Source organism: Macrotis lagotis, chromosome 4 (genome assembly GCF_037893015.1).
Source record: "Macrotis lagotis isolate mMagLag1 chromosome 4, bilby.v1.9.chrom.fasta, whole genome shotgun sequence".
NCBI classification, from domain to species: Eukaryota; Metazoa; Chordata; class Mammalia; order Peramelemorphia; family Peramelidae; genus Macrotis; species Macrotis lagotis.
Window position 1 is genome coordinate 41,474,179 of NC_133661.1, and position 144,179 is coordinate 41,618,357.

The following is a 144,179-nucleotide window of genomic DNA, read 5'->3' on the forward strand; positions in this document are numbered from 1 at the left end:
TGGAATTATTACTATTATATTATTATTACTATAACAATAATTATTTCAATAACAGGAATTATTATTACTACTCTTCATGTAATTATTATTACTACTAGAATTATAAATATTATTATCATTACTCCTACAACTATTACTGGAATTCGTGTTATTACTACTACTCCTACTACTATTATTACTGGATTTATTATTACTATTATCATTCTTGAATTATTATCAATATTATCATTACTACTCCTACTATTATTACTGGAATTTTTGTTATTATTATTACTGGATTTATTACTATTACTATTATAATTATTAGTGATATTATGATTACTGGAAGTATTATCCTCCTCATTTTACAGATAAGGAAGCCGAAAAAGGGAAAGTGACTTTCCCCTAGACCACAGAACTAGAAGTATCTGAGGGAGGATTCAAACATGGGGCTCTTTTCCACCACCCCACCTCACCCGACCAGTCTTTATTGGATCCATGTGTGGGAGGCTAAGTTGAGATGAGTATGTTAATGCATATTTCAGGTTCCTCCAGGCATAACTCCAGACATATCTTTGAGACAGAGGAGAAAAAAAAAAAAAGGTTTGGCCCTTAGAAAAAGCACATGTTATGTATGGAGATTGCTCCCAATTTATTTAATTTATTAAAATTGTACCCATTACCTACGGGCCTCCGTGGCGGGGTGGGGGGGGAAGCATAAACAGAATGATGAAATTAAATGAAGTCCAGAAGCTAAGAGCTTGAAATTTCCCCATGCTGGTGAAAAAAAGCCCTTAAATCCCTATCAGAGCCTAGCAAACATTAAATACAAATGAGATTAAGGGATCATGGAACTGAAGAAGTAAGAGGCAAAGAGAGCCTGCCTGCTTGGGCAGCAGTCATCCAAAGGCCATCTGGACTCCACTGTCTCAGGGACACTGGCAAGAAGACAGAAGAGATGAGATAAACACTGTTGACCAGAGAGGCATGGGGGCAATTTTGGAGCCTGTCAGTGAACTTCCCCAAAGTGAATCTTGAAGTGTGGAAACTCATACTTTGATCTAACTTCTAGTCTAACCCCCTTTTATACAAGAGAAAAAACTGAGGCTGAGAGGTTAAATAGCCTGCCCAAGTCATAAACTAATTAGCCATAGAGCTGGGACTTTAATCTCTGATATCTCATTCTTAAATCATACTACATTGAAGAGAGGCAGTAGTATAGTTAGGAAGTGCTGACTAGAATCAGGAAGATGGGAATTCAAATCTGGTCTCAAACACCTTCTAGCTTGGTGACCCTGGGCAAGTCTCTTAACTCTGTTGGTCTCAGTTTCCTCCTCTGTAAAATGAGTTGGAGAAGGAAATGACAATCACTTCAGTCTCTTTATCAAGAAAATCCCAAATGGGGTAGATACAACTGAAAAGTGACAAAAATGTGGAGAGGACTTGGAATCAGTAAGTCCCAGACAAGTCATTTAACCTCTCTGAGGCTCAGTTTCCTCGTCTGTTAAAAAAAGATGGGGCTGGACAGGTCCTCTAAATTCTCTTCCAGCTCTAAATCCTTCACTAGACGAAGGCCCCATTCTCCTGTAGACACTGGTAGAGGTTGGTTTGGTGGAGATGACATTTTGAAAGACCATAGAGTTTTTATTTTTGAGGAGGGGGTTGGCATGGGAAGAATTAACCTTTATAGAGTATCTACAATGTACCAGACAGTTTGAGAGATATGAAGATGAATGACTCAGTTTCTTCCCTGGGGGAAAGGCCAAATATGGGTTTTTTTTTTTTTTTGCAAGGCAAATGGGGTTAAGTGGCTTGCCCAAGGCCACACAGCTAGGTAATTATTATTAAGTGTCTGAGATCAGATTTGAACTCAGGTACTCCTGATTCCAGGGCTGGTGCTTTATCCACTGTGCCAACCTAGCCACCCCAGAAAGGCCAAATATGTAGATAACAAGGGTTCAAATTGTAATTCAGGCTCATCTAATCTAAATGAATTTAATCTAATCCAATAAGCATTTATGAAATTGCTAACATCTACTCAGCACTAGTCTGGGAATATAGAAGACTAAAGTAATAGTTATCCCGGTGACTCAGTTGCTTGAGTTTGCTGAGGGGAGAGACTCCATCTGACTGGAGGATCAACAAAGTTTTCCTGGATGAGTTGGGTTTTGATCTTTGCCTTAAAAGAGAGGCAGGAAATGGTGAGTTCCCAGGCAAGGGAGATGGCATTCTAAAAAGAAAGCATAGCACAAGAGAAGATGAAAATGCAGGCAAGAATAGAGAAAAGAGAGAGGATCAGTGATTCCTAAGTATTTTATGTCATTGACCCCATGGACAGCCCAGGGAGATATATGGACCCTTTGGCAGAATAAAGAAAGCTAATTGTAATGAAATAGCACTAATAGTGCTTTTAAATAATATCATCAATAAATTTAAATAGCAACTATTAAATAGCACTATTAAAAATAAACAAACCAAAACCCAAACCCAACCAATCTTTGGACTCTAAGTTAGGAAATTTTGGGATAAGAGTATTGCAGAGTACTTTGAGTTCTGGGGATTCTGTATTTTTTTGTTTTTGTATCCCTAGAGTCTAGACACTGCTTTAGACACTGTAGAAGCTTAATAAGTGCTAAATGGACTTGAAGTGAGTAGGAACCAGATTGGATAGGCAATGGAAGCCACTGAAAGGTTTTGAGCAACAGAGAGATAATTACATTGAAGAAGTGTCAATCTGGCAATAGTGAGTAGGTTGACTTGGAACTGGCAAAGGGTAACTAATGGAATAAAAAAAAATCATATTAAGCACTGACTATGTTCTGAATACTATAGATACACAAATGAAAATGGAACAATCCCTGATGTCAAGGAATATATTTACTTATAGGTAGAGTAAGCTTCATATCAATGTTAGGGAAGGGAAGACTGAGGGCAAGAAGACTTCCTTCTAGAAGGATTTTTGAGAGTTTAGGTAAAGATTCTGGGCACTCTCTCTCTCAGTCCATCTTTGTCTCTGTCTCTGTCCATCTCTGTCTCTGTCTCTGTCTCTCTGTCTCTCTCTTTCTCTGTATCTCTCCCCATCTGACTCTCTGACTCTGTCTCCCTTTCTCTCTCTCTCTCTCTCTCTCTCTCTGTCTCTCTCTGTCTTTCTCTCTCCTCTTGTACATATGTGTACATACACATACATGTATATAAACACATATACACACATACATTTACATATATATATATATAAAATGAGAAAAAATGATTACTATGATAGGGAGGATAAAGGTAAACCTACATACACATACAAACACATACACACAATCAGTTGTGCACTATGATTCAAATCTTGTCTTTGTCATTAACTAGTTGTATGATGGTCAGTACCTAACCTACCCTCTTTGGGTCTCATTTTCTTCTTCTACAAATGAGGAGGCTAGATTCAATGCCTTTTTAGATCCTTTTTAGGGAAAAGAAAAAGGGAGGGTGAAAGAAAGAATAATGTAGAATTCACTTGTAAATCTGTCTGGTTTTTAAGGGAGATCATTTATGGCCCTTTTGATTTCTTCTTTTCTAAAATAGGCTTTTTTATATATTTTATTTCCTCTTCTTCTGATCTAGGCAATTCATATTTTTGTAAATATTCTTCCACTTTACTTGTGTTACTAAAATGATTGACATATAATTGGGCAAAACGACTCCTTATAATTGCTTCAATTTCATCATTGTTCGTGGTATATTTTCCCTTTTCATTTTTGAGACTTGGTTTCTCTTTCTTTTTTAAAATCAATGTAGCTAATTGTTTGCCTGTTTTATTACCTATTTTGTTTACCTATTTTTTTCATAAGAAACCAACTACTAGTTTATTAATACAGTGGATTTTTACACTGAATTTTTATTCATCTCACCAAAATTGCATACCTAATTCATTAGTCTGCTAAGGAATTTGTGAAAAGTATTGTGGCATTTTGGCTAGGAAGGGCTAAGCAGGGAATCCTTGCCTGAAAGCCCTGGCTAGATGACCCTAGGTAAATCATTTAACATCCTTGACTTTATTTTTTTCATCTTTTAAATGAAAGAGTTGGACTAGTTGACCCCTAAGATTCCTTCTAGCTCTGACTCTATACTCCCATGAAGTTCCATTACCCTCAGCTTCTTCCTTTCTAAAATGGGGATAATAAGGTGATCCGCCTTCACAGGGCTGTTGTGAGAGTCAAATTGGTTAATGCACGTAAAGTGGCGTACCTCGTAATGCTCCATGAATGTGAGCTTTTCTCACGATGGAACAGGAGAGGACTTCTGGTGCCAAGATGGGGGAGGGAGGAAGGAATGAGAAGCTTTCCTAAAACCCCCTCCAAACAATTAGAAAACCACCTCAGAAGAGATCTGAGAACAAGGATGAGCAGGAGCAGCGGGAACAGGAGCTGCAGGTGCAAGAGCATTAGCAGCCAGTCTCACAGCAAGAGGTCTGCAACAAGGCTCCAGGTCTGGGGCAGTGGGCCAGTGTGCCCCTGCCCTCCTGTGAACCAGGCCAAGAAGCAGTCTGTGCAGCTCAGCAAGACCCCACCCCAGCGACTTCACTGCTAGCACAAGCCACCAGCGAGACCTTGGCCACATGGCTGACCAGTAGTCAAACCCTGTCCTGGGGCCTAGCAGCAGAAAGGCTGTTTCCATAGCAACTCATCAGCAAAGTCCCACCTCTGGAGTATGCCAACAGCTGAACCTCACATCCAGGGGAAACCAACAAGTAGGCTCCTCCTTGTACGAGCCAGGAGGGAAGCATTCCCTCCAAAGAAAGCAATTAGCTAAGCCCTGAAGCCTGTTGAAGGTCAGTAGTAAGACCCAGAATCCCAGCACAAAAATCTTGGGACAGTATAGGACCAGCATCCAATTCTTGCATAAAATTACCAAGTCACAAAAATAAAGACAGAAAAAAATGAGAAAAAACATCAAAAAATCCAACTTGAAAATTACTATGATGATAGGGAAGATCAAGGCACAAGCATAGAAGACAATGGTATCAAAACGGCTACATTTGAAGCCTTGAAGAAAAATGAAACTTGGTCTCAGGACCAAAAAGAATTCCAGGAAGAACTTATTGGAATTGGAAAAAGTAGAAGAAAATTGGGAAAAGAAATGAGAATAATGCAAGAGAATTATGAAAAAAGGAGTCGATAGCAATGGAAAAAGATACAGAAAAATTTACCAAGGAAAATAACTCCCCCCACCCCAATAGAATTGACCAAATGGAAAAGGAAGTACAAAAACTCACTGAAGAAAACAGTTCCTTGAACAAGTGAAAACTAATGACTATGTGAGAAAGCAAGACACGATAAAACAAAATAAAAAAAAGTTTAATAAAGGAGAAAATGTGAAATTTCTCATTGGAAGAGGAACTGACCTAGAAAATAGGTCCAGGAGAGATAATATAAGAATCATTGGATCACCTGAAAGTCAGGATTTAAAAAAAAAAAGGCCTGGACGATATCTTTCAAGACATCATCAAAGAAAACTGATCTGAGATATTAGCGTCAGAGTGTAAAATAGAAAAGGAAAGAATCTTAAAGAAATCCTAAAAATGAAAACTCCCAGGAACATCAGAGCCAAATTTTAGAACATCCAGTTCAAAGATAAAGTATTTCAAACAGCCAAAAAAGAAACATTTCAAATATCATGGAGCTACAGTCAGGATTACACAGAATTTGGCAACTTGTCTACATTAAAGAATTGGATGGCTTGGAATATGATATAAATTAAAGCAAAAGAGTTAGAATTGTCTGTTTACTGTCACCTACCCAGAAAAGTTGAATACAATCTTTCAGAGCAGACATCTAACAAAACAGAGGACTTTCAAGAATTTTTAATTAAAGAACCAGAGCTGAATAAAAAATTTGACCTCCAAATGTAAGATTCAAGGGATTCATAAAAAGGTAAAAAATAAACAAGAAAGATAACTTAAAAAATTCAATAAAACTATATGGCAAGATAATATTTGTAACTCTTAATAACTATATTACTATAAGAACAATTAGAAGAAGAATATATATGGGTACAATATTTGGATATAAGGTAACTTTGCTGGGATGATACTCCAAAAAATAGAATGAAGAGAAAGAAAATTGCATTGAAAGAAGACAAGGAGGAGATAAATAAGGGTAAATTATTCCACATAAAGGAGGAATGAGAAAAACTATTATAATGGAGGAGAAGATGGGAGTGGATGGGCAAAATTTAAACCTTCACTCTCATCAAAATTTTCAGAGTCATAAATACTCAGTCGATAAAGAAAGTATTAAAAAACTAAAAAGGAATGGGGATAATAGAAAGGGGAGGGTGGATTGATAAAAGGGAAGGTAGATTGGAGAAGGCAGTGATCAGAAGTAAAACACTTATGAGGTGAAAAAGAGTAGGGGTAAGGGGTGGGGAATAAACAAGCAAAAAATAGCATAGAAGGAAATACAGAGTTAGTTATCTTAACTACAAATGAGAATGGGGTGAATTCAGCCATAAAATAGTAGCAGAGAGCACAATGAATTAAAAAACAGAATCCTACAATATGTTGTTTATGAGAAACACATTTGAATCAGAGTTGCCCACAGGCTAAAAGGTAAGGGACAGGAGCAGACTCCACTTTAACTGAAGCAAAGAAAGCAGGGGTAGTAATCACAATTTCAGACAAAGAAAAATCAAAAATAGAGCTAATTAAAAGAGTTAAAGAAGGAAACCATATCTTGCTGAAAGGTACCATAGACATTGTAGTCATATCAATATTAATAATACATACACTGGGGTGGCTAGGTGGCGCAGTGAATAAAGAATCAGCCCTGGAGTCAGGAGTACCTGGGTTCAAATCTGGTCTCAGACATTTAATAATTACTTAGCTGTGTGGCCTTGGGCAAACCACTTAACCCCATTTGCCTTGCAAAAAACCTAAAGAAAAAAAAGAATACATACACCAAATGATATAGCATTTAAAATTTTGAAGAAGTAGAATGAGTTACAGGAAGAAATAGATAATAAAATTATACTATTGGGGGGGACCTCAACTTCTCAGAACTAGATAAACCTAACGAAAAAATAAAAAAGAAAGAAGTTAAGGAAGTGAATAAAATTCTGGAAAAGATTGATAAGGTAGATTTCTGGAGAAAATTGAATGAGACTAGAAAGGAATACTGTTTTTTCCCCCCAGTAATACATGGCATCTACAGAAAAATTGACCATATATTAGCATATTAAAAGCCTCACACTCAAATGTAGAAAGGAACAAATAATAAACATATCCTTTTCAAAGTATAATGTAATAAAAATTACATTCAGAAATGGACAATGGAAGGAGTAATTCAAAATTAATTGGAAATTAAATAATCCAATGCTAAAAAAAGTGAGTGAAAGAACAAATCATAGGAAGAATAATTTCATTAAAGAAAATGACAACAACATGCTTAAATGAATATGAGTTAAAATTAATAGGATGTGTCAAAGTACTTCGGGAAAAATTCATAACTCTACTTACATCAATAAAACAGAACAAAAGCAGATCAATGAATTGGGCATGCAACTAAAGAAAAAAACCAGAAAAAGAACAAATAAACCCCCTTCTCCAATTAAGCACCAAATTAGAAATTCTGAATCAAAGGAGATATTAATAAAATTGAAAGTAAGAAAACCATTGAACTAAATAAAATTAGAAATTGGTTTTATGAAAAAATAGATAAACCTTTGATTAAAAAAAAGGAAATATGAAAACCAAATTACTAGCATGAAGAATTAAAGGGGAGAACTCACCAGCAATGAAGAGGAAATTAAGGCAATTGTTAGGAGCTATTTCATTCAATTATATGCCTATAAACATAACAGAAGAAATAAAATACTTAAATGATCTAGTCTTAGAAAAAGGAGCTGAATAAGACATCAATAAACTTCCTAAGAAAAAATCCCCAAGACCACATGGATTCTCCAACGAATTCTATCAAACATTTAAAGAACAATTAATCCCAGGATCTTATAAACTATTTGGAGAAACAGGCAAAGAAGTCCTACCAAATTCTTTTTATGGCACAAATATAGTGCTAATATCAAACCAGGAAGAACTAAAATAAGAAAAAGAAAATTATAGACCAATTTCCCTAATGAATATTGATGCAAACATTTTTAAAAATTAGCAAAGAGATTACAGTAATATAGCACAATGATCATACATTTTATGAGGTGGGATCTATAATAGGAATGTGGGATGGAATGAATAGTAGGAAAATTATTAGTATAATTGATCACATCCATAACAAAATCAACAGAAATCATATGATTATCTCAATAACTGCAGAAAAAGCCTTTGACAAAATACAGCCGCCCATTCCTATTAAAGAGATCATAGGAATAATTGATAAGTGTTTTTTATTTAAAATCATCAGCAAGCTTTATCTGTAATGGGAATAAGTCAGGAACCTTCCTAATATAATCAGGAGTGAAGCAAGGAGGCCCATTGTTGCCTTTATTATTTAATTTTGTACTAAAGATGTTACCTAGAGAAATTATAAGAAAAATGAATTAAAGATATTAGAACAGGCATCAAGGAAACAAAATTATCATTCTTTGCAGGTAATATAAACTAATACATTGAAAATCCTGGAAAATCAGTTTAAAAACTATTGAAATTATTAATTTTAGGATACATATTAATTTCAGGATACCAAATAAAACCACAAATAATAAACATTTCTCTATATTATCAACAACACCCAGCAGCAAGAGACAGAAAGAGAAATTCTATTTAAAATACCTGGAGACAACATAAAATACTTGGCTAAGACAAACCTAGTAACTATGTTAACATAATTATAAAACACTTTTTACAGAACTAAAGTCAATTCTAACAAAATATTAATTGCTCATAGGCCAAGTCAATAAAATAAAATAACAATTCTACCTAAGTTAATCGATCTATTTATAATTATACCAATCGAACTATCAACAAATATTTTATCAAGATGGAAAAATAACAGAATTTTTCTGGAAGAACAAAAGTTCAAGGATATCAAGGAAATCAATGAAAAAGTGGTCTAGCCGTACAGATCTCAAAGTGTATTATAAAGTAGCAAAAATAAATTCTTTGATAAATATCAAAGCAAACTGGTACAGGCTAAGAAATAGGATGGTAGATCAAAGGTATAGATTAGGTATGAATTACACTGTAGTAAATGAGCATAGTAATTTAGTACATAATAAACCCAAAGCTCCAAGCTTTTGGGACAAAAACTCATTATTTGACAAAAACTGCTGAGAAAATTAGAAAATAGAACAGAACTAAGTGGAATAACATCTCACATTGTATATTGAGATAAAGTCAAAATGGGTATATGCTAGACAAATAAAGGATGATACTATAAGCAAATTAAGAGAGCATCAAATAATTTATCTGTGAGATTTATGGATAAGGGTAGGATTTAGGACCAAAGAAGATATAGAGTATTTTGATTATATAAAATTAAGTTTTTGCATAAACAAAACCAATACAACCTAAATTTTAAGGAAGGCTGAAAGCCAGGGAAAATTTTTTTTTTGCAACAAATATCTCTGAAAAAGGCTTCATTTCTGAGTCAAATTAATAAAATGTAAATAATTTCTTAATTGATAAATGGTCAAAGGTTGTGAAAAGTTTTATTCAAAGAAATCAAAGCCATCTATAATCATATGAAAATGCTCTAAGTCATTATTGAACAGAGAAATACAAATTAAAATAACTCTAAGGTCCCACCTCACACCTATCAGAGTGGCTAATATGATAAAAAAAAAAAGGAAAATTGTATATTGTAGGGGAAGTGGGGAAAATGCATTGTTGATGGAGTTGAGAACTGATCCAACAATTTTGGAGAGTGATTTGGAACTATGTCCAAAGGGTAATAAAACTGTATATTCCTTTTTTTTTTTAAAAATTGTGTATTCCTTTTGATTCAGCAATACCACTGCTAGGCCTATATTCCAAAGACATCTAAGTAAAAAATATTTATAGCAACAATTTTTGTGCTGGCTAAGAATTGGACAACAAAGGGATGCCCATCAATTGGGGAATGGCAAAACAAGCTGTGGTTTATGATTGTAATTTAATATTATTGTACTGTAAGAAATGACAAGCATGATGATTTCAGAAAAACCTAGAAAGACTTAAATGAACTGATGCATAACGAAATGAACAGAACTAGGAGAATGTTGTACATAGTATCAGCAATATTGTTTGATGAAGGATTGTGAATGGACTATCCCCAAAGACTAATAAAACATTATCTACCTTCAGAGAATAAACTGATATTGATTGAATATAAATATGTTATTTTTCACTTTCCTTTCTCCTTTTTTTCTTTTATCTTCTAATGCAAGATGACTAATATGGAAGTGTTTCACATAATTGCACAAGTATAACTTGATTGCTTCCTACCTAAGAGACAGGGTAGCAGAGGGAGGAAGGGATTGATAGAATTTGAAACTGAAAACTTTAAATAAAAATATAAAAAAAATGAAAAAAGCATGAACAGGACTTGGCATTTCAGAGCTATGTTTGGTATTTCTTCATCAGTTTTCTCCCAGACCCTTCTCTTCCACCTCCCCCTGAAATCCTGTAAGTGTGGTGAGAATTTCAATCCCACCATCCCATGCTGCTCTCTGTTGGGAGCCCGGGAGCTCATGGGAGGACATAAGCTCCTTGGCTGCTGTGAAAGGAGTCTCTCATCCCTGGGATTGCACTGTTTGGCAAGTAGAAAGGAGAGCAGAGGGGTTTAAATAAACATCATTTGTTTCTTTCCACAATGCCCATGTCTTCTGTTTCCCTTTGCCCTGGCAGGGAGGCTGAGCTTGGGAATCACTGAACATTTAGAGAAGGCTCCAGAGCCAGCATAGACTCTGAGAAATGTTAAATCAGGTTAAAAAGTGGGTTTGGTGCCCATTTTGAAGAATCCCAGAGTCTTAGAATTGGAAGGGACCCTAAACATTCCCCTCTTCTGACTAGTGCAAATGAAACTTGAGTGGCATAGACTCTGAAAGTCCATGTGACATATAAAAGGAACATTCCAAATAGCACCATAAAAAGCCACCACTGCCTCTTATCTTGGGCAAGTCACAATCTCATTGGGTCTCAGTTTCTACATCTGCCAAATGAGGGGGTTAGACTTGATCATCTGCTGTCTTTCTAGCTTTCCGTGTTCTCAATTATTTATTCTAGCATGTTTTCAGTGTTTATTTGGAAGCAGAAGGAGGGTCATGATGACTCCTCAAAATCCCTTTCAACCTTGGGATTCTTTGATGATAGGAGTAGGGAAGGACTATATGGGACAGTATTGAATAGTACCAATACCAACAAAGGACTATGTCATTTTTTTCTTTTGTATCCTCAGCACTTTCCAGTGTGTTCTCTTTTTATATTTGGGTGATGATGATGATGGGGATCTAGATGATTGTTAGGGATTTTAAGAGACATAGGGGACTTATTTTCAGTGAAGTGGATTGGTGACTTGTTTCTGGCTTAGCCTTAGATAAGTTACTTAACTGTCTTACCCATGGATTTCTTCATGGCCCCATTGGCAAAGATACTGGAATAGGTTGCCACTTGCTTCTCCAGCTCATTTTATAGATGAGAAAACTGAGGCAAACAGGTTAAGTGACTTCCCAGGGTCATCTAACTAGTGTATGTCTGAGGCTGGATTTGAACTCAGGCAGATGAATCTTGACTCCAGGCCTGACAATGCACTGTAGCACCACCTAGCTGCCCCTGTGGTCTGGTTGCTTTTCTCTATTGTATTCTGTATTCTTAGATAAGTTACTTAGGTCACTGAGAACTTTCTTGACTTGACCATAGGTCCATGTGTATATGTTAATGATAAAACTTGAACCTAGATCATCCTAATTTCAATTTTGGTCCTTTATTTGCAAAGCCCTGGCATTTGATACTTGGCAAAGTTGATACAATTTGGTAAAAACTTGACTTCTGATAAATATTTGTTGAATTGAAATAATTTGGGGGGGTGGTGGAGAATAATGAAAGGAGATCCGGCTTTGGAGCCTAGGTTTTAATCTCTGCCACAGTAGCAGGAGATTTTGGGCAACTGGATTCTTCTCTGTGGACCATCAGTAAAGTGAGGGTTTAGAGTGGTATGATGTACTGGCAAGAGTATTGGATTTGAAATCAGAGGACCAGAGTTCCAATTCTGCCTCTGTCACTTGTTAACCTCTCTGGAACTCAGTTTTCTCATCTTTAAAATGAAGGGGTTGTTTCTAGATGACCTCTCAGATCCATTCCAACTGAAGATCTAGGATGGTGTGATGAAGATGACTACATGATGCTAAGTTTCTGGCCAGTTCTGAATCTCATGACCCAATGACTTGAATTGGAAAAAGGACAGCCTCATACCCCAATACTACAGCCAAGGAAAGAAGGGCTTCCCTTTGTCAACTTTCCAAAGTTTAAAAAAATACTTACTGATATTATTTGTTTTTACATCACTTCCATTTTTTAATTCTTTCCTTTTTTCCCTGATCAATGATTTAACCCTTGTAACAATTAAGAAAAAAAGAATGACAAAAGCAGTTCTGCAAGACTTAGCGATAAATAAACTTAATCCGAGAGCATGTACAATATTCTGTATCCATAAGCCCCCACCTTGGCAAAGAAACAGTGATTTCTACCCCCACCTCTGCATCTTCTGATTTTCAATTCCAGGGTTCTTGTGGTTTGGAGGATGCCCTGTCTCCTGCCTGGGAGACCTCCTGGCAGTGTGGCATGAGACCAAATGGCTTCTTTCCCTTGCTGGCGCAAAGTAAATGAAGCCTGAGAAGGGCATGATGCCTAACAATATGTCCTTTTGTACTTCCTGTGCCCCAGTCCTCAGTGGGAGGGAATGAGGCTTCCCTGGTAGTGTGAGGAAGCTTTGTTGAATTTGTCCAAGCCTTATGTTTTCAAGACCTTTCATTCTCTCTGTTTACCCAGCATGCTTCTGTGATGTTGATTTATCCAGAAGAGTGGATTCTCAATGTAAAACTTGAGGATTGACAGAAGGCTCCTCCAATCTTCTTGTTTGCAAAGTCAATCTCCTTGCTTCTTGTATGCTTCTGTGTTATGGACAGTCCTTATTTCCCATCTAAGACACCACTATCCTTTCAAAAGTGACCTCTGGGAGAATTTGAACTTAAACCACTTAATCCTGTTAAAATACAAATAGCAATGGACACGTAGCAACTTAGTACCAGAATCAGAAGTAGGGCTTCCATCTCTGTAATCTTGGGGGGGGGGGGTTCACTTCTTCCAGTTCTCATCTGTAAAATGAAGGGCTAATTATCCTATGAATCTATGACATTTCTGTGTTGACCTTGACTTAATCACAACCTCTTGGAGACTCAGTTTCCTCATCTGGAAGATGAAAAAGTTGGACTAGATATTCACCAAGACCAATTCAAATAGTCTATGATTTGGGGGTTCTATCTGGGTCTTAAGATTTCATAGAAGCACAGAGTTTCAGATTTGTTAGGGACTTTAGAGGCTATCTCTAGTCTAATAAAAACCAGTTGATATGTTTAAGTATATATGTATGTTATGTATGTATGTATGTACTTACCTCTCTATTTATCTATCTCATTCCCTTTGTAACAAAGACCAAATGTGGGCATTTTAGTTATGCCACATTCAATTTTGATTATTCTTCTTTGCATTTACTTTACTATGCTGTATATTTTGTTTTCTTGCTTCTGTTTACTTCATTTTTATCAGTTCATAAAGATCTTCCCATACTTCCCTGTCATCCTTACATCCATCATTTCTTACAGTAGTATCCCATTGCATTTATAGTGCATTTCACTGTATCCCATTTGTTCAATCATTCATCCCCAGTCAACTGTGTTTCCAGTACTTTGCTATTGCAAATAGTGCCGCTGTAAATATTTTGACAAATACCAAACTTATTTGTTCCTTTTAGCTTTGATTTCCTTGGGGAAATTAGGTCAGCATTGGGATCTCTGTGTTTGGACCAGAATTTCATCACTTTCTTTGCATTATTCCAGGTTGTTTTCCCAAATCACTTCCCAACTCCATCATTATCTTTTGACATTGATTATTCCAATTTTTATACTCTTGGACAATCAGCTAGGTGTGAGGTGAAGTCTCATGTTTGTTTTCATTTATATTTCTCTTATTTATTAGTCTTCTTGAGAAATTTTTCATATTTTAGAAGCTTTAAAATGTGTATTACTAGACACTTGGTCAGCATAAATTAGTAGGTGGATAGTCAGCAAGAACTGGGTTCAAATTCTGTCTGCTTGTGACCATGGGTAAGTCATTGAAGCTCTTTGAGACTGATGCAATTTTCTATTGATTCTTGGGGATTCTTCTCATTCATTTAAAAATTATCTATCTATATATCTATCTATACTATGCATATTTAATTGCATGTATGTAAAAATAATATATTATAATTAATATATAGTATAATTGTATTATATATCATGTATAGTTATATAGACATAAATGATTTTTGAAATCAGCAACAATCTGCCTTCTTCCCCTCCCACTCTAAATCCTCTCTTCAAAAGAAAAACAAAGTTCCTATAACAGATGTGTAAAATCTAGCAAAACAAATATCACATTGGTCATGTCCAAAAAATCTGTTTCATTTCTTCCTCTATGTTCTTTCCTCTTCTTGAAAAGATGGGAAGCATGTTTCACCATTAGTCCCCTGGAACTCTGGCTAGTCATTAATCTGATCAGAGATCCTAATTCTCTCAAAGTTGCTTGTTTCTACTGTTCTATTGGAGAGAAGACAGATTCATAGGTTCTCATCAGTTCTAGTCTATGGAGGGAAGGATCAATAGGATTCTAGACTTACCACAGTTCAGAAGTCTTCATTTTCTCTACCTCCTACCAGCCAGAAGAAGTGACCTTATTGTGGGCTAAGCTGTTGTGGGCCCTTTTCTAATGTCCATTAGGAAGCCTTGCATGACCTCCAACTGGTCTTCCTCAAACTAGTAAAAAAAAAAAGACATTTTTTGGGGGGATTGTTTCCTTTTCTCATTTTAGTTTAAAAAAAGAATCCTACCAATAGGAGTCCCCAGCTGAGGGCCTCCTGCAACAACTTGTGTTGCCTTAAAAATCTGAGCTAAAATCTTTGTTTACTCATAATCCCTTTGTGCTGATGGGTTCCCTGATAGTAGACTGGGTGTCCAAGATCTGAGTGTGAAGCAGGAGGGGAGACCAGTGACTCACACAGGCAAAAGAATTTCCATGGGCAGAAAGGAGCCCCCATCGGTCTATAATATTCATACTCACACATACACAGAACAAGAAACATGAAACATGTGCTTGAATTTCTCTCTTGGCTAAAGATTTCTGTTTGGACACTCTCAGGGTCACAATGAAATGATTCTGCTGTAGGATTCTGACTAGATTTCTCTTCTCCAGTCAGAACATAAAATCTTATAACTTTAGGATAAGTAAAGGCTATCCTGAAGTCATCCCAAGTCAATGGGTGGTAGCTAAGTAGTTCCCCTTCTTGCTTTTTTAGTGTTCAGCTCCTTAGTCAGCATTTTCAATCCCTATTAGAATTCATAAGCATCCAGTTGTTTTTTGGAATCTATCCTAAGTAAACCAAAATGTCTCTAGGAAAAAGCAGCACAAATGATCATCATCTTCTTCCTTGAATTCTAAAATACTAATACCTTCTACAAAGAGAACATGTCTAACTTTTTGCTCACAGTATAATGAACTCATGTTAGCCTTAAGCTCAATACCCTAAGTAGGGCAGGCACCGATGAAGTTCTAAGTTTTGTTCATCCACTGTAGATAATGAAGGAAACTGTGGTACAGAGGCATAGAGATGTGAAGTAATTTGTCTAATGTCTTTCAGGTTTTTTGCAGAAATTCATAGAATCTTAAGAGTTGGAAGAGACTTCAGAGATCATGTAATTAAACTTCAATGAAGCAATACCCAGAAGACTCAAATAATCATCATAAGAGGATGCATTTATAGCTAGAAGGAATTCTTGTAATCATGTCATCCTATTTTCACATCTTACAAATGACAAATTTGAAGCCCAGAGTGACTTTTCCAAAGTCCCACAGGTTGTGACTCATCCAACTGGGATTTGAGTCCAGCTATTTTCCCTTTATTTTATTTTATTAGGATTTTGTAAGGCAATGGGGTTAAGTGGCTTGCCCAAAGCTGCACAGCTAGGTAGTTATTAAGCCTCTGAGGCTGGATTTGAACTCGGGCCCTCCTGACTCCAGGGCCAGTGCCCCATTCATTGTGCCATTTAGCGCGCCCAGTTATTCTCACTTTAAACTCAACATTCTTTCTCCCATGTTTCTCTTAGAGAAGATACTACTTCACCTTTATCCATATTAAGACAAATTCTTTTTACCTCGTTGAGCTTGGGCTAGAAACAGGTCTCCTGTCTTTCTACTATATCATCCCCATATATCAAAGACTTTTAGGAAATAAAAACTCAGAGGAGTAAGAACAAACTCCACAAAGAGGTTCTCCTGACCTCATGACCTTTTGACTACTCTTAATTTTCTAGAGATACGGGGATACCAAGTGTCTCTGGAGCCAAGTGATGAAGCCAGGCAGGGCCAGGCCAGGGGAACGATGATCTAGGCAGCGGCCCTGGACTGGAAGAAAGAATGCCCACTACCTAGTAGTTTTCTATTTTACTTAATTTTTCTTGCTCAGTAAATGCTTTATATTGATTTTTTTTTACCTTAATAAGGAATATGTATCCTCCAAATTTTGGTGTCCTAGAGCAAAACTCTGATGACGCTAGATATCTCAATAGTGAGCTTCACTTTCCTTATCTCTAAAATAGGTATGATCTTACTTGTACTTTCTACTTTATACGATTGCTATGTGGAAAATAGAATGTACAGAAATTGAGTTAGTTATTTTTATCACTTTTATATTAGTAATAATAGGTCTTATTATACACTTTATTATGGAATTCAGAGGTGGAAGGGACCTTAGGGATAATTTAAGTGACACCTCCCAAAGGAATGCTTTTTTTCCCCTTGACTCTGACCTTGACTGAATTTGTGTTTTTAGTGAATGCCTTTAACTCAGAGAGGCCAGGGGAAACAGTTGTTTTCTTGGTGATTAGAATGAAAGATGTCTGAAGTAACCATAAGAAGGGTGGGCAGTGAAAGTCAGGATAGAAGACAGGATGAGAAAGCATGATAGTGCAAGGGAGAAACCTGACTGTGGGAGGACAAAGTGAAAAACCATAGAGTTTCCAAGATGGAAGAGTCCTCAGAGATCATCCAGCTCAACCCACATCTGAACCAAGATGTGAAAATCGTATGACATGATTTCAAGAATTCCTTCTAGTTATAACTAGTGCAATATCCATCATAAAAGTCTTGTAGTTTTTGTTTGCATACCACTAATAAGGGGGAGCTCACTACCTCCTGAGGCAACCCTTTCAAGATACCTCTAAGTATTAGGATATTTTCCCCTGATATCAAACCTAAATTTATCTCTCTGTATTTTCTACTTATTGCTTCTACTTTTGCTTTCCAGGGCAAGTTAAATCTTTCTTCCATATGTCTTCCCTTCAAATTCTTTTTTTTTAATTTTATTTTTTAATTCTCATTTTGTACAAATGTTTTTTTTACATTAATAAAATATTCTTGTTTAAGAGTAAACAAAATACCCCTCCCCCCATGAATATAGACTTGCTTGGGCGATAAAGTAAAGGGGAGAGAAAAAAATTAAAATAAAAAAAAGAATAATAGTAATAATTGTAGGTATGGCTAGGTGGCGCAATGAACGAAGCACCAGCCCTGGAGCCATGAGCATCTGAGCCCACATCCAGCCCCGTATACCCAACAATCACCCAGCCGTGTGACATGCAAGCCACCCGATCCCCACTGCCCTGCACAAACCTAAAAGAAGAAAAAAAAGACCCAAAATAAAATAAAATAGTAATAATAGTAGGGGTGGCTGGGTGGCGGACAGATCATTGGCCCTTGAATCAGGAGCACCTAGGTCCAAATCCGGCCCCAGACACCCAAAGATCACCCTGCTGTGTGGCCCCAGGCAGGCCACCCAGCCCCACTTGCCCTGCACCCTCCCCGAAATAATAATAATAAAAAATGTGCTTCAGTCTTTGTTCCAACACCAACAACTCTGTCATGGGTGGATCCCATTCTTTATGGTAAGTCCATCGCAAATGTTACTTCCATATTTTTCCAATGTTGCCATTGCTGATCGCAACTCCCTCCTTTCGTATTTCTCCACTACCATGTACTCTATTTTCTCTCTCCTTTCACTCTGACTCTGCTGTAGGGTCGCTGAGTGGAGCAGCAGACAGATCCCTGGTCCTGGGGCCAAGAAGCCCTGAGCCCCCATACCACCCCTTAGGCCCAGAATCCACCTGGCCCTATGGTCCTGGACAGGCCTTCCAATCCCAGCCCCTTGCAAGAAGTAAAAAAGAAAATGTGTTATATCTGACCACTCTCCCCCCATGGTCCATCCTCTCCTCCATCACTCACATCCCCCCTTCCCCCTGTCCCCCCTCTCTCCTTCTTACTCAGATGCCTATACCCCATTGAGTATATATGCTGTTTCCTCTCCTAGCCACCTCTGATGAGAGCAAAGGTCCCCTCATTCCCCCTTGCCTCCCCCCTTCCATATCATTGCAATAGCTCATTGTAATAATAAAAAAAATCTTATTATATGAAATATCTTGGCCTATTCCCCCTCTCCTTTTTCTTTCTCCCATTACATTTCCCTTTTTGTCTATTGACTCCATTTTTACACCATATTTTATCTTCGAATTCAGCTTTCTCCTGTGCTTCAACTATAAAAGCTCCCTCTACCTGCTCTATTAACTGAGGAGGTTCATATGAGTATTATCAGTGTCATTTTTCTATGCAGGAATACATGCAGTTCATCATCATTAAGTCCCTCATATTTCCCCCTCTCTCCTCCAATCTCCATGCTTCACCTGAATCCTGTATCTGAAGATCAAACCTTCTGTTCAGCTCTGGCCATTCCAAAAGGAACCTTTGAAATTCCCCTGGTTCATTGAAAGTCCATCTTTTTCCCTGGAAGAGGACATTCAGCCTTGTTGGGTAGTTCATTCTTGGCTGCATTCTAAGCTCTTTTGCCTTCCGGTATATTATATTCTAAGCCCTATGAGCTTCCAATGTAGTTGCTGCTAAGTCCTGTGTGATCCTGACTGCAGCTCCACGATATTTGAACTGTGTCCTTCTGGCTGCTTGTAATATTTTCTCTTTGACTTGGGAGTTCTGGAACTTGGCTATCATATTCCTAGGGGTTGGTTTTTTGGGATCTCTTTCTCAGGGGAATCGGTGGATTCTCTCCATTTCTATTTTGCCCTCTGCTTCTAGAATATCAGGGCGATTTTCCTGTAGTAATTCTTTGAAAATGATGTCAAGGCTCTTTTCCTGATCATGACTTTCAGGTATTCCAATAATTTTTAAATTATCTTTCCTAAGTCTGTTTTCCATATCAGTTGTTTTTTCAATGAGATATTTCACATTTTCTTCTAATTTTTCATTTTTTTTGGTTTTGAAGTATTGATTCCTGATTTCTGGTAAATTCATCAATCTCCCTGAATTCTATTCTTTGTCTGAAGGATTTGTTCTCCTCAGAGAGTTTTCTTATCTCTTTTTCCATCTGGCCAATTTTGCCTTTTAAGGCATTCTTCTCCTCAATAACTTTTTGAACTGTTTTATCCATTTGACCTAAGCTGGTTTTTAGCATGCTGTTTTCTTCAGCATTTTTTTGGATTTACTTGACTAAACTGCTGACTTCATTTTCATGTTTTTCCTGCATCTCTCTCCTTTCTTTTCCCAGTTTTTCTTCCAACTCCATTTGATTTTCAAAGTCATTTTTGAGCTCTGTCATAGCCTGAACCCAATTTCTGTTTTTCTTGGAGTCTTTAGATGCAGGAGCTTGTGCTTCCTCATCTTCAGACTGAGTATTTTGATCCTTCTTGGGCTCATGAGCAAAATATTTCTCAATGGTCTTCCTCTTATTTCTCTGCTTGCTCATTTTCCCAGCCTGAGCCTGGTTTTGGGGTGCTTCCTGAGCTTTAGGGACACTCCCACAAGGGTCTCAGTGTGTGAGGCTCTGTCCTCCCTCCTGGTCTGTGAATGACCATAAGCGCCCCCCTCTGCCACGGGGCTGAGGTGGGGGCCCCTGCTGTTCTATGGGGGGGCCTAGACTGCGATCAGGATCTGAATGTGGTCAGAACCCCAGTGTCCTGTTCCAGGGGCAGAGGACAGAGCTCTGCAGTCTCTCTCTCTTCACTCTCCTCCCTCAGCTCAATGGGCTCATGCCCTGGGGGCTCCTGCTTACTGGCTCCACCTGCTTCTGTTTCCTGGATCAGGGCTGGGGAAAGACCAAGCTGCTGGTTGTGTGCCCTGAGGGCTGGGCTCCATGTGCTTGCTCTGGCAGAGGTCCCCTGCTGTTCCCCCACTTTGTGCTTGGTACTCCCTGGGGTGTAGCTCAGGAGACTGGCGGGCCGCCCCTCCAACCCCAGGGAGCAGAGCCTTTCTGCTCTTTTCCAGGTTACCTTGAGTAGGAGAACTGCCTCACTGGGTCCCTTTTTGGGTTCTGTCTCTCGAAAATTTAGTTAGAGTCCTTAGTTTCACATTTTATCAGAGAGTGCCTAAGACTTGATCCCTTCCTGTGGCCATCTTGGCTCCTCCCCCCAACGGAACCCCTTCAAATTCTTAAAAGCAGCTATAGCATTTTCCCCAGGAGTCTTCTCTTCTTTGATGACCTAGAAATGTGAAATAGTTTGGGAGAGGCAAAATTGTATAGGTTTGTTAGGGTTGAAACAAAGCTACTCCTTACTAACCAGTAACTAAGAACTAAATGGCTGAGAGCCAGAGCCCATGAGATGGCAATATGTAACTTGTGGGATCAACTCATGTGGTACCAAATACTTTATTAACTGAAATAACACGTTCCTTCCTTCTCTCCCTCATTCCCTCCTTCCTTCCATCTTTCCTTTCCTTGTTCCTTCCTTCCTTCCCTCCCTCACTTCCTTCTTCCTTCCTCCCTCCTTCCATTACCTCTTTGCTTCTCTCCCATCTTCCTTCCCTCCCTCCTCCCTTTTTATTTCCTTCCCTCCCTCCCTCCTTCCCTTACCTTCCTTCCTTCCTTCCTTCCTTCCTTCCTTCCTTCCTTCCTTCCTTCCTTCCTTCCTTCCTTCCTTTCCTTCCTTCCTCCTTCCTTCTCCTTTCTTCCTTCCTTCTCCTTTCTTCCTGATTCCTCTCCTCTCCTCTCCTCTCCTCTCCTCTCCTCTCCTCTCCTCTCCTTTCCTCTCCTCTCTTTTCTTCCCTTCCCTCTTTTCTCCTTCCTCCCTTCCTCCCTCCCTCCTCTTTTCTTTCTTTCTTTCTTTCTTTCTTTTTCTCTTTCTTTCTTTCTTTCTTTCTTTCTTTCTTTCTTTCTTTCTTTCCTTCCTTCCTTCCTTCCTTCCTCCTTCCTTCTCCTTTCTTCCTGATTCCTTTCCTCTCCTCTCCTCTCTTTTCTTCCCTTTCCTTCCCTTTCCCCTTTTCTCCTTCCTCCCTTCCTCCCTCCCTCCCTCCTCTATTTTCTTCCTTCCTTCCTTCCTTCCTTCCTTCCTTCCTTCCTTCCTCCCTTCCTCCCTTCCTCCCTTCCTCCCTTCCTCCCTTCCTCCCTTCCTCCCTTCCTTCCTTCCTTCCTTCCTTTCTTTCTTTCTTTCTTTCTTTCTTTCTTTCTTTCTTTCTTTCTTTCCTTTTACTTCCTCCCTTCTTTCCTCCTTCCTCCCTTCTTTCCTCCTTCCTCCCTTCTTTCCTCCTTCCTTCCTTAGCTGTTCCTTAATTTCTCCACTTAAACTTTAAGTACATGCTTTTGACTAGCTATAAAAAGGCCAAGCAGTGCTACTAGCATTGGTGAGAATGATTTTTATTAATAAAGCTGTCATTAACCTACCAAGGCTTCCTCAATGATTCATTTTATGGACATCAAGTTTCTCTTTTAGAATAAAGCCATTGAACTGGAATGTGCCTCCTCATTAGGCATGAAGGGAATTCCATATAAATTCTCTGCCTTCCAGTATTTTCTCTGGTCACAACAAAGATGAATTAGAAATCTGGAGATGGAAGTGGAAGGAAGCTAATCATGAACAGAGCTGGAGCTCTCCACATATGTGAAACGTGCAGGATGCCAGATGATTGGGTGGTAGTCATATATGGCTGACAGAAAGCAGAACACTAAGTCAAAGCAAACCCCAGGCTTGTCTCTATGGAACATTCATATTTTCTTGAAAAAAGACTGAATTTACCTTCAAGGAAGTACAGTAGAGCTAACTATACTTGGAAAGAGAACCGCTGGCTGTCTATGGTATATTGGTGTTTGAAATTTCAATGACCTTTCTACCTCTTCAATAAGCCTCTTCAAGGACCTAATTCTGGGGCCTTAAAAGAAAACACCCTGCCAGAAAGAGGTCTTTGAGATCATTAGTCTAACTCTTTGGCTGATGACATAGCTAGTCTTTTGATCACCCATTGTCTATTGGACCAAACTGTAAGATTCCAGTCTCCCATGAGCACTTAGAAAGGGAAACTATGATCACAAAAGACCAGCCTAGCTTCATCAATAATTCCTGCCAGACTGACTTTATTTGATTTTGGGTCAAGTTTACCAGGATGGTACATCATGCCATAGGTACAGAGCTCCTGATTTCAGGAAGGGAATACCAATAATGACTAATAATAATAATGATGGCAAACACTTGTAGTACTTTAATAGACATGATCACATTTGGTCTTTGTGACACATGAGCCCACTATACCCATTTTATCAGATGAGGAATCTGAAGTTTGGGATTAAGCGACTTGCTGGGATTACACAGCCAGTCAGAGGAGGGATTTGAACCTAGTTCTTCCTGAATCCAGAGCTGTTTTTCTAGTCAATATATGATGCTGCCTCTCTCAGATGCCATCGATATTTCATAAAGTCTCCATGTGATTTTTGTGGACAACGCAATCATAAGCTTATAGATTTTCAAGATGGAGGAGACTCTGGAAATATTCTAGTCCACTATTCTCATTTGACAGATCAGACCTGAGGTCTAAGGAGGTTAAGCAAATCATCCAAGTTAGGGTCAGATGTTAGATTTGAACCCAGTTCCTCAGAATCTAGATTTAGTGTTTTCACTATAATTCCAAATCCTCCTAATGATAAATAGTACCCCAAAAGTAATAATTGGTGGACTGAGTAAATAGAATAATTTATAAAATTACTAAAATAATGTAAAAGAAAATGGAATACCTCAGAACTCAAATCAGCGCAATAATCCATTTTGACTCCAGAAGACTGAAGGTGAAGGATGCTTCTCCCTTCTTAGCAGACAAGACCTGCAATGTCCTAAAGGTACAGAATGACAAATATATATTGAGATACTACTTATGTATAAATTTGTTTTGTATGACTATGACTATATTTTTGGTTATGAGAGCTTTAGGTTTCTGTTTGTGTGTGTGTGTGTGTGTGTGTGTGTGAAGTTACTTCATTAAAATAATGCAAAAAAAAGGAAACAATGGTTTTACTATTTCACTACCCAATTCACCAACTTCCCTATAGTCTCTATGATTCAAATATATAATCCATTGCTTTTTTAAAGCTCTTCATGACCTGGTCTCCATAATTTTCCAATCTGCTATGTTCTCTGTGATCCAGGAACTCTGGCCTTCTACTGTTCCTCACATAAGACATTCCTCCTGCCTGGTCATTTCTCCTGGCTGTTTCCTTCTCATCTCTTCCTCCTGGCTTCCATGACTTCCTTCAAGTCTCAACTGAAATTTCACATCGAAGAAGCCTTTCCAGGTGCTTCTTAATGTGAGCTTCTTCTTTCTGAGATGAGCTCTGATGTATCATAAATATGAATTTAAGGGCATAATTGTGACTTGCCCATTCAATGAATCTCTTTCTTTGTGTCCCTAGCAAATGAAAATGCACAGAGGAGAGTAGAAGAAAACTCAAATAGTCATAGGCAAGTAGGACTCTGTTGATATTAGCAAGTGCAACTTAAAAAAAAAAGACAAGTCAACCTTATACATAATATTCCCAATCCCTGCCCCCAGGGATAGATACTCTAACCTCTTGCCTTGTCTGAGCTGCTGAACATCCCACAGAGTTTGAATGGGAAGGAAAGCAGGCTCTTTATTCCCTCTGAAGAGGTAGATGAGCACCAGACCCTTCCATCTATTCAGCCTCTAAACCCTGCAGTCCTCCAATTCTATTATTTTAACTATATAAGTAACCTAAGGACCTCCTGACTTTGCCATCCACTCAACTGCAGAACCTTTATTTCAGCAGAGAGCAGATTGAAAGAACTTTTTTTTTCTGTTTTGTGTTCTCTCCTTAGATAGTGAACTCCTTGAGAGTATCCCCATTTGTCTCATTTTTTTTCTATTTGTACCTCTAGAATTTGGCACAGTGGATAGTTTATTGGACTGGGAGTCAGGAAAGACACAGGTTCAAATTTGGCCTCAGACATCAACTAGTTGTCTGACCCTAGGCAAGTTACTTAACCTCTGTCTGCCTCAGTTTCCCCATCTATAAAATGGAAATAATAATAGCACCTGTCTCACAAGGTCTTTGTAAGAAATAAGAATATTTGTAATTTGTAATACAAAACCTAAAGCACTATATAAACACAATTATATTACTATTGAAATTCTTACTGTAATGGGTAAGAATATCAGGGACTGAGTAGATGCCAATCTGCCTTGGTGGATGAAGTTTCTTCATTAGGAATTTTCTGTACTGATGAAATCACAGGTCCATCTAGGCCCAAAAGAAAAAAAATCTTTGAGCTGTTTAATTTTGAAAAGCCACCAGTTGTTCGATAACCCAGGGAACAAGGGAAGAGTTCAAAAATATAAGCTGAGGATCCAGGATGGGGGGAAAAATAACCCATATGGTTTCCCTTTCCCTAATTCCAATCACACCATTCCTCTCCCTGTTCACCTGCTGCTTCTATTTTTGCTGTGAAAAAGAGGTGAGAAAGCAGAAAGGAGGTGGGGGGCTCTTGGGAATAGTCTATTCCTTAAGAGGAAGCCCAGGACACCTAGAGCACTCTTCCCTTCCCTCTACCTTAAACCCACTCATGGATGGCACCATATGGATCTGGGACTGCTTTTTATTTTTTTCAAACATCTCAAATAATTTTCAGTATTGAGGTCATCAAAATGCAAAAGGAATTTCTTTCCTCGGGCATTTTTTCCCTTTTCGTTTTTTTTCCCCTCATCCCCTGGGTGTTTTTTGAAGGGAAATGTAATCCATGTGTTTTTGATTCATTTACACTTAAATCATCTCAGTGTTGTTTGGGAACAGCTGTTTGATGTCCCAGAATCCCTGGAAGCCTTTGGAATGAGCCTTTTGTCCAGTCCTCTTCCTTATCTCGGGAACAGGAAGTCAAGTTGGCCCAGGGCAAAGAAATTTGAACCCCCAAATGCTAACTATTATTAGAGAGTCCAAACCTGCTCATTTCCTACCAGGTTTTGCTTTGGCCCTATACTTTCTGCCTGGTTTAGCTTGACAGTCTCTCTTGGGATTCTGAGCCAAGGACTTCCGAGTGAAGATTCCCACAATAACTAACAAACGTATGTGAGAAGAGAATCCACATCTGGACCCTTGTTCACCCCTGTCCAACAATTTCTAGTAAACTCTATTGCTGACTTCACCCTCTTTTTCTTGTTTGACATTGAGGATATGCACCTCATTGGATCCATCTGAGGTCTTTCTCCTGATGTATAGACAGCTATAAATATTCTGAATGATGTTCTCTAAAGAAATTAAGGACCATTTGCCTATTGTGATTCCTTCAATGCCTGCCTATTTCGTCTGCATTAGTGTTCAACTTTCAAGGTTTTCAAGAGTCTGGCCCAAATCCCCATAGCCCATTCTATTTCAGCTAGTCTCCAACTTTCCAATCAGACTGGTCTCCTCACTATTTCTTTTCTCTGCCATGCTTATTCCTCTCCACCATGCCATTGTTGGCATTATTTTTCTTGCTAAAATACATGTTCCTACCTCTTTTATATATCCAAATTCTACACAGTTTAGTTCTCACCCCCTCCATAAAGCCTTCCCTGACTCCCTGACTAGATCTGTCTTTGTTGTTCTCTGCTCTCCACACATCTGGACCGCCAACCCTATTTCTATCCTATCTCATCCTGGCTGTGCTTGTGCCATGTATTTTAGTCTCATTTTTTTCATGTGGATTATAAACTTCTTGAGTTTAGGACTTGTCTGATATTACTATGCACCTACAAGTCAAGCACATAAGGAATATTCAAAAAACTCACTTTTATGAAGATTGATAATACCTTTGTTTTTTGAGCAGATGCCTATAGATTGACCCAATAAAAGGTTATGCTATTGTCAAAGGATTAGTTTGGTTGAATTAGGCTGGCCAGTGACTGAAGAGTTTTCTTGCAACAGCAGTTCTCCAAGATCATGTGTTAAGTTGGAAAGCAAGTTGGTGGAAGGACGGAGTATTATTCAGGTACTAGAAATACTGAAATATCGAATAGATGTAGTCAGCAGCTAAGTTGGACTCAATTCTATCTTAGATCCAAGCTAACTCCTTGGGAAATAAAGCTCTCCAAGATACGTCTAAAACATTGGAAACCATAGAAGTACTTTAGACAAGAGCCCTAATCATTTCTGACTTGACTAAGGATTTTTGGGATACTCTATGTACATGGTCTCATCTGATACTCACAACAGTCTTAGGAAGGCAGTTAATGTATTATTTTCCCCATTTTACTGAGGAGCATACTGAGTTGCATGAAAGTGAAATAATTTGTTGAAATTTATTGGGTCAGGAAGTGGAAGTCTTACAACTCCAACCCAGGTGTTAACACCCCTGCCCTCCAACCTCCAAACACTCCAGGTTGCTAGGGTTATTTCTGGATCTGGGACCAGTCTTCCCTCTGTGAGATAGAGTCAGAGAGAAAGACACAAACAGATAGACAAAAGAGAGACAGAGAGAAAGACAGAGAAGAGGGAGAGAGAGAGAGAGAGAGAGAGAGAGAGAGAGAGAGAGAGAGAGAGAGAGAAACAGAGAAAATAATTTGGTTCTATCCCACTAGAACATTTCTTAGAACTGAATTATACTGAACTGACTAATTTTCAAAAGAAGCCATGTGGGGATTCCATACTGGTCTCTCCTCTCCTAAAAATTGCTCCCAAGCAAAGTCAACTCGATCCCTTTAGGACTGAATTCTTTGCTCAAGTCCAAGTTATCTTCATGTCAGACTGACATCTTCAGCTTGTTCCCTGGGGGAGATGGGCAGAAATTCTTTTCATATTTTATCCCCCTGAGAACCCAATTGTAAGAGGGTTGCCTTTGTACTCATTTCCTGATCTATTCTTCTCAGACCATAAGTCCAGTCTCAAAACCCTGATTAAGGGTGATGGCGGGGAAACCTAACCATTCCAACCAATGTTTCAATATTCCTTTGGTCAATTCTGAACAAGCCAGATGGAGATCATTGAAAAACTTCTCAGAGCAGAGTAGAAAGGCCATGGGACTTGGAACTTTTCTGCATGCAATTAATTTTCCTTTCTATGCTTAGTCTTTTGCAAACAGAATTCCAAGACCTAGCTTACTAATTACAGTTACAGGAAAATACAAAATTCTTTGCAAACTTCTGTTTGCTTCTTATTCCTTCTGCTTCACTTCGCATTTGCAATCAGTTTCCAAGTCTTGTTGATTCTGTCTACTTCTCTCTATTCATGTGGTCCAATGTAATAGACTTCTAATAGTTCTCTCAGTTTCTGAACCTCCCCCTCTCCAATCTATCTTCTTGTTTAGGGACTCCATTTTATTGACTTCAGACACCAAAGAACTTCCTGTTTCCCTGAAAAAAAATAGCTAGCGAGGACTCCCCAGGTGCCTGGGACATCAGAGGACTCCAAGCCAATGATGCCGGTACAACTTAAGTGAAAAATTAATAAGAAACAGATGAAATCAATTTCCTCTTGCAAACACATGGAGGGGGGGGAGTAGAGGAGATAATTTAAGGAGAAAGGTCCCAAGGGGGAAAATACATTTTTAGTTTTGTTGAACCCCAAACAGTTGGAAAATTGACGAAATTCTAACACAATCTTTTGAAACACCCTGGAGGTAGACTTTAGAGTCATTTAAAAAAAACAACCCAAACCAATAATTGGAATCCATGCTCCAAATGATGCAACTTCCCATGTTTCTAGGAAGTTGAGACAATGAGATTCCACTTTGACATGCTTCCTAGGGAATGTAGAGTGCCAGAATTTTAAGGGCCTTGGAGAAGTACAAGTTTTCCCTTCCCCTTCCCCTTCCCCTTCCCCTTGCCCCTCCCCTTCCTCCTTCCCCTTCCCCTTCCCCTTCCCCTTTCTCTTTTTCCCTTTTCCTTTTCTAGCTGTGGCTAGAAATATTGCTAGTATTATTCCTCTACTAAAGCCCTTTGATGCCCCAGTTTGGTGTGAGTTCTTGAGCTTGAAATAGAGAGGAGCAGGTTCTGGGAAGAGTTAGATAGACCAACTCGGTTAAGGACTGTATGGGTATTGTCTTGTCCAAGGATCTGCCCAACTATGTTTGGAGAGTTCTGATGCCATTATGGCCTCCCAGGGATGAAACTTAGACCATAGACAGGCTTCAAGATTGTCTATTTCTTTTTTAAAAAATTATTTTAATTAATTTATAATTAATTAGTATTATTTATTATGATAAATAAATAAATTTTACAACTGCATGCAAAGTTACTTTTCTGCAATCATTTTTGTAAGGTTTTGAATTTCACATTTTTCTCCCTCCCTCCCTTCCCTCCTTCATCCCCCAACAGAGAACAATATAATATAGGTTATAAATCTATCACCTTATTAAACATATTCATATTAATCATGTTTCAAAGGCAGAATCAAATCAGAAAGAAAAAAACATGAGTGGGAAAACACAAAATCAAATTTTAAAAATTGAAAATTATAAGCTTTGATCTGCATTCAGACTTCATAGATCCTTCTCTGAATGTGGATGGCATTTTCTATCCTTTAGAACTGTTGTCTTGAATTATTGTAAGGCTGAGAGGAGCAAGTCATTCATAATTGATCATCACACAATGCTGCTATAAATGTGCACAATGTTCTGGTTTGGCTCACTCCACTCAGCATCAGTTCATGAAAGTCTTTCCAAGACTAAAACCTTGAATTCCAAATTCTCTCTCTTTCTCCCACCCCACTTCTCCCATTGCACAAACAAGTTACTTGGTATAGGTTAAAAATGTGTAGCATGAAAAGTCTTACTACAATAGTCATGTTGTAAAAGTAAACATCCCCCACCCCCAACGAAGAAAGAGAAGCCTCAAGAAAAATAGTGTAAGAAAAAAGTATGACACAACAGCTCTGTCTTTGAGATGAATAGAAAGAAATTCATCAGAGAAATTGCTTCAATATTTTTTCCATAGATGCTATTGCTAGATGTATTTCCCTCCAGAATATTCCCCCAAACCCCATTTATTCTATTCTCTCTCTCTCCTTTCAAAAATTCATTGTATCTGACTACCCTATCCTATGATCTTTCCTCTCTTCTATCTTTTATAAACCTCCTCCCCCTACCTTCCCCCTTTTCCCATCCATTTCCTCTCCTAGATTCCTCTATGATAAGATAGATTTCTATACCCAGTCGAGTGTGTATGTTATTTCCTCTCTGAGTCACTTCCAATGACAGTAAAGGCTCACTCACTCTACCTCACCTTCCCCTTCTTCACTACACTGCAAAATCTTTTTTTTTGTCTCTTTTATGTGAAATAACCTACCCCATTCTATCTCTCCTTTCTCTTTCTCCCCCACTGACTCCATTTTTTAAATATATTATAACTTCAAATTCAACTCCTTCCTGTGCCTTCTCTATATCTGCTCCTTCTAACTGCCTTAATAAATGAGAAGGTTCATATGAGTTATTAGTATCATCTATCCATGTAGGGATACAAGCAGTTCATCATTATTAAGTCCCTCAGAATTTTCCCTTCCCATTTACCCTCTCTATGTTTCATCTGACCCCTGTACTTGAAGATCAAACTTTATGATCAGCTCTGGTCATTTCATAAAAAAAAAATTGAAAGTCCCCTGTTGTATTGAATATTCATTTTTTAACCTGAAGGAATATGTTCAGTTTTACTGTATAGTTGATTCTTGGTTGTAATCCAAGTTCTTTTGCTGTCCAGAATACCATATTCTAAACCCTATAAGCCCTTAAAGTAGAAGCTGCTAAATCTTGTGTTATCTTGACTGTATTTCCACAATATTTGAATTATTTCTTTTTGATTGCTTGTAATATTTTCTCCTTGTCTTGGAAGTTCTGCAATTTGGTTATAATATTCCTGGCAGTTTTCATTTTGGGATCTCTTTCAGGATATGATCAATGGATTTTTAAAATTTCTATTTTACCTTCTACTTCTAGGATATCAAGGAAGTTTTCCTGGATTGTTTCTTGAAAAATGAAGTCTAGGCTCTTATTTTGGTCATGATTTTCAGGTAGTCCAATAATTTTAAAATGATCTCTTCTGGATCTATTTTCCAGGTCAGTTGTGTTTTCTAATGAGATATTTCACATTTTCTTCTAGTTTTTCATTCTTTTTGTAATGTTTTATTGTTTCTTGATTTCTCATAAAGCCATCCCCTTCCTTTAGCTCCATTCTGCATTTGAAGGAATCATTTTCTTCAGATAATTTTTTGTTATCTTTTGTATCTCCTTTTCCATCTGATCAAATCTTTTTAAGGTATTCTTCTCCTCATTGACCTTTTGGACTGCTTTTCCCATTTAACTCAAACAGGTTTTTAAAGATGTTATTTTCTTCAGTATTTATTTTTTGTATCTCCTTCACCAAACTGCTGACTTGGTTTTTATGATTTTCTCACATCATTCTCATTTCTCTTCCCAATATTTTCTCTGTCACTGTTACTTAATTTTCAAAATCTTTTTTTTTAGCTCTTCTGTGGCCTGAGACTAATTCATATTTTTCTTGGAAGTTTTGGTTTGGAAACTTTGACTTTGTTATATTCTGAATATGTATTTTGATCCTCCATAACACCAAAGTAATTGTCTATGGTTGAATTTTTTTCTTCTATTGGTTGCTCATTTCCCCAACCTGTGCTTTGATTTTAACTCTTTGTTAAGTTGGGGCTCTGCTTCCAGGGTAGAGGACATGCTCCCAAACTTTTGAAGTATTTTTTTTGGCAGCTGTTTTCAAGCACCCCACCCCCACCCCCTGCCCCCTACCCTGGGACCTGCAAGTTCTCAGTTTCTTCAAGGTCTTATGAGAGGTTGTGATTGTTCTCCTGGTATGTGCTCTGGTCTGTGGGCTACCATATGCATTCCTTTCTCACCTGGAGCTGTGAGGGGTATCCTTGCTCTACTGCAGGCAGTAAAGCTCTGTTATACTTCTGCTCCTTTTCTTGATACTGGGGTCTTAGTCTGTGACTGGATCTGAATATGAGCGAAGCCAAAGAGTCCAGCCTCAGGGATAGCAAAGAGACATCTACAATCTCCCCCAACCCCCTTACCATCTGTGGGCTTAGAGGTCTGGAAGCAACTGCTGGGTGGCTCCCCAGACCTGTTCCTGGTCCCCTAGGACTGGGTCTGCACTGAACTAGACTCCACTCTTACTCTGGTATGGCAGAGTTTTCCTCCTAAGCTTCTCATCTGTCCTTGGTAATCCCTGGACTGAGAGGTCTGGAAACCACCACCACTTCCATGGACCCAGGTATACTTCCATCTGTTCCCGAATAGCTGGAGTTAGTTCACTACAAGGCAACCCAGATTGTGCTGCAGGTTCTTTCTAACCCTAGTGTAACAGACCCTTCCTGCCAGTCTTCCAGTTGTGTTGGGCTGGAAAATTGTTTCACTCAGTCTTTTTGTGGGTTCTGTTACTCTAGAATTTGGTTAGAGCCATTATTTAAAGGTATTTTGAGGGGCTTGGAGAACTCATGGAAGTCCCTGCCTTTACTCTGCCATTTTGTCTCTACCCAGACTGCTCACCTCTTGTTAGAGAGTTAGTCATTTGTACTCACGGGGGAAAATTTCCATTGGCAAAATTACAGATACTTGAACTGTAATTTTAGTAGCAAAATACATTTGTTGTTGTTGTAGATGTGATTTTATTAATGTGAGCGTCTGTGTAACCCCTGGTGTTGAAATTCCTTTTGATACAGACCAGTCCTTCTTTCTAGCTTCTTGATTTTTTATTTTTCATCTGGACTTATGACTTCATCACTGTAGGGAATTGCCAGTCTGGAAGCAGATGGAAGACTCCTTTATAAACTATTGTCTCAGAGAAGGAATTCTTAACCCCAAAGACTCTATGAATAGATTTCAGGGGATCCATGAACTTGAATGGGAAAAAATTCCATTTTTGTTTTCTACCACCTTTTGTTTTCCTTTGTTATTCTATGCAGTTTATGCGTTTAAATACAGTTCTTAGATGGAATTCGTGGGCTCACCAGAATGCCCAATGGAACCATGGCACTTAAAAAGATTAAGAACTCATCTTAGAGAGTTGCCTGGGGCAATGAGAGATTAGTGACTTGTCCAAGGTCATCTAGCCGGATTAGGGACTTGACCCAGGTCTTCTGGACACCAAGACTGGTCCTCTAGTTATTTTTTCATGCTGCTTCTCTCAATAATAATAATAATAATAATAATAATAATAATAGTAATAATAATAATAATCAGATGAAGTATATGATGATTTAAAGTTTATAACTGAGACTTAGAGAGGTTAAAGGACTTGCTCAGGGTTATATAGCTAGTAAGTATCTAAGATCAGATATGAATTCAGAATTTTCTGAATCTAAGTTCAGCCCTCCATGCATTGTACTACCTACTAGCTATTGTGCTCAAGCCATTTTCTTTTATTTCCTTCCAAATCGTCATTTTCTCCAGAACCCTATCCTTATAAATATAATCAAATAGACCTTAAAGGTCACCCTATTTAGAGAAGAGGAAGTTGAGGCACAGAAAGAGTGTATGATTTTCTCAAAGTCTTCACAGAGTCAGGATATGCCATCACATTAATTTACTACTCTTTATTCAGTAATTCTTCAATTGTTTCCCAGTTTTTATTTCCATTTCAAATACACTCTTAGAATCCTAGAATATTTCCAGGCCAAAAAAGCATGAATGATTTTATGACTCTTAGTATATCCTGTCATATTACTTTCCCAAAAAACTATCAATTCCCAGCTTTACCAAAAGAATGAAAAGGGCCCAATAATGAAGTTTTACCAATACTGAGTTTTACCATTTAAAAGATCTTTGCTGCCATAAAAATGGGAATACTTCCTGAATATTTTTCCAGTACATATAATGATATAACCTCTGGATGCATTGTGAATTTATTAAGTAAAAGTATTTTTGTTCCTATACTTTAAAGTTTTTTGATAATGTAAATGTCTATATTTGATAATGTAAAATGTCCATATTTAAAAATGATTTTCTATCTTGCTGGATATATTAATATGATTTTAATCAATGATATGATTTATTATTATTATAATTAAATAAATTAATGCATTATAGTAGTGCAATTTAATTACTTAATATACTGCAAACATTCCTCTTCAACCTAATCAGGAATTAGCCAATGAGGAAATTTCTATGGTAACTACAGACTTTCCTGTTTCTGTGGTTGATTGCTACTTTTATTGTATAATGATCTAGAAACAAACTTTTTACAATTTATGTCGACGATTTTATCTACAAATTTTGTGACTAGAATGTGATTGTTTCATGTGAAATGGGAAAAATTTTGCAGTGTTTTTACCCAGTTCCCTCCATTATGCTTATTCAGTTTCTTAAGCATTATAAGTCTGTACCTTTTTTCTTGATAGCTTCTTGTCTTACAATATGGTCATGTATGTTATATCATGTATCCATTTGGAGATTATTTTGGTATATGGTATTAAGATTTGGTCTGTTCCTAATTTCTTACATATTACTTTCCAGTTTCCTAATGGCTTGTATTGACTAGTAGTTTTTTGTTTTTTGTTTTTTGTTTAGTTTTTGCAAGGTAAATGTGGTTAAGTGGCTTGCCCAAGGCCACATAGCGAGGTAATTATTAAGTGTCTGAGGTCGGATTTGAACTCAGGTTACTCCTGGCTCCAGGGCTGGTGCTCTGTCCATTGTGCCACCTAGCCGCCTCAACTGGTAGTTCTTCTAATACCCATATCTTTGGGTTTATGGAACACTACCCTACTGGGTTCATTTCTTCTACTGTATGCCAAATATGATCTTCTGATCAACCTCTATTGTTTTAACCAATTCCAAATTATTTTAATTATTTTTTTGCATTTCCATAGAGATTCTTGATCTTCTGTTCCTCTGACTGAATTTCATTATTGATACTATATCAAAGCTATTAGCCTGAATATGGTCATAGAACTCTAAAATAGGATGAGATGTCACAATTCCTGAAACTATGGAAGGCAAAAGCAAAGTGGCATTAGATTTTTTGTTGGTATGCAATCAACAAAAAGGAAATTTATAATCCTAGAAAATTGTCCAGGAAATTGGCTTAGGGACACAAAACTAGTGTATATCAGAGGAAGAACATGAACCAAGTTACTTCTGACTCTAAGGCAGACTCTTTGTCCACCATGCTACATGGCCTCTTAAATATATGGTGATGTCAATGACAGCAGGATATATAAATATTACATAAAATAAAAACACTGGCTATTGAGTCAAAGGAGTTGGGTTCAAATCCTGTTACTTGGACAAATGACAACACTTCAGTTTTTTCATTTGTCAGTGAAAAATTTGAAATAATTGACCTCTGGGATCACTTTCTAGATTCCTATATCAATCATTATCACTATGTTTTGGGTTTTGTGCTAGATGGGGATTCAAAAATGAAATCAGATGCCCTATTTGATTTCTAGACACTTATGATCTAATATTAGAGATAAGAATAATTTCTTTAAAAGCACATTTAAGTACAAAGGCAAAGTCCTTGCAAAGTATAATAAGAAATTGGAGGAGAGTGAGTTCCCTATAGCTGGGAGATCAGAAGAAACTTCATGGAGGAAATGAGTAAGGCCTAGAATATGGTTAACTGCTTAATAAATGTTCTTTGACTGGCTGACTTGAGTGAAGAAAGAATTTGAAAAAAATACTACCAGTACTAGGTTGACAAAAATTAACAGAGTTGGGAAGAAAGGAGGTACCACAGAATGGCACAAGGGGGAGTGGATGGGAGGTGAATAGATGAATAAAGGAAGGGGTTGAATCCAATCATTCTTAAACTTCCTTCTAGGAATTCTTTCACTAAATCTAAAGGAAGCCCAAGGTAACCAATATTAATGATTCAAGCCTTCACTTGGCCTGCCATCCCTTCTACCCTCTGAGGTTCTTGTTGGATTGGGAATGTAAACCTTCAAGCATTTGCCACCCTGGTATCACACAGTTAATACATGTCAGAAGGGAGACTTGAAATGAGGTCTTTCTGCATTCCAGGTCAGTTCTCTGTCCACCATGCCATGCTGCCTCATCTAACAGGAACATAACTGATTAATGTCCAGGATGGACTTGATTTCATTGCTTGAAGTTCCTTGTGGTCTATCCTGGTCTGAAAACTTGGTGACCTTTAGAGTGGGACAAGTGAAGCATCCCCATGAGGCTCCCACAGGGGAATTGTTGATATTATTTTCAGTGGCTCCATGGTGATTTAGGAAAGGGCCCAAAAGTATTCCCCTAGACTGAAGCACACCTATGCAAAAGGTTGATGAAGACTAGCACTCTGTTCTCTTCAATGTCTAAGTCTATACTTCAGTGCCTCTGAGAAAAGCCAAAAGGTCCATTGGTCCAAAAATAGTACTCCTACTGGCCTACACAAAGTCCACCATCAGGATCACTCCTGATGCTTGTGGACTAGTTTCTGAAGAGTAGCTAGGGCTCCTAATCAGGACCCCCCCCCCAAGTCTGTAGTAACACAACACCCTTTCTGGGCCTCAGATAGTGACTTAGTACAGCCCCCCCACCCCCTGCTCACTCAAATCCAATTCCTGTGCTTGTCATGACATCACCTCTCTGATGTCATGGTCTTCTTCGAGAATGAAGGACGGGTATCATCATCTATATATTGAATACCTATCTAAGTGTATATATATATATATATACATATATATATATATATATATATATATATATATATTCAAATGTATATTTAAGTATTCACTAGTAAAATGAGATATTAGTAAAGTGCTTAGTACTTTGCCTTATACATATAGATACTATAAATGATAGGACTCTCTCCTTTCTATATATGCATATATTTATACATATATAGTATGTAGTATATTTATAGAGGTAATTAAAGCCATATCTCAATGTATATCATAGAAATTTAATAAATACTTACTAGCTGATTAACTTCTATGAGTTTCACTTCTCTTTTTTGTAAAATGAGAAAGTTTTTTAATAAGTAGACTCTGTGGTCCTTCCCAAATTGAGGTCATTGATGATCGATAGCCCAGATTTTTGAAGTGTATAAGATTATCCATGATATAGCCAGTATTTTTTTTGTCTGCATGAAGTAAAGTTGCTCCCAGGGACTAAACATTATATTTTATTCTTAAAATGTATCATCATCCTTATTATGTTTATCATCTGTGCTAGCTTTTCAGGAAGCATTCTATTTGAAAAGAACCTTGAACTTGTAGCCAGGACAGATAAGGGTCCAAAGTCAGGCTCTGGCCCTTATTACCTGCATCTAAGTATCAGTTTCCTCTTCCCTCACATGGAAATCTTGGTAAATCTGCTGCCTTAAAGGGCTGTTATAAGGACAATGATTTATAAATCTAAATGTGCTTTAGAAATTGTAAAAGCCCATTAAGCTGACAAGCCCACATGGTAAGAAGACATTTCTCCATTTATTCATAAAGGGAAAGCAATAACCAAATGAGTCCCTGAGACCATTCCATATGGAGAACAAGAAAGGAAGAAACTCCTCAGTTTCATCCTTATGTCAGGGGGCTGACAAGGAACAGGGAAACTGCTGCTGTTTTGAAAAAGAAACCTAAATGCTCTTTTAGATCAGAGATTGGAGGCCCCAGTGTGGACCAAAAGCCAGTTAATTACTTGGGTGATTATCTCATCTGACAGACAATTTGTGAGACAGGTTCTAACCTCCAGAATGGCTTTCCCAGAAGGCTGGGAGTGAATCCACGGTCCTGATTATATTAACTGGAGGCAAGGGCACTTGTGTTCTTGTGTACCAGGTGTCTGGGCTGCCTCTTATCCTGATTGGGTAGCTCAGGCTTCCCCAGGATTGGGTAGCGGCTCCCTTGGGCCTGGGCTCAGTTCACCTGTAGCCTGTCATCGAGTGTCTCCTGTATCCTTAGCCGCTTCTTAATTACCCACCTCAGAGCCCTCAGAGAGGCCTGGGCAATCCAGGCTCCATTGTCACCAGCAATGGACCTGTCATCATCCAGGGCCGATTTCAGCTTCATCCCACTCAATGATACAGGGCCATAGCCTCTCACAAAAACGCCTATTACCACTGGTGCCAGGCAGCTCTGTGACCCAGACAAGTTCTGGCCTGTCAGCTGGGCCCAATGACAGATTGGTCATTGGACAAGAGACAGGAGGCACAATGGATGAGAATTAGTGGTTTCAGTTGGAGACAGTTACAGTTAACGGCACGTGGGGAAGAGAGTCCATATCAGAGGGTTCCCAGAGACTTTTAGTGCTTAGCTAGCACAGCCAAGAGGGCTCTGAGTTTGGAGGCTGTCTTTCTCCCCATCCTCTTTATTTCTTTTTATAGGGATTTTTTTTACCCTTTACCATCATCATTCATTTGATTAGATGAACACCTCCTAGAACCTCCAAAAATTCAGTTTCAATTCAATTCACAAAAAATTATTGCAATGTTTCTATATACCAGGCACTTAGCTAGAATCTTTTATAAAAAGATAAAAACAGTCCCTATCCTCAGGGAGCTCACATTCCCCTGGAGATACCAAGATAACCCTTAGAGATTATTCAGAGCCATGAAAGGTATGTGATTTTGTCAGAAGGAAATCTTTCTAGAACTCATAGTGGAAAGATCTTCAGAGGTCACTTGGTCTAGCCCCAGCCCTCATTTTACAAGTGAGGAAACTGAGGCCAAGACAGGTTAAGTGACTTATGATCATACACTATGTAAACAGTAGAATTGAGAATTGAACCCAGACCTACTGATGCCAAATGCAGTTTTCATCCCCTCCATCCCCCCACATCTCCTGAACTTTATCCTAGGATGTTGTCTAGGATGTGACTGGTACAAGGTCATGTAGCTAATAATTTGAATCCAGTCCCTGTGGACTCCAAGCCCAGAATTTTACCTATTCTGACAAACCGTCTCCGAGAGATTTAACTCTTCATAAGAGGGAAGGAAATGGCTGAGGGAGAGAAGTTATTATGCCTACTATCCTACAGGTTTGGGTTTTTTCAGCTCAGATTTTAAGTCTTGTCATCTTCATCTGTCAGAATAATGATTGCTTATATTTATATGGAATATACCTAGATGAACCTTAACTATCTCATCTTATTCCAGGCAATAACTCTGTGAAACAGATAGCTAGTACATATATATGTGGGTTCTGGACATCACAATCATAAAAATGACTACAAATGACTTCAAAGAACCAATCTGCTGCTAAGTCTATCATGACTTTCTCCACTAGCCTTTGAATACTTTTTTGGGCAAATTTGTTTATTTTGCAATTTCAGAAACCCCAAACTGTCAACCCAGGGTATCTGAAATAAGTGGTTCATCTCTGGCTCCTTGCTGTATACAAGAAGTCCCTACAAAGGTTGTAATGCCCTCCTCAGTGGGAGGGTTACTGCTGTTGTGTTTCCCCCCACCCTTTCCGGAAAGCCTGAAAATTGAGAGTCCTTCCCCAGTATAGGCAGAACAGCAATGAAAAAAGGACCATTAGGTAGGCCAGTGTTAAGGGTATGACTTTTGTTAGTCAACAAACTTCACTCTAGTTTTTGTGATTTTTAGAAATAGTGAATGATGGATTCTTCCTTTCCTTTTCCTTCCCACTCCCAAATTTCCTCTAAAAATTCTTTCTTTGTCTTCCTTTTCTATTTTTACCCTGAAAACAAACATCTTAAGAACTTAGGATTGCTTCTGAGGATCACTGAATTGGAAAGGACCTCAGAAACCATTAAGGCAAACTTGAACCAGTACAAGAATCCTCTCTTCACCAAACTCCACAAGGAATGATCCAACCAACTTTCTCTGGAAGACCTCAAGTGAGGGGGAGTCCATTGATTTCCCCATGCAGTTTATTTTATACTGTACCAGATGGGAAGCTTTTCTTTACACAACAATTCAGTTGATTTTTTTTATAACTTCTACTCTTTGCTCCTAGTTCTGCCATCTAGGACCAAACAACAAAAGTCAATTGTTCTTCCATATGTCAGTCCCTTCAAACCATACTTGAATACTTGAAGAAAGTGATCATTTCCCCAAAGGCTTTTCTTCTCTGGGATAGATGCCCCTATAGTCCTTCAATCTTTTCATTACTTGATTTCTGGGCTTCTTGCCATTCTGGTTGCCTTTCTCTGCATATACTCACCCTAATTCAACAGCACCTGGAATATTGTGTTCAGTTTTGAGTGCCACATTCTAGGAAAACCTGAAATCAAGGGTCTTGAGATTCCACTATGAAGGTCAGTTGAAGAAATAGGTGGAAGATTCTGTCATCCCAAAACAGAATGGGAAATGATGGAATTCCCCCTCCCTGCAGATCTTCAAGCAAGGACTGGATGAACTATTGTCAAGTATATTATAGAGGAGATTCTTGCTCAGGTATTATTAAGGTAATAGGAATAGGTGGGAATTACAGAGAATTACAGATCTTGACTTGCAGTAAGGATATTTTGGCCAAAGGTAAAATATGGGGCAACTGGTAGTGGTAGAAAGAGTATTGGTGTGGAATCAGGAAGACCTAAGGCAAAATCTGACCTCTGACACTTAAGAGCTGTATCAGCCTGGGTAAATTACTAACCCTTTTTTGGTCTAAATTGCCTCAATGGTAAAAATTGGGATTATAATAATACCTTGCAGGCTAGTTGTGAGGATCAAATAAGATAAAATTTTTGAGTAAAAAAAATATTTAACATAGTGCCTGACATAGGAGATGCTATAGAAATCTTATTTCCTCTCTCTCATATTCATTAGGGATTTTAAAGCAAAGCTGGATAACCACTTGCTAAGAATACTAAGGCAGGGCTGTTCAGGTATGGTCTAAACTATGTGGTATGAAAGCTAATTATGAATGGAAGGGTTTCATTTTTTTATTTTTGCTTTTGTTTTTGTGGGGCAATGGGGTTAAGTGACTTGTCCAAGATCACACAGCTAGTATAGTTTTATTCTTTGTACATATATGTAAATACATACATATATATTTATGTATATAGTATGTGGCAACCTGGTACAGTGTCTCATACATAATAGACCTGTTTTTTTTGTTATTTTCTTCTTCCTTCATCATCATCATCATCATTTTCATCTTTTCCTCCTTCCTTTTTCTTCTTCATCCTTCTCCTCTTCATCTTCTTCCTTCATCATCTTCATATTTTTCTTCCTTCTTTTTCTTCTTCCATCTTCATCATCATCTTTTATTCTTCATTGTTCTCCTCCTCCTCCTCTTTCTCCCTTTCTTATTCACCCCTTTATTCCTCTCTGGGCTCCACCCCTGAATTTCTGGACTTCTTCCTTGTCTCTGCAGGGTACCTTAGTCCCTCTCCTTCTACTCTTCAGATTCCTTTTATGTGTTTTCTTCCTCTATTAGAAAGCAAACTCCTGTGGGCAGGGACTGTTTTTATTTTTTGCTTCTATACGTATTCCCAAGATTTAGTATAGTACTAGTAAAGGCTTAATAAATGCCATTTTCTTGATTTGATTTTTCATTCTGGGACCTGACTTTGAGTCCCTGCTCTGATATTTGTAAATTGTGAGACCCTGATCACCTTCTTGGTTTATAGGGGGGGAAAAACTTAGGATAAGTAAAGAGTTAGAAAATAAGCTTCTAGATAGCCTCAATGAGATCAACTCATCAGACCTTGATAAACTATTCCTCAAGGTCATGAAAGAAATAGTCTATGTGACTATGATTCGTACAAAATGAGAGCTGATACAGGCCTTAGAGCAATGGAAATGTTCTTATTTTGAGAAAAGAGAAGGGACTGGAGACTTAAAAGCTAAGGATCTTGGCTTTGATTCCTGGAAAAATTCTAGAATAAATCATAAAAGGAGTTCTCTGCGAGCAATAACTCAATAAGATCAGGAAGCATGATTTCTTGCACAAATCACTTCCAAACAGCCTCATCATCTTTTCTAGATTCTTAGAACAGATAAATGCCATAATCCTATTATGTTATCAAAATGGTCTGGTACTGGCTAAGAAATAGATTGGTGGATCAGTGGAATAGATTAGGTGCAAAAGAGAAAGTAGGAAATGATTATGCTGTTTGATAAACCCTAAGAGCCCGGCTTCTGGGCTAAGAACTCACTCTGATAAAAACTGTTGGGAAAACTGGAAGAAACAAGGATTAGATCAACATCTCACACCATATACCAAGATGAGATCAAAGTAGGTGCAGAATTTAGACATAAAAGACAATATTATAAGCAAATTGGGAGATCAAGTAATAGTTTACCTGTCAGAACTATGGAAAGGGGAGTAGTTTATGGCCAAGGAAGAGATAGAGAACATTATTAAAAAAACAATGGATAATTTTGATTACATTAAATTAAAAAAACTTTTGCACAAAGAAAACCATTCTAACCAGATTGAAAAGAAATGTAGTAAATTGGGAAACAATTTTTACAACTAGTGTTTCTGACAAAGGACTCATTTTTTTTACATTTTTTTTTTGCAAGTTAAATGGGGTTAAGTGGCTTGCTCAAGACCACACAGTGAGGTAATTATTAAGTGTCTGAGGCTGAATTTGAACCCAGGTACTACTGACTTCAGGGCCAGTGCTCTATCCACTGTGCCACCTAGCCAACCCTTAACAGACTCATTTCTAAAATATATAGAGAACTGAGTCAAATTTATTAAAAAAAAAACCATTTCCCAATAGACAAATGGTCAAAGGATATGCAAATTTGCAAAGGCAATTTTCAGACAAGGAAATCAAAACTATCTATAGCCAAATGAAAAATTGCTCTAAATCATTACTGATTAGAGAAATGCAAATTAAAACATCTCTGAGATATCATTTCACACTTCTCAGATTGGCCAATATGACCATAAAGTACAATGATCAATGTTAGAGGGGATGTGGAACTCTGGGATACTGATTCATTGTTGGTGGTGCTGTGAACTGATCCAACCTTTCTGGAGAGCAATTGCCCAAAGGGCAATAAAAATGTGCAAACCCTTTGACCCAGCAATACCACTACTGGGTCTGTATCCTGAAGAGATCATAAAAAAGGTTAAAAACTCCACATGCACAAAAATATTCAAAGCAGCTCTGTTTATAATGGCAAAGAATTGGAAATTGAGGGGAAGTCCATCAATTGAGGAATGGCTATGAGTAAATTACTTAACTTCTCTCAGCCTCCATTTCCTCATCTATAAAATGCGGATAATAATAACTCCTACCTCACAGGATTGTTTTGAGGATCACATGAGATTTGATAGATAAATATTGAAGCTATTTGTCCTTCATTCTTTTTTTTTTTTAGATTTTTCAAGGCAATGGGGTTAAGTGGCTTGCCCAAGGCCACACAGCTAGGTATTATTAAGTGTCTGAGACTGGATTTGAACCCAGGTACTCCTGACTCCAGGGTTGGTGCTTTATCCACTGTGCCACCTAGCCACCCCTTGTCCTTCATTCTTGAAGAAGACCAGGGCATCAGGGAGGTAATAGCATGACATTCTTTGTGCATTGGATTTGAGTAAGTGGGGGCTGTGCTAAGTCACCAGACTCACTTTCAAGAGTCATCTGAGTCCATTGACCAGATATGAATCAGCATGACTGGAGATGACCCTGGATGTGAGGCAATCAGGGTTAAGTGACTTGTTCAGGGTCACAGCGATAGTATATGTCAAGTATCTAAGGTCAGTCCTTCTGATTCCAGGACTGGTGCTCTATCCACTGTGACACCTAGCTTTGCAAACTTTAAAGCTCTGTGTTAATGTTAGCTATCTCCCCCTTTCTCTGTTTCTTCTTTCTCCTTACCTCCCTTCCTCTTCTTCTCTCTTTCTCTCTCTCTCTCTCCCCCCCACCCACTCTGTCTCTCTTTCTCTCTCTCCTGAAGGCAATGGAGCTGTGAGCTCTGACACTAAGATGGTATGGAATAGCTGCAGGACTTACAAGATTGAAATAAATAGTTGTGGAGAAGCTGAGGTGTGTGTGAAACTCTCCTCCCATCTTGGAGCCCTCTCAGCAGACCTTTTTATCACCTTTAGTTCTGGATCCAGCCCCCTGTCAGCACTCAATAAATATGAAGCAGCAAGAACAACACCAACATCTCCTGTGGGCTCCAGTTACACAGGCTGCAGCAATGGTATTATCATCATCACATGATCCCCACAGTTCCTGTTATGGGGCTCCAACCAGCCTTTGGAGAAATTGTTTGGTTGGTTAAACTGTCAGGCACAGATTCCCGTCTAGGCTGGCTGGTAGAGAGGGATAATTGAAGGAACCTGGCACAGAAGAGGAGCAAAAATGACTTGAAAGTGAATTGAAGTCAAAAGTTCCAAGATGAGAAGTACAGAGGAATATGGACAAGGCTTTGATGGTGATAGAAATGCTCTTTGGGAAGGGAAAATGTAACTTGGCCATAGTAGCCCATTGGCCTCAGTATTTAGCAGAACACTAAAATTCAAGATATTCTAATTAAGAATGATGAAAAAATGGCTTCCTGAAATAAGAAGAGCAGGGTAACTTTGTTCCTGGCATGAAGGAGAGAACTTGTCCATAGACAATGAGACACTTGGTAGACTGTAACTCTCCTCATCAGTCAATCAATAAGCATCTTCTCATCATGTAGCTCTTCCTTACTTTTCCATTTATCTTATGCTTATTTCTCTGAAGACACTCCATGTTCCAGCAACATCAACTGGCCTATTTACTAATAGGAGATCCATCACCTGACTCCATGTCTTTGTTCCCTATGACTTGAATGCTCTGTGCCCTTACTTCTGTCTCTTAATTATTCTGGCTCCTTTCAAGATATAGCTCAAAACCCATGTTCTATAGGGGACCTATATATTTAGATTTAGAGATAGATGTGTAGATAGATTATTGGATCGATAGCTATAGATAGATTAGTTAGATTGGTAGATAGGTGGAAAGATAGGAAAGATAGAACAGATGGATAGATCGATGGGTAGGCAGAATAGATGGATAGATAAGGAGAAATTAGATGAATTGGTAGATAAGTGGATAGATAAAGAGATAGAATAGATGATAGATAGGTAAATAGAATAGATGTATGGATAGATAAGAAGGACATATTAGATGGTTTGGTAGATATGTGACTAGATAGGAGAAATAGAATATATGGACAGATTAGATTAAATGGATGGATAGATTGATAGAGGGAATAGATAGATGGATAGATAAATATAATAGATGGATGGATGGATGGATAGATAAAGCAAATGGATAAATGGAATGGAATAAATAGGTGGATAAAAAGATTAGACACATAGAGGTAGATGGATAGATAGACTATGACCTGGTTATTTACATGCTGGGTCTTCCATTAGAATGGAGCTCCTCGAAGTCAGGGCTGTGTTTTGCCTTTCTTTGCATTCCCATCTCTTTATATGGTACCTGAAAATAATAAGCACTTGAATTTTGATTGACTTCCTGCACAAGATGGCTTTTGGACACAGTGCATAAGAGTCAGTCTTCCCTGATCCCTACAATTATTAATGCCCACTCTCTCAAACAATTGAGTATTTAGGTACTTTTTGTGAATAATGATCATTTCATTCTCATAGCACAGTGTTTGGTACTTAGTAGTTGCTTACTAAATACTGGTTGATTGATTGATGGAGATACAAAGTCAACCCTCAACCTTCAAGGAACTTTGATTCCAATAAACTAAAAGGACAGGGTCAAAAGCAGACCATTGGGGCACCCCACCATAGACCTTTGAGTCTAAGCTTTCAACTAATCTCAATCCACCCCTGTATCCTATCATTTAATCTACATTTTTTTTTGCAAGAACAATATAAAAGACCTTTTCTAGATAACTAGTTGTATAGCATTTCTTAGATCTGCCATTTGAGGAAATCTATTAATGAAGAAATGAGATTATTCAGGATGAAATCATAATATTGTTACATTTTTTAGATGTTCACTAACCATATTTTAAATAGACTTTAGAATTTTTCTAGGAATTGACAACACATTCATTGGTGAGTAGTTTGTAGACTCTGGTTATTTCCCTTTTTATTTTATTTTTTTGAACATCAGAACATCCAGATCTATGGAAAGAGAAGCAGTTTATAACTAATGAAGAGATGGAGAACATCACTAAAAACAAACTAGATGAATTTGATTACATTAAATTAAAAAGCTTTTGCATAGACAAAAACACTGTAACCAAGATCAAAAGAAATGTAGTAAAATGGGAAACAATCTTTACAACTAGTATGTCTGACAAAGGACTCATTTCTAAAATACACAGAGAACTGAATTAAATTTAAAAAAGCCATTCCCCAATTGACAAATGGTCAAAGGATAGGCAAAGGCAATTTAAAATGAGGAGATCAAAGCAATCCATAGAAAAATTGCTCTAAATCATTACTTATTAGAGAAATGCAAATTAAAGCATCTCTCAGGTACCACCTCACACCTCTCAGACTGGCCAATAAGCCCAGAAAGGATAATGATCATTGTTGGAAGGGTTGTGGGAAAGCTGTGACACTAATACATTATTGGTGAGCTGTGAACTCATCTAACCTTTCTGGAGAGCAGTCTGGAACTATGCCCAAAGGGCAAAAATGTGTGCATACCCTTTGATCCAGCAATACCACTACAGGGTCTATACCTTGAAGAGATGATGAAAAAGGGTAAAAACATCACTTGTACAAAAATATTCATAGCAGTCCTGTATGTGGTGGCAAAGAATTGGAAATCAAGTAAATGTTCTTCAATTGGGGGATAGCTTAGCAAACTGTGGTATATGTATGTCATGGAACACTGTTGTTCCATTAGAAACCAGAAGGGATGGGAATCAGGGAAGCCTGGAGGGATTTGCATGAACTGATGCTGAGCAAGATGAGCAGAACAAGAACAATGTTTTCACCCTAACAGCAACAAGGGGGTGATGATCAACCTTGATGGACTTGCTCATTCCATCAGTGCAACAATCAGGGATAATTTGGGGATGTCTGCAATGGAGAATACCATCTGTATACAGAGAAAGAACTGTGGAGTTTGAATAAAGACCAAGGACTATTCCCTTTAATTTAGAAAAAAAAATGTTACCTTTTTGTCTAATCTTGCTATCTCTTATACTTTATGTTTCTTCTTTAAGGATATGATTTCTTTCTCATCACATTCAATTTGGATTATTGTATACCATGGAAACAATGTAAAGATTGTCAAATTGCCTTCTGTGGGGGGTGGGGGGAGGGAAGTAAGACTAGGGGAAAAATTGTAAAATACAAAATAAAATCTTAAAAAAAATGGCAAGCTAGTTTGGAACCCCCCCCAAAAAAAATCAGTACATAGTTTGCCCTTCTCCAGTTTTAAGTTTTGCACATAGGTCTTTAAAAATCTCTGCAACCATATCTGCCAAGTTCTCTTTTAGTGTCTTGGTCTTTTAGTTCATCATGTTTTGAACTCCAGAGTTACTAGTGTCTTCTAATCTTTCTACATATCCCAAGTTTCACCTCTCTTTTAATGTTCTGTTTCTTCTAATTTAGTTCTCTTTCATCTTGACAGATTACAACTTTATTAAAAAACTTTATTAGTTCTGTCTTTTCATTATTATTATCCTTTTGAGACCAGTCCCTCCCTTTACTTTTTAATTTTCCTCTTTTCCCATAGGTCATTTAACCCTCCTCTCTTTGGCCATTCTCAACTTCTCTACAGATTCTGAACATTTAGGTTTTACTGTTTTCTCTTGAATGAATGAATAAAATATCATTTATTGAACATTTACTGAATTCTAGGCATTATGTTAAGCAATGAGGATCCAAAAAAGCCCAAGACATTTCCTACCCTCAAGGAGCTGACATTTTAATGGGAAAGACTTTTCCCAAATATGGGGAAGTGGGGAATGGTGTGATTTGAGAAGTCTCAGGGATGGTGAGTAGAACCATAGGACAATTGAAATATCCTTCCCAGGAATAACAATATTGCCTGGATTACTGTACCTCAGGCTGGAGGTGAAAGGGATGGGTAGGAAAGAAACAAGTGCACAGGATTATATATCATGTAGACAGCTAGGGAGCAGTGGGCTGAATCTGGGTCATGTTAGATATGGAGAGGCCTTACCAAATAGGGTCCCAGGGCTCCAGGACAGGTCTGGGTCTGGATCTAAGGCAGTGGGTACAGGAAGGAGTCATGGCAGGGGCCTGTGGGGAAGAGGAGAAGGGAACAAACATCTATATAGCCTCTGCTCCATGTCAGGCAATGTGGTAAGCACTTTTTACAAATATTATCTCATTCAATCTTCACAAGTCTGTGAAGTACCATATTTCCCCATGTATAAGACCCACCTTAATTTTGGGGGTCAAAATTTGAAAAAAATGCATCACATAAAGTTATTGAACTTGTTTTATTTATCATGAAATTCAAAGACCTTCAACTCATAGCTTCAGGCTTCTTTTGGGCAAGTCTGGTGCATAGACGCAAACTTAGTCCATTCTGTTCCATGATCCTGATGCACTAGTTGTGTCTTCCTTTGAAATCAGTCACTTCTTTGGCCCTCATCTTTGTGGGACAGGAATTCCACTGGCCCTTTGCTCTTCAATCCATCTCTTGCCTCTCGTGGCCTTCTTCTGCCATGGAATTTTCAATAGGGTTTCTTCTTCCTGAATCCAGTTTTGGATTGTTTTCCCAGTTGGAGGAGGACCAAACTGATGTTCAGCTGCATGATTTCCATTTTGCTCCTACCCAGAAATGGCTCTGAAGAGATTTTTGTCCAGTGGTGAATTCAAGTGAAAAGTGATCCAGTTTGGAGATTTTTGTCCAGTGCTGAATTCAAACTTCACTTGAATTTGGCACTGGACAAAAATCTCTTCAGAGCCATTTCTGGGTAGTAGTAAAACATAACCTAATATATGGTAACAAATGTGAAACAATGAGTTCAAAGACAACAAGCACAAAAAAGCAGGAAATACAAATAAAAAATCCACAACCACCCTATAAGATGTTCCCAGTTTTTAGACTCTTCAATTTTTTGAAAAAGTATGTGACTTACACATGGGGAAATACTATAGGTACTATTATAGTCTCCATTTTTATAGTTAGGTAAACTGAGGCAGGTTTTTTTTTAATTTTTTAAGCTACTTACCCAGGGTGACATAGCTAGTTTTGATTCAGAGTCTAGATTCAAACTCAGGTCTTCCTGACTTCATGCATGGGTTTATGGTATTACCAGATGGCCAAAGGGAGAACTAAAAATTACTAAGCAACTACTATTCTCCTCATCCCTAAATTGTGGAGACTTCTTCTGGCATCATGCACCTTTATAGGAATTAATTTATGAGGCTAACTTTCTCAGGACTATTTGGTCTGCTCTTGTGATCTACACTCAACATGCAAAAGAATCCCTTTCATGGCGGAATTTCAGATGATTTGATTCAGGGGGAAGAGAAATATTTAGGGCAATGGGACCCTGCGTTATACATCTTTGCATTAGACCCAAAAACAATTCCTGATTCTGGTTACTCTAACTCCCAAATCAGGAAAAGTCCTGTGATAAGAGAGTTTGATAAATTCTATTATGTTGTATTGAATTTATTTCCTCTGTGTTCAAGTGGAGAAGGAGGGAATACACTTTTATTAAGTACCTATTATATGATGAGGGTATTTGGTCCTCACAACCATGGGAGTAGGTGCTGTTTTTACTTCAACTTTTTGGCTGAGGAAACTGATGTATAGTGTTAATCCCTAGTTGCCTATACAATATTCTAAGTGAAATTCTTGTTCACTGACTGATGGAAAAGATGTATTTGGAAATTTGTTAATTGGTCTCAATGTGAGACAGCTAGGTGATACAGTGGATAGAGTACTGGGTCTGAAAGCAGGAAGAGTCATCTTTGTTTAAATATGGTCTCAGGCACAACTAGTTTTGGCATCCTGGGCAAGTAACTTAACCTTGTTTGTCTAGGTTCCTCATCTGTAAACTAAAACTGGACAAGGAAATAGCAAACTACCATAATATCTTAGCCAAAAAACCCCAAATGGGGTCATAAAAACAGCTGAATAACAGCAAAAACAACAGAAACATTTTTTGCTATCAACATCTTAAGATCAGAAGATAAACTTATATGGAAAAACAGTATAAGGGATACCATCAAAGAAATGCATGGGCAAAAAAGATATTGGTTGATAGTGGGGCAAAAGGGAAAGATGAGCAGTGGGGAACTTGTGTGATTCACTTGCATCTGATCGATATTAAGGGAAAATGAAGAAATCCACCAGTACCTTGGGTTATGGGCAGGCATAGATGGGTTGCCATCTGTATTGTCAGAGGGAATCCTCACATTGAGGAAATCACTACGATATCTGAGTTTTTGATATTATTGGTCTTCTCTTTTTCCCTCTCCCATAGTTATTCATCCAGTAACTTTAATTTTGTGGTCATTCTCCCAGCACAACAGGCTTGTAGATCATTCCCACTCAGAACCACTGGGGAAAAACATCTCAGTTCTTCAAAACCCCTGTGAGAAAATTGTAAGTATTCATAATTATTTTTTTATACAGAAAGAAATGCATAGGTACTGCAGCAATTGCTTCAACTAAAAGACAAGATCAGGCAGCAGAAAAAGAAAAAAATGAAAAAAAAGTTCCTTGCTGGCAAGGTCTGTCTCTTTCCTTTCTACAGGAATTTCTTCTACTTTTTCCAGGCTCATAAACTTATTTATGCATAATGTTTCCACTTAAATATCTATAGACCCTTTCTCCTAGATGGTTTAAATTCAGTTGCATAAACCAGCCTAGGCCTCTAATATCCCAACAAGGAACTAAAGAAGAGGGAGGGAACAGACATTTATTAAGTGACTATTATATAGAAGCATTGTGATAAGCCTTTTACAAATATTATCTCGTTTTAACTAAAGAAGTTGAGAAAGAAAAATAGGGATAAAAACTGGTGGTAAAAAAAAATAAAGTGTTGTCAGGTCACCTGGTGTTATTTGCAATTGGACTATTGAATGAACTCCAAGAGGCTGTAACAGAGAAGATTTTCCAGTTCTCTCTTGGACCTCTTGGTCCATTTTAGAGGTACATGGTCTATTTGGAGAAGAGAAAGAAGAAACAATGAGTCCAATCTCAATGGTGACTGCAGGGAGGAATTGACTTCATTTTCATATGTGAAGTTGACATACCATAGGTGGTCTAGTGACCTTCTTTGTTGACCTCTTGATATAGAGAAGCTCTGGTTTTAATTTCAAAGCACTGATGGTAGGTAGCAAAAGTGAAGGACAGTTTGGAGGCAAGACAGAATTACAAAGACAGCACCTGTGGCTATTAGACATGCTGACTTCTTTGAGGAGAAAAATGTTTGCATATCACATCTTCCCACACTCCTGTCTAAAATCTGGGTTTCTTTCTCTGATCTGGACTATTTGATAGAGAGCTATGATAGGGAATTGGAGTATTTTATACTTTGGGATTTCTAGAGTCTTAGTTGGCTGCTCTAACTAAATCCAGAGAGTAACATTCTACATGTTCCATAATTGCTACCTGGGTCCCATAAGCAAATAATTTCTGCATGGATGAAAAATATCAAAATAAAACACAGGAGTTTGGTGTTTTTAGTCATCTCAGCAACTGATCAAAAATCCCCTGATCAAAAAACCTGATTTGACTGACAAATGACTGTTTCAAGGGTTATGGGCATGGAACGAACTTATTTGCAGTAACAATTGAGCATGTATCATAAATCTTTTGTCTCTGGACTGACTTGGATCAAACTTTGGAAAAACACAGGATCAGATTGTTGCCCAATCTTCCGGAGCTAAGATGGCACGTTGAGGTCAAACATTTTGGAGTGTGGAGTTGACAACCTGGCTACCTTTGGCTCTAACTTTACTTGAGGAAGAAGAAGAATATGGATAATTTTACCTCCCAGTCCCATTTTGTCCTTTATTTCTGCTGCATTATGGTTAATGATCAAACTTGGAATGTGCAAATTAGCCACATGGGGGAGTGCTGAGCATTCCATTGATCCTAGAGTAGCTTTTACTGTAGTGGAGGAAAGGAAGAAATTAAGCTTTTTTAGATGAATAACTGTATTCCAAGAAGATATGAAGTTTCTTTCCCAGTTCCTGGAAAATGGAGAATTTTCTCTCTTGTTCCATTTTAAATTTAAAGGCATTAAAAAGTTTCCATTTTTTGATGGTTCATTTCTCACTTAATTCTCATAGTTTCATAGTCAGAAAATGTTATGAATGGTCTTGGAGACCATCCAACTTAACACCTTATCTCCCATACGTCTTCCTGTTTTCTCCACTTTCTTACCACTGCTCAGAGTCGAAATGAGAAAAATCAAGATTATTTGTATGGATGTGCTGCTGAGTCAGCTTGGAGAGTGGGAGGAAAGCTAGACTTTGATCTGAGCTCAGATCTCACTTCAGGAAATGACCAGCTATAGAATCCTCTCTGCCACCCCCAAAATTCATCCAACCTTTCTGAACCTCACTTTTCTCATCTGTAAAGTGAGGATCACAACAACTCCTTATATGGTTGGTCAGAGGATCAAATGAGACCATATATGTAAAATGCTTTATAAGTTTAAAGGGATATAAAAATGTCAAGAATTATCATCCAGTTTGGAAGGCCAGCTCTTTCACTGGGCCTTTGTTTTTATTAATCCAGTACTTTTTACTCTCCTTCTCCAGAACAGTCTTCCTCTGGTCTTTACTGTGCCATGAATTTGACTCTGGGTTCTCAAAGGCTATATTGGCATAACACAAGTTTGATCCTAACTTAGTAAGTGGGAAAGACTTTCAGAATTGGTCTAGGGATGGACATTGATGATCCAACTTAGCTAAACGTTGAGATGTGTGTTCCCACAAATTTGCTACCAGTAGATCAATTCTTTTTGTCCATTGTAACCCACAACAGAAAAGGAGGACTTACAATATACATTAAAAGAATCAAGGTAAGACTTTTTTCATTTAAAATTTTTATTTTTTTCTATTTATTTTTAAATTCTTTTTCCTTCCCTTTTTTTTCACCACTTCACATAATCTGAGTTTGCATAGTGCTTTTAAAAGGGGGGAAATTAATTTGTTGACTTCTTAAGATGTCTGGCAGCCATGACCTTTTGTATTTCTATTAAATCCAACAAGTGTTTCTTATGAGGCAATAGAGGACAGAGAACAGTCTCAAAACCAGGAAACCTTGGGTTCAATGCCACCTATGACACATACTTTGTGACCTTAGACATGTTACTTCATTTCCTAGTGATTTTGGCAGCTCATAAGACCATAGACTCTAGCAGAGGTGTCAAAAAATTGACATCTATTGGTAGAGAGCAGGTTTTTTTTGTTTGCTTGTTTTAATCTAGCAGTTCCCTATATCAATTAAATCAAGGGTCCAGTTCCTATTCTATCTCTAAATATTTACTAATTCAAGAAGGGCAGCAAGGTGGCAATGTGGATGGAGCACTGGCCTTGGAGTCAGAAGGAAGGAATTAGAATTCAGCTTCAGATGCTTGACATTCACTAGCTGTGTGGCCTTGGGCAAGTCACTTAACCCTGACTGCCTCCCATCAAAGGTCATCTCTAGTTGTTCTGATTCATATCTGGTCACTGGACTCAGATGGCTCCAGAGGAGAAAGTGAGACTAATGACTTAGCACAGTTCCCCCTCACTCAAATCCAGTTTATGTGCTTGTCATGGCATCACCTTCCTGATGTCACAGTCCTCTCTGAGAAGGAAGGACAAACAAACATCATCATCATTACTGATTCAAGGACCAATTCAAGGCATTGTGTTAGTTACTCCATAAGAAATACAAAGACAAAACCCAAACATTCCTGGTCTCAAGGAGCCTACATTATACCATAGGACATAAGACATGAACATAAATAAGAAAGAAATACAAAGGAATTTCATAGGGATGAAGTAGTAAGAACTGAGGAAATCAGAGAAGACTTCATGTAGGAGAGGTGGTAGCTGAATGTACTTATGAAAGAAGAAAGGGGCTCTATGCAGCTGAGGTATAAAGGGAGTATATGCCAGATGAGCAAAATCCCAGACAAGAGATGAAATGTCACATATAGTGTACCATTTGACTGGAATGGAAGTACATGAGAGGCAGGTAGCACTATTCTAATTTTTGGAGTCAGAGGACTTGGGTTTAAATCTCAGATCAAAGTAACCTTTTCACAAGAGTTCATCCTGGGCCCCAAGGACTTAATGTTTTCCTCTATGACCTATGTGGCCTGCACTTTGAGGGAAGCTAGCAAGTCAATGAGCTGAAGGTGAGGAGGTGAGTCTTTGATTCATTTCTAAACGTTTATTTTTACTGGAAATGATTGCACTGTAATAGAGTTTCTAATTCCATTTTTTTCATAACCAGAAATTCTTTTGTGAATGTTTCAAACTCTGGGTGCTACTCAATTCCTTTGGTGTTGAAAGTTTTCCTAAGAAATTCCCAGGGAGCCAGCTATGGGGCAGAAGGAACGTCTAGGAATGCCTTTGGAGTAAGTCATCTGTTCCCAATCTCAACCCACCACAATGCTTTTATTAATTTCCACCATGCAGCTTTAAAAACAAAAAACAAATTATTTCTAGGGTTTTTTCTTAACTTATTGGCTGTTCAGCTCTCCACTGATTTTATTCCCTGCCAGCCAGGCAGGGAGCTTTTCATCATTTCTTAGTCAAAATAGGATGCCTGTGCCTCCAAATGAGAGCCTGCTGGGGAAACTATTCCTCTAATGATGACTGGCGCTTTCACAGACAACACTCTTCATATTTTCTAGACACTCCTTAGTGAGTGGGCTATTGTCACAAAAACAAAGAGAGGTAGGGTAAAGGCCCTAGTTTAGTGACAAATTCTGAAGCCTGGATCCTGCCTCACTACATGTATCGCTTTCTTTTTATTTCTATTCATTGCTTTGATTGTCCTAAACATTGTTTCATGGGTTTTACAATCCATTCCAGTTTAACATTCATCTATTAATCACCTATTTTGTTCAAGGCAACTCTTTAAGAGTGTAAGTCCCTGAAAAGTTGCCAATTTGTATGGGTAAAGTGATATCTTTTTTGATGGAAACATTTTCTCCTTTTTTGAAGGAATGACTCCATTTAAGAATGTCTCCATTTCAAGTGTAAGTGGGCCGTTATCTCTATGGAACTCCTATCTTTTCTCTAAGTATGTGTCTACTCCAGATCACTTTGTATTCTAGTTTTTTTTTTATGTTTTAGCAGGGTTGTAGAATAAGTTCGTGTGATAGAGAAGTCAGGGAATGAAATATGGAGTACAAGGCCCTGAGTTCAAATCTCAGTTCCTTTCTCTCCTACAAAGACCGTAAAAGACAAAAGATTCCTGAAAGCCCGGCAGATTAGAATGTCTCTTCTCCCTTCCCTGAAGTACAACAAACTATTCCCCAGATCAGTATCTGAGGTGCTGTGAATCCCTCATGATGTTGTTTCCTAATTCTATAAGTACATATAGGAAATGGATCATATTCATCAGTCCACTTGTGTTATCTGCTGACAGTGCCAACTGATGTTTCTCCCTGTAGTGACTTGTACCAATGTGCAAGATAAAGTCTTTTCCTGACTGGTGACTTAAATTGAGTTTTCTTTTTATGATATTCCACGATGGAAGTTCCCTGCTAAATCAATGAAATCACAAGTGTGGTTCAAGACAGCCGGGTGGCATTGTGGATAGAATGCTAGCCTTGGATTCAGGAAGATCTGAGTTCAAATCCCACATCAGGCAACAATTGGCTGAAAAGTCTCTTAACCTTGGTTTGCCTCAGTTTTCTCATCGGGGCAAAACTATAGAACCTTCCTCTCAGGGTTGTCATGAGGATCAAGTGAGATCTTTGTGAAGTGCTTGGCAAGCACATAGTAGGCACTAGATAAACATTAATTATCATCATCATCATTATTGCTATTATTACTATGTTGGGGAAATAAAGACCAAATGAACAATAGTCCTTACCCTCAAAGGTTTTACATTCAAATAGAAGATATAATATATGCACAGTTAACTATATAATACTTATATTGCATACAATGCAATACAAATACAAGTAAATGCAAAAGAGTGGGAGCAGGGGAGGCCTGGAACCAACTAGAGCAATCTGGATAGGCTCCTGTAGGAGGAAGAATCTGGGATGAAGCTGATAGGTGGCATGGATTCCAAGAGGCAGAAGGAAGGGAGTATTTCAAGTTTGGAGAAGCAGTCAAAGGTGTGATGGTGGGGAGATGGTAAGGAGGTCGAGTTTGGCCGGAATAGTGAGCGAGTGTCTCAGAGGGAGTCAGATGAATTTTAATTTGGGGAGACAGGTTAGCTTTAGCTTGCAAGAGCTCTTATGCCAGACAGAGAAGTTTGTATTTATTTCTAGAAGAGTGGAAAAACCATGGAGACTTCTGGGGCAGGGAAGGCCCATGGTTAGAGCTTTATGCTAGAGTTTATTGTCTAGTTCTGTGGCAAGTAAAACATGTAGGCAAATACACATTTATACATGTGGATACGCATATACACACACGTGCATACACATGTTTGTGGTTATATAAAATATATATCTGGAGAGAGGTAGAGAAAGAAAGGGAGAAAAAGATACAGAGACAGAGAGAGAGACAGAGAGACAGAGAGAGACAGAGAGACAGGCAGAAAGAGAGACAAAGACAGAGAGAGACAGAGAGACAGAGAGAGAGAGAAAGAGCGAGAGAGACAGAGAGACAGAGAGACACAGAGGGAGACAGAGAGAGACAGAGAGACAGAGAGAGAGAGACAGAGCGAGAGAGACAGAGAGACAGAGAGACACAGAAAGACACACACACACACATACACTCACACAGAGAGCCAGAGAGAGCCAGAGAGAGAAAGACACACACACACACACACACACACACACACAGAAAGACACACACACACACACACACACACACACACACACAAACAGTCAGAGAGAGCCAGAGAGAGAGAGAGAGAGAGAGAGAGAGAGAGAGAGAGAGAGAGAGAAAGAGAGAGAGATGAGAGAGAAGCATGGGTTTTCTATATTCCCATCTCCATTTCTCCCAAAACTTTGAATAGTCATCTTCCCCGAGGGATCATGCATGTAGATGTGTAGATTTAGACTTTTAATATACATATACATACACACATACATACATGCATATATATATGTGTATGTGCTCTCAGTCGTAAATAAATGATCCTTTTACTCTTGCCATCCTTTGCTGGTCCTCCTACAACCTGATACCCAATCAAGTGATTAGGTTTTATCAGAGATACCAGAGGTGGAAATCTGAGGTGCTGTGACTCCCAGAGGGGTCCCTAACTAACTTAGAAACATTGGCTACTTTCTGATCGTTAGATTCTTCCTCTTGATATGCCTCAGCTGTGTCTCAGTTCTAGGCATAGAATTTGGGGTCACATTCTTCACATTTGTAAACAAAAGAGGAATTGTATCAGAATTCCTCTTGGGTCCCTTCTGGCTCTAGGATAGGAAAGGATTCTCCCAAGACCACACCAATTCAAAGATATAGACTTGAGATTTGAACTCAAGGCCTTGAACTCCATTTCTATGCCCTGACTTCTCCGTCACACGGACTTACTCTACAACACTGTTAGTCGGCTCGTATCTCGGAACATGGCCAGTCCAGGATGATGAAAATCTAACCACTGGGATAGGACATGCTTCATGTAACATTCTGGTAATTTGCCTATTTCTGTCTAAAAGCCAGGGACAGATAGTAGGGGCAAATGGGTGTGGAACTCTAAGGGCTCTCCTCTCATTTGGGGGTGGAGTGGCTTATTAGCTGCTTTCAGTAGCAAAAACACCCCCAAAGATCTAATTTGTCTTTAAATCCAAGAAGCTGGAGGGTGCTTTCAACACAACAGAACTGGATCTGATGAGAAAAGGTCCAAGGCTATTCCTCTCTCACTTAATCTACTGGCCTTACAGCCTTTGCTGGGGGCGTGCTGGCTGCCAAGTTTTTGAAAAGCTGACTTCGGTTACAACAGCCAACTTTGGAAGTCTGTTTTTGTGACTGTTATAAGCTGGTCCAATCACTGAGACACGCCCTGCAGAAACTCATTTACCAAAGTTTGCATTAATCCAATTTTTATTAGGATCCTCTTACTGACTAGAGTTTATTGAATTTACAAGGGTCATAATAAAAAATGCTTTAAGGGTGGTGATGGTAGCACTGGGATTTCTGAAGAGACATAAAATTCTGATCTTGTCACTAGGGTGATGGGATTTTCTTTGTATTATTTGCAATACATGAATTTCATTGTTGTTGTGTGACCATGAGTCAGGGAATACTAATGTCTCTGAGGAGAAGAAAATGAACATCACTCTTCACAATGGAAAAATACATGTTGAGTGCAAGCAGGTTACAATGCAGCAAATGTGAGGAATTCTAAAGATAACTGGCAGTAAAGGATATCATTTAAAAAATGTGTGAGTGAAAAAGAAGATGAGCTGGTCATTTAGTAAGAGTGCTGGTGGACTAAAAATGACTCCATTAGTATTCTTGCAATGTCAGGCAAAAGCAAGATGACGGTGAAGTCTCCTCAGACTTGGCTATGCTGGTGGGCTTCCGTTACAGACCAAGAAATGAACTATGTGTTTGTCCTCCCAAGACTTTCCAATTTGGTTGGATTGATTGAATGTTGTAGATTCCTGGCATAGCTTTCAAAAATTTAGGATCCTCCTCAACACCAGGAGTAAAGATATTAGAATCTCAACAAAGAAATAAAATCTTACATTTGGAAAGAACTTGAAAGGTCAGTAAAGGTTTCCTTCTCTCTATTTCTGCCTACTACCCCTGATGAAGATTATTTAGTCTCTGATGGAACCCTTACAGTGTTAGGGGTCTCATTAATTCATAAGGCAATCAATCCATTCTATGTTGTATACTTCTCTATTATACTGAGATGAAATCTGCCCTTCCTACATGGAATCATAGGATGTCAGGGTGAAAGAACCTCAGAGACTATTTAGTTCTAGGTTTACCTGCGCAAGAATTTACTCTAAAGCAGACCTAACAAGTTAATTAGTTTTTACTTGAACTTCTCCACTCATGGGACCTCACTCCTTCCCAAGGGAGTTCAATTTGTTTTTGAATCTGATCTAAAGCCGCTAGTAAATTTTTCCTTACACTGAACTTACATTTTTCTCTCAATTTCTATATATTACTGTTGGTTCTGATCTTGAGAACACATTTAATCCCTCTTGGAGATGGCTCCCACATTTTCCCTTAAGTGTTTTTTAACAAAGTATTTTCCTTACAGTAATCCTGTGAAAGTGACAACTATAGTGTGATGGAAAATTCACAGGATTTCAACTCAAAGGATCTGGGATTCATTCCTACCTTCGACACTTATTACCTATGTGACTGGCCAAGTGATTTAAGATTATGCATCTAGAACGGGGAGGGACCTCTGAGGCTCTGTAACACAACTATCTCATTTTACAAAAGAGTAAACTGAGACATAGGGAATTTAAATTGACTTGTTTAAGACCATTTGTATAGTTAAGTGTTATAGTATGTATCCAAACTCAGGTTCTCAGAATGCAGAATCAAAACATTTTCTCACCAAAACTCATTGCTACAATTCTCATCTTTAGGTATCAGTTTCCCAATCTGTAAAAATTCAGGAATTGTATTAGTTGATTTTTGAAGCTCCTTCTGGCTTAAAAAAGCTAATCTAACTGGGCTGGGTAAAGATTATTATCTCCATCTTATAGTTGGGGAAATTGAGGTTCAGAGCGGTCAACTGACTTGCAGAGTTTACTTGGCTTGCCTAGGATCATGTAACCAGAAAATGTCTCAGTAGTTGGGATTTGATTTTATGTCTCCAGATTCCAAGTGCTAATGGATAAAAGTTAAAGCATTTTATCAATTATCTAGCATCTTATGAATATCAATAATAATAATAATAATTTATTCTTTGATATTCTTTTTTTATGGCGCATCATTTGTACAGATGCTGGCCTTCAGTTGTTTTTATTTCAGACTCTGCCTCCCAGGAAGCCCACTGGGGAATGTGGGTGGTGGAGACAAAAGGAGTTCCCTAAGTCCAAGAGACATTTCCCCATTATGATCTTTCTCCAGAGGACTAGGGGCTTCTGGGGATTTTCAGCACTCAGGCTTCTGAACACGTTACCAACTTCTTTAAAGACTTAGGTCTGCTTTTATTTAAAGAGAGAAACTCAGGAACCACAGGTTGAGCAGCTTGACCAGGGTCAGTTGAAACTAGAACTTTGCTCAGCCCTCTCTCATCTAGCACATACTGTAACTCTATTTCTTTTTCTCTTCTCCTCCTCATCTCTCTTCCCTCATCTTTTCTTCTGTCTCTTCCATTCCCTCTGCCTCTCTTCCTTTTTATTCTTCCCCCTCTCTCCCTCCCCTCCCATCGACTCCCTCTTCCTATAAGAACATTCAAGGACACTCTTCCATCTGTTTCTCATGTAGGATACTTCTTTGGAGAAACATTTGCTCTGGGCTTAAGATGAATCAAAGCTGTTGACAAGAAAAGGACTGAATCTCTTTCTCCCCCCTCAGAAACAATTCTTAGGCCCTACTCTGAACAGTTTAACTTCTAAACATGGAAGTCACAGTCATCCTTGCTAGCCCCATTCCAAAGTCAAGGCTGCTAGTTCTGGGTTGGACAAAAATCTAGCAAATAACATCCCCTTGGTTCCAGCGGAAGAGATAAGTCAACCAAATCTGCAAGTGTGTGATCTCACACATGTATGACAGCAGCAGAATGTCCCTGAGAGCCACTCCACCGGTGACCTTGGACAGGCATGGTTTGTTGAGTAGAATTGAACAGAAGTTCTCAGATCTCCTTCTGCCCTAGAGACAAAGATGTGAAAAGCACTTAGTTTAAGAACAAGACAGAAAAAGAAGACAATACTATTCCTCTTTCTTTACAACTAGTACTTTCAGGCCTCTGCAGCTTACCTTACTTTCTTCCAGTTCTTCACCATATATTATACTCTCCAACCAGATGGGATTATTCACTATTCTCTGTATAAGATGAGTTACTTAAACTCTGATTAATATTTCTCTTTCCAGGTCCAGCTGCTCTGTGTAGTCCTATTTTAAGTCACTGCCTTCCAAGCTCACAATCTCAGTGTTTCCCTTGAAGCTCCCTTGTGCTTCCAAATTGTTGTCAAGTCTAGCTTTACAAAGTCTCCCATGTGTATATTCTTCTTTCTTCTAATGGCTACCACCCTATGATCTGGAGCACATCAAAAGCCTGTTGTTTGGTCTCCCCACTTTGTCTCACCCAACTCGAATCCACCCTTCACTCAGCTGTCAAGTTCATTTTTATAAAGCACAGGTCTGATCGTGTCATGCAGTACCCCTCACCAAAATCCAATGGCTCCCCATTAGCTCCAGTTCAAAACTAAAATCCTCTGTATTTTAAAACCCTTCATGATGTGAAAACTTCCTCTTTTTCCAATTTTCTTATGTCTTACTCCCTCTATGCACTCCATGATCCAGGGACACTGGCATCCCTGTTGTGCTGGCACATGTAGACTCTACTCCCAATTCCATCACTTTTGAATGGTTATTCTCTGTGCCTAAAATAGTCTTCTCCTCATTTCCACCTCCTGGCTTATCATGGATTTTTCAAGTCTCAGCTCAAATCTTAGCTTCTGAAGGAGATCTGATCACCTTTCTCCTCCCCTTTTTCCTAAAACTTCCTCCTGAGATTACCTTCCTTTTACACTCTATAGGTCTTGTTTGTCCATAGTTATTTTCATTTTGTCTTTCCTATTAGAATAGGGACTTCTTAAGGGCTGCAAATATGGAACACTTTTTGTGTAGAACAGTGGAAAAATCTGGGCTAGAGTACCTAGTTTCCTCTACCTGTGTCCTTGGTCATGTTGCTTAATCTATCTAGGCCTTAGCTTCTTCATCTATAAACTTGAGGGGATTGGGCTAAATGGCCTCTAGAGTCCCTTCCAGCTTTAAATCTTTGATCCTGATTCTACAAACCTCAGTTTCTGAAGCACCAAACCCTTGCTCATGCAAGAGATTCCAGCTATATAGCACAAGTTCTGTGCAGATACCCCAGAGTCTTGAAAGACCTAGTGGAAGGCCACCAGTGTATTAGGTCTCTGGGAACCAAGAGCTAAGGGTTCACCAGGATGGAAAGCTATTGCTAGATTGTGATCTGTAATATTGGAGGAGAGGAAGTGCTGATATCACTGAGATCAAGCATCTGTTGAAGTATTAAGGAGAAAAACTGTATGTCCCCACTGGACTTTAAATACTATGAAGGAAGACTCTATATTTCTTATCTCTGTATCAGTCATTGTGTTGGGAGTTGCAAAATAGATGTTCCTTTTGAGAAAAAGGAATGGTTGGAGGGAAAGAAAAAAGAAATGAAGGGAAAGAAGAAAGAAATTCTGATGAGGATACATACCTAATGGAATGAATCTCTGATGGCAGCATTTCAGGCATCATGGTACTCAAATGGGAGCTAGATGGGAAGGAGATCTTCAGGATCTTTTTGAATGACATCATACTTCAGTATTTCAGAAATATGTGTTGTCATCAGTGTGGGAATTCTCATGTGTAGGGACTTAACATATGTCTTTGGAGAGTTTCTGAAAAATCCATCTCCAAGAGCCTCTCTGATTTTAGGCTTAGTTCACACTTAGCCCTTCTAAAGTCTTGTACTGAAGGCTATTCTAACTTGGGAAGACCTGTTCTTGCTGACATCCTTCAAGAATCCAGGTCACAGAGAAGCATTGAAAGACGGCTAGTGAAGGATACAAAACGAGCTACTATTTCCTATGTTAAAATATAAGCCAAGTCTGAGAGGCAGAAAAGTTGTGACCAAAAACTTGAATGAGGGTGAGGGGATCCTACATAGCCTCAGCAGGGAAACTAAGATAATTGATACTTGAGAAGGAAAAGACAGAACTTGAAAAGGCAGATGGACCCATGGACTAAAGGACAAATGGTTAAAAATGGTAGGAGTCCAAAGACAACTTTCTGAATTTAAGAGAAAATTCCTTTCAGCTGTCAGATTGTGCTGTTCTCACCTTGATCATAATGCCCTCTTTCTCAAGTCCATTTCTACTGTTTATGTGCAATTGAAGTTTTAGACAGGAACTTGACTCCTTAAAAGAATGAAGGAGCTCCATTGGCTTTAGTTGAGCTCACTGTACCAATGGCCCCTATTTTTTGTGTGTGTGTGTGTGTGTGTGTGTATGTTAATTGTCCATGGAATAATGGTAGCATTGTTTATTGTATCCATCACTGAGGGGTACAACTTGACCTGAAGTAGGTTCCATTGTCTCTGGTAAATGACTTTTAGGAAGACTATTATGCCCAATTACTTCCTGATATAAGCATTACCACTCTCTGAATTACATGAAGCAGCGAGGCCAAGAACTCTTTGGTTCTGTGTAATATTCATTTTAAGAAGTTTATTGAAAAGTTGAAACATGCCAGAGAAAGATGAACAGGGTGCTTGGTACCCTAGAGACCTTTCCACAGGAAGATCCAGGGAAGAACCTGGAGATGTTTAGCCTGAAAAAGAGTAGCTTCAGGGAGACCATTATATCTGTATTTGCTTATTTGAAGGGCTGTCATATAGAGGAAGGTTTCCATTTATTCTATTTGTCTCTGCCATTCAGTTAGTTAAGCAAAATTATTTAGACCCCAGAACAATGAATAGAAGCTGCCATGAGGCAAACCTTGCATTGGAAAAACTTCCTCACCATTTGGATTAGCTATAAGAGGAAATGGTCTGCCCCAGAATGTGGTGGGCTCCTTCCTACTGGATTCCTTCAAGAAGAGGTTGAATAGTCACTTTCCAAGGATGTCATGGGGTAGATATCCATTTAGATAAAGGTTGGATTAGAGAGCTTCTAAGGTAGACCATGTTCCAGATCAGTATCTGAAAACCTCAGATAAAATCACAGCTCAAGTGCCTCAATATGGAGACCTAATTGGCCTTGATCTTGCTGTCCACAGGGAATTGGCATGGTGGGCAACAGAGGGGACTAGTTTTTATATATATTTTTATATATTATATATATATTTTATATATTTATATATATATTTTATATATTGACTAATATATATACACTGAGAGTTGTGATCCTGAGTCCATCAGTCTTTCCTATTACAATCCTACTTCCCCAGAGAATTTCAATTCAAGGATTTCAATAAAGGCACAAGTGTTATAGAATTTTCTGATAGTGTCTTATTGCATAACTCTAGTGCTTTGACAGTCATATTATTACAGAAAGTACTAGATGCTATACCAAGCTCCATCTGCTTTGGGGTCTTGTCTAGCATTAACTGAAGGAACTCCTCATGAACTCAGAGTACAGACTATCTATATCCTGTGCTATTGTGTTTTTTTGAAGGCAGCAAGGAATGGAATGGACAGTAGAGACCTGAGTAGTCTCAGGAAATTAGTATATATTGAATTTATAAATATGTTCTATGAGGCCAGTAATTGAAAAAAATATTCTCTGTATTTTCCTGGAAAGCTGTGAGAGATGCAAGGATTTATAAGCTTTAAGGGTGGTCATGCTTAAAGAATGCCTAATCACCCTAGGGGCGGCTAGGTGGTGTAGTGGATAAAGCACCGGCCTTGGAGTCAGGAGTACCTGGGTTCAAATGTGGTCTCAGACACTTAATAATGACCTAGCTGTGTGGCCTTGGGCAAGCCACTTAACCCTGTTTGCCTTGCAAAAACCTAAAAAAAAAAGAATGCCTACTCACTGGGTATGGTGCAATATCAGAAGATGCCCAAAGATACAAAAGAATAGGAATGAGAAACACCCAGGAAAACTCTGGAAGGGGAGGCCAAGATGACACCTTACTGAAAGCTCCTTCAATGATCATCTTGTGAAGTATCCACCTGTATCATTCATTCAATCAGCAACCATTTATTTATCCAGTGGAGCTATGTCTACTTGCTAGTGAGAACACCAAAGAACTCATAAATTCAGCCAGCAGCAGTTACCCTAAGCCTAACCAGGAAATGGGCAATGAAAGTTTTGGGCTGAAGAAAAAAGGTTACCCCACTGTTCTCAATCTTTTTGATTAAAATGCTTGAGTGGTGATACTCTTCCATTATGATTTATGTACATGTGTGTGGAAAACCAGACCCAGAATAATGGGTGAAGGAATTTTGATTTCAGAGCTCATTGTGAATGCAGATTACCTGTTACTGAGCATTATAAAGTTGACAGCTTTAGTTTTGTCTTTGATACTGTGAAGAGGTCATCTAGTCTATACAGAATGGATAATCTCAGTGGCTCAAAGTTGGGAAAGAGACTTGAGTTTCAGTGAAATGAACTATGAGACATTTCTGAATTTTTAGTATTGTTGATACCCCCCAAAACAGAGACCTACACTGAGGTCTCAAAACCCAGTAGGTCCCATCCATGCATTCATTCCGAGAAAACTTGGGACTTAAGATTGATCATGCCTTGCTCACACCTGCACAATGACTTGAACTGGTAGTTCAGGACTTGTGATGCCATCTGGTGGATCATTCATGTATAATGCCTGGAGGAGTTATCCTAGAACTCAGCAATCTGGTGAATTCTTTTCATTCCCTTCTCAGAATAATTTTTAATTGCACAAAATAAAATTCATAAGATGACAAAGAAAAGCAATTCGATTACATTGAAGTAAAGATGTATTTTCCCCTTATTCAAATTCACAGAATTTCTGAAACCTATTCAGAGATCTATGGATTCCAGATGTCCAACTCCTGTGTTAGTAAATCAATGTTCCTGTAAGTAGGCACTTACTTTCCTTTACATCTGGGTCAGAAGAAAAAGAACAAAGACAGCAAATGGCAAAGTAACCATGGTGGGAGAGGGTGGGAGAGGGTGGGAGAGGGCCAATGCTGAGTGACAGGTCAGAACAAGTCTGTCCAACATATGTTACAAAGGCTTCCAGTAGCCAGTCCCACCCTGGACAGCTACAATGGGAGTACACACTGATGGAAGGACATTTGCAGGTCAGGCTAAATCATGGCAGGGTTTCAACTGTCAGTTCTGCTTAATATTTAGTGACAGTCCATTCAAAGAAAAAGAGGTCAAGAATTAGAGAATCTCAGAGCTGGGCAGGGATTTAAATAGTCCAATTTCTGGCCAAATCATTCACCCCCCACCCCAACATCCTTGACAAAAGTGATCTGGGTGCTTATTCCTAGACCTCCAGGAACCAGGAGCTCATTGCTCGCCTATTCCACCTATAGAAAACTCTAACCATTAGAAAGTTCTTTTTATATCAAGCTAACATCTTCCTCTTTGCAACTTTCTCCCTGTTGGCTTCTAGTTTAACTGTTTTCATCTGACCATATACCTCCTTGCCATCAATCTTGTTGCTTCTGGCTCCATTTGGATGATAAAACTTCCTGAGACCATGACTCAGTCTACTTTCTTTGAAATCTAGAGCCAACTTCAGAAAGGAAAAGTTTATGAAGGAACTAGTTAGTGTGTGTCAAGCACTCTCCAAACATTATCTTCTTTGATTCTCACAACAATCCTGGAAGATGGTTGCTATGATTATCCTCATTTTATAGTGGCTAAGTGACTTGCCACATAGTTAAGTCTCTGAGGTTGGATTTGAACTTAGGTCTTCCTGATTCCAAGTCCTGTGCAATATTCACAGTGCCACCCAGCTCTTTCTGGTGAGTCAGTCAGCACAAATGTACCTGGTTCATCATATCTAGCCATGACTCTTATCTCATCTGATTGTCTATACTTCTTGCCATCCATCCTGCTGCCACATATATTCTGCTGCCCATTTCCATTCTCTTACCCTGGGACTAGTAATTAAGTCAAAACTATCTTCATTTATTGGAAACATATGTTGATTAACCCTTCTGGCTCCACACTCAATGTCTTTGCCATCTCCTCCCTACCCTGGCAATCACTACCTTCTAATTGTGATCTCCCTACTTTCCATTAGAATGCAAACTCCTTGAAGTCAGGCACTGTCTTGCTATTTAGATGCTAGAACAGGGCTTGAGACACAGTATATGCTCTCTCTTCCCTTCTTCCCTTTTCCCTTCTTTTTTCTTCCTCCCCCCCTCTGTTTGTTTGTTCCTTCCTTCCTTCCTTCCTTCCTTCCTTCCTTCCTTCCTTCCTTCCATTATTTCTTTCATTCATCTTTCTTTCTTTCTTCTTTCTTTTCTTTCTCTTTCTTTCTTTCTTTCTTTCTTTCTTTCTTTCTTTCTTTCTTTTCTTTCTTTCTTTCTTTCTTCCATTTCCCCCTCCCCCTTCCTTTCTCTTCCTCCCACCTTTTCTTCATTCTTCCCTTCTGTTCTCCCTCTTTCCTTTCTTCCTTCTACTCTCTCTCAAATTTCTTTCTTCCCTTTTTCCCTTTTTTCCCCCTTCCTTCCAAAAAAGGAAATGTGCTAAGTCAGGAGGGAGTGGGGTCCTCTTAGAGATCTTCAAGGAAATTTTGAACATCCAAGGAATTTGTGAAAGGGATCCAAGTGTCTAAGGTTCTTTCTAACTCAAAGATTCTGTGAATCAATAGTACATAATCTCCTGGAGGAAGGAACTGTTTTTGCCTTTGCTTGAGACATAGTGGGTGCCTAATATTGTTGAATGTTGAATTATGTAACCCTGGAGTAGAATTTTGGGTGCTTACACCTCTCACATCACTCAGTATCCTTGATTCATACCATATGGTTTTATACTCATCTTTGAAGTCACAGTCTTGGAGCCATGATGACCTATTGCACTGCACTCATGGTCCATTAGACACAGTGAACTCCAGGCCCCCAACTGGAAGTCCAGTACTCTCTATGGTATCGTTCACTTTGGACCCATTTCCTCGCCATTTGGCAAGAATGAAATAGGTAATTTATCAGCTCAATATTTTCTTGCAGTCAAGTGAGAATTTCATTTATTAAGCAGAAAGATTGCTATATAAGAATTGAATATTAAACAGAAGCCTGGAGAATATTTTAGGCAGCAGGAAGTCATTGCTTCATATTTATCAAAGCAATTTGCATCCTTGAAGGTTGGGAATCATTATTGCTGTTTGTTACATTAAAAAAGCATGAGAATTTGCCTTTATTTGCTATTTTGTAAAGTTCCAGCTTCTTGTAAGTGACCTGATCACAGGAAAGCCATGAGACTTCCCCCTCTTTTCACCTCAGTGTCTCCCAAGCCCCTCCACCAATAAGAAACCAGATGTCTCAGTCCCTACAATCCTGTTTTTGCTCTCCTCTCAATTACATAATAAATGTAGAAACCAAAAGTATGGGTGCTTGTGTAGACCAAGAGCCTTTGACTCAATTTGTTTCTGCAACTGTATGCATGACTAAATAACTTCTCTGAATAAGGTCATCTCCAGCTGTCCTGATCTGTACCTGGCCAGTGGTCATAGATGGTTCTGGAGGAGAAAGTGAGGCTGGCGACTTTGCACTGCCCTCTCCTTACTTAAATCTAATGCACTTGTATATCATGTCACCACCTCCGTGATGCCACGGTGCTCCTCAGGAATGAAGGGCAAACAACAATCTCTGTGAATAGTAATTGGAGCTGTCCTAGCAACAGAGCTTCTTCCTCCTTCCCTCCCTCCCTCCCTCCCTCCCTCCCTCCCTTCCTTCCTTCTTCCTTCCTTCCTTCCTTCCTTCCTTCCTTCCTTCCTCCCTTCCTTTCCTTCCTTCCTTCCTTCCTTCCTTCCTTCCTTCCTTCCTTCCTTCCTTCCTTCCTCCCTTCCTTTCCTTCCTTCCTTCCTTCCTCCCTTCCTTCCTTCCTTCCTTCCTTCCTTCCTTCCTTCCTTCCTTCCTTGTTTCCCTTCCTTTCTTGTTTCCCTTCCCTTCCCTCTCTCCACATAGGGCATCATGCTCTTACTTGCGGTTACTCTGTCTAAAACAATGGAAATTTTGAATCACTGAAACCTCATTGGCCACAGACCCTATCTATGTGACCCTGGCCAAATCACCTAGCCTCTATCGGCTTCAGTTTCCTCAACTGTAAAATGGGGCTAACAGTACCTATCTCTCAGGCTTATTGTAAGGATTAAATGAAATAATATTTCCAAAGTATTTAATGCAGCGAATGACACATGATAGGTAGCTATTGAACACTTATTCCCTTCCCCATTCTGATATTAGAAAATGGGTCAGTTTTTGTGCTGGGAGACTCAGGAAGAGGAAAGCTGCACTGCTAAGAGTGGAGGGGTAACTGCTTCTGGGTACTCCCTCTTACTCATCAGGTGACTTAGAGGACCCTGAAACTGCCTCCAGGGGGTAGCTGAGATCAGCTCTACAGACCCACATATTTTTATCTAAATCAGGAACCGCCAAAACAAACCAGTTGCTTGTCACTTAGGGTAGCAAGTGAAGTTTTTCCAAGGTAATAAATGGCAGAGTAGCAGGTGATTTATCTGCTTAATATTTTCCTGTGGACAGACATTGACACTGGGATTTCATGACTAAGGCATGGGATTGCTGGCTAAGAATGGAATGTTAAATTATAGATGACAAGGGCTCACGTAATCACGTAGGTTGTCATTGATCAGCCTTACAGCTCTGTTCTTCAGGATTCTATTTAAGCCATTGAAAGGAATAAGGGGAGCCATTCTAAGAGTCATTTTTCAATTTCTAAAACCCAATTCAATGATCATTTATTAAGCACCTACTATATGCAAATTGGAGACTTCATGACTTGGCAAAACAAAGAATTAGTTTTAGCTTCAGCTAGAACTTGGTTCAAATCTTACTTCTGACAGTATACTGACCATGTGACCCTGTGACCGTCATTTAATCCTTTGATGTCCCAGGGCATCTAAGAGTATAAATTGCAGAGTAGGTGCTGATCTGCATTGGGAAAATTCATTTTCTAGCCAGGAGTTCTGTACACTAGTGAAATGATAAGTCCCTTTTAGCCATCCTCCCACCCTCCAAAAGAGAAAAGGTTTGTAGGACACTGTATTAGATGTAAGGATTTCAAAGACAAAATTAATCTAATCCCTTTCTTCAAAAAGATTGCATTCTGCTAGAATGAGTCAACTTTTTCTGATCTTAGCATTCCACTGCCCTCTCCAAAGTTAATAATGATCTCTTAGTTGACAAATTCAATGCCTTTCTGCAATCTCATTCTCTTTGATCTCTCCATTCTCTTTGACACTACTGATCACGTTCTCCCTTATTAATTCTCTGATTGGTTCTTGTTTTTCAGTATCAAAGAAGACCAAAATGACATGACTATGTCTGAGACAAATTCCAATGTGTCTGACTGTGGCTGATCAGACCAATATAAGCTTGGAATGCTCTACCACAGGTTGGGCAAAAATAGTCCATGTGAACACCTGGGATGGGTACTCTACACTTACATGCATCATGTTTCCTTTAGCTACTTTCATCTTGCCTTTATCATAGAGTGCAGCGCTCTCACTGATGAAGACACACCATCCTGTGCCAGTGTCTCCCATGCTGTACAATCAACTCTAAAGTTCTCCAGTGAGACCTTCAGGGTGTCTCAGTATCACCTCTCCTGGCCTCCTTGTGCATACTTGTGTGAGTTCTCCATAAAATAGTTTTTTTGGGCAAGTGTACGTAGTAATGTTTGAATGCTTGAGAAAAGACCTGTGTGTCTGGTGTTTCCTCCTGCTAGATGATCTTCAGAATCTTCCAATGACAATTTAAATGGAAACTATTCAGTTTCCTGATATGTGACTGTTAGACTTCCAGGTTTCACAGATATATAGCAATGTGGTCAGCACAATGACTCCCTAGACCTTCAATTTAGTAGTCAGTCTCTTCTCTACATACTTTCTTTTTTTTTTTAGGTATTTTTATTTTACAAGGCAGATGGGGTTAAGTGGCTTGCCCAAGGCCACACAGCTAGGTAATTATTAAGTGTCTGAGACCAGATCTGAACTCAGGTCCTCCTGACTCCAGGGCCGGTGCTTTATCCACTATGCCACCTAGCCACCCCCTTTCCATACTTTCTTTCGGAGCCTCCCAAATACTGAGCTAGCTCTGGCAAGGTGAGTGTCAACCTCATTGTCAATCTGTACCTCCCTTGGAAAGGACACTGCCAAGGGAAGTGAACATCCATAGTACTCAAAACTTCTCCATTTGCTGTAATTGATGGTTTCACATATGGATGGTGTGGGACTGATGGAGCACCTGTGATTTCCTGGTGTTAATTGTTGTACCAAAATAAGCAAGCAGCAGGCGGCTAGATGGTGCAGTGGATAGAGCACCGGCCCTGGAGTCAGGTGTACCTGAGTTCAGATCCGGCCTCAGACACTTAATAATTACCTAGCTGTGTGGCCTCGGGCAAACCACTTAACCCCATTGCCTCGCAAAAAAAAAAAAGCAAACTAAAAAAAATGAACAACCAGCAGAGAATCAATCCATACTTTGTTTCATCTCAGCTTCAGAGGTTGCAATGAGTGCACAGTCATCTGCAAACAGAAGATCCTGCACCAATACTCCCTCCACTTTGGTCTTGACTTGAAATCTTTTCAAATGGAAGAATTTATCATCAGCACAGTAGCTGACTTTGAGTTCATGTTCATCCTCAGAGTAGGTGTTTGATAACATGGCTGAAAATATCATTCTAAAAAGCATGAGAGCAAGGACCCATCCTTGTTTCACTCCATTGGTGAATGGGAAATCTCAAGAGCATCATTCGTTGTCTAGAACCTGGGCAAGCACGCTGCCATGAAATTGATATATAATGCTGATGGACTTTGGGCAAACAAATTTTGACATAATTTTCCTTAAACCCTCATGACTGATGATATCAAAGGTCTTGGTCAGATCTACTGGATATTGTATACAGTCCTCTGTTCTGCTCCTTTGATTTCTCCTGGAGTCGTTGGATAGCAAATAGCATATGTTCCTTGTCCTTTTCTGAAGTCACACTGGCTCTCAGGGAGGTGAAGGATCAGCCTGTTGATGATGACTCTGGCAAGAATCTTGCCAGCAATGACTAAAAGAGATATACCCCTGTAATTGTCACAGGGTAATCTATTCCCTTTACCTTTATAGAGATGGATGATAGAATTGAAATCTTGGGGGGAAACCTCTTCATGTCATATAATCTGGAAAATTTCTTTTTTATTTTTTTGTGAGGCAATGGGGTTAAGTGGCTTGCCCGAGGCCACACAGCTAGGTAATTATTGTGTCTGAGGCCGGATTTGAACTCAGGTACTCCTGACTCCAGGGCTGGTGCTCTATCCACTGCACCACTTAGCCACTCCTAATCTGGAAAGTTTCAGTTTTTGGATGAGTGAAGGACCTCCCCACCCCTACCTTGTAGATCTCAGATGGAATAGAATCAGCACCAAACACTGGTAAATCCTACTATCATTTTTATCATTGCATTGTTTTTGGAAAAGTCCTCTGACTTTTGACATCTTTGAGAAAATTATTCTAGTCAAATTGAAATACCAGACTTTAGAGGATAAATGATGATTTATTTGTAACTTTTGGTCATAAATGGTTGTGGGTTGATAATGGTAGAAATCTTGAATAGTAGCCATTTAATTTAATATAGCCATAGAATTAGTTTTCAATTTTGTTTACATTTTGTAAATGTAAACTGACTCCTAGATGAATTCATTCCTTTTCCACTGACACGTGCTATTGCCCTTCATTCTCAGTGATGTCTAAATTCTTTGACCTTATCTTCTGCTTGCAAAGATAAATATTATAGAAGTAATTTTTTATAGGTAGTTCAGGGCCTTATTTTTAGGGCTTCAGCACTTTTTTTCACCATTGGAAAATTTTTTCCTTCCCATTTACAATTATTCAGAATGTCCTTTCTATTAATTTAGGAGAAAATATTAGATTACACTCCTGTGATCACCTTAGAATCTTGGTAGACAATAAGGAAATGAGCCAGTAGCATCTAAACAGCTTCCCACTTAGGCTACTTATTGGGAGTAGTCTGCTCTAAAAATATGAGGGATCTTATTCCCAAAGCTTGTTTTACATGAATAATAGTAGTATATGTAAAAAAAAGTGTCAACCAGTCATGGAAGGACTGCCTGTTGTTTGAAAGAGCATTGAGACTGGCTTCATTTTCCTTTTAAATTATCATGGGATAACATAGACGGTACTTTGAAAATATTAAAACATAAAATGAATATGCATATTATTTTTAGGTAGACAATGTATGGGAGATCCAAAGGTCATCAGGATATAGATAATGTGGTTTAACACGTTGTGGTCCAAGAATACATATATGGAAGACCTTGGCATTTACAGGGCTGGGAGACTGCTCATTGAGACAATGTAATGAGGGTTTGATGGGAGTAGTCATACCCATAGTCTTAAGTTTTTAATATCCTGACTTCCTCAGTGTCTCAACTGGAATCACAGAATAGTCTCATAGTGGGAAGATTTCATAAACAGGTTATCTAGTTCAATCAGTACTCAGATTATCAGTACTTAGATTATACCTAATGACCATCCAATCTTCACCTGAAGGCTACTTTTTTTTTTTTAGGATTTTTGCAAGGCAAATGGGTTAAGTAGCTTGCCCAAGGCCACACAGCTAGGTAATTATTAAGTGTCTGACACTGGATTTGAACCCAGGTACTCCTGACTCCAGGGCTGGTGCTTTATCCATTGCCACCTAGCTGCCCCTGAAGGCTACTTTCTAAGAAGGACCATTCTACTTTTTATCACTCTAAATGTTGGGTAAGTTTTCCTTATAGCAAGTTAAAATCTGCCTTTCTGAAACTTATATAAGATCATCAATTTAGAGGTGAAAGAAACTTTTGAGTCATCATGTTATTTTTATAGATGAGGATCCTGAAACTGTTGTTTAGGTCACACTGTTAGTGCCTGGGCAAGATTGAAACCCAGTCTTTCTCATTCTAAGTACATCACTCTATCTACTAGACCATCCAACTTCTACTTCTCTACCTGGGGAAAAGCAGGGAAAGTCTAATACCTCTCTCATTTGATAGCCCTTCAAATACTTGAAGACAACAATCTGATGTTTTCTCTTTCTTAGGCTAATCATGTCCAGTTTCTTCAACTGATCTATACAGATATGAACTGGATGGCCATAACTACCTAAATGTATTTTTACCAGTTTGTCAATGTCTTTTTTAAACATGAGCTGATTAGGACTTGCCATAGTATTCTAGATGTAGGTAGAGAGTAACCAATCTATCTCCTTCCTAGTCCTGAACACTGAACACTGTACTTTTCTTAGGGGAATCTAAAATGACATTAATCTATTTTTTTCTTCTTTACCCTTTGGTTGACTCATGCTGAGCTTGTAGTCCCCTGAATCACTCAGATCATTTTGAAGTGGACTGCTATCAAGTCATACTGTTACTGTTTTGTTCTTGTAAAAATGACTTTCTTCAAAGGTAATACTTGTTTATCCTTATTCGATTTCTTCTCATTAGATTAAATCCAACATTCTGGTCTAAGATTTTTTTGAGACTATCATCCAATGTATTCGTCATCTTTGGAAAGCTAGGTGAAAAGAGTGGATCATTGTGGATAGGGTACTGGCTCTGGAGTCAGTAGGACTAGTGTCTGTCCTTAAATCTGACCTCAGACATTTCCTAGCTGGGTGACCCTGGGCAAGTCATTTATCTTTGTTTGCCTCAGATTCTTCATTTGGTAATGATCTGGAGAAGGAAATGGCAAACCAATTCAATATTTTTGCCAAGAAAATCCAAATGGAGTCATTAAGAAAAAGATATAACTAAACAACAACAAATTAGTAATTCTTGTAAGCTTGCATTTAAGAAGCATGCCATTTACACTTCTATCTATGTCATTTACAAATGTGTTAGTAGTAACGGGTTGAGGACAGATTCTTTCAGCACTCCATTCCTCCATAACTTTCCTTACAGTTGCCATTAAACCAATAGTGATTGTTCTTTTCATTCAACTCTTTAACTAGTTCTGAATCTCCTGACTCAAATCACTCTTGAACCCATATCTCTCTATCTTGTCTACAAGGACAGCATGAGGGTTTTTTTATCTTCTTCACAGTGACTTCTATCTCCAACTCACATGGCCACTTGACTGTTCTTTAAAAATGAATACCTTATGGCTTAGCCCTACCTGATCTAAAATTATATTATAAAGCATCAGTCATCAAAACTGTTTGGTATTGGCTAAGAAATAGAGTGGTGGGCCAGTGGAATAGACTAGGTGTAAAAGCAGGAGAGGATTATAGTAATCTGCTGTTTGATAAACCCAAAGAGTCTGGCCATTGGGACAAAAACTCCCTCTTTGATAAAGACTGCTGGGATAATTGGAAGTTAGTATGGAAGAATCTTCGATTAGACCAACACCTCACACCCTTTACCAAGATAAAATCCAAATGGTTACAGGACTTAGACATAAAAAACAATATTATAAGCAAATTAGAAGATCAAGGACTAGTTTCCCTGTCAGATCTATGGAAAAGGGAGCAGTTTATGACTAAGGAAGAGTTGGAGAACATCACCAAAAACCAATTAGATGTTTTTGATTACATTAAATTAAAAAGCTTTTGCACAGTCAAGATCAAAAGAAATGTAGTAAATTGGGAAACAATCTTTACAACTAATGATTCTGACAAAGGACTCATTTCTAAAATATACAGAGAACCGAGTCATATTTTTAAAACAAAAAGCCATTCCCCAATTGACAAATGGTCAAAGGATATGCAAAGGCAATTTACAGATGAGGGGATCAAAACAATTCATAGCCATATGAAAAATGCTCTAAATGATTAATTATTAGAGAAATGCAAATTAAAGCTTCTCTGAGGTACCACCTCACACCTCTCAGATTGGCCAATATGACCAGAAAGGATAATGATCATTGTTGGAAGGGATGTGGGAAATCTGGGATATTATTACACTGTTGGTGGAGCTGTGAATTCATCCAACCCTTCTGGAGAGCTATTTGGAACTATGCCCAAAGGGCAACAAAAATGTGCATACCCTTTGACCCAGCAATACCACTACTGGGTCTGTATCCTGAAGAGATGAAGAAAAAGGGTAAAAACATTACTTGTACAAAAATATTTATAGCAGCCCTGTTTGTGGTGGCAAAGAATTGGAAAACAAGTAAATGTCCTTCAATTGGGAATGGCTTAGCAAACTGTGGTATATGTATGTCATGGAATACTGTTGTTCTATTAGAAACCAGGAAGGATGGGAATTCAGGGAACCCTGGAGGGATTTGCATGAACTGATGCTGAGTGACATGAGCAGAACCAGAAAAACACTGTACACCCTAACAGTAACATGGTGGTGATGATCAAACTTGAAGAACTTGCTCATTGCATCAGTGAGCAATTTTGGGTTGTCCACAAAGCAGAGTGCCATTTGTATCCAGTTATGGCGCTATGGAGTTTGAACAAAGTTCTAGGACTATTCCCTTTAATTTAGAAAAAAAAACAGATATCTTATTGTCTGATCTTGTTACCTCTTAGACTTCTTGTCTCTTCTCTAAGGATATGATTTCTCTCTCATCACACCCAATTTGGATCAAGGTACAACATGGAAACAAAGTAAAGACTGACAGATTGCTTTCTGTGGGGGTGGGGGGTGGGGGGAGGGAAGTAAGATGGGGGGAAATTGTAAAACTCAAATAATATCTTTAATAAAAATTAATTTAAAAAAAGAATAAGCTACACATGTGTCAAAAAGATCCTTGTGGAGAACATTGAACAGAATAGTAAGGTTTTCACAACCAATTTTAGACAAAACATCACATCAGTACTACCATATGACTGAAATATGTAAAGACTATAGAATCCCAATGTACTTTATGTTTGTTGAATATTTTATATACATGTCAAAAATCATATAAAATTCTTTGAAGTTGTAAAAAAAAAGAATGAATACCTTAAAAAAAAAGAATGAGCACCTTTTGTGGGCAGGGATGAGCCTTTCATCATATCCCTAATGTTTAATATAGCAGCTGGCATGTAATAAGGACTTTTACTAAATATTCATTGAATTATTAGCTGACTCTAGAGAATGAATTCAGAATCTTGGATGGGAATGCAATTCTAAGTGCAGTTATAATCTCTTTCCTTTCACCTACCTTTCCTTCTTTATTCATTTTAACTGTACTATTTTTTTTTAGGTTTTTGCAAGGCAAATAGGGTTAAGGCTTGCCCAAGGCCACACAGCTAGGTAATTATTAAGTGTCTGAGGCCAGATTTGAACTCAGATACTCCTGACACCAGGGCCAGTGCTCTATCTACTGCACTACCTAGCTGCCTCAATTTTAACTATATTCATAACTCCCAGTATAACATTTGATCTTTGAATTTCCCTTACTTCCAAGTATATCACCTTCAATTTGATTTCTCTTCCTATACTGAAATTCTTTCTAAAGCTATCAATGACCTAACTTATTACCAAATCCAAAGACCTTTTCTTTGAACTTATTGACTTTGTCACAAAGGTTAAATATTTCAATGACCAGCTAACCATCTCCATGGAATCTCACATCCTCCTGCCTTTCTGTCAATCCTGACCTATTCCTTTCCCCTGGATAGCTCCTGATAATGGATTCATCCATTCCTTCTCCTGGAATTCCAAGCATAGGTTGAGAAAATCACTAACCATTCTAATTTAACCCACTACAAAAGTAGGGTCTATACTATTAGCTAGGCCTTTATTGCTTCTTGGCAACCCTTTTATTTAGATTTCAACTATTGAATGGAGAGCTGTTCCTTTAACTAGGAAGATCTGAGTTCAAGTCCTGCCTCATAGCCTCACACTGGCTATGTGATGTTGGGCAGGTTGACCTAAGTTCTCAGGATTCTAGACAATCCTCTAAGACTACAAGTTGCAGAAAAGGTGACAACATGCATGGATTAGAGGGAGTTGGATCTATCAGCTGGAAAGTTCTTTATGACCATGAAATCTCAGCCTTAGTCTCTTGTCCCTTATTTCATGGCCCATGGTAACTTTTTCAATCATGGATTTTGTTCCTATTGTCTGAGGATCAGTGTAATCGACTTGGGGTGAAGCCCATCCTTCAAAATGGCCACAGGTATTGGATTTTTCAGCCAGAATAACTCTCAACATTTTTTTCCTAAGTAATAAAAAGTTATGATTTGCACTGATAAAAGAAGTATATCTAAAGCATATAGGTCCCTCTACAGGACCATTTGCTTTACATTAAGAAAAATAGATTGATTGGTTAGCTCCTTGAAGCACATTAATCAGAACACCAGATGGCACTCTAAACTTTGAGTTACCATGTTGCTTAACTATGCAGGCACAAGCAAGATGTTGACACTGAATCCCAAATCCTTTTTTATAGGATCATAGGATCAAGAATATACAGCTGGAAGGGCCCCAAGAGACCATAAATTCCAACCTTCTTATTTTACAGATAAAGAGCTAAACAAGGTTAATTGAGTGAATGGGATCTCCCTAATTCTTATGAGTTCCAAACTTTCCTTTAAATGCATCCCATAATCTGATAGTCAAAGAGAATAATTTAATCCCATCAAAATTCATAATTTGCTTTATACTTTTTACCATAGAATATTAATCTCCTTCCTAACTTTGTAAGAACTAAAGGAATAACTCATATATGGAATAAAGAACATTTATTAGATGAAAAAAATGTGTTGCAGAGTTAGAATGTCATAGTTTGAGAAATTCATAACCACTGGAGTTAGTTTGAACTTTCCCTTTTCTATCTGTTATCATCAAGACTAATACATCTTCCTTCCCTCCCCCACACCCCACATCTCTACCTTAAACCTTTTTACAAAATATGTTTGATCTTCGTTAGCCACATGTGGGGAAGCACTAGCTTACTCAAATCCAATTCATGTGCTTGTCATGGCATCATCTGATGCCATGGTCTTTTTTGAGAATGAAGGACAAATATCATCATCATCATCATCATCATCATCATCATCATGTGGGGAAGAGGTAATTTTCTCTTTTAATCTTGCCTCAACTCATATCTTCTCCACTTCAACTCCATTCTTACATATCCAATATCTGCTACCTGACTCCAGGCAAAACTTATAATCTAGTGCCTCAATAGTCCTTTAACTCAAGAGAAACAACCAAGACTGGAGAGATGAATTTGAGAATCATTGCTTAGAAACGATAGTTGAAACTGGAAGGAATTGAGATCACCAGTGGAGAAAGAGAATAGAGGAGAGAGATAAAGAATAAAGATCAAATTTTGGAGAATAGAACATTAAAGACTCAGAAGGAGCAAGAAGAATCAATAAAGGAAACAAAGAAAGAGAGCCGTCTTGCCATCTTTTTCTAGGGGTCTTTTACTGTATCCCCCTCCACCTTGTCCCAGTGATCAACAACATTGTTTCATGCCTTTTCTCCTCATTGTTCTCTCCAGTTTCTTTGCCAAAAAGCATGGTGTCCCATTTTTCAAATGTTTTCATTACAGTGTGACACTAGAATGATTTTAGATACTCTCTTTTTTGGATAATCCTCTGAAGCTACTCAGCCCCACAATGTCCACATTCCTGCCTTCCAGAAGCAGACAGCGCAGGAGGAATATAGGTCATCTGCACAGCAAGAGGCTGTCACAAGAAGTATTGTTTTATGATCTTCAAGCACACAAAGGATTTCCAACTGACTTGTTTTTCTCTCTTTAAACTGTCCTCAATCCCCACATCCATTCCTCGTAGGAGGTGACCTAGCTTCTTATTTACCTAGAAAATAGAAGACATATTATGTGAGTTTCTTAACCCCAATTCTCTATTCATCAAAACTCAATATCTTCAACCATATGTCCCTCCCTCCATTATACCTCAGAGGGAGGTAGCCTTCCTTCTTAATAGTCTAATTCCTTTATTTTTGCTCATGAACCTATTCTTTCCTACTGCCACCAATGAAACTTAGGACCTAGTTCCATCAATCAATGAATCTTCTATTCATCTTCAGTCTCTTCTCTAGATCATTCCAAATTTACAAATATGTAAAATACAGTTCTAAAAACATAAAGAAGTGATCTTTACTTCATTAGGATGCTGCCCCAGTTCTCCTTTTACCTTTCTAACCACTCTTTCTTGGATTCCTCCTTCTGAGTCCTTAATGTTGCTATTCTCCAAGATTTGATCTACATTCTTTATCTCCCTTATCTATTCTCTTTCTCCATTGGTGACTTCAGTTCTTTCCAGTTTCAACTATCCTTTCTAAGCAATGAGACTCAAATTCATCTCTCCAGTCTTGGTTTTTATCTTGAGTTAAAGACCTACACCTCAAACTATATATTATTTATTATAAACACATATGTGTATGTATATATATAAATATACATATATATTCAAATATGATTCAGGATGACTTCAGTTCAAAACTTTCTTTTTTTGAAAGATTTTATTTATTTTGAATTTTACAATTTTTCCCATAATCTTGTTTGCCTCCCCCCACCCCCTCACAGAAGGTAGTCTGTTAGTCTTTACATTGATTCCATGGTATGCATTGATCTAAGTTAAATGTGAGGAGAGAGAAATCATATCCTTAAGGAAGAAATATAAAGTATGAGATATAGCAGAATTACACAAGATAACATTTTTTAAAAATTAAAGGTAATAGTCTTTGGTCTTTGTTCAAAACTTTCTTAATGATTAGGGCTGCCCAGAAGTGAAATGGACTGCCTTAGGAGAAAGTAATTTCCTTATTACTTCAGGTCTTCATGTAAAGTTTGAAAAACCATTTCCCAGGGTCATTATTGAGGCAGGATGGGTAGCAAACCCTAGATCTGTGATCATGAAGACCAGAGTTCAAATCTGATAGAAACTTAGAAACTTACTAGCTGCATGATCTTGGTCAAGACACTTACCCTTGGTTTAACCTTAATTTTCTTATCTGTAAATGGAGATAATAAAAGCACCCACTTCCTAGGATTGTTGTGATGAGAAAATGAGAAATATTTTAAAGTATCTTGCAAACCATAAAGCACTCTATATTTAGCTCTTCTAACCTTTTTTATTCTTGTTCTTATTCTTCTTTTTCTTCCTCCTCTTCTTTTTCCTTTTTTTCCCTCCTCCTTTTTCTTCTTCCTTCTACTCTTTCTTTTCTTCTATCTCTTCCTCCTTTTCTTCCTCCTCCACAAAGTTTTTGCTGATGCCACCAAGTCTTAATGACCTTTCTCTCTTCAAAACTCAAGGAGTATTCTCTTTGTCCCTTTTTTAACCTATTCTAAAGGATCCTCTGAAGGTTTTGGGCAACATTCAGACCTGTGCCTTAGGAAGGTTATTTCTTTTCTTTTTTTAAGGTTTTTGCAAGGCAAATGGAGGTTAAGTGACTTGCCCAAGGCTACACAGCTAGATAATTACTAAGTGTCTGAGGCTGGATTTGAACTCAGGTCTTCCTGACTCCAGGGCCGGTGCTCTATCTACTGAGCCACCTAGCCACCCCGAGAAGATTGTTTCTAAAGCTAAGAAGAGAATGGTTTGTAAAGGAGAGAGACTGGAGGCTGGACGACAACTTGGGAGACTGCTACCTTTCTTAAAGTAAGAAGTAGTGAGAAACTGAACTGGGGTTGAGGAAGAAAAGTATGTTATCTTTTCTTTCTCTGATCTATCTTTCTTTCTTTAACTTACTCCTCCCCAAAATATAGGAGACTAAAAATAGCCCCAGAACATCCTGAGACTCATTTGAGCCAATGATATCAAGTAGCACTTTTAAGTCCTGCCAATAAAAATATACTTATTCATTCGAAAGGAAGAAATTGAAAGTGTATCAAGTGCCTTGGTTTTCAATTGAATAGATGTTTTCAGCATAGGCATTGATATCCCATCTGCTCTATAGAAAGACAAACCATCGACTTTCACAACAGCTGTCAAAATTAGCAAGTTTATGGCGTACCCACTAACCAATCAACCAATGAATATGTCCTTCCAATAGGTGTGGGAGGAGGCAGGAATGATACTGAACAAGCTGATTTACAAAGATTCCTTGGATGGACAGTTGTGCCAAGGTGGCAGTCGTTTCCTAGTTCTGGTAAGAGGGGACAAATGCTAATGAGATGAATTGGTGCAGTGGAATAAACACTGATTGTAGTCAGAGGATTTGGGTTCAAATTCTGGCTAGCCACTTACTACATATAAGACCTTGAATGAGATTCGGAATTTCTTTGAATTTGGTTTTCTCATGTGTAAGGTAAAGGATTATTGAATTAGATGCTCTTTAAGATTTTTTTTCCCAATTTTAATTCTATGAGCTTTTGTAAACTGGTTTTAGGTGACCAGAGTGTTCCTAACCCATTTTTAAAAATTAGTTATTTATTATCTAGATGGATGTGGGATCATGGATTTAGGGAGGCAAGAAGCATTAGAGATCATCTAGTGCAGAGGTGTTAAACCCAAGGCCCATAGGCCCTAATCTCCCTGGTGTGGCCTGAATAAGATTAAAATATAATTGGGAAATATTCAACAAAATAAATGAACAAATAGTACAACATAAAAAATATCGATTTGTGGTTTTCTCAATCAATGTGTGGCCTGCAAGTATCTATTTCTATTTAAATTTGACACCACTGATTTAGTCTATTTCCTTTCTTTTACAGATGGGGAAAATGAGGGCTAGAAAGATTAAATAAATCTTCTAGGGGACCAATCAATGCAGTTTGCCAGGAACCATCTCAATGACCATTTTTGTGAGCTAATCCAATGGAGGAATCCCAAGGAGAATTAAAATGCCTGAACCCGAACTAGCTTTTAAAGATGCAATCTCAGTTCATGTCTAGGATAAGTCACAAAGAGGAAACAATTGGAGAGGACAGCTTGATGTTATACCAAAGAAAAGATTCAGTCCTTCCAGGAAAATAATACAATGAAGGATTAAAAGGACATTCTGAACTCCTCAGCACCCCTGTTAGGCATCTCTTCTTTGGGAATCATTGGAAACAGATTGATTTCTAATTGAAATAATGCCTATTAAACACTTCATAATTATAGGCATTGTCTTGCCTAATGGGTCCATGGTGCTTGGCAATGGCAGTCTCATCCCAGGGCACAGCTCCATTGTTGTCGCTGTTTTTTGTCACATGAAACACTTAAAAGCCGCCAGTTTGGGGCTCCAGTGGGAATCTTAGTGTCAATGGCTTTTGCCTGGCTGAGGTCTGGGAGAAATCACACATTTGGTAAGTTATTGTACTTAAAGTTATTAGAGCTTCTCCCTAGAGTATAAAGATCTAACTTTGATTCAAAGCCATTTTACTAGAATTCATTGACCTTTTGTTATATTCTTTTTATTGTTCCCATCCATCCCCTCCTAGTCAGTAAACACTTCTTAAGCTTTTATTATTAATGCCAATAACAGATGCATAGCCTGGTGGACTGGAAATCAGTCAGTCAATAAAGGTTTATAAAGAACCCTATCATGGACCCGGCACCATTCTCGGTGCTGGGGATATTAAGAAAGAAAAGAAATAATAGCTGCTATCAAGTAATTTATGTTCTGTAAGGAGAGGCACCAAGTATAAACACATAACATATAGATAATACAAACATATATGTCCATTTACACATACCCACAAACATTTACATGTATATATTCATATACATACATGGATTTGGTGTTCCTTTCTATGGTTCCTTGGATCATCCATGTCACGTAGATCATTGTTCTACTATCTTTCTAAATTGCTTTTGTTCCACGAGTCTTAATGAGGTATTAATTCTCTTTTGCTGCCCTCAGCTGGCACTTTCTCAGTCAGAAGTCATTTTGGTAGCTATGGACAATAATCTGGAGCTTTCTTATTTTGGCAGAAGGTCCTTGGCATTCCTGTGTCAATCTTTTTTTGTTTTTGTTTTTGCAAGGCAATGAGAGATTCAGTGACTTGCCCAAGGTCATACAGCTAGGTAATTATTAAGTGTCTGAGGCTAGATTTGAACTCAGATCCTCCTGACTCTAGGACCCACCCGTGTTCTATCCCCTGCACCACCTAGTTGCCCCCCCCATGTCTATCTTTTAATGTATAACCACACCTTATCTTGTAAACCAGTTCTACTCAATTCTGCCCACATATAAACATGCCTAGAGAAAAGGACTCTTTTCTTCCTTTCACCTTGCAGTTTCCCACTTGGGTCTCTGGATGAGTCAGGGTGTCTCCACAGCCTAAAACTTCTGTTTCCCACCTTCCAGTTTGCTAATTTTCCAGTTAGATTAACCCTCCTTCTTAAAGAGCTTGAAGGCTTAGCAGATCTCCAGAACTTCCTCATCTTCATGGGAGATTGCTTCATCTTTGCTACTTCGGTTTTACCTCTCTGAGTGGAGGACGTGAACATGAAACAGAAAATTCTTCCCATGGTCTCCCTTTATGGGAGGGGGGTGAGGGTGGGTGCTGAGACTCAAAATCACAGCTAGCACTTCATTTCTTATGAGATACTCTGCTTGGTTTGGACTCCATCATCATCTTCATCATGACCCTCTTCCAGGTCCCCCCCCCCATCTCTTCTGCATTGTCTCTACCTTCATTTATTTATAGATAATAAGCTGCTTGAAGGCAGGGACTGTCTCTTTCTAATTTGGATCCTGGTGTTAAGCATAGAGCATAGGACATAGTGGGCGATTCATAAATGTGTATTGTGTTGTATCTCCCAGCTTCCCTTCTCTGGTATCATCTGGAAGGGTCCATTCAGATTATCCAGGGTGACTCCTGAACTATAGAAGCTAGGGAGTTTGATGGAGGAGGAAAGAATAAAGGGGAAGGTAGAGAGGAGAGAAGTCAAGTCATTCCCTTTCAGGAAGGGAAAATAATTTGTAGTCCCTTTTATATAGTTTCATTGTCCTTATTCTCCCAATATTTTCCTCTGCCACCCTTAAAATGAGCCTTCATTATAATGAATATAATAACATATTATTCCCAAGAATCACTCAGAGTATCATCCAGTTTCTCAAATTAAGAGTGTAAGTGGCAAGTGTTCTGTCTTTTCTCCTTTAGACAAGAAGTGGGGAGCAGGAATTGTGAGTTCTCATTGGATGGCTAGAATTCCCTTGACAACAGGACTGAGCTCTCCCCCTGGGGATATTTCTGTTCCCTGGGGTTTTTTCCTCTATTCTCTCAACCCCAGCTCTCTCCAGTCTCTGTCATTTATAAACTGTGACCCACATTATGCCCTCAGAATGATACCATTCTATTAAATTAATAAAGAGAGAAAGGAGAAGGGAGGAAGATCCAAGTATGGCCTGAAATTATTTATTGAGTCATAGTCTAGACCCTCTGGTGCCCAACACAGGACCTGTGGGCAAAATCTAACCTGACCTCCAGGTACAGCTCAAGGAGAATTTTTGAAAAGTCTTTTTTTGAAGCTAATCAGCCAGTACTCCTGAAAAAAGTAAGTCAGTAGGAAATAACCACTTGTCTGATCCTATGTTGGGTAATGAATTGCCTTCAGGGCTCAGTCTGGCAGGTTAGGACCAATTAGTAATTGTATCTGCAGCTGAACATAATTAATGGGATAATTCAATGCATGTGCAGTGAAGTGGAGTTCTGATCATTTGGCCCATTATCGACAAATTTGGAATTTGTTTGTCTCAACTGTAATATATAGCACTAGAAGGATGGTCCTTTGGCTAATAAGAGTTTATTCCATAATGAACTAGAGATTGTAAGTCAGTTACTGAAAAGTGGTGCTTTCCAAATAGATTCACGAGTATGCAAAGAGTTCATTGATCCTTTTAATTTTTTTTGTTTTTTGCAAGGCAATGAGTGACTTGCCCAAGGTCACACAGCTAGGTAATTATCAAGTGTCTGAGACTAGATTTGAACTCAGGTCCTCCTGACTCCAGGGCTGATGCTCCATCCACTGTGCCACCTAGCTGCTCTGATCCTCTTAAATTTTAAAGGAAAAGTAAAGAGGAATGGAGGCAAGGTAATTGGAGTCCTTATGAAACAGTAGAGTGGCTTTGTAAGAATCTTGTTGGAAATGTTTAAGTTCAAAACATGTTGAGGATGATGATGAAAGACAGGAAGAAAAACAAAGCCAGATTTGTTTGTTTGTCTTGGGGGAGGCTTGCTCCTTCCAAGTTTCCTGTTTCTGTGGATGGCGTCATCATTCTCCCAGGGACTCATGATTCACACCCTCAGAGTAATCAATAACTCTTCCCTTTTCCTCCACTCCCAATTCAACCAAGTACCAAGACTTGAAGACACTACTTCTGGATCAACTCTTATTTTTAGGTTTTTGCAAGGCAGTGGGGTTAAGTGACTTGCCCAAGGCCACACAGCTAGGCAATTACTAAGTATATGAGGTCAAATTTGAACTCAGGTACTCCTGACTCTAGGGCTGGTGCTCTATCCACTGTATCACCTAGCCGCCCCTGGACCAACTCTTATATTTGCTTCCTTCTTTCCACTCACATCTCCTTATTTTTAAGCCACTGTCAGCTCTCACCTGAACTCATAATAGCCTCTAAATGGGACACAGATCTCCATTTTTTACACGATTGCCAAAATGATTTTCCTGATGATCAGGTCTAACTGTGTCACTCCCTCAAAGGAAAAGAAAATCAATGATTCCCTCTTGCCTTTAGAATTAAATAAAATTTCTCTCTCTCTTGGTTCAGACATCTACAGCTTGACCACAGTTGGAGTCTTTCTAGTTTTATTTCTCATTACTACTTTTTATATAATTTATATTCTAGCTAATCTGTCCCATGCTATGTCTTGTCTCTGGTCAGGTTACCTCCCCTTTTCTTGTAACAAAATTTTTCTTACATCTTCTTTCAGGGCTCAGCTCAAGGACTCCCTCTTTGGCAGCAGTTTGGTGGCATGGAGGATGGAGTGCTGGGTTTGGAGTCAGGAAGACTTCTCTTTAGTTCAAATCTAGTCTCAGACGCTTATTAGCAGTCTTGTGCGACACTGGGAAAGTTACTTAACCCTGTTTGCCTCAGTTTTCTCATCTATTAAATAAGCTGGAGGAAGAAATGACAAATCACTGCAGTCACTTTGCCAGGAAAACTTCAAATTGGGGTCGGTCATGAAACGTCAGACAGGACTGAAAAATAACGAAACTAAAAATACTTGCTGACTCAACTACATGCTTTTTTAGTCCTCTCTGCTCAACAACCTCCTCCCCCTTTTTGCCTTGATTTCTCTGATCAGAACAGCCTTTTGTTTTTAGGTTTTTGTAAGGCAATGGGGTTAAGTGACTTGCCCAAGGCCACACAGCTAGGTAATTATTAAGTGTCTAGGTACTCCTGACTCCAGGGCCAGTGCTCTGTCCACTGTGCCACCTAGCTGCCCTCCACTGCGCCACCTAGCCGCCCAGAACATCCTTCTTTCAAACTGGTTGGAGTTAAGTTTAGAGATGAGGGGTTTGGGCAAAATGCCCTAGGACCCTATTCTCCAAAATTATTCAAAAGGTCATATATATATATATATGTGTATATATACATATATATATATATATATATACACAAATTCTGATCAAAGGTAACTCAGAGAGTCATAAGATCAGATTTAGATCTGAAAGGGTTGTTATTCAGTAATTTTTCAGTTGTGTTTTAGCATTCGTGCCTTCATTTGGAGTTTTCTGGGCAAAGATACTGGAGAGGTTTGCTATTTTCTTCCATCCAGCTCATTTTATTGATGAGGCCAACTAAGGTTGAAGTGATTTGCCCAGATATTGACTCTAAGGTCATATTTGAAGTCATAATGAGTTTTACTGATTCCAAACCCATGTTCTAACCACTGCACCATCTCGCTGCACAACATAACATACAGAAGCAAGCAAATCTAGTAGCTCAGTGTACCATAAATCCAAAGACCTCAGTTAATGATGTAAGGAAACACCATTCAATAAAAACTGCTGGGAAAACTGGAGAGCAGTCTGGAACCAATTAGGCAGAGACTAGCATCTCACTTCATTTACCAAGATAACCAACAAATGGATATATGATTCAGCTAAAAAGGGTGCCATTATCAGCAAATGAGAGGAACAAAGAAGGAATTACCTTTTCAATCAATGGAATAGGCAGAGATTTCACAATCAGACAAGGGATGGAGAGGATCACGAAATGTAAAATATAAAAATTGAAATTAAAAAATAAAATTTTCATGATATCAAGTTTAAAATATAGATGAATGGTGAAAGGATATTAACAGACAGTATCCCGAGGAAGCAATCTCCTTATTGTTTCCAACTTTATAGTGATTGGAACGTTGGAACTGGTGGTAGAATTCAAACTCAGCTCTTCCTGATTTGAATTCTTACTAGCTATGTCTAAGAGGATATCCTCTCTGAGGTCTTCTCCTCTATACAATTTCCTCATCTATAAAAAGAAAATAATAGCACCTCTCTCCACAGTTGCTATGAAGAGATAATGTACATGTTATATAAGTAAAGCATTTTGTCAGAATAAATGTAAGATTTGGTTATCTATATATAAGCAATAGTCCCCAGCTCCAGTAGAAGGTAAGAATGCCTCAATGGATGAAGCATTGGTCAAGGAATTTGAGGATCTAGGTTCAAATCCCAATGACACAAACTCACTCAGATAATTCCCTTCATCTATTGGTCCCTCAACTTGCTCAGCTTTTCTATGAGTGGCTTAGCCTTGATTATTGCTGAGTTTAGTCAAAAGCTACAGAGACAGCAAGGAATTTCAATGGATATAGTGCTGAACTTGGAATCAGAAAGATGTAAATCTGAATTCTCTCTCAGAAACTTAACTAGCTATGAGATCCTGGACAAGTCACTTGATCTCTCTCAGCCTCAGTTTCCTCATTTGTAAATAAGGAGGTTAAAATCTATGGCCCTTTCAGATCGAAATCTATGACCCTAATCACCTTATGAGTAACTTTTGAGCAGCCTTTGTGTATATGTCTGACCTTTTGAATATTATAAATCACAGCAGAGTAGCTATAAGAATTCAACTACAAAATGTCTTTACCAAAATAAAGATCTAAATAACCAGAGGAATATTAATTACTTATGTAGGCTATGCTAAAATTTTAATTATAATACTAAATCAATTAATTTGTGTTTACATTATTATGTCAATCAAATTATCAAAGGATTGTATTCTAAACTAGAAAACAGAATACATAGGAGGATGAAAAGTCCTGAATCTCAGCGAGAATGATGGAAAAAGTGCAAAAGAAGGGAATCAAACAGTACTAGATTTCAGAAAGCACATACAGAAAAGTAGTGATTAGCAAAACAATTGCATACTGCATGTAGATAGAGTAGACAGATGTAAAGTGTTTTTCCTCCTGCTTAAAAATACAGGTACTACTCTACTGCTGCAGCTACTACTACTACTACTACTACTACTACTACTACTACTACTACTACTACCACCACCACCACCACCACCACCACCACTTTGCTGGTTGGTTCTTGTCCTTCAATATCAAAGAAGACCAAAACAATATCACTATGCTTCAGACAAATTACAGTGTGTCTGACTGTGGTTGATCAGACCAATATGAACTTGGAATGTTCTACCACAGGTCGGGTACAAAATAGTCTATGTGGACACCTGGAGGGGGTACTCTAAACTTAGTTATAAAATATCCACCACTACAACAGCAACAATGTCAATAGTTAATGTTTTTACATTCCTTTAAGGCTTGTGAAACTCTCTACATATGTTTTTATCACTTTAGCCTCATGACAACTCTAGGAAGTAGGTACTATTATTCTTCCCATTTTGCAGATAAGTAAACTGAGGCAAAAAGAGGTTAAGAGACTTGCTCAGAATCATATAGCTAATAATGTCTATGTCAGGATTGAACTCAGGTCTCCTGATTCTAAATCCAGTAATAAGCCACCAAACTTTTGTCTGTAACATAAAAAAATTCAGATTTATGGATTTATAACAACTTACAATTGATGAATTTTAAAATTATTTTGATCTTTTAGTTGTCTCTAAAGTATTTAAAAATAGATTATCTGCATAGAGCAATAGTTTTGTTTTCTCTTTACTCATGTTATTCTATCTTTTCTTATAGCTAGAATATCTCATCCTCTGTTTCTCCTTTACATATAATAATTTTTCTAAGTTTTAGTTAAACTGTAGTTAACACGTTAAGGAAAACTCCATTTATTGTTTTGCTCCCATGATAGAAATGATACTATTTTTAAAAAAGCTTTTCAATCTCTAATGATAACCGCGCTTTTAATTATTTTTGTTATTTACATAACATAATGATAATATTGTAATGATGTCATATTATAATATATTAACCTTATATTCTGATAAAAATATCTCATAGTGAATCAATCCTTCTTAGTAAAAAACCTAAGGGTTAAAATGTTTTGCCTTTTTTAATACATCATATTCTCTTTTCTAGCATTTTATTCAATTTTTTTGTATCACTGTTCAATAGAGATAGTGGTACATAAATTTCTTTTTCAGCTTTATCTTTCCTTGGCTTATGTAACACTGCAATATTTATATTATAAAAAGAGTTTGAAAGTGATCCTTATTTTCCTTTTCTTCTTTTCAAATAACTTAATGTAATTTGGGAATTAATTAGTTTTTGAATGTTTGATAGAATTCAATTATAAATCCATCTGTCCTGGATTTTATTTTTAAATTTTGGAATTCATTTATGATTTCTTCAACTTCTTCTCCTGGTGTTATTTAAATTGTTTATTTCTTTAATTGTTAATTTGGATATTTTATATGTTTTGTAAGTATGAATTCATTCCATCTGTCATCTATTTTCTTAGAATATAATTGGACAAAATCGTTTCTGATAGTTTTCTTTTTAACTAAAAGAAGTCTCCTTTTTCATTACTATATGAATTATATAATTTTTAAAAAAGTTAGATTGCTTCTCTGTTGTTATGTTTTAGACTAACTTCTCTTCTGTGAATGAGGATCAGATTGGTGTTATTATTTGTTATTTTTCTAGTTTCTTTACTTGCATGCTCGATTAAGTAATTTGTTCTTTTTCTCTTTTGTTCATAAAAGTTTTTTAAAGTTATAGCTTTTTCTCTGAGGATTTCTAATGGAGTTGCATAAATTTTGGTATGTGGTCTCATTTTCATTTCCTTTGGGAAAGTTTTATATTGTTTCTTTGCTTTCTTCTTTGATTCATCGATTCTTTGGGATTAAGTTTTTTAGTTTCCAATTCATTTTTAATTCTTTTTTTCAAATGTCCTTTATTTGACAATTTTTGAATTGCCATGTGATCAATAAAAGATGTATTTAGTATTTCTTATTTTCTGTACATGTCTATGATGCTTTTCTTGCTTTATACTTTCTATCTAGGTATCATATATGACTGAGTTATATGTAAACTTCTTTCTGTTCCTTTATTACTAAAGATCCCTCATCTTTGATTTTTCAAAAGTTTTATTCATGTCTTTAATTTCTTTCCTTTTTAACTTTTTGTTAGATATGCCTGGCTCTGAAAGGAGTGACATTTTCCATTATGAAAATTTCACTATCTATTTTTTCTGTAATTCAATAATTTTTTTGCTTTGAATATATATTATGCTATTCAGTGAATATATATATTCAGTACTGATATTGAATCATTATCTATTATAACTTTAAGCACAGTGTGGTTTTCTGTTTTTTTAATATCATGTTTCTTTTGATTATAGTCTTGTCCTAAATGATGACTCTGGCTCCTTTTAACTTCAGGTGAAGCTTAATTGATTGTGCTTTAGTGCCTCATTTTAATTCTTTGCAAATTTTTAAATTTCAAGCACATTTTTTTGAATGTTATTTTATTTTATTTTTTTTTCAATTACATGCAAAGAAAGTTTTTAACATTCATCTTTTTGTCAACTTTTGAGTTCTGCATTTTTCTACCTCCCTCTTTTCTTTCTTTCCTCCCCATGGCAGTGAGAAATCAGTTATGCATTTGCAATCATATTTAACATATTTCATAGAAGCAATGTTGTGAAAGAAGAATCAGGAAAAAACCATGAGAAAAAGAAAAAAACTAAAACAAGTTCAGAAAGTAAAAATTTGTATGCTTTGGTCTGTATAGCTTTTCTTTGAATGTGGATGACCTTTTTATCACAAGTTCGAATATATTTTTATAAATGTCATCGTGTTAGCTTCTGCTTTCCAATTATGTTGCTGTGATTTTTCATTTTGGGGTTAGTCATCATCACATTCATGGTTATGATTGTTAATTTATTTCTCTTCATCTTATCCCTTGTATTTTTTTCCAGTTGATGTCCTCATTTTCCTCATTAAAAGTCAGAAGAGGATAAAAAAGGAATTTGCCTAACACTTGTGACTTATAAATGCCCTTTCCTTGTCAAAAGGTGTTTAACCTGCCTTCCTCCCTTTTGAGTGACTTTTGTGTAACAGACGTGTACCAAGAAGAGTTGGGTAAGTTCTTTCTCTTCTTTCTCCTGGTACAAAAACCTAGATGCAATTTTTTGGGGGGAGACATTTCCTAAATTTCTTGATCAATTTATTTTTTTCAATAAATGGGAACTAGAAACTTCTGCCTGTTTTTGCTTTCCTCAAAAAAGGGTCATAAACTCTCCTGCCATGCCTGTAAGGCTAACCAGGGTGTGAAATAAAACCACTTTTACTTAAAAAAAAAGATAGAAAAATACAGAAAGGATATTCACTCTAGTCTGTAAGGAGTTGGGAAAATGTCCTCCTTTTTGATTGGGCATCAATTTTCCCCTCTGATGGATCTTAGCCCACCCTCCAGGAACCTATATAACTACCCAACTTATGCTGCTATCCTAGGATCATAGGATCATAAAAGCATGAGTTTATGGCAAGAAGGAATCTAGTCTAATACCCACATTTTAAAGAAGAGGAAACTGAGGCCTATAGAGTGTGAGTGACTTGCTTAAGATCATATAGGTAGTAACTTGTAGAATCCAAATTCAAATCTAGATTCATTTACTACAAAATTAGTACATTATAAAGAAAGGATTCAGCATTGCTAGAAAATTGAATTTCCTCTCCTCCATCTCCATGTACATAGTCTGAACAACTCATGGTGAGTCTGTTTCTCATTGTCACTTGGTTCTGGCCTCTTCTTGGTACTTTAGTTCTCCTTTTTACTCCCTTCCAAGGTCTATGCAGCATTGATGTCTCTCTGTGTCTGGTCCACATACTTGGTCTTTCTTTTTCTTTCTCTTTGATGTTCCACCACTCACTCCTGTCTCTGCAGTTGTCAAATTCCTCTTATCTCTCTGGAGAATGTGTTACAGTTTTAGAATAATTCAGCCCAAAAGCAGTATCTTGCCTTCAGACTATTTGACATACTTTTCTACCTTTCAGATGAACTAGGATTTTTATGCCTCTGAACTTTTTAATATTTCCACAATTCCACATATTCACAATTCCATCCATTCACGCAAAAGGGACTTATCAGATGATAGTTATGAAGACCCTTTCACTCACCAATCTTAATACAATGTTGACTCCATTGATGATGACCCTAATAGTCATAATGATTCATGGATATTTGAGTGTTAATTATATATCATTACACTTCTACTGTCTTCCCAAATTCATTCTCTTTTCACGTATTGAATCTTGCTATACTGAACCTTAGACTTTTTATTTTTTCATGAAAATATATTTAAGACTGGAAAACATGCTGTAAGCATCTAGATAGAAGGTAAATACACACAGAATGTTACTTTTAATTTTAAGGAGATATACTTCCTCCCTTTCCTCCCCTCTCTGGCTAAAATTATTAATAGCTAATGTTTTCAATAAGCCCAATTAAGTGGAAAAAGTAAACCAGATGGGCCATTGCCATGTGCAATAACCATGAACAGACGCAACAAGTTATGCAATTGAAATCAGAGGGATGGACTAGTTCAATTTGCAGAAACATTGGGCAAGAGACTTTCATGTTGGACTGAAGGGAAAATATGTCTCACGAAACAACTAGCAGTTATCATTGGGTGGTTAAGGGACTGTCTGGGCACTCATTCTATGCTCAGCATATGTCAACAGAAGGATTTCTGAATATAGGATTGCATTTTATTAGCCAATTGAAAAGCACTTTTCTGAAAGGGCTGCTTAATGGATGAAAGTCATTTCCATGACTACCTCCTATTGAATTACTGCTAATAAAATGTTCAACTGCTTTAATACATTGTTTTGGGGGATGAGGAACACAAGAACATTTCCTTTTAGAGTGTTGCAGTTATATTTACTTCTTGTAAAGTCTTTCTTGGAGAACAAGGCATATAAGACCAAGAGAGAATTCTGGTTTCCCAAGAAAAAAAATGGATTATAGCATTTGCCACACACTCTTCTCATTCTTACAAGGGTTTTGCAGAAGACTTGACTTGCCCAACTTTTAAATTAAAGTAAAAACAGGCCTATGGAGCTTCACATTGGTGTGTTTTCAGACTCCCTTGCTTAACAGAAGCACCATTTGGAAGCAATTGTTAAAGGAAATTCTCAGTCACCACTATGCACAAAGACCATTCATTAAGTTATAGAAAGACTCTAATCTATGTAGGTGAAGGGACTATTTGCATTGATGACCCTTCAGCATTGAAGGATGAAAGGTACTAAGACTCAAACTCACTTTCTCTTAATTCTTTTTGAAAATATATTTATTTATTTTTCACATTATTACAGTCATCTGTTGTGAGAGTAAAAATAAATTCCCTCCCTCCCAAAAGATAGAGAGAAATGAAGTGAGAGGGGAAAAAAAGTGCACTTGGGTCTTTGTTCAGATACCATCAGCTCTGTCTCTGGGATGGGTTGCATTCTTTATCATAAGTCCATCTGAGAAGTTGCTTCAATATCTTTTTTCCCACAGGTTAATTGTATTTCCCTCCATTCTATTCCTCCCCGTTCTCATTTATTCTGTTTCTCTCTCTCTCTCTCTCTCTCTCTCTCTCTCTCTCTCTCTCTCTCTCTCTCTCTCTCTGTCTCTTTTCACCCTGTCCCTGTTCAGAAGTAGTGTGTTGTGTCTGAGTACCCTCTCCCACAATCTTGCCTCTCTTCTATCACCTACTCCTCCCCTCTCCTCCCCCATCCCCATTATATATCCTTTCCTCTGTTTTCTTCTAAGGTGAGATAGATTTCTATACCCTATTTCATATGTATGTTATTTCCCCTCTGAGCCTTTTCTGATGAGAATGAAGGTTCACTCATTCCTCCCCAACATCCCCCTTCCACTGCATTGCAAAAGGTTTTTCTTGCTTCTTTTATGTAAAATAACGCAGTCCACTCTACCTCTCTCCTTTCCCTTTCCCCCAATACTTTCCTTTATCACTCATTGAATCCATCTATAAACTCTATTATACCATTATATTCAGCTCCTTCCTGTGTCCTATCTATACATGCTCCTTCTAACTGCTCTTATAAATGAGTTCATATGAGTTATCATTATCTTCTTCCCATGCAAGAATACACACAGTTCAACATCATTAAGTCCCTCTAATTAGTCCTTCTTATCCACTCTCTCTATGTTTCACCTGAGTCCTGTACTTGGAGATCAAACTTTCTGTTCAGCTCTTGTCATTTTAATGGGAAAGTTTGAAAGTCCTCTGTTTCATTGAAAGTTCATCTCTTGGGGCAGCTAGGTGGCATAGTGGATAAAGCACCAGCCTTGGAGTCAGGAGTACCTGGGTTCAAATCTTGTCTCAGACACTTAATAATTACCTAGCTGTGTGGCATTGGGCAAGCCACTTAACCCCATTTGCCTTGCAAAAACCTAAAAAAAAAAAAAGAAAGTTCATTTCTTCCCCTGAAAGAGGATGTTCAGTTTTTCTAGACAGTTGATTCTTGGTTGTAATCCAAATTCTTTTGCCTTCTGGAATATCATATTTCAAACCTTATGAGCCCTTAATGCAGACACTGCCAAATTCTGTGTAATCATGACTGTAATTCCATAGTAGCTGAATTGTTTCTTTGTGACTGCTTGTAATATTTTCTCTTTGACTTGGGAGTTTTGGAATTTGGCTATAATATTCCTGGGAGTTTTTTGGGCAGGGGAGGGGGAACCTCTTGGGTGGTGATAACTGAATTCCCTCAATTTCTACTTTAACCTCTGCTTCTAGGAGCTCAGGAAAATTTTGCTGGATTATTTCTTGAAAAATGAAATCGAGGTTCTTTTCCTGGTCGTAACTTTTAAGTAGCCTAATAATTTTTAAATTATGTCTCCTGGATCTGTTTTCCTGGTCAGTTGTTTTTCCAATGAGATATTTCCCATTTTCTTCTAGTTTTTCATTTTTTTTTTGGTTTTGTTTTATTGTTTCTTTATTTTTTTGCAAAGTCATCTGCTTCCATTCTACATTTGAAGGAGTTATTTTCTTTTTTTTTGTCTCCTTTTCCAACTGACCAATTCTGCTTTTTAAGACATTCTTCTCTTTATTTGACTTTTGAACTGCTATTTCCATTTGACCTAAACTGGTTTTTAGCATGTTATTTTCTTCATTATTTTTTGTATCTCCTTCACCAAGTTGCTGACTTAGTTTTCATGATTTACCTACATCGCTTTCATTTCCCTTCCCAATTTTTCCCATACCTCCATTACTTGATTTTCAAAGTTTTTTTTTTCCGAGCTCTTCCATAGCTTGAGGACAGTTCCTATTTCTCTTGGAGGCTTTGTTTACAGAAATTTTGACTTCATCTTCTTCTGAGTGAATATTTTGATCTGCCATGGGATCAAAGTAATTTTCTATGGTCAAGTTCTTTTTTTCTGTTTGCTCATCTCCTCAACCTATGACTGATTTACTGCATTTCCAAAGCTTTTGAGGGTTTTTGGGATAATCTCCCCACCTTAATTCCTCCAATGTCTTATGAGAGGCTCCAACTGCTCTCCTGGCCTTTTCTCTGGACTGTGGATGACCACAAGAACTCCTGTCTGCCCTGGGACTGTGAGGAAGGTTCCTGCTCCTCTATGGTGGTATGGGGGCCCAGACTGGGCCCTGGATCTGATTATGGGCAAAGTAACAGGGTCCTTCCCCAGGGAGAGCAGAGTGACCTCTGCAGTCTCTCCCCACCCCCTTTATCATCTGTGGGCTGAAGCAGCAACTGGTGGCTACATAGATTCCTGCAGCTGCCCTGAGACTGGTGCTAGCCCGGGCTCTGAGCTCATTCTGGTGCAACAGAGTTCTTCTACTGACCCTCCAAGCTGTCTCCAGGCAATCCCCAGGCTAATAGATCTGGAAACCACTCCTCTGCCATGGACCTAGGGTCCCTGCTATGCTCTCAGGGACCCAGGCACCCAGTGAGATGTTCATGGAAGGCTGGAGTTGGTTTGCTTCAGTGTGGGGTGTGGCATGGCTGTGACCCAGCTGTGCTAACCCTCAGTCCCTGTAGATTAGATCTTTTCTGTGGATCTACCAAGTTGTTTTAGACTGGGAAATTGTTTCGCTCAGCCTTTCTGTGGGTTCTTCCCCTCTAAAATTTGGCTAGAATCATAATTTTACAGCTTTTGGAGTTTTGGGGGGATGAGTTTCTGGGAATTTCTGCCCACACAAAGCAATCTTAGCTCTGTCCCCCCCACTTTCTCATAATTCTAAAAAAAGCAGAATGGCCAACCTTGTGTGACAGCAAGCATGCCCTCACTCTAGGGCTTCAAGCAAAAACTAGAAGACTACTTGTTGGGCATTGTAGAGGAATTTTTTTTTTCTTCCATGGTGATCAAAGTTCCTTTTAACTTTAAAATTCTGTTATTCAATTCTTGATGAATGGATCCTCAAAGAATCCCTGAATACTACCTCGGCTTTTCTGTGGGAAGCTTCGTACACAGAAAAGAATTCTTCATTTGATGTCAATAATAGTAATGACAAAAGAAAATTTTCTAGATTCTGCCACCCTGCTGGCTCTTTTCCCTCACTGTCAAGATCTAAGAATCTCCATTTGGGGAAGGAGGAAGGAGGAAGAAACAAGTATTTGTGAAGTTCCAACTAGGTATTATTGGTCATTGCTAAAACGCTTCACAAATATTATCTCATTTGATAATATGGTTGAACCAGGGGCTGCATTTTATTCCTTTCCTGATTCTGCTTTGATGCTTCAAAACCATCTTTCTCTCCCCTTCCCCAGCTTTTCAACTCCCTTTTGTATGTTGTCTTTCTCCTTTAGGATGTAAATTCCTTGAGATTAGGGACTAGCTTTCTTTTTTTTCCCCTTGTATTTATATGATGAATGTTTTCATTCGTAAATATTTAACAAATATTTATTGCTACATTATCACAAAGTGTATACAATGGAGTATCATTAGATCGGACAAGAAAGGCTAGGTAGCACCAAATCCTCAAAGGTCCTTGAATGACTAGCAAAGGAGTTAGGACTTTAATTGGGATGCTTTGAAGATAATGAACAGAGGGGTGATGTGATCATATCTGTGAATAATAAAAATTATTCTGGATATGGTACATATAGGCTGGATTAAGACAGGAAAGAAGAGAACTTGAAGACTTATTAAGAGGTTATTAAGCTAGTGTAATGAAGACCCATACCATGAGAATCTCATGTAGTTGTGGGACTGGAAGGGAGATGACGGATAGGAATTGGAATAAGTAAGACTTGGTGTTACTCATTGGATATAAGATGTGAAGTATAAGAAGGAGTGGTGAACCTCAAATTTTTTAACATGAAACAAAGGATTGGGGCAGCTAAGTGGCACAGTGGAATAGAACATTGTCCCTGGAGTCAGGAGAACTTGAGCTCAAATCTGGCCTCAGACACTTAAGAATTACCTAGCTGTGTGACTTTGGGCAAGACATTTAACCCTATTGCCATGCAAAAACAAAGGGTTAATGGGAATGCCAGAAAAGGAGATAGCAAAGTCAAAAGGAGCTGCTATAGTTTTAGGAAAAAGATATTGTGATCCTAAGGTATGTTTTTAACAGTTAAAATTCCAAGTGCCATTGAGATATCTAAATGGAGATATTCTATTGACAGTTGGAGCTGTGGTTCTGGAAATTAGAAAATAGAACTGTAGATACACATTTGGTAGTATTCTACATAGTGGTTGTATTTGAAGAGTTGGGTGTCTGATATTGCCAAAGTGGAAATTTGGGAGAAAGGGGGGGCAGAGAGAATGAAAGAAAGGGAGACAGAGACACATCTTTGTTACTGACTGGGGTTAAGATGTGATCTTTACCTAGGGAATTTATAATTTTTTATGGGTTTTTTTGCAAGACAATGGGTTTAAGTGGCTTGCCCAGGGCCACACAGCTAGGTAATTATTAAATGTCTGAGGCCGGATTTGAACTCAGTTCCTCCTGATTCCAGGGCTGGTGCTCTATCCACTGTACCACCTAGGCACCCAGGAATTTATAATTTAACATGGAATTCTTAAAAACAGACTTTTATCATTAAAAAAAGTATGAAATTATAATTGTGGAATAATAGGCATTTAGGAAGCAGCAGTCTTTCATGTCCTGTCATGTAGGCGACTACCTACCTACTCTGCCTACTGGACAGATTTGTTATATCTTGTTATAGCTCATGCCTTTTATTTATACAATAAGAAGGGAGTTCAGCTGAATTGAATTCTACCCTAAAACTCACTAGTGGAATTGTTGCTGCTTCTCAGCTCTGCTTCTTAGAGGACTGTTCTGCTCTTTGTTAAGATGAGCCTGATGATCTGGTTGATGGAAATCATCCAGAGCTGAATGATCAGCAAAGAGAGCCAAGCCTAACATTCAGAAATTGGGAAACTCAGATCAGACACCTGATTTAGTCTCCTCACAGTAAGATCAAAAACAAAGATGTCCAGACTTCATGATACTTAGTAGCTTTCTTATTTTTGGTTCATTAAACCTTTATTTGGTGCTGAGCAGAGGGAGCCAAATATAATGACTGGGATTTGGCCATATGTTGTCAATGAAAATGTTAGGCACTGTTGAACAGACCCATATGGGTCACATCTGCCCCTTTATTTCCTCTCAAACACAGAGCGTAAACAACATAGGTATGGAGAGGACAAGACAGTGCTCTGCTTAGGGGACAATCAGACGCTCCAGCAAACTGGCAAAAGGCTCTTGCAAGGGTAGGTCAGGACAAAGAGGAGACTTCACTCTAGTGAATCTAAAGACTAAAAGTACCATCAGCCCCCTATAACTTAGGCATCCTAGGGCAAAGTTCCTGTTGTCCCACCCTAGTTGTTATCAGACATTTTACTTCTTTTCAGTTTATTATCCCAGAAATTTATACTTGATCTTTTCACTCTGATACGAACTGAGGCCTTTCAGTTGTGTCAGACGCTTCAGTGACCCCATCTGAGGTTTTCTTGGCTAGGGTATTGGAGTAGTTTGCCATTTTCTGCTCCAGTTCATTTTATATGTGAGGAATCTGAGGCAAATTGGTTTAAGTGACTTGCCCAGGGTCATACAACTACTAAGTATCTGAGGTCAGATTTGAACTTAGATTTTCCTTACTTCGGACCCGGTACTCTATCCACTGTGCCACCTAGTTACCTTACAAACTAGTTAAATTAATAGATTATTCTGGAGAAACTCAATCCTTGAGGAGGCAGGAGGGTGTTGTAGATGCTGCAATGGATGCGAGGGGACAGCTTTTTTTTTTATCCCAGGTTTACCAATAAACCATTGTATGATCTTGGACAAGATATTTAACTTCCTTGGGTTTGGACCATATGATCACTAAAGATCTCTTGCATCTCTGTCCTTCTAGGCCTATTCAGATAGTAACCATGCCTCTAAGCCTAAAAGCAGGCTTCTGACACATCCTATCTTCTGTGAATTTGGTATATTAGAATTTCAACTGCAGAGGGGGAGCTTGCCTCCCCATCTTTGAATGGGATCATGACAGAAGCCTAGCCTTTTGACCATTTGTGACATGGATGTTGATCTTTGATTTGCTTATGGTGGAAATGCTTGGAGATCCATCCTTCTGCTCTTTGCATGTAGAAACATACAGCTTCAGCACAGACAATGGAAAAGAAGTTTCTTCTATTTTCACCATTGATAATGATCATAGTGTAAGAGGGAGACTGGAAATTGCAATTACTAACAATAGTTAAGGCAATAAGCAGATCAACCATATCTTGGTCCTAATGATGAGACCAGAAAGATAGGGATACTTATCATCTCATTTGGGAGGAGAGCTACCCAGCTACCTAGCTAACCCTAGTCCTTTATTTTACAGGGGAAGAAACTGAGCCCCATGGAGTGAAAGTAACTTGCCAAAGGTCCTATTGGTAGTAAAGAAATTGGATTTGAACTACAGATCCCGTCCTTTTTTCACTTTTTTTTCCCTCCTTTATCAAGAAACAAAAAACAAAAAACTTGGAGTCCTTAGGAGTAACAATACAAATTTTCTGTAGGATTTACTATACATCTTTTGGAGGGTTTGTTTTTGTGTCTGCCTGATTCAGAAACAAGTTTCTTTATATAAACCAGGTATAGATAAAGTATGTACACTCTTCTCCAATCTCTGGTCCTGTTATGGAGACATAATCAAGCTCTCAATCATTCACTTCTTTGGCTATATTCCTGAAATTTAATGATCTTCTAGTCTAAGCTGTATCAAAGGGTCAGAAAAGTTGTTCAAGCAAGGGTACCAGGTAGGTTGTCCTTTCTAATCTCTCTCATCAAGCTCAGAGATTCATCAGAGATTTTCATAGATCTCAGGAAGTTCGTCTATCCCTGGACCAAGTGCCCATTGCTTTTCTAAGGGAAAAGACTCAGGAATCACCAGTGATTTCATCTCGTAACCTTATCCCAAAGTAAACAAAGGAAAGGATGCCTATTTCTAATATTGCTTTCCATTTCAACTCTTGGGTGTCAGACTCAAAGACTCATTGGTCATGTTCTTGCTCACTTGGTTTAGGTGACCCAGGAGGAAGGATTAAAATGTCATTATCACTGAGGGATCGTGGCATCTTTACCTTTTCCTAATTTAGGCACCATTTTGTTCTCTCCAACAGCAATGGAGACTTAGCCATATTGCGGATGCAGTCAGTATACTTATAGACCCTTCTCATGCCACATTTGATTTTTAATGTATTTCATGTTTAACAAGCTTCCACTTAACATTTATCCTTCCCAATGGAAAACAGCTGTTAAGAATCATTGCTACTTTAACATGTGGTTCAAACCTGTGTCAAATCACGAAGCTCCAAATGAAGACAGAACAACATGGTGGCTAGAGATGTATAGTGAGTAATGTCTTACTCTCTGTAAGGTCATTATTGTAAAAGGCTATAGGAATATTTTCCATCAAGCAATGAAATCATTTTACCTCTTTGAATATAGATTCATCCTGTCAAGAAAAGCAGCCAGTAGGTATAGGAAAATATTTGTCTTTTTATTGGACAGCATAACCATTTCTGGAAATATTCGTCTCATCTACATTAAATAGTTCTCTGAATTCAGAAAAAAACAATTAACAAAAATGTCCAGTGCAGTGATTGTATCAGATGATGTCTGCCATCTTAGTGGCTTCCATTTCTGTTCCATGAGGAGTAAAGAGATAAGGGATTGTATCATACATATTTTTGGGATCATTGTTATTTTTTCTGTCATTCTGTCATTCTGTCATTCTACTATTTTCCTTTGCTAGTCTGCTTGCCTCAAGTCTTCCATGAAGCTCCTGCCTGAATCTGCCCGTTGGATAGAGAGAAGTGCCATTCTAAGCATGTTTGTGGTCACCTCTCCTGAGCCTACACTCATGCATGCACCTCCCCACTTCCACTTCAATGATTCCTTATTACCTCGGGGCTAAATGTAAAATCCTGTTATTCTTCTTCACCCCTTCCACCTCCTTACTGGTTTTTTGGTTTGTTTTTGAAAGGCAATGGGGTTAAGTGGCATGCCCAAGGTCACACAAGCTAGTACATAATGAATGTTTGAGGTCAGTTTTGAACTCAAGTCCTCCAGTATTGGTGCTCTACCATTGTGCCACCTAGCTGCCCCCTTACTGTTTTTGTTTTATATATTTTTTTTGCATAAGACATTCCATGTCTCAGTTCTGGGCATTTTCACTGACATTCCCCCCTGCCTTAAATGCTGCCTTTCTGATCATCACCTCTTGGCTTCCCTGGCATCCTCTAAGTCTCAGTCTATCCTGATCTTCCTTAATTATTAGAGGTTAGTCATACACAGGTACTCATGTATTACCTCTAAGATTTTCTCCAATTTATTCTAAATGTAAATTATTTATACAGAGATGTTCAATATTATCTCCTCCATCACACTATGAGTTCCTTAAGAGCAGGAACTAAATCTTGCTTTATTTTATTTGCAGTTCTTAGCATAGTGTCATAGCATTTAAAAAATGCTTCTTGGCTTCCTTTTGATGATCTTTTCACTTAAATTGTATATATTGTTTCTTACCTTTCTCTTTATTTTTGAATCTTTAGTTCAAAAAAATCTTTCCATGGTTTTCTGAATCCTCTATATTCATCATTTCTTATAAAATAATCATATTCCATTGCTTCATAGACTAATTTTTTTAAAACCAGTTTCCGGTCAATGGATGCCCACTTGGTTTCCAGGTCTATGCCTCTAGATAGCTTCTAAATAGCTATTTGGAATTTATTGAACTTGAAGAGCTTTGAATTTCATGGAGCATACATCCAATAGATCAAAAGGTATGACAATTAACCCCCCTTTATAATTTCAAATTAACATTCAAAATGGTTTGATCAGGTCACAGATTCACCAAAGTTTTTTCTTGTGACTTTCTTCCCATATCCCCCAATTTATCCTCAATGATCTCAGGATTTACAGACCTCTTTTCTTCTCAATTATTCTTTTGCAATATTGTAAATACAAATGATTCCAGTTAGTCTTATTTTATAAATGAAATTTAAGAGTGAAAAGAGAGAAATGGAGAACTTCTATATTTCTTATGAATCTATTAAAGGTTACCAGATGAGGTCCTGTAGGGGTAAAGCTGATTGATTAACTAAAAAGTTTATTATTTTTCATGAAGGAGTGCTTATCATATTCAGGGCAGGGATACATTTATAGAAAAAAGTTTCTTGCTACTCTCTTGACAAAGCAAACATATTTCCTGCACACCTCTGTCCTCTGGAATCAAGAGTTGATGGGTAGTGGAAAGCATTCTGGACTATGAACCAGGAGACCCTGGAACTGGCCATGGTTCTGTCAGTAGCCATGTGATCTGGTTTAAGCAAAACACCTTAAATTTTCTGAACCTTTTCTTAAAAAAGGAATACCCTGCCCCCCCTCAAGTTTTAAGGGTCAAGTTAAACAAGTTAAAAGTTCTTTGAAAAGAATAAAGCTCGGGGCAGCTAGGTGGCGTAGTGGATAAAGCACCAGCCCTGGAGTCAGGAGTACCTGGGTTCAAATCTGGTCTCAGACACTTAATAATTACCTAGCTGTGTGGCCTTGGGTAAGCCACTTAACCCTGTTTGCCTTGCAAAAAAAAAAGAATAAAGCTCAGTGCAAACATGCTTATGTTGATACCTTTAAAACTCTGATGTCATCTCTTTGCAAAGTTCCTTGATGGCAGCAAATACAAATGGTTAACTATATTAGTAGACTAATTCTGATAGATCCATTTCAGAAAGTTTGTGGCTCTTAATAACTTTGAAACTTCAAAAGAGTTGTGATTTTACTGATCATTAGTTGTGATTTTACTATCATTAGTACAGCTTATAACTCATCCCCATCTTTTCATCCAATATGATTCAACCCTTCCTTCTAAAGATACCTTTTGTTTATTTTTAATTTATCCTATATATGTTGTTTCCCTTAAATATAGAGACTGTTTTCTTTTTGTCTTTCTATTCCTAGTATCTACCATAGTACTGGCACACAAGAGATATTTAATAAATAGCTATTGATTGATTTGTGCTTTTTCGATTCAAACTTGTTAAATCAGATTGAAGTAGAGTAAGAAAAAGATGTAAGAGATAACTATGATGGAGATACTGGGATTAATCTATAAAGATAATGATTAAAAGAAAAAGCAATACAAGGTGTAAGGGAGCAGGCAATAAGACATAGTCTAATTTTTTTTTCAAGCACTGGATAGGGAAAGCTAGCTGGTGCAGCGGATAGAGCACCAGCCCTGGAGTCAGGAGGACCTGAGTTCAGATCTGACCTCAAATACTTAATAATTGCCTAGCTGTGTGATTGTGGACAAGTCACTTAACCCCATTGCCTCACAAAACAAACAAACAAAAAGCAATGGATAGTCTGATCATTTGAGATCAAATCCTCACCCTATCATTTACTGCACAGCATTTTGCACCAATCTTTTCCCCTTTTGGAGTCTCAGTAATTTCTTTCTATATAAAATAAGGAGGTGAAATTGGACAAGATCATTTTTAAGGTCCTAGTTCTGAATTCTATGATCCTAGTGGGAAAAAATGAATTAAAATCCTAGAACAGTGGTTGAATTCAATTTCTGCTACTTTACACTTGCATGACATTAGGTAAGTACCATCACTCCAAATCCCAGTTTCCTTATCTATAAAATGAAGGAGTTATATGAAATATTCTCTTAGATTCCTTCTTGACATAGATGCCATGACTTGTACATAAACATACATCTCAAAGACCTAAACAGGACAAACTCCAAACATTTGCATAAAGGTGAGAGATGGTGTGATAAATGAGGAGATTCATTTTTCCAAATGTTTGAAGCAGTTTTGATTTGAATGACCAACACAGGAAGAAAGTTAATACTTCAGGTGTTTAGGTTGGAGATAAAAAAGAAAGAAAAAAGCTTGATAAGGGGTTTCCTAGAAAAATGGCTTGAACATAATTCTGCACTGGTAGAAATGCACTCAGGAATTTATAGACCTGTGCACTTTGGGTAATTTCTAAGAGACTGTTTATAAGATACAGAATTTTAACAATACAGTATTTGCTATTATCTTATCCTTCAAAACGGCTATCCAGAGCCAAGACTAACAGCTGCATTGTAGGTTAGCCCTGTTATACCAATTTCCTTTGGTTTGGAGTCATGGTTCAGGAAACATGATTTGACCAATAAAATATTTGAATCTTTGCAATAATGAGCCATGTTATACTAAGGTTCTGCAACATTTGATGTTGAAAGCAAGAAATAGAATAACATGATTTTCTCAGTAAAAGAAATACTGTATTGGCTAATCCATTCTAACAGGAATTTATAAAATGCCTACTCATCCTCCATATCTATTCATTTGTCTAATCTTAGTAATTCTACTGTACTATGTCCCTTCTTTCAATCACCCTACACAACTATGACACTTATCCAGACCCATATTCCCTCTTTTTTTCTCCTGATTGTGGAGAAATCTATTAGGGTTTTGATACCATGAGCAAGTGATCACCCCACCCTTCATTGTCCTTCCTCCATGTCCCAAGGGTCACCCTGCAGTACCCATCCTCCATGTCCCAATCATCACTTCACCCAGCAACATCCCTCCTCCATGTCTCTTCTCCCATTGGTGACTTTCTCTTGGGGTTTACCTACATATTGAGAACAGTTCAGTCTAACTTTTATTCCCCTCTGGCTTTGCTTGTAACTTTGCAAACTTTGACTCCATACTCCAATATAGCTACCTTCTCCTTTACACCCATTTCAGCTCCCTTGTGTCTTGTGTTCCCTCCTTGAAGACATGAATTGTTTTCATTTTTTTTGCTTATGTTTGCAATCTAAGAGCTTAGCAAAGTGCCTGACTTCATCAATACTTGTCACCTGCCTACTCTGAAGATGGAATCAGGAAAGTGGTACCTTTGCACCCATAATGTACAAAGCCTCATGGGACAGGAAAGACAATGACGTGGTCTCTGTTCCTTCATTAAATAATTTCAATAACATGTGCACGTCATTCACAATAGTGAGGAAACCCGACTTCTAAATAAGTAGGGTGATGATGATGGTATCAGTTGAATCTTATCTCTCTTTATAGGAGATTCTCCCCAAATGGATCTTTAGTCTGAAAAGGTCCCCAGAAAGTTCCTTTCCTCCCTTAAGATCAATATCCACCAACCTGTCCCATTTTTATTATTTTCGTACTGTACAGAATGCTGGTTATAAAGTTAGGTGAGACATGGAAAAACTTAGTCTCTGGTACTTCCTCACTGGGTGATCCAGTGCAAAACCCAGGTATTCCACATGTTGTTACAAATGAGGACAATAAACCTGTCGTCCCTACTTTACAGCTTCATTATGAGAGTCAAGTGAAGCACAGTGATCATTTTAAGGCATCAGAGAAATGTAAGTTATTATTTTTTCATCAAAATTAGGACTTCATCAGTGAAGGGAAGTTCCTCTAGCAATGTTGAGTATTTCCTCCCTTTTTTGTAACTTGGAGTCTAAGGGAGTTGCCCAGAGCATGGGTAGTTTAAGGGTCTTGCCGGAGGGTAGAGTTTTTCCAAAGCAAAATTTTTTTGCATAGCAAATATAAACATGCTGGCCAAATTTATTATCAAGCAATAACATGAGTTTTAATTTAGAATGCTCATCCAAAATTAATTATGTTTTCTTGGGGAGAAAACTTACTGGAAAGATAATTAAAAAAATTCTTTCCCATTTTTTCTGGGTCATTTCATTGGCAGGCAGAATTGCAATTTCCTCCCATCCCACTAAAAGTTAGTTTCCTCACTACTGTGAATGATGCATGTTATTGAAATTATTTAATGAAGGAACTGAGACTTACATAGTTGTCTCCCATGCCCCATGAGGCTTTGCACAGTATGGGTTGAATACCAGGCTCCATTTCTCTGGTGCCATTTTCAAGGCAGACAGGCAACAAGATTTATGAAGTGCTCATTATATGCTAGTGATTTCCCCATACTTACTGTGTGCTAGTTATCGACCCAAACTCCAGACAGAAAAAGTGGTTTTGTAAAAGAGGGGCATTAACAGGTCATGGAATTTTGATTGTGACAATAGCTCTCTGGTGGTGTAATGTGGGACCATCTGGTTGAAAAAAAAAACCAAAGCAAAATCGACCAAAGAAGAGATAGAGAACGTTATGAAAAGCAAAAATGGATAATTTTGTTTATATTAAATTGAAAAGTTTTTTTCACAAACAAAACCAATACAACTATGATTAAAAGGAAAGCAGAAAGCTGGAAAACAATTTTTACAATTAGTGTTTCAAATAAAGGCCTAATTCCTAAAATATATGGAAAGCTAAGTCAAGTTTATAAAGATATAAGTCATTCCTCCATTGATAAATGATCAAAAGATATGAATAGGCAGTTTTCAATGAAGAAATTAAAGTTATCTATAGTCATAAAAATGCTTTGTTATCATTAATTAGACAAATGCTATTTAAAACAATTCTGAGATACCACTTCACACCTATCAGATTGACTAATATGACAGAAAAGGGTAATGATAAATGTTGGAGGGAATGTGAGAAAACTGAGACACTAATGAACTATTGGTGCAGTTGTATACTGATTCGACCATTCTGGAGAGCAATTTGGAATTGGACAGTGGAATTGGAATTAGACAATAAAACTGTGCATACCCTTTGATCCAACAATATTATTACTAGGTCTATATTCCAAAGAGATCATAAAAAATGGGAAAAGTCCCACATACATAAGAATATTCAAAGCATCTCTTTTTGTAATTGCAAAGAATTGGAAATTGAGGAGATGCTCATCAATTGGGGGAATGGCTGAACAAGTAATATATCAATATAATGGAATATTATTGCTCTATAAGAAATGAAGAGTAGGAGGATTTCAGAAAAACCTGGAAAGATTTGCATGAACTGATGTTGGGTGAAGTGAGCAGAACACGGAGAACATTGTACACCTTGATTACAATGATTAATTATGATAAATTTCACTCTTCTCATCAATACAAGGATCAAAGACAATTCTAAAAGACCTAACAATGGGAAATACCATCCATATCCAGAGAAAGAACTAGGGAATCTGAATGCAGATAAAAACATACTACTTTCATCTTTTTAAAATTTGCTTTTTCTTTCTTATGGTTTTCTCCTTTTTGTTCTGATTCTTGTTTCCCAGTGTGACTAATATGGAAATATGTATAACATGATTATTCATGTAGAATCTATATCAGCTTACTTGCTATCCTAGGATGGGAAGAGGGAGCAATGGGAGGGAGAAAACTTTACAAAATGAATGTTGAAAATTATCTTTCCATATAATTATCAAAATAAAAAATATGCATGCAAAACTAAATACTAAGAGAGAGAGAAAGGGAACCATCCACCAAATAGAGTCAAAGGCTATTAAAACAATTCCATGACAATTCAGCCAGTGTTTATTAAGCACCTGCTGTGTTTCAGGCAAAGTGCTATGAGTTGGGAATGCAGTGACAAAAAACAAAATAGTCTCTGTCTTCAGTGAGTTTATACTCTATAGATTTGGGAAGAGGTAGGGGAAGAGGAAGACAATGCAGTTAAGTAATTACAAAACAAATGGGGGGGATTGATAACTGTAAGGGTGAGAATCAGGAAAGGCTTCTGTAGGAGAAAACTTGAATTCATTCTTGCAGGGATTTCACATATTCAGGAGGGTAAATCGTGATGTGTTTGGGAGCTCTAGGATTGAGGAATAAGAGGAAGTTTGGAAGCTGGTGAGATTTTTCCTTCTGTTTTACGTGAGAGCTGAAGAGCAAATTACAGAGCCTTTAGCAAGAAGGAAGTTCATTTTGTCTTTGATTTTTACACTTGATTTGCCTAGTCTTCAAGTGATAGGCTGGCTATAGAGAAGGTACTTACAAGATTTCTGGTCTCTTTTGTCTGCTTCCTTATACGCTGTCTGGTACACTTGCCTCTTGCCTTCTTATGGCTAGATTCCTAGCCCAAGTTTCATTGTTGCCTCCCCTAGTCTTCCTCTTTCTGTTCAGATTTCATCACTGCTTCTCTCTTTCCCTCTCTTCCTCCTCCTTCTCCTTATACTCCTCTTCTATCTTCTCTGATGATCTCTGTCTCTCTTTCTCTGCCTCTGCGTCTCCCCTTTCCTTCCTCTTTCATCCTATTCTGCATCTCTCCCTGTCCTCTCTTCCCATCCTTGACTTCTGTCCCATCTTACTCACCTCCTTTCCACACTTACCCATATACATTTATTGACCAAACCATCTTCAACACTCTTGGATAATAGAAATAAAAAGACAAAAATTCAACCATTCTTCCTTCCTAGGACCTACTGTTATATAACTGTTCTATAATACTCTATAATACTCCATTCACCAAATCTAAAGATTCCTGAAGGCACTGACTGATAAGGGAAGTTGTAATGTCTCTGATTCCTTTCTAATGCAGGTGATAATGCAGAGTAATAAGAAGGTGATAAGAAACATGCCCTCTCACCTCTTCTAGATATATCACAGTTTGACTATGGCATTCCTAAAGTAGAGAACCTCAAATAGTTGAAACTGAGTCTGGGACAAATTTAGCAGAGGACAATCTACCAGAAAGGGGTGACCTATCACTCCTTCCCCTTCTCCATCTCTTCTTCCCTCCCTTCTTCCTTCCATCCATCCATTCCTCCATCCATCCATGACCATTTATTAATTTAATTGAAAGAGTACTTTCTTTCCAGCACTGAGGATCCAAGGATAAAAATGAAATGTTATCTCTACAAGAGCATTATTTGTGCTTCGGGAGAGAGGGAGTTGGCAGTCCTAACAAAGACATTAATTGATTTATTTGTGCTCTAAGTCTAATATTATTTAGACTCTAATATATAGCTAATATTACTATATAACATAGATAACATTTATTTATATAATATATATAAATATAAATATATTAATATACAAAATAATATTATTATTTAGTTTCTGTCTAATAAACCTCATGCATTAACTCAGTCTATCTTCCTAATTATTATGAAAAGTAGATACTGGGATAGTTTTTATTCATATTTTCCAGAGAAAGAAACTGAGGCTCATAAAGGTTATCTAGCCAGATTTCTGCTAGAGGTAAGAATTAAATCCAAGTCTCCTTGACTTTAAATCTCCTGGGATATTATGTTCTCCTTTACTCCCAACCTGAAAGCCTGTTGTGAGGAAACCGGATATCCATAATTACCTGCAAGAGTCCATCTTGTAATCGTCTATATAAATAGCATTTCCCCCCCAAGAGAATACACAGTTACCTTACCTTATTCAAGTGCCACAAGCTATATAGGTGTTTCTGTAATAACTGAAATAACAGAAAGCCATGGGGTGGAGTCTAAATAGCAGCAAGGAGGCAGTCTCCTTTTTCTCCATAATAAAGGAGATCTGTCTGGGAAAACTGCTGAGCTGTGAAAAATTGATCTAACTACTATAAGAAGTCTGTTGGGCTTTATTCTTGCAGTCCTATGCTTAACTGCTTATAGACTTCAGGAAGGCTTCTGTTTTCAGGGATATTAAATAGGGAATCCAACAGATGAGGAAATGCCAGTCAGTTTGGGGTAGGAGACACACTGTCTAGTCAATGAAAAATCAAAGGGAAACAGACTGATGACTACGGGAGGGGAGGTTGTTTCATCTTACTACTTATGTCTACATTTGGGCAACAAAAGGCATTTCAACAATCTATACAGAGTTGAGTTTTAATAGAACAGAACAGTTCTGAGTAGCTTATGTTCTCTTTTATGAAATTTCTATTGACTTGCTCTGGCCATTGATTGGCCTGGGGAAGAGGAGTGCAGGGGGGCACTTAGGGAAGACTTTTCCTGTAGGAAAAAGGAGACAAAGAATGTAGGACCATTGTTCATTATAGAGTTAGCTTGCTCCTGAACACAGGGTAAGATAGAGGATCAGAACATTTCCCATAGAAAGAGCAGGTGAGAAGCTGGGCCCATTTACAAAGGGCATGTGTGTGTGTGTGTGTGTGTGTGTGTGTGTGTGTGTGTGTGTGTGTGTGTGTGTGTGTGTATCCTGTACTCCTTTGATAGGCAGGTTTTTAAATAATTGAAGGCAATCCTACATTTCATTTGGAGGTGGGTGAAAATTCAGTTGTAAAATTTTTTTTTTTCTGCATCCAAGTTTACAGAGTCCTTGAAATCTATCCATGGCTTAAGAACCCCTGCTATAATCCATTCCCCTCATTTTCCAGAGTAAAAAATTGAGACCTTGAGAGATTAAATGACTTACCCAGGGTTACACTGGTAGAGGTAAGAAGAGTCAGAATTTGATCTCCAGGTCTCAATGCAAAATATCTACATATACATATACATATACAGTGCTGCATATAAGAGATCTAAGAGGTGAGTTTTCTAAAGTAGTTCTAAGTTTTCTATTTTATGTTTCTTATAATTTCAATAAAACTCACTTTCATTAAATGAGAAATTGTGTGCTCTTATTTGAACATGAAGGAACTTTTGCTCTTACCACCTAGCTTTGAGGACAGTATGTCTCCTGGGTGATGACAGATGAATAGTCATATGCACAAAAGTATGTACCTCAGGGGCTTGAATTGTCCATTCAGGATTTATGGAAGCATATGAATAAAGAATCCCACTTAAGCCTTAATCCCACCTAAGAGAGGAATAATCAGGATGAGAATAATTGCCAACATTTTTACAATGCTATGTGTCTCATACGATAGTATTTTATATTGTTGTTTTATACTTATTATCATCATTATTGTGATCTTAACAACAAGCCTGAGAAATAGATACTATTTTTATTCCAATTTTACATATGAGAAAACTGAGGGAAACAGAGTCTAAGTGACTTAGCCAGGGTCATGCAACTAGGAAAGATTTGGATGGATTTGAGGAGTGGATTTTGATGCATTTGAGGCTGGATTTGAACTCAGGTCTTCCTGACACCAGTCCCCCGTGGGAATGAAATCTATACCATTGGAAGGAATGATGGGATTGATGAAACCATAGTGGATGTTGAAATGAGCCTGCTATTGGTACAAAGTGTAGATTTTTCCAGGTTTTTCTGAATAATTACCTGAGTTAAGAGAAATGATAAAATCCTTGCCAGTGTTCCTCACCTTTTCGTTCAGTGAAGATAACATTTCAAAACTGATTCTTTCATCTGGTATATATTAAAGAATCAGAGACTGATTCGACGACTTCTAGAACAACCCATAAGTAGAAGGAATCCCTTCAATCTTCTTGCTAAGACTAGCTCATGAGCCTTGGGACCTTTTCTGACTATTTCCTTTCCTCATCTCTGATTCTTGGCTTCCCATGGCTTCCTCAAATTTCCAACTCAAACCCCACTTTCTGTGAGAGGTTTTTTCAATCTTCCTTCATTTTAGTGCTTTCCCTCTGAGTCTGATCCAGGTTATCCTGCCTATATTTTGTTTGGGAATGTTGTCTCCTCCATTAGTTCCTTGGAGAAAGGGTGTGTTTCTACCTTTCCCTGCACCCCCCCCCCAATCTTTTTCACAGTGGCTTGTACATAGATGTTTAATAGATGCTATTTAATTGGCCAAGTGGTTTGCAGACACTGCTTGAAGACATCCAAGGAAGGGGAACCCATTACTTTTCTTCTTTTAGACATCTTTAATTGTTAAAAAAAAAAAACCCATCCCCCACCCCTACCCATTATAATATTTAGCCTGAATTTGATTCTTTGCAATATTCATAGTGGATAGATTGCTTGGATTTGAGTTATGAATGTCTGTGTTCAAATCCTACCCCTGACATAGTAAGACATTTGACCATGAACAAGTCTCTCTATTTTTTTCTTGGTTTCTGTTATCTATTCTGTAGACTGAAGAGATTAATATATTTAATAGCAACCTCACAGGGGTTTTTTTTGAGAGATTAAATGAAATAAATACATAACCAGTGTTTTGTCAACTTTAACAGGGCATCGTGGATGGAGAATCAGCCTCAGAGTTCAGAAGATCTGTGTTCAAATCTTACTTCTGACACTAGTTAGCTGTGGTTTTGGGCAAGTCAATGAAGAATGCTCTCATTACACTTGGTGGCTTTCTAGAACTATGCGTTCCCTAGCATGTCCTAATTTATGTAGGCAGAGGTATTTTCCTCTTCCAAAAGTTCCCTATCCCATTGAAAGAGACCCAGTCCCAATCCCTATTAATATGACATTCTTTTGGAAAGCCATAATGGAAGACTCAGTACAATCTACTGGAAAAGTAGTAGATGGGAAGTCAGGAGCTATGGCTCATGACCCCATCTTCAGTTATGAGCATCAAAGCCTTGTGCCTAGCATAGAGTTTGTGTTTCATAAATATTGTTGTTACTGTTATTATATTTCAACTCAAATAGAATAATATTATCATATGATATATATAACCTAATATATATATCATAATTATTATATTTTAGCTTGAATAGAACAATATAACATGCATATTATGTACTATAATGATTATATTTCAGCTCAAGTTTATAATTTTCACATAACATATAACTTTACATATGTAATATAATATCATTATTTTCTGTTCATATATAATAATATATATTACATATAGTATAACACATAATGATTATATTTTTAGCTCAAATACAATATTATTATCATATAACAGAGCACAAAATATAATATGGCTATTATATTTTGGCTCAAATATAATAATATTATTATATAAAATAAACCCTAATATATACACTACTGTTATCATATGTAAACTAAATATACTATCATTATAGAACATATACTACAATATATACTATATTATTCTACTTAAGCTGAAATATAATATTATCAAGTGATATATAGCATAATATTTAATATATTGATTTAATAATTAATGATACATTATATGATATTATCTGTAGCATAATTATTATATTTCACCTCACATATAATATTATCTTATACAATAAGCATTATATATAAAATATAACACTATCATATTTCATCTCAAACACTATAACAAGATTTAGAGATTACTTAGTATGCGCCAGCACTGTGTCAGGTCCTTTATAAATATTGTTTCCTTTGATGCTCATAACAACTCTGAGAGATAGGTACTATTATTATTATGGCTATTTTACAAATGAGGAAACTGTGACAAACAGAAATTAAATGACTTGCGCAGGTCCTCACAGATAATACATATCTAAGTTTAGATTTGAACTCAGTTTTTCCTACTTTGACACAATGGATTGGATCATTAGGCTTGGAAGCAGGAAGACTCCTCTTCATAAGTTCAAATCCAGCCTCAGTCACTTATTTATCAGTGTGACCCTGGGCAAGTCACTTAACCCTGTTTGCCTCAGTTTCCTCATTTGTAAAATGTCCTGGAGAAAGAAATGACAAACTATATCAGTATCTTTGCAAAGAAAATCCCAAATGGGGGTCACAAAGAGTTGGGCATGGCTAAAATGACTAGACAACAACAAAAACCATCTGACAGTAGGCCTGGAGCTCTGTCCCCAGAGTTCCACCTAGCTGCCTTCATACATGGGTCAGTGGATGGGTTCCATATGTAGATCCAGGCAGTAAAAATTTATACTTTTCATAATGCCTTTGTGAACCCAGTTAAAGAGAAGAATTAGTTATTTGTAGTTTGTACACTCTTTCCAAGTCTGCCACATTTTTCTCCCTCAGATGGTCATAGGAGATGTAAGATGCTGTCAGACTTTGCTTTCTACAGATGTATATTGTTGGGCTACATTCTGTTTTGCACATCTGTCCAGCCTCATATCTATTTGGCAGTTGGTGGATGTTTTTAAAGAGGATAAATTCTAAGCAGTAACTCTGTCCCAAAGCACTCAACCAAATTGATGGTAGGAAAAGGTTATGAAAAAAGCTGAAATCACTGGAGAACTGGGATAGCAAAAAGGGTTCCTTGGAACTGACCACTGACATAAATAGTTTGACTCTGACATGAGGTGGGAGGGGAACCTATTCAGTTTGTCTTTAGGGGGAGATTGAGGCAGCAAGTTTTGGCTTTGGTCAAAGGGGGACATAAATTTCCTAGGGACCCTGTGAAAAAGCAGATTACTCCAAGCAGAGGCTGCTGCAGAAATCTAAAATTGGAAAGTAGAAGGGAAGGTTATGGACAGCAGAGCTAACAGGCAATACTATTCAATTCAATATGCATTTATTAAGCCTATCCTCTGGGCAAGGCATGGCTGCATGCTGAGAATAGTAAGCTAAAACCAAACAAAAAGAAAAAGTTCCTGACCTCAAGTACGTAAACTATTCAGGTAGGTGTGTGGGCAAATACCATCTACATAGATAATAATAAAAAAAACCCCACAAGAAATCTTTGTAAAGCTTCAAGTGGAAAGAGGGTAGTAACCACTGAGGGGATGGTAGGAGTGAAGCAAGGATCAGGAAAGACCTCATGGGAGAGCTGCATTTGGAGTGTTCTTTAAAGGATGTTGAGATTCTACAAGATGAAGGCGGGGATGGTGCAGAGTTCCTGATATGGGACACTCTTCCTTCAAAGATCAGAGGCAGAAGAGATAGTTACTAGGAGAGAAAATAGCTAGTGAGCAGTTATTGGGCAAAAGGATTCCATTCATTTCATACTAAATCATTATTTTGATGGCCATCCATGTTATTTATGGTTTGTGCAATGTATTTCCTCAAAGTGTTGCTATATATATATATATATATATATATATATATATATATATATATATATATATATATGTATATCCCACTTTATCTGAAGATAGAAACTGTATTTCTTTTTCTGTTTGTGTTTTCAGGACTTAGTATATGATATGTGGTACAAGATTAGTGCTTAATACAATTTTTTTTAATCAATCATTTGTTCATTCATTTTTTTGTTCAAAGAAGACTAATACTTATGGTATCTACCTGGCACTTACTTCCCACCTGTGTCTCAGGAACTGTCGCATGAGAATAGCCACACCCCATAAACCATCTCAAGGCTAAACCTGGTTGAAGGTAACCCAATGGACCTCAAACCCATTGTCTACCCCCCAAACATAAAGACATCACCTAGCAGAATGGATGGACGAGGACAATTTGCTCCAAATGGTTGAAGGAAACACTGTGGAGCACTTAGAGGTTGGTACGATATTGAAGACATGAAGCTCATCCTCTTAAGACACAAAGGTCATCTACTGAAGATGCCAAGGTCATCCATTGCATTCTGGACCATCATCAGTTGATTCTAATGTCTCTGAAAGAGAGATTGAGGCTAACCACTTTGTGCAGCTCTGCCTCCCTTAAATCTAACTCAACCACAAGTCATCACCCATAGTCATTGTTCTTCAAAAATAAAGGACTAATATTCATTCACTCATTCCTGAGAGTAGTGCTGGTATATGTCTAGAAGTGAGATCAATGAATCAATCCCTGGGAACAAGTTAGCAACTATTTCTGGTATAATTTCAAACTATTATCTGAAATAGTTGAACCAATTCATAGGTGTCTTGGTAGAAATCCAGAAATGTTAGACAGTTATTTATTTTTTGAAAATATATTTTATTGTATTTTTTCCAATTCCATGTAAAAATGGTTTTCAACATTCATTTTCTGTAAGATTTTGAGTTCCACATTTTCTTCCCCATCCCTATGAGGGAGAGTAATCTGATATAGGTTTTACATATACAATCATGTTGAATATATTTCCATATTAGTAATATTGTAAAAGAAGAATCAGAACAAAAGGGAAAAAACTGAGAAAGAAAAAAATTAAACCAATTTTAAAAAAAGTGAAAATAGGATGTTTTAACTGGCATTCAGACTCCATAATTGTTTCTCTGAATGTGGATGCATTTAGAATTGTCTTAGATCATTGTACTGCCCAGAACTAAGTTCACAACACAATGTTGAGATGTTGCTCTTAATGTGGTTTTGCTTACTTCATTCAGCAATGAGAGACCTTTATAAGAATGGTGTCTATCTCTTCTAAGGCTGTGCCACCTCCTGTAATAGCCCCTTCCTGATTCACAGAATTGTTCATCATCTACCCACAAACACATACACCCACCCATACACCCATTCACCTGGTGTTTATTTTTTATGCAGTGGGGACCTGCAGAGGACCTCCTCCCTGACCACATATGGAGGCTGGATGATTCTGCTCCTTGAAGTGTGGGATGACATGTAAAAGAAGAGTCATGACCCCTGTTTGAGACCATGCACAATTGCTCTATAACTTGAATTCTTTAACCACATGGGACAGAAACAGACTTTAAACTGGATACTGGGTCAGAACTGGTAGTACAGACAGAAGATTCCCATGAGGATGCTAGATTGTTTTTCCTTCCCTGATGTTCAGAAAGACAGTGACTAGGAACACGAAGCCCTTTCTCACTTGCGATGGTCTTTTCAGAAGCTCTTCCAACATGGAACAAGAAACCCTGAGCACACATCTGTCCCTAATGTATCTATTATTTCATGACTCCTTACAACCTTATGAAGGGGAAAATCCAAATATTCAGATTTCTTGGATAAATAATGAGGCACATAAAGGTGAAATGATCTTTCACCCAACTTTGCAGGTGAGAATCACAAGATCTCCTGATCCTGAGACCAATCCTTTTCTTTATATGGATTTCTCAGATCTCCTGATACATTGACCCATTTACTTTTCACTACACTGTTTATCTAAATGACCTCTGAGATGATTTCCCATTTTTCAGATAAGTGATCTATAGTCAAGTAGGTTCTTATGCTTGGAATGGGCGAGACAAGGCGATAAAATGGGTTTGGTTCATTACAGAGATGTGATATTGCAAAGAGACATGGAGAGATATGAGTTTATTTAATCTTTGGGGGAGAAATAAAGGAGAAAATTCAAATAAGCATTGTGCTGTATGCTGCAGAAAGAAAATAACCCCCCAAAATAAAAAAAGTCCCTTAAGGCACTTATATTCTGAGAGAATATTTGCAAGCAAAATGTATATACAAAATAAGATCATTTCATTTTTTGTCCTTATATTCCTAGCACCTAGCAGAGTACTTAGATATATCAGATCCTAAAAAATGCATACTAGTTGATTGAAAAGGGTGAGAGACTTGACAATCTTGGAGTCATGGAAAGATCTCATGGTGGTCCCTGAAGTGTTCTTTGAAGGAAGTTAACAAAAGATTCCATAAGGAAAATATGTGGATATTTATGTAATAATCTGTGCAAATGTGTTGAAGCTGGAGATCTGAAGCAAATTCACCTGCCAGTTGCCTAAACAGAGAATGGATGCAGAGAGATAATGTGGAAGATAGTTGAGAGCCTCCATTCTGAAAGTCTTTCTTACCAGGCTGAGAGGATATTGTGGTTATCCTGGAGGCAATAGAAGTCTTGGAAGATTTTTTGAGAGAGAGGGGAGAGAGAGAGAGAGAGAGAGAGAGAGAGAGAGAGAGAGAGAGAGAGAGAGAGAGAGAGAGAGAGAGAGAGAGAGAGAGAGAGAGAGAGAATATCTAGGATAATTTAAACAGATATATTTTAGGAATAATAATTTGTCATGCATTTAGAAGATGGATTGGAGAGGGGAGATGACAGAATTCAGAAGACCAATCAAAAGGCAATGATCATATCCCAGGTAAGTTGCATTAAAGGCCTGAACTAGGTAAGAAGATGTGGATGGAGAGAAAGGGAGATAGAGTTGTAGAACTGTCAGATCTCATGATTGATTAGGAATGAAGGTGAGGGAGAAAGAAGAGTTAAAATTATGAATCTGGACAACTGGAATAGGGATGGATAAAAATATGATCAATTCCATTTTGTAGGTAGCAAATTGAGTACTTATCCAGGCAAAGCTATCCAGAAGCTAATTGGCAATAACAATTGGCAAATTCTCTGGAATTCCAGAGAAAGATTAAGGACATACATGTGTGTACGTGTGCACCTGTGCATATCCAATAGTTATCTTGATGGATATAAACATTGAACTCATGGGAGCTGGTAAGATGACCAATGGGGTAGTGTAGAGAGCAAAGGCATAAACGCACAATAGACTCTCGGAAAATATTTGCACTTCATGGGAGGGTACTAGGAAGGAATGGTAAGATAAAAACCAAGGAAAGATTGTAACAGAAGCCAAGAAGAAGAAAACAGCCAGGAAGAGGGAATGGTTGACTGTAAACTGCTGCAAAGAAAACAGATTAGAATGATGTCTGGGAAAAGGTCACTAGAATTGGCAGTTAAGATCTTTTTGTTAACCTTGGGAAAATGATTTCATTTGAATAATGGGTCAAAAGTCAGATTGCAAGGGATTGAGAAGTGAGTGGGAGATGAGGAAATAGAAGTCAAATTTGTATTGTTGTTCATCCTTCATTTTTTGGCAAGAAAATGGAGTTAAGTGACTTGCCCAAGGCCACACAGCTAGGTAATTATTAAGTGTCTGAGTCTGGAGTGAACTCAGGTACTCCTGACTCCAGGGCAGGTGTTCTATCTACTGAGCCATCTAGCTACCTCCCTCCTTCATTTTTGAAGGGGACCAAATGACATCAGGAAGGAGATGTCTTGACTTGCAAGTGAATTGATTTTGAGTATGGCAGGGCTGTGCAAAGTCATTAGCTTCGTTCTCTTCTACAATCATTGGAGTCCAGTGGCAAGACTAGGCCAGAATGATTGGTCATGAGGTCATATGTATAGATGATCCTTTGTAGTGTTTTGGTTGCAAAAGATAGGAGATATAGGAGGATAGTCTGAGAATGACAGTCACATGAAGGCTTTTAAAGAATGGAGGAGATAGCCTGGGTATGTTTATAGACAATTGGAGAAGGCATCAGTAAATTGAAGAAGCCAGAAGTAACAATTAAGGAGGCAAACTTTTCTTTTTGGCAAGACACTTAATAATTACCTAGCTGTGTGACCTTAGGCAAGTAACTTAACCCCATTGCCATAAATAAAAAATAAATTAAGTGTCTGAGGCTGAATTTGAACTCAGGTCACCCTGACTCCAGGGCCAGTGCTCTCTCTACTCTACCTCCTAGCTTCCCAGGAGGCAAAATTTTAAAGGAGACATCAAAGGATGAGTTAAAGGATAGAAATAGAGAACAGGGCATCGGCAAGACAGAGGGTCTTCATTTCCTTAGAGCCTGAGACCAGGAAGGAAAGAATGGACAACAATGTAAATGGAGGTCTGCAGCATGGTATAAGATGAAAAAGGGAGCTGACCTTTATTTTCTTAGTTAAATAGGAGGTAAAGCATTCTAGGGAGATGGCAGAGAAGGTGGCTTGAGGAGAAGCCCAAAAGGTTTGGAAATAACTGTTATGGTGAGTGTATGAAAAATGAAATGATTGACTTGTTTATTCTGTGCCTAAATATTTCTGTTGTCAATCAAACTCTCCCTTCTTTATCTTCCTTCCATCAATTCTTTTCTTTGCTCCCGACTCAGTTGACCTAGCCATCTACTGATGTCTAAAGACTCTTGACCCTCCTAAGGCCCACAGGCACATCCCAATTTTCATGTCACTACAATTCATTACTATGCAGTTTGTTCCATTGGGCTGCCATCAGGGACTTGTTGAAATTGGGATATGGTTCAAGACAAGTTCTGTGAGAATTTAGATAAGATTATGACCCAGGGGAAAAAAAAAGAGACAGCCTGATTATTTCCCAAACACATATTAGGACCCTCAGAGGAGGCAAGAAGCAAGGGCTGCATTTGATTGTTTTTGGTTAAACCCCAGTTCTGTTGGAGTAGGCAGAGGAAATGAGCAAATGTGGAAGAATTTGATGAAAATAGCATGTTTGTTCAGTAAATGAGAATTGTGGGGTCAGTTATAAGGCTTTTCAGGACTGAATGAGACAGTCAGGCCTCAGAGGAAGAGAGACTTTTGTGGACTCTCAGAGTCGTAACTGAAGATTTATGATTCAGGCAGATTCATATTTATTGTTCATGGGGCTGACATCTCTGTGAATGAAATGTTTTATATTAGCAGGGGAGGGATTGTTTAGTACAAGCGAAACAGCCAGTCCCACTTCATTAAAGCTGATTCAGGAAGAAGAGAGTTTAGGGAGCTGTGAGACTGGAGAGAGGGCCAAAAGTATATATGCTTTGGGATTAGATTGAGAGACTTTAGTTTTGGCATGAGACAAAAAGAAAATGGTAAGATCTGTCTTGTTTGGGAAGAGCATGAATGCATCATGAGAACAAGAACAGAATTAGGGAGAATTTCTCATTTGCCAAATCAGGGGGCAAGAATTTCCAAGCTTATGGGGCATCTCTTCTGCCCAGAAATTTTTGTCAAATAGTATGTTCTTGTTCCACAAGCTTAGATCTAAATTATGATAGTCTTTTACTACTGTGTATTATATACTTAATCTATTCCACTGATTGGTTCATAGCTCTACTCTTAGTTGGTACCAGATTGTTTTGATAACTACTTTCTGATATAGTTTGAAATTAGATACAAGGCCACCTTCCTTCACATTTTGATACTCTTGACTTTTTTATCTTCCAGAATAATTTTGCTATGATCTTTTCTAGCTCTATAAAATAATTCTTTAGTAGTCTGGTATGGCACAGAAAATTAATTTAAGTAGAATTGTCATTTTTATTACATTGATTTGGCCTACCCAGGAGCAAATAATATCTTTCCATTCATCTAGGTCTGTCTTTATTTGTGTGAAAAGCATTTTGCAATTGTGTTCATATAATTCCTGGGTATATCTTGGTGGGTAGATTCCTTAGTTATTTAAATGGAATTTCTTTTCCTATCTCTTCCTGCTGGGTTTTGTTATAGTGTATAAAGGCACTGATGATTGATGGGAGTTTATTTTATATCTTCTAACTTTGTTTAAAGTTGTTTCAACTAGCTTTTCGGTTGATTGTCTCGGGTTCTCTAAATACATCATCATATTGTATATGAAGCTGTTGTTCAGCAATTTCATTTATCGAGAATCCTTTAAAGAATAAAAGGACAAAGTTCTACAGTTATCTACAGACTTTTCATGATATATTTAGAGTTATTTTGGAAACGATCTTGGAGTTGTTAGTTACTTCCTTCAGCTCATTTTATAGATGAGAAACTGAGGAAAACAAGGTGAAGTGACATGCCTAGAGTCACTCAGCTAATATTTGTTTGAGATCAGATTTGAACTCAGGAAAAGATTTCTTCCTGACTCCATGCTGTACCATCTAGCTGCTGATCATATGTGAAGAATGATAACTTTGTTTCTTTGCTATTTATTCTTATTTCTTCACATTTCTGTTTTTGGTTTTATTGCTATAGCCAGTATTTCTAATATAATATTGAATAACAGGGTTGATAATAGACATCCTTGCTTTACCTTAATCTTATTGGGAAGACCTCAAGCTTATCCCCCATTACATATAATATATATTCTGAATTTTAGATAGATACTATTTATAATTTTAAGAAAATCTTCATAAATTCTTATGTTTTCTAGTATGTTTTAAAAATAGGAATAGGTGTTGTGTTTTGTCAAAAGCTTGCTCATGGAGCTAGAAATAATGGTGGTCACATATCTATACCATTCCCATTGGCATCTGTTCTCTTCCTATTGGTTCTAATCCACATGACAGTGTCACCATTCATTTCACTATAGTGAACAACTTTTTACTCTAATAATTCCCTACCTCTTTTGCATGAGAAGAGTGATAAGGTTCACTAGGTGCTCTATAATACTATCTCTGATCTTTCAATTGTGGTCTGAAAGTCAGAATTTCAGAGTTTTAATATTGTTGAGTGCTATTCTGAAAAATATTACAACCTTACTTATCAGGACACATAAAGGACTCCATAAGCATAAGATGGTTATTACTTTCTTTATAGGCTAACTGTCTTATCTGAACAGAATGTATGGCTCATTAGCTTGGACCAAAGGAATGGGGTGGAAATGACACAGAGGCAGCCAATTTCCAAACTCGAGAAGAAGACAGGAATAGAAAAGATAAGATAAAAAGGAATTAACACAGAGATTGCCTGCCTCTGGCTCTGTAATAGTTTTCTATGATGAGACTGCGTTAGTGAATCTGGTCTTCTATGCAAGAGAAGATTCACAAGGTCCACATAAGGCCAAAGGCATTGCCAAAGCGGAGCAGTCATCCAAAGCAAGGCAGTCATCATCAAGTAAAAGTGGCTGGAGGATGAATCAGTATCTGAATCAGCACTGCTGTTGGCTGCCTTAGAAGAGGAGCCAAAGATCAGACGAGTCACCTGGATCATTTCTTCCTTCAGGTGACTAAATATTGAATCTCCTGGAAGTTGGGAGCATAATAATGTTAAATTACTCTGACTTGTCCCCATTGTGAATGACTGGAGGATACCCAGAGTCAAGGTACATAACCAATGTATGTGAGCTCTTGAATTTGAGTCACATCTAGAGATTGGTTAAGGAATACATAGGTATGAGAGGAGCCACTACAGTGGCTCCTCTCATACCTATGTGTGTGTGTGTGTGTGTGTGTGTGTGTGTATATATATATATATATATATATATATATATATATATATATATATGTATATGTTTCTGTGTGTGTGTGTGGGGGGGGTTTGTGTATAAATTGTTTAGTAATCTTTTGTCAGTACTGGAACAAAACAGGACCAAAATCCAAATCCAAACCAAACTCAAAAAGAAATTAAACCTTTAGAAACCAATAAGGGTTCATTGGGTTACCCAGCAAGGGAGCCCTATGTAAGTTGGTGGAGAATCCTTTAAAGAACAAAAGGATAAAACTCTATGGGTTTCAGTTTTGGTAAGAAATAAATCCTGGGTACCTTGGGATTTGACAGGGATTATAGTTGGAGCAATGCAGTTTAGGAAGAGGAGATATGATATTCCTTTGATTGAACAGAGTCTGTTGCCTATGATAAAAACAGGAAGGGTTTTTTTTTTAGGTTAGCTATCTTTTGTAACCTTTCCCAATAAAGAGGATTGTACCTACTGTTTTAGCGGTAATGAAGGTCACAAACAGGGCTGGGGGTTGCAATACAATCATAGTTGGAGCAAGATAAAGGAATTATAGACAAAATGGAGTTGCTTTAGGTTTTTCTGCTACCCATGTTTCCCCTATTTGAGACTATGGTCTTACAATATTTTTTAGCAATTCCTCACCCCATTGTAATTAGTGAATTAGACATCAATTTCGTTGAATTTCCAAATCAGAATTTCAAAAGCAGAATCAATTAAAGCATAGATTATAAACTGCTTATGGAATAGGTAACAGATCTGAAACACCCACAGAAATGAATGAAACAAGCAAAATTTCAATAGAGTGAGTAAAGAAATCCAATATAGCAGTAGCTTTAGGAGTGTCAAGTCCTTTTGGCAGTCTTCAGGTGCCAAATTTGTGGGGGCATTTCTTTGATTATTTCCAGTTTTAAGTCCCTTGTGGAGATTCTCTGGGTAATGCTGCTAAAGTTTGCTAGTGAAAAATACCACAATTTAATCAAACCTCTCAAAATCTGATCCAACTAACTCACCAGCAAGTAGTTCATGTGGTAAAATTCAATCTGAACCTTTTAGAGATAAACTTAGGAACAAAAGAGATAAAGGAAAAACATCAAAGAAGGCTTACCAAAAATTTTCCCTAGACTTGCATCCCTCTATAGCTATTCAGAGGTGCTAATTCATTACAACAACAATATTCATTATAAGAAAAAAATACAGATTTTTGTACCATGGTTAGAAAATTTTGCTATAAAAGGAAAGAGAGACAAGGTCGTAACAATGACCAGTCCTAAGACTAAAGACTTGGAGTGATTTATATAGCTATAATAGGATAAAACTTCCTTAGTTCTATTTAATTTCAGGTAAGAGTCATAATTAATTTTTTTGGAACAATCAGTTATACAGCAAAGTTCCATATTATTCACTGGGTATCATAGCCAGGCTCAGGATTAATCAGGTGGGAAATATTCCTGTTCAAAAAAGGAAATAACATAATGAGGAAATCAAGTCAAGAGACTCCTATTTTTAGTCTATGCAAAGTTATTCTTTCAACTTTCTTAGAGACAAACATCCTTTTGTAGCAATTTTTGGATCACACTCCTTTCAAGCAATTTGTGGCATTTCCCTCAAATGGTTGATTATTGACTTGATTCTTTAGGCATTAATATCTGAATTCAAAACTCAGAACAATATCAGATTACAGTACTAAGAGATTTTACCTCAATTTGTAAATTTTACTAATCACAGCTTAGGGCTAGATGTGGTTATTATTAGTTTTTGTTACAATAACAGTTAACTAAATAGACCTTTCAAAAAAATAACTCATTTTCTTCTCCTTTTTTCTCCTCCCTATCCTCCTCTTCTTTCTCTTCCTCCTCCTCCTCCTATTCTTCCTTCTTGTTTCTCTTTCTAATTCAAATTCTGACTCATCCTAGTGCAAAAATCAATTAGAAATTAAGAGATAATTATTCTGAAATTCCATATAGGTAGTTAATATAGTTCACTCAAAACACAGAGAAACATTGACTACTTGAGGTATTATATTTTTACCCCAAAGGAAAAAATAAATATTTAATATTGAAGTCTGTTGAAACTAAATTGGCTCAAGATATATCTGTAATAAGGACTAATCTAAGTTCATATTTTCATAATCACACATTATCACCTAAATCACTTCTATATCATATGCAATCTTGTAAGTCTCCCTTCTTCTTTCTTTGGTAGAATGTTTACGATGAAAGAGAGGATTCCATTTTTTTCAGTGAACTAAGTCATTATTTTAGAATTTCACAGTATTAGCAAGTTCTTTCACAGGGCTGATAAGATTTAATGACCTTGCCCAGGCAGATGATCCCAAGAACATGAGACTTTAGTGGCTATTATTCTTTTAAAAAATATACCCAATTATATACTTGAGAAGCTTAACTTTATTACAACAGCCTCCAATAATTTAATTGATAATTTCACAGTGTTCAGATCAAAAGGAGTTAATTTTTCCTGTCTACAATTGCACTATTCTCGCAAAAGCATTTCTTGTACAATGGTTTCCCCAAATCCACAATACACACAAATAACACACACAGTGCTATGGACTAAAAACATGAAATAAACTTACTACCAATCAAATGACATCAATTCCGTTGAATTTCCAAATTGTCTTACAAAGAAAATCATTCATTTTATTGGTTTTGTATTCTATGCTGATAACATTCAAGAGCAGCATTGAGTAATTTTGATCCAATTATATCTATAATAAAACTTATTTTAGCAGCTGCTAAACATTTTGTCTTGATGTGAAATATTAAGTGTCTATTCCATTAGTGTCTAATTTGCTTACAGAGTCAAACATTACAATTATCCTAACAGAAGAATGCATATCACTTAAAAAAGGAAGAATAGAATAAATTAAATCACATCTGAATCTATATGTACAAATGGTATCCCACAGAACCTTAATTTTCTCAAGGGCCATTTATTACCAATATTTCATATTATAGTTCCTGGTACTTTTAATTAGTGTACTGCCAAAGATTTAAGGTGGAAGTCTTTTTTTTTTGTATTTTTTGTATTTTCTTCCCTCATTTAGGGTCCATGAGGATTTAATATTCTTCACATCATTACTAAATGTATCCTTTCAATGATCCTTCAAGGGCAGAATTTTGGTAAACTATCTTCAACTAATTCAATGCTGCAAATATTTCTACATTTTTCTAAAGTTTATTATATACTTCTTATGTCAATGAGATGAAAAACTTCCCTCAGACTTCTTTTTCTAGTGCTCCAAACCCTTTACTTTCAAAATCTCCACTCACATGCAGTGCAAAGAATTTATAGTCTTATTTAACTTTCTGCCCATTCTCATCCCTACTTGGTTAAACTTTTTATTTAGTCTGTTTTATCATTATATATTGTTGGAATAAGCTTTGTTCCTCGGTCAGTTCCAAAGGAGCTTCTTCTTTCTTCCAGATCTGCTTCTCAGATTCCAAGAGTTAATATAAACTCAATATAAAATAGAGCTATAAGAAGAATCACAATTCATCTGAAACAGGGAATTTCAGTTGTTACATCCTGAGGGCCTAAATTAGAAAATGAGTTTATGTCCCTCTCAATCTTATTAGATAGTTGTTTCAAGCAATTTTTTCATTTAAAATTTTTAATTCATTTATGAAAATTATGTCACATTTCTCACTAATTCACCCTTATGAGGCTATTAACATAATGAAAGATTGTTATGGTCTATTATTTGTGGTTCCACTCTAGGATATGTTACTTAATCAAAACTCACTACTAAGATTCAGCTCTTTTATACTTGCCCTTATCAATGAACTTGCTGTGTGAGGAGAAAATCAAGGATACAGTGAGTTAATTCTGTTTGATTTCCAATATGCATCATAGACTGGCAAGTGTGACACATGATGGCACAATCAGGCTCAGAATTAGCCAGGTGGGAAAATATCTTGTTTATCAAGATGGGAATGGTTAATGAACATCCAATTCTCATCTTTACAAGGTCATTTTCTCTACTTTCTCAGGGACAGACATCTGCCTGTGGTAGTCCTCAGAATGTATAGGCACGTAGAATTTCCCTTGGACTAACGAACTAACAATCATATGAGATGTCACCTGAAATCAAACTTAGAATGGCAGCAAATTAAAGTCTCAAGAAATTGTGTCTCAAATATCAAAATTTCACTAATTACAATTTAGGGCTAGATTATACTTTTTTTCTTATATCCTCAAAATTTCATCTAAAATTTAATCTATTCACAACTATCATTAAAATGTCATCTATTCATAACCATCATTTCCTCTTCCCTCTTTTGGTCTGGAGATCAAGCCAAAGGGAGAACATCAGATCATTTCTAGAAGGGTCTAGAAGACCCCTCACCCCATCAGAGTTCATGTAGACAAATGGGTCATATCTGGGCACAATTTCCTTGGTTAAAGAAAATTTCCTTGGTTTAAAACTATGATGTCAGAAAGATCTATGACTTTAGAATTAAAGAATAGTTCAACCATAATCAAGGACTGCCTTGGGCATAATAACATTTTTTTTTTTTCTGTAAGGGTTCAAGAAGAGATGCAAGCTAACCAGTGGAAATGACTTGAAAAGCAAGCTGATTAAAAGCTACACAAGTCGGGGGTGGCTAGGTGGCGGAGTGGATAGAGCACCAGCCCTGGAGTCAGGAGTACCTGAGTTCAAATCCAGCCTCAGACATTTAATAATTACCTATCCCATTGCCTTGCAAAAACAAAAATTAAAAAAAAAAACTGCACAAGTTAGATAAATGACTTATTCAAGTTGTTTCTTGAGTAACTATATGTGGAGCAACCTATTCTTACATAACTGAATTTCTTATCCCTTGTGGGTTTCAATGACTCTTCCCCTCTCCTTATGAATTAAAGAGTATATCTGGTAATAGAAACTCACGGGAAGAATGGCTTATGTAGATCAGTTAACCAGACCTAAGAGATCTATTTAGACTTACACTACTATTCAGCTCAGTATTATTGTAGGGAACAGGATGCTATTGTTTTAACAAGTGGCAGAAACTATTCATATAAAGTTACACAAGTTCACATATAGTATAAATAGCTGGATTCAAGATATAATTTCATGATTCTCCAAATAATCTTAGTTTATATATTGCCCCAGTTTGGTTGGGAGAGGTCCTTGTTCTTCAAATGGCAGTGCTGCAGAGTTTCACAATATCCTATCAGCAGGGGTATTAAAAATCCCATAACTCATAAATAAAGAACCAGGGGGAGGTATCTTTCATTTAGCTTCTCCCAGTGTCGTCATTATTATTTTTGAATTTATTAAACCACAATACACTAGGCGATATTAATTTAGTCAAATGCATTTCAAATTTATCACTTCATATAAAGACATTTATCTTATCCCTGATATTTTCACAGAGTAGTAGTTTATATAATGCTTATCTTATTCCAGCCTTTTTCTAAGTCCTAAAAAATTGCTCTTTAAACCAAAACAAAAAAATAATTCTTTCATATTAATCAGTTAATATTAATTTGTTAAATTTCTACTTATTTTGCAATATTATATTGATTGGGGAAGATAGACATGTAGCAATTATCAAAGGGGCCTTGCTTTAAAAATTCCCAAATTTTTCCTATTTCAGTAGGATCAAAAATTCATTCTCAAATGTCTTTTTTCAGAAATTCAAAATATTTACTTACAAGTCTTGTATTCACAATGTCGGTGCAAACAGACTCCAATTTTCTTTAAACTTTCTACCCATTCTCCCCCCCCCCCAACTTGCACTGCCAAGTTTTCTTTCATTTAACAATCCCCCTTGATTAGAAGCTTCCAAAATTAGACTTTTTTTGTTTCCTTATCCAACATGTCTCTCACTTTCTTCTACTTAATTCCTCTAGTACCACATAATTTATATGTAGAACCATCAATTACAGCAAAAGGAGAAGTTTTGAGAACTGTGGACAAGTTCATTTACCTTGGCAGGGTCCTTTCCAAGGAGGTCCACATTGACAATGAGGTTGACATTTGCATTGCTAGAGCTAACTCAGTATTTGGGAGGCTCTGAAAGAAAGTATGGGAGAGAAGCAGTATTAGACTAACCACCAAAATGCAGGTCTACAGAGCTGTTGTGTTGACTTCATTGCTCTATGCCTGTGAAGCCTGGACAGTCTACCAGTCCCTTGTCAGGAAATTGGATTACTTCTGTTTAAATTGTCTTAGGAAGATTCTGAAGATCACTTGGCAGGAGAAGATCCCAGACACTGAGGTCTTTTCTCAAGCTAAACTGCCTAGCATTCCAACATTACTACAGACAGTGCCAATTTCCAGTGGACTGCACATATTGTTAGAATTCTAGATGCAGGCTTGCCAAAAAAAACCCAACCTATTTTATGGGGAACTCACACAGGGAAAGCTCTCACAAAGGGGTCAGAAGGAGTGATACCAAGACACCTTGAAGGTCTCATTGAAGAACTGGGAGCTTGGGAGACACTGGCACAGGACCGCCCAGCATGGCAGGCCCTCATCAGTGAGGGGGCTGCATTCTATGAGAAAGGCAGAATGGAAGCAGCTCAAAGGAAACGTGACATATAAATTTAGAACACCATCCTAGGTGTTCACATGGACTGTTTTTCGCCTGACCAGTGATAGAGAATTCCAAGCTCATATTGGTCTGCTCAGACACAAAGTGAACACATTGTAATTTGCCTCAAATACAGTGATGTCATTTTGGTCTTTTTTTCCATAAAGAAAGACAAGGGCCAACCCATCAGCCAGCCTTTACTTCCCAATCATATAAACTTATTCTGGGTTCCACTGAATTTCACTTTAAACTTCGCCTCACTTGGATTCTTAAAGGCTTATAAATGGATAGTTCATTCCAATATCTCCAAAGTCTATAGTTATAAATAACGGTCAAAAACGCAACTTACTAAGTAGAACTGCAAAGTTTAGAAGAAGATAAATTTCTTTTTTTCCCCCTCTGTTCCCAATACTGGATATATTGGAGATTTTTGAGATGAAAGACAGATACAAAAAAAAAAATAGTTTGAAACAAAGATACAAAAACTGATTGAAAACCAAATTTATTAAAAAGGAATAATTGATTTCTTTCATTTCTAAAATTATAATCTAGTTCCTCATTTATGACCTTAGAGAAGTTATCTGCTTCCTCATGGTTAGCCTCCTTCAAATGCCTTCATCAGTTGTTTCAGGAAGGAGTTCACTTGGCCGTGTCCCAGATAGTGATAGCATGAAGAGTCTCTGCTCCCTCTTTAACAAGAGAAAGTTAGTAATACTGTCTAATTTCCAGTGCTTCAAATGAACCAAAATCCTTACTTCACTAATTTAACTTTGAGTTCACTTATATGAAAAAAATGGTAATAATCACTAATGATCATAATTTTAAAATCTCAACTTTCACAGATGTCATTAACTACCAAGACTTCAAATTTCAGGACCTATTATTATTCAGTTTATGCTTTAATTTTTCAAATTAACCTATTTTGAAAAGTGATGATGAGACTACAACTGTTGGAATGTAATTGTGAGCATCACATGGTTCTATTAAGTAAATTAAACAACAATGTTTTGACTAACATAATTGATATGTGAATTTTTTTGTTTCTCTAGATTTCATAAAAGCAAATTATAATTTTAGAAATGAAAGAAATCAATTATTCCTTTTTAATAAATTTGGTTTTCAATCAGTTTTTGTATCTTTGTTTCAAACTATTTTTTTTGTATCTGTCTTTCATCTCAAAAATCTCCAATATATCCAGTATTGGGAACAGAGAAAAAAAAAGAAATTTGTTTTCTTCTAAAATTGTTTTGAAAGTATTTTGTAGCCTGTTTCCTTGGTTTCTCACACCAAAAGAAAAGATACAGTTAAAATGTTTATTGGCTACAGGCACAAAGCACAGATAGCCTAACACAGACAAAATAGCCACTTACATAAATGGCCCTTTGAGGAGCAGTAGACCCTACAATAAAAGAAAGTGAGCTAGAACTTTGAAGCAATGGAATTTTATTAAAGGGACCTAACCTACTCTAATAAAGTGGACCTCAGATCATCCTCACAGTTTGAGAGGCTTCCTTTCTCTAGGGCCTTAGTTTTATGGTGTTTGATGCTTAGATGATAGTGGTGTAGCAAACTAAAAATACAGAATCTCATTGGTTGGCAGACCTTGCCCCACAAAATACAGTATCCCATTTATTGAAAAATTGGCTAATGAACAAATTTTGACAAATCTATCTTGATCTTTCAGAAGGTCCTACCAAGTTGATGAGTAGATCTATGAAATGAACTGATAAACAAATGCCTAATAGCCATAGGGACTGATGGGACTATAGACAGGTAGGCCACAGGTCAGCAAACAGAGCCATTTGTTGGTCTAGTGCTAATAGTTATTTCCTCTTGTAGGGAATTAGATAATAAATAAATAATAAATAAAAATATAGCTGAGAGACTTTCCATATAATTGAGTCACCTCCACTGCATTGCAGTTGGTCATCATAGTAAGACAAAAGAAGGATGGAGGTTCTCTAGTTAACTTTTTTATGAACAAGCAAGTGAAGCTACAATCTCTAGTTCATAACTCTAGGCATAACATAATGGAACCTTATCAAACTGATTAATACTGATTAGAATAAAATAAGGGTCCAATTGAGCATTTATCACAAATTAAATGATTTTATGCAGGTCACAAGGATAGTCAAAAGTTTAGTTCTAATAATATAGTGGCCACAGTGGTATATATTAGTCACTGCTGTTCTGACTTACTCCTGTGATAATCTCCTGCAACTGCCCCTAAATCTCTAAACAATCTGTACCAGGAGACAAGGTGGTGGACGATAGGTGTAGAATGATGTATATGTTGTCAGACCTGGTCATTCAATTCATAGAATAAGTCAGTCTGTCAAGAAACAGTAAGTATTTATTAAACTCCTATTAAATGCCAGACACTAGACCAAGCACTGGGGATATAAAGAAAGGCAAAAGATAGTCCCTTAACCTAAAGGAGTTCACAATCTAATGGAGAACAGAGTGTAAACAATTATAAAAAATATTTATGTGGATATGTATACATAAATTACAAATATATGTATATATGTATGATAAATTGGAGGTGATCAATCCATGGAAGGCACTGTTATTAAGGGTCAGTTTCAAATCTGCCAGCAACCCTAGAAGTCATCTAATCCAGCTCATTTTGCAGAATATATCAGATATCAGAGATAGTAATTAGAGAAGTTAAATAGCTTATTCATGATCACATAGTAAATAAGTATCTGAAGAGAGATTTGAACCCATATCTTCATAACTCTAGATTCAGCATTTTAACTACTGTTGTCAAGAAGGAAGGAAAGTCATTGAGATGCTACCCTGTAAAAAATGACCATCAAAAAACCCATTTAAAAAAAATAAGCAACTGTACCAGGTTTTCTAATGTAATAGAAGGACCCTTGGTGCTGTTTCCTAAGAAGAAGGGAAGAATGGTCATATGTCTCAAATTTTCTCAATGGTGATGATGAAGTCTCTATCAATAAGTGCCATGTTGGAGATGAGAAGAATGATAGACATGTCTGTAATTCTATAAAATTTTCAGAATGGTTTGTGTCTGTTATCTAATTGTAATCTCATAACAACCCTGTGAGGTTGATATTACGGATACTATTATCTCCATTTTATAGATGAACCTCAGAGAGACTCAGTGATTTGACCAGTTCGTGTCAAAGGTGGAATCTGGGACTGAGACAAAAACTCTATTTGTCATGTAACATTGCATTAAGATCAGACTAGGAGTAGAGGGAACCAAAAGGTCCTCTAAGTCTCATTCTACCAGTGCATGATTCTAACATTTATAAAGTTTTGTGACTAAGCATCAGCTAATTTCCAATGGCTAGTTAGTACTTTCTAGAGGCCAAGACCATTTCCATTGGAGGCACATTTGAAAGAAAGCTTGATTCACTGGACTTGGAGCAGATCCTACTTTCTATACTTACTACCTGTGTGCCTGTGGGAAACTCACTTTGGCACTCTGGGCCTCAGTTTCCCTATCCATGAACTAAAAGGAGCTGGCCCCAGATAGCCTCTGAAGTGCCTTCTATCTGCAATTTAACGATGGTTTTGTGTTATATGCAACTCATGTAACGGTTATTCAACAAGAATTTGAACTAGGTGGTACCATAATGGATAGAGTTTCGGGCCTGGAGTCAGGAAGACTAATATTCCTGAGTTCAAATCTATCCTCAGACTCTTACTAGCTGGGTAACCCAGGGCAAGTCACTTAGCCCTCTTTGTCTTAGTTGTCTCATCTGTAAAATGAGCTGGAGAAGGAAATGGCAAACCACCTAAGATCTCTGCCAAGAAAACCCTAAATAAGCGTGTAAAGAACTGGACATGATTGAAAAATGACTGAACTTGGGGTGGCTAGGTGGCACAGTGGATAGAGAACTGGCCCTGGAGTCAGGAGTACCTGAGTTCAAATCTGACCTCAGACATTTCATAATGACTTAGCTGTGTGGCCTTGGGCAAGCCACTTAACTCAATCTGCCTTGCAAAAACCTAAAAAAAAAAGAAAAAGAATAAGAAAAATGACTGAACTGTGTATGTAGTACTATAAAATTCTATTCTATGTTCACAAGTCAGAAAACATCTACCTTGATCTTGAGGAATTTACAATTTAGTCTGGAAGAAAATTTGGTCACCACGTCAGTCAAGGGAGGATGGGGCCTTGGCATAAAATATATCTTCAAGTATTGCAAAGTCTAACATGTAGGAGACAGATTAGCCTGGATCTGCTTCTCCAGAGGGCATAAGTAGGAAGAATGAGGAATGCTTATTGATATTCTGATCATCTGGAACTTCTTGGGGGGGGGAGTCAGATGGCAGTATGAAACTAGTATGCTCCTGGGAACTTTTCTCTATACAATGCTAAATGAAGCTTCTACACAGACATTGAAGCTACAGATCCCACCAAAAAAAGAAAAGATCAAAGCGAGTTTTCAGCTTGTAGATATAGACATTGTGTCCCAGTGAGTAGATAGCAACAGTACAGGTACTGGCAGCTAGATAGCAAGCCAGCAGGGAGAGTCCTAAAAAAGTTTAAACCCTGGGAATCCTAGAGCAAAAGATAAGACTGTGTTGGGTACAAATCACTGCATGGGCAACATCTGGGTTGCATAGGCAACATTTTGACCTGATATCAATAAGCCAGGGATCAGGTCCCAGCTTCTGCACCAAAAAAAAAAAAACCCAAAACAAAACTTGGGTCTATATTCCCTATACACCAGGAGCAGAATTCAAATAATCAAAATGAACAAAAAAAAAAACCCCAAAGAGCACTAACCATAGAAAACTATTAGAGAGAGAGAGAGAGAGAGAGAGAGAGAGAGAGAGAGAGAGAGAGGAGAGAGAGAGGATAAAAATGTCATCTCAAAAGAAGAAAGCAGTGGCAAAAACCTGCATGGAAAGTCTCAAAGGAGTCTATGAAGTGAAATCAAATCCAAAAACCTCATAGAAGAGCTCAAAAAAGAATTTAAAACCAAAAGAAGAAGAATAAAAATGGAAAAATAAAATGAGAGTCATGTAGGAAATTTATGAAAAATTGACCAAAAAAATCAACTCCTTTAAAAGTAAAAATGGTCAACTGGAAAAAGAATGTAACTCTTTAATAAAATAAAATCTATCAACTGGAAAAGGGATGCAATTCAACATGGGGCAAAATTCGCTAATTGGGAAAGGAAACACAAAAGCTAACTGAAGAAAATTAAACCCTAAATGTTAAAATTGGACAAATATAAACTGATGTGTCTATGAGACATCACGAATACATCAAAATGAAAAGGCAGAGAAAAACTGAGGAAAATTTAAAGTACCTTTTAGGAATAACAAAAGACTAGGCAATTCAGGAGATATAGTTTATGAATTATTGAGAAGGCCTAGATAAAAAAAAGAACCTAGAAAATATCTTTCAAGGAATTATGAGGGAAAACTGTCCAAATATACTAGACCAAGAAGACAAAATCGTTCTTGGAAACACAGAACAACTTCTGAAGCAGATCCAAGGACTAATATAATCAAATTCCAGAATCCTTAAATAAAAGAGGAAAAGACTGCAATTAGTCAAAAAAGAAGCAATTTAAATACAAAGGAAGCACAATCAGAATTACACAGGACTTGTCAACTTCAACATTAAAGGATCAGAGGGCCTGGAAATGATCATGCAGAGGGTAAAGGATCTTGGATTGCAACCAAGAATTCACTACCCTGCAAAATACAATATATTCTGTGAGGGGAAAAAGCTGAATGTTCAACAAAACAGAGGACTTCTAAAATTTTCTGATTAAATAGACTAGACGAGAATAGAGAATTAGATCCTCAAATACAAGACACAAGAGATGCATAAAAAGGTAAATGGAAAGGGGAAAAATGGTAGTCAAGAACATTAAATTGTATAGAACCCTAAAAGGGAAGATAACACTTGTAACTCTTGAGAATTGTATTTCTCTTAGGATAATTAAAACATTGAAAATAGTTAAGAGATTATACTTAGAGAAAATGGATATGGTTGGTTCTTGTCCTTCATTTTAGAAGAGAAAAATTACATGACTATGTTTGAGACAAATTCCAATGCATTCCACTGTGGCTGATCAGGCCGGTACAAATCCAGAATGCTCTACCCCAGGTCAAGCACAAATTATTCAGGTGAACATCTGGGATGTTTACTCTAAACTTCTTTATCTCATGTTTTCTTTAAACTACTTTAATTCTGCCTAGCTCATAGGGTGCCCTCATTCTCTGAGGAGGGCACCCTGTGCTGGGTAGTCCTGTGCCAGTATCTCCTGCACCTTATAATCAATACTAAAGTTCTTAAGAGATACTTTCAGGGTGTCCCAGTACTTAGAGACTCTATACATAATTAAATCAGAAGTGACTTTACTTACTAGATACTTAGAGGTTTATAATACAAGGGGGCAGAGAGTAGGATAATATTTAGAAGGGTTGGACATAAAGAGATTAGCAAGTGTTATTATTTTAATACATACTCTAGTTAATGAGGATTTTAGTACCATGGTTGGGATGGGACTAGGACTGGGAGAGAGTGTCCTTGATGCTTTGTTTGGGGAGGGTTGTAGGGTTATGGTTGAAGTACTATAGAGAAAGGAGAGAGTATACTTAGGGGGACTGGACATGAAAATATCACGAAGAGATATGCTTTGCTTGAAGCTTTGGTTACAATTGGAGGAATTATACTTGGGGAGGGGTATAAATGATTCATGGAATGATTTGGCTTTGCATGATGCTTTGGCTCATTGAAGACTGTGTGTTCATGGAGGGTACTTGTAAAAGGGGTAAGTTATAAAGTGATTATAATTTGATGTGATTCATGACTCTTGAGAAGTGTATTTCTAATGAGACAGAAGAGGGAAGAATACTTAATGACTATGAGTCAAACAATCAATCTTTGATTGATAATACTTTGAACTTGTCAATCAAACAATCGACTTTTGATTGAATGTATTTTTATTGATAGTGCTTCTACCAAGACCAATAAAAGGAGCATATTTTGACAATGGAGATGCAAGTACAAGACAGGTTAAAGCAATAAAAACATAAAAAGAAATACTATACCAGGAGAAGGCTAGGCATTGGTGAATGAATAACACAAGTGAAGAAGCACAAAGACCTATAATAATAGAAGGAAAGAATAGGGGGTATGAATAATGAGTAAATCCTACTCAACAGATTTGGCCCAGGGAGGGAAAAATATACATACCTAATTGGGTTTTAAATTCTATTCTACTCTACAGGGAAGTGGTGGGGAGGGGAAGAAAAGGGAAGAAGTATCTGATAAAAGGGAAGGTAAAGGTATAAGTAAAAATAAACTTAAAGTTAAAATTTAAAAGAAAAGTTAAAGAGGAAAGGGGACAAAATAAAAATAAAAGGTATAAGAGGAAAGGAAAGAGAAAAGTACAAAGGGGAAAGATAACATAGAAGGAAATAAAGATTTCCTTAAGATTTATTAATGTTGGGGTGGCTAGGTGGCATAGTGGATAAAGCACCAGCCCTGGAGTCAGGAGTACCTGGGTTCAAATCCGGTCTCAGACACTTAATGATTACCTAGCTGTGTGGCCTTGGGCAAGCCACTTAACCCTGTTTGCCTTGCAAAAACCTAAAAAAAAATTATTAATCTTTATTTGTAAATGTGTATGGAATGAACTCTCCTATAAAAGTTAGTAAATAGCAGAATGGATTAAAAGCCATATGCTACAATATGTTGCTTAAAAGAAACACATCTGAAGCAGAAAGATAAACATAGGTTAAAGGTATGGAGTACTATTGTTCTATAAGAAACCATGAATGGGGGCAGCTAGGTAGTGCAGTGGATAGAGCACCGGCTCTGGAGTCTGGAGGACTTGAATTCAAATTCAGCCTCAGACACTTAATAATTACCTAGCTGTATGACCTTGGGCAAGTCACTTCACCCTCCCCTCCATCCATTGCCTTGCAAAAAAACAAACAAAAAAATAAATCATGAATGATCATACTCTAGAGAAGCATGTAAATAATTACAGGAACTGATGCTGAGCAAAGGAAGCATAACCAAGAGAACACTGTACACATTAACAACAATATTGTGAGTTGCTCAGCTTTGATGGATTAGCTCCTCCTAGCAGTTCAAAGAGCTAGGACAACCCTAGGAGACCTGTTATGGACAATGCTTTCCACATCCAGATGAAGAAAACCAAAACAAAAAACCCTAAAGAATCTGACAGTACACTGTTCACTTTTTAAAAATTTCTCTTATTTTTTCCTTTCTATACCATGATTTTCCTTCTTTTCCCTTAGTCCTAATTCTTCAAACAGAAAATGACTAATATTTGAATATGTTAAGCACAAAGGTACATTACAAAGTTCACTAGACTGTTAGTTGATAAGGGGAGGGGGTTGGAAGGGAAGGTGGAAGGAAATTAAATATGTAACTTATAATATGCATGTGAATGAATGTTGAAAAACTTTCATTGTGTGTAATTGAAAACTAAAATATCAATTAGAAAATTAAGTAATAATAATAATAAGCAATAATCATCAAAACTCTTTGATACTGGTTAACAAATTAAAAAGTAGATTGGTGGAAGAGACTAGCTTAGAAAGAACAGGAGCAAACAGTGTGATCAAATGTTCAGGAATTCTAGGAGTGTGTGGGTAACTAATAAACTAATAATATACGAAAAATAAAAATAAAAAAAGTAATAACAGATATTCTGTTCTTTCCCTTAGGAGATCTTCATACAATGAGTGATCCTTTGCCCAGAGTGTGAAAGTGGATTTTTGGTCAGTTATCGTTTAATATACAGTAGATGCTCTGTTTTCCTAGAATTCTCAGGCTGCAATCCATATAGCAGGAAAATGGGTAACAGAGTCAAAGTATCAGAGGATATCGAACTGGAAGGCACCATATGTGTCACTTAGTCCAGCCCCCTCATCTTACCTCACTCTTCCCCCTTACCTGAATAATGTCCATTCTGGAAAACCCTCTACTCTGATGCCCTCCTGTTCTGAACTCTCTTCCCAGAGATAGTCCTTTAGGAAGGATCTCAGCCCTGCTTCACTTCACTCACATCTGGGCTCTCTTTCTCCACATTCTTCCTTCTCTCCTATCACATGAGCCTCTCCCTCAGTTCTCAGATTCTTACTCTCCTTCAGGCATTGTCTTTTCCCATTAAAATGTAAGCTACTTGATGTAGAAACTATCTTATTTGACTGTACTTTTTCACTAGAATTTAGTATGGTTCCTGTTACATAGTAAGGGTTTAATAAATGTGCTCTGTCCCTTTTCCTTCATCCTCTTCCTCCTCCTCCTCCTCCTCCTCCTCCTCCTTCTCCTCCTTTTCCTTCTTCTCCTCTTTCTCCTTCTTCTCCTTCTCTCTCTGTCTCTGTCTCTCTCTCTCTCTCTCTCTCTCTCTCTCTCTCTCTCTCTCTCTCTCTCTCTGTTTGTCTGTCAGTCTGTTTCTTTCTCTCCAAATGAGCAAATGGAGGCCAAGGGAGAATAAGTAACCTGTCTATCGTTACATAGGGCAAAATGCAACAGAGGTGAGATTCAACATTTGTCTCCAAAAACCCACTTCCATCTGACTGTTTCTCCTGAGAGACAGAATGACTATCCCTCAGGATATCCATATCCCAAAGGTGATTCCTTCTCCTATTTATCTCCAGAGTGGGCTTCAGCTGCCCCACCAGGTTCATGTTCTCTTTAATACCTGCCAACCACCCTGTCTGGTGGCTGGGAATGAGCATTGTACTACATCTTCTTCCTGTGGTGTATTTACCAGGGATGAAACACTTGGCTTTTCTTCTGGAAGACAAAGGAAAAATTACAAAAATCTAAATTGGAAGGACCTCAAAAGAATATTTGTATAGATAGTGATCCTCCAACCATTGACTGAAGACCCTGAATGGGAGACTTGTTACTTCCTGCATCAGCCCAGTGATTTTTCCTAACCTTGCTTTGCTAGGAAATTTGTTCTTATATGCATCTCCTTCTTATCCCATTATTCCCATTCTGGAATTTAGCAGAAAAGCTGCAGTCCTTGTTCCAGAGGATAGTCCTTAAATACCTGGGACAGCTACTATGTATTATATTCTTCTCTTATCCAGGCACCACTGCTCTAAGAGACAATCTGGGTTAGCCTGGGGCACTCCTTGCAGAGTGGATGTCGCTTCCTACATGGTGGTGAAGAAAGCCAACCATGGTCATGGCTGCTGGCAGCCGCTGGCTGTGACCTTCGCTGTCCATATGGCTTTCATATAGGGCAGCCTGATAGCAGACGGCATGGAGCCAACCCCTCCAAGTGAAAGGAAGCCAGCCTGGGGCCTGTTTGACACTGGTTCCCATTTACACCACTGGGCTTTGGCGGACAGCCAGCTACATTTAAAGTGCTGCAGACAGGACTCCTGTCAAGCCCAAGTCAGGAATGATTTGTTAAGGCAACCCAGGCTAAGATAGGGGCAGGGATGGATAGAGTTCTGAGGGAAAGGGACATCTTGTCTTTCCCCAGGATCCTTGACTTATTTGGGAAAGAAGCATCAGAGACCAAAGGGAAACCCAAGTTTAACCCCCTCCCCCTTGAAATCAGGTCAGATTATTCCCACTCCCTCACTCTTCCATGAATCACTGTTTCTACTCAGAACAAGCAAAGCAGTTTTGTTTTTCCTAAGTCTGACCACAGACCATCTCTGTGGAAGGCACTTCCTTCCGCCATACTAAGATTCTCTGAACCACAGATCTACTTGCAGTTGTTTCAATAGGGGTTGCAAACAGCACAAAGAAAAGTTGTAATTTTGCTCCAGAAACTCAGATCTGTGGGAACAACATTAACTCAGTAGATTGGGAAAGAGCAACCTTTTCTCACCAATGCAGGATTCATGCAGCTTGGTGAGACCATGAAGACATCTTGAGCAAGTGACCAGCTCTGTCTTCCTCCAACAGGTGCAGAGGACAATAGGTGGGACCACTCTAACCAAGCCATCTTGGATGCTTTGCAGAGTACTGAACCTAACTGGGCTTTTGCGGGAGAAAGATCCCTTTTGCTGGCAGGCACAAATGGCATCCAGAGACTAAATATTGCTCCTTGGACTTAAAGAGTCCTAGGCAGACGGTGTTTTCTTCCTGACCTGGAAAAAGCTGGAGTTATCACAGCACATGAGAGTGTCTATTGCTTCAACTCTAAGGTAGAGTTAAAAAGCTAGAGAGAGTAGCAGATGAGATAGGGAGAAATACATCATAATTTGGACAACGGTCAGTCCTGCCCTTAGGGACTCTGTAACCCAGGTTGCCCTTGAGCTGCTTTCCATTCTAAACTCAGATTCAGTGACAGGGTTTCACCTGAAATCTATAGACTATCTTAGAAAGATGGAGCATTAGGGAGAAAGTAAAAAGGGCTGGATTAGATAATCTCTAGTCGTTTTCTAGAAGTTGCTATGAGGAAAGCATTTTGCAATTCTAAAGGCATCATTTCTTAGGGGACCTCAGACAGGTCCACTCACAGCAGCAAATCTTTCAAGAAGATTGGGGGGCTGTGGTCTAGGAGTGTGGGAAGCTTGGAGCTGTGTAGCATTGCAGGTAAGGAAAGCTTTGTGGCCTAGTATTTCAGGAATTATAGGACTTGGGGTGACTTTGAAGTGGCTTTCGTCTTTTGGGGGTTGTGACCCCCTTTGGCAATCTACTGAAATCTATGGACTCCCCAGAACCACTTTTTTTCTTTAAATTTATAAAATTGCTAAATTTTAGTCAGAGAGTTTAATGAATATAAAGATGTAATTTTTCCAATTCAAATTCACAGATACCTCTCTCCCCTCCAAATCTATCTAAATCTATTTTTAGGGTCATGAAACTATACATTTAGAACTGAAAATGATCTTAGAGTTCATCAAGCCCAAACTTTTTTATTTTACATACAAGGAAACTGAGGTTAAGTTATTTGCTGAAGGTCACATTGATAGTATGTAACAGAACTGGGATTGGAATCCAGGTCTTCAGACCCTCAATCCAGGGCTTCTTTCACTACATTGCACTGCTTGGAGTGACCTTTGTCTCTGCACTCTGTTAAGGATGGTTTGGGATGTCTTTTAAAGGCATAAGATATCCTTCCAAGTATACCTGTGTAGCTCTCCCCTCTGAGGGAAATGGAATAGAAATTACCTTGTAGGCTTCTATATTGTGAGGATTTGAGGGTTGTTTCTTTCTTGGATCCTAAGGTAGGAAGAAAGGGTGATACTAGAGTGGTGGAAAGTGTTCTGGATTTAGATTCAGATGATTTGGATTCAAATTCTGATTGTTCTTTACTACCTTTGATTTCTTGGATAAGCCACTTCATGGCACTGAACCTCAGTTTCCTTATCCATAAAATATGGTAGTGGACTAAGATGACCCCCAAGGTCCTTTCCATTTCTCAATCCATGATTCTATGATCCAATAAACTACCTTATTAGTTAGTTTGGGAGGAAGTCATTGCTGGAAGGAATCTTTTTAGTCCAAAATGTTCTCTTAATTAGTAGCTTTTGATACACTCATCTTTGTGAGCGATCATGGCTATAGCAGGGACAGGAAAACAGAAGTAAACTTCTGTGATCTTATAGCTTAAGATGGTCATGGTCATTACTTCTTAATCCCCAGAGTATTCCATTAGCTTTTATTGAAAAAGTGCTCAGGGAAAGATCAAATATTAGAAGCCCTGGGACCAAATCCCTATTCTTCTTCTTCTTCTTCTTCAAACCTGAGTAATTTTAGACAAATATCTTTTAATATTATCTATAAAATGAGGGGAGTGGATTCAGTAAAGATTGAGGTCCCTTTCTACTGTAATCTGTGATCCTATTATAGTCTAATTTGATGGGCTTAAAATAAATCAGATTGGTACTCAAGGAATTAATTGTCTTTAGATGCTTTTTTAAAATTCTCTCTGGGTATGGCCAAGTCACTTACATCACTGGTCCTGCTTCTTAACCAGAATAATGAAATGATTGGATTAGATGCCCTATGTGATCCCTTCTAATGCTCATTATCTCTGACTATTTATTTGTGATGAAGGGCAGCCTGTATGTATCTGAAAGGAGGTAGATACCCAAGTTTTCTTAACTGTTGAATGGGCTGTATAAGAAGCATCAAAGGACAGGATTAACAGAAGGGAAAGAGGACCAGTATAAGCAGATGGGACCAGACTGGATTTCTTGGCGAAATGGTTTTTTGAAGACTGTTTTATTAGATTAAGTTGATTCTTAGATTGAGATATATAGGAAAAAGAGCTGGTTTTGCAGTCAAAAGTGGGATCAAATACTACCCATTCCCTAAGTAAGTAGAACAACCTTGGGCAAATCCTTAAAGCTCTCAGTGTCCCCATCCTCCACTCTCCAGGCAACTCTCTCTAATGGTGTTTATTTACTACTGTGCTATAAGAAATAAGATCAATGATTTTAGAAAAACATGAAAAGACTTACATGAACATTGTATATGATAAAAGTAATATTGTTTTAAGAATAACTATGAGTGAGTAAATTATTTTGGCTATTATAAATATGCAAATACTATAAAGGACATATGAAGAAAGATATCATCAACATCCAGTGAATGAATTGATGAATAGAAATATGGATAGAATAATTATACACACACACACACACACACACACACACACGCACACTTGTTTATGTCTAATGGTAACCATCTTTAGGGTGGGAGGAGGGAAAGGAAGGGGAAAAAATGAACATGATAATTTTGTTGTATATTTGAAAGGAATAGCAAATTGTATGTAGTACATTTGTGGTTTCACATACAATCATTTTTATTATGTCATATTATGGAAATGCTTGTTTTATTCCATAAATTAAAAATAAATTAAAAAAAGAAACAAGATGCTGATCTGCTTTGGAAGAGAATGCTTCTAACTCCTTCATCAGTGAAATCACAGGTTCAATTTAAAAACAAAACAAAACAAGGCTGGTTTGAAGCCTGCTCTTTTTTTACTGTGATGGATTGGTCTGGTGATACTTTCCTAAGTAACAAGTTTTGTATGCCTTGTTGAATATAAATACAGCTTATAGGCAGTAGCTAGGGAAAATGGAAAGCCATGTTAATGAGGGTGTTTTTAGATTTATTGTTTCCCACAGAAGAAATTCCCTTTTCTGCTACAGATTGACACCTCATCTGTAATTTAAAGTCTTAAAGCAGGAACCCTTAAAGTAGTTTTGCTTTCTATATCTATTTGGCAGTTTGGTTAAGC